Source organism: Gossypium raimondii, chromosome 5 (assembly GCF_025698545.1).
Source record: "Gossypium raimondii isolate GPD5lz chromosome 5, ASM2569854v1, whole genome shotgun sequence".
Lineage (NCBI taxonomy): Eukaryota > Viridiplantae > Streptophyta > Magnoliopsida > Malvales > Malvaceae > Gossypium > Gossypium raimondii.
Window position 1 is genome coordinate 49,015,405 of NC_068569.1, and position 144,179 is coordinate 49,159,583.

Here is a 144,179-nt window from a genome sequence, read left to right on the forward strand (position 1 = left end):
TTGCAATTGAAAAAAATATTTTTTAAGATATTTTTTATACACTAAATGTTAATTCTATTACAGTTTAGACAAATTTTTTTTTCTGGTTGAACATAAACTTAGAAAATTAAGCCAACATCAATTCAAATGAAATTATCATCAGTGACCAGCGACTGTCTAATATCTTCTTCAAGCCAACATCTCACATAATGTGGTGGATCTTCCAAGATAACCAGCTGCTCAATTATGCCTCCATCTCCCTTAGCTATGCAATCAACAACTTTACTGGCATTTCGCTGAATATGTCGAAATTTGACTTCCCAATTTTTGGAACACCAACCGTGAATCAATTCAAGAGGAAGCCGACCGAATTTGAAGTTTTTTTTCCTATTTTTTGTTTCAATTTTTTGCTGTGTTTTTTTTTTTTTGCTTGCTTTTTTCCTCTTTGGTTGTCGAATTTTTGGGGGAAAAAACCCCCCTTTTATTGTTGATTTTTTCAAGGAGTAGGTAGCTTGAGAGGAGGGCCACCACCCTAGGCTGATCACCGAAAAATCGGGGGGTAGGTGCGCAAATCGCACCTGGCGGCTAGGGATTTTGTGCTAGAAGGACCAAATTATAAATGATGTAAAACTTCTAGGGAAAAATGTAATTTTAGGAAAATTTGGGGTCAAAATATAATTTTAGGAAAATTGGAGGTCAAATGTAATTTTAAGAAAGTTAGGGGGGTTAAAATGTAGTTTTAGGAAAGTTAGGAGTCAAAATGTAAGTTTTAACTTTTGTATTTTTCTTATTTATTATTATTATTTTTTTATTATTATTATTAAAATTAAAAAAAAACAAAAACACTAATGGGCTAAAGCCCAAACAAATCCAAAATTAAACCCAATTACCCAATCCCAGCTGGCCCAAAATTATCGGGCCCAATCATTGGGCCCATATGAGACAGGCCCAAACTCATAATTAAAACACGAAACCTGAACCTGATAAAATCAATTGATTTGATTAACTGATTTTAAAATTGATTTTATCAATCTAATGGACTTGACCGAGTCAACTAAGCCAATATCATCGTTTTAATTGGGTTTTGCTCGACCCTACTAAAAAACATATCGATATTATTAAAATTGATATATTTACCTTATTATAAAAGATTAATTATAAAAAATTCAGTCAATGCTAAAGTCACATATAACTCTAAAGACCCCTCAAAAAATTGAATGCATCAACAACAAATTTATTGTCGATGTTTTATTGAGTTCGAAAAGGTTGATAAAACTGAATTATAGAATAAAATCATGAGGTCTTAAATGCAATTGAATTAAATGTGATCCTAAAATGTTAGAGTTCTTATCCCACAAATGTGAAAGTGCTTGTCAAGCACTGAAGTATAACCTAAATATTGGTTTGTGTTAAAATTGAAATGTTTGTGTCATCCAAAAAGATCTTGCATTCAATTAATTGTGATCGAGAAATAATGTCAGATTGCTTGAAAATTGGTGAAAAAATTCTAAGTCTATGGCAAGTAATTTCATGATGATTGGGAAATAAATAGGCAACATTTTTCTATGTTCTTCTTTCAAATGTATTTGACAAGAAACATAGAAAATGACAAAGAAAAAGAAAATGAAATAAAGTTGTCAGATCTCAAGACTCTTTGTTCTTCTTTCATTGGATCGGATCGACGGGCTAGAAAGTAAAGTTCCGGCCTTCGTGCCTTATGATGTAGGTTGATATTTTGTTCCTTTGAATTTTCAAACACAAAAAGCAAGAAGCTGGAAGGAGCATAAGAGAAGAGGTGGGACTGGAGGCAGGGAGATGGTGGAGGGAACTTGTCAAAGCTAAGAATCTCTAAAATATTTCTCAACATTTTTTTTTAATTTATTGATTCATGAAATCAAATTTGGTATTTCTCAACTTGTCAAATTAGTGCTCAATTTTTTAGAGATTACTCACATAAGGATCAAACCTTTCAAAATGGTCAAATAAGAGTTTAACCTTTACTGAAGTGCTAATGTTTAATTGTAATCCCTCTAAATAAACCACTTATTTTCCAGTTAAATTAAAATTTCATAGTAAAATAATTTAATTATCAATAACTTTTTCCCAACTCTTGACATTAGAAAAGTCGGAAAAAAGAAAAACACAAAAATTATAAATAAAATGGGTCGTCCATATTCATAAAATGGCTAGTCTTTCTTTTCTATTATTTCATTTTTGCAATGATGAAACATTTAAAATTATTCATTATTTTACATGATCCTCTCCATAAGTACTTTTACTTGTGAGAGAAAAAAGTCTAATAATGAAAGAGCCCATCGATATGAGTATGTTTCTCTTTTCTTTCCTTATATTATTTATAAATGCTTTTAAATATTGTATAATTTAATTATCAATAACCTTTTCCCAACTCTTGAATTAGAGGATAAACACATTTGAGCATGATCAAACTTACTTTTTCCTACACTAACAATAATACTAATACTAACTAAACTAAAACCCAGCCAATCATATATTTTAATTTTTAAAAATAATAAAACATGTGCATCAAGAATAAATCTAGTATATATATTATATAAAATAGTGTACCGGGTTGCGGTGACAGATTTTGTTAATTTAAGTTTAGGCATGGATTGCTGGTTTGTGATAGATGTGTTTTTTTTCTTATGGTAATTTTCATGTTCGTTTCAGGGTTCATCGTCAGTATTTGTGGAATTGAATTGCAATTGAAAAAAAAATAATTTTTACGATATTTTTTATACACTAAATATTAATTCTATTACAATTTAGACATATATTTTTTTTTCTGGTTGAACATAAACTTAGAAAATTAAGCCAGCATCAATTCAAATGAAAATTATCATCAGTGACCAGTGACTGTCTAATATCTTCTTCAAGCCAACATCTCACATAATGCGGTGGATCTTCTAAGATAACCAGCTGCTCAATTATGCCTCCATCTCCCTTAGCTATGCAATCAACAACTTTACTGGCATTTCGCTGAATATGTCGAAATTTGACTTCCCAATTTTTGGAACACCAGTCGTGAATCAGTATTGCTTCAGCAACACTACTTTCGTATAAAATTTCAAACATATTTTTACTGATTTTTTAGAGAAAAATATATCTTGTTGATTGTTTTAACGATTACAATTTTTTAAATAGTTTTAAATATCTTATGAAGTATTTAAATTTTAAAATTATATTTTTAAACGAAAATTCATTAATTCATTTAATGAATGAGATCATACAATTTGAAGGGAAAAATAACGAACACCCGTTATACGTGTTGAAGGATAAGCTCTATTAATATAACAAAAACTTCAGTTTCAGCATCAACAGAACATTATGACACGTTGACAATTGGCTCTGTTACAACTGAAGTATAAGATATCAGGAGTGATTGCAAGCATTTAATACAATAAAGAAATCAGCACCGCATGGTCTAAAGCACTTAAAAATATGTTTTTAGATCACTCTAAATTTTAAAAAAATTAATAATTTTTAAAATTTTGTTAAATGTGATCTGAAAAAATCATCTTTTATATAGATATTTTAAAATTCTTTTAAAAAGATAAATTTGAGGTTTGCGTTGACTTCTAGAGAAAAAAGTAGGTTTAAGAGTCTGTTACGTGTAGGCAAGGTTGTAATAACCCTAAAACACCCTAAATCAGTACTTGTTAATTACGCATTGTCAAAAAATTCAAAATTTAAAATGAAAAATCTAATATTTAATTGTGAACCCTTAAAATAAAATACTAATTAATTCCTTAGTGAAATAATTTTTGGTATCTGTTGATTTCCGCTCAAGCATCCAATGAAAGTATATTTTATAAATCGACTTATTAGTAAACATTAAAATTATCTGAAAGAATAGTTTTTATTAATTTTGTTTTAAGTCACCAAAATCTATATTGAGTTGTAAATTTAATTAAATAAATCAAATTTAGAGACAAAATTAAATAAAAGTTTAAGTCTACTTGTAAAGTTCAATCACATATGAGTTAAATGGTAAATTTACTTATATTTTCAAAGTGTAATGACAAGTATCAATTAAAATATAGTGATAAATTTCAATATTTACTTATAATATATAGTGGTAAATTTACACTTTAACTCCATAATTATTAAAGTTCTTATCCCCAAATCATCCACAGTTTGTGGAAGAGCTCAAATCAATTTATGAAGTTTAACCCTAAAGACCCATTTGTGTTAATAAAGTCAACATTTACTGTTAAAAATAATTTTTATTTAAAAAGTTAATATTTTAAAGTTTTATGATTTTATAAATGAAATATTTCTACTAGAATTAAACGCAATTGAAAAAATTTAAAATATTTTTATATAATAAATGTTCACTCTATTACAATTTGGATATATTTAATTAGAGTAACTAAAATAGAACATTTAATAATAAAAGGAGGAATTTGATGCACTCAAGAACCCAAATACTTTTAAATTATAGGGACTAATAGCATATTTTAAACAATTTATTATTCTGAAAATAAAAGAATATATAGTAATTAATAAAACATATATTTTACACCTTTTATATAGAGATTTTAAAATTCTTTTCAAAAGATAAATTTGAGGTCTGCGTTGAATTCTAAAGAAAAGAGTAGGTTCAAGAGTCGGTTATGTGTAAGGGAGATTGTACTAGCCCTACAACACTCAAAATTGGTACTTATTAATTATGCAATTGTCAAAAAATTCAAAATTTATAATTGAGAAATCTAATGATTAATTATGACCCCTAAAATAAAACACTAACTTTTCGAGTGAATTAAAATTTCTTAGTGAAATAATTTTTGGTACCGCTTGATATCCACAAAAATATTAAAAATATTTTTAAAATAAAAACAAAACTCATAAATTCACTTTATTTGGAAAAAGATATCTCCAAATTAATTTGATCAGTGGTTCATCGCCTTGGAGGCTTGTGTCAAATGAAAGTATATTTTATAAATTAAAAGATGTCGAAAGAATAATTTTATTAATTTTGTTTTAAGTCACCAAAATCTATATTGAACAAATTAAATTTAGGGTCTGTTTGATTGCTAGTAAAATGTTTTCCGTAAAATGATTTACGGAAAATGTTTTGCTTTTCAGTAAAATGATTTACTAGAAAATATTTTACGGTGTTTGATTGAATCATGTAAAATATTTTCTCATTGCTTTGGCGATTCACGAAAATATTTTACGAAAAAGTTGTTTTACATATATTAATATATATTAATAAATTTTTATATTTTAAATTATTTTTACATATATTGCAATGATTTATTTATAATAATACTCAATTATTAAGCTACAATATTAATCGTTATAAATTGAAAAAAACTATTATCAAATAAATTATTTGTAATTGTGTTAAAAAACAAGTATTGAATAATTAAAAAAATAAGTTACTGGAAAATCGATAAACAGAAGCAGTTTTCTACCGGAAATGAAGGAATGAATGAGGCGATAGAGAGGAGAGCACGGAAAATGTCTTACGGAAATTGAAAGGGTAAGACATTTTCCCTAAAATGTAATCCATTTTCCCTTGTTTTGGAGTTCATTTTCCAAATGGAAAATGTTTTCCGCCAATCAAACGCTGGAAAAGTTGGAAATGATTTTCCGGAAAATCAATTCCGTTAAATCTGAGTTAAATGGAAAATTTAGAAGTATTGATGGATGTTAATTAAGTTTTGATTGATAAATTACTAAATGTAATTAAATATATTATAAGTTATACATTTTCTTTTGAAGGTTTCACTAATTGACACTTTAGATGCTAATTAATTTTCTTTTTCAACGTAGAAAAGGATGATCGAAGGAGATTTCAAAGTTATAAATATGTTGGTAGTCTCTTTTAGATTCATTCTAATCACTCATATTATTTTGTGGTTAAAGTATGTTGTTAGTCCCTTTATTCCTATAAAATTTGATATCCATTCCTTATACCTTAAAGGTTATAAATTCAATTTAAAAATTTAATCCAATTATTATCATCTTTGATATTTTTGTCGAATTTATCAACTTGCTTATTTTGTGTAGGTCATATACCACGACATATAAGGGAAAACTAATTAATATGTAAAGTTGACAAAAAAAATTAACGATAGGACTAAGATTTTAAATAAAACAAGAAGACTTTATTATTAACCTTTTAAGTATAAGGACTAAATCTCAAATTTTATCAAAGTATAAGGACAAATAAATTATTTCAACCTTATTTTGTTTGAAAAGTTTTTACATTTATTAGATCAAAATATTTTGTTAGTGATTGTACTTTGACAACATTTAAAATTTAATCCTTGTACTTAAAAGTTAAAATTAAGTCGTCTTACTTTTCTAGTTTAAAAACTTAGTCCTACCATTAGGATTGTAAGTATTTTCTATTAAAATCTATAAACTTGGATATATGCTGAGTAGACTGCCTTCATATAATGTTGCATGTGATTGATAATAAAATTTAAGGGTCAAATTAAAATTTGGTCCTAAAATGATTTAAATCGAATAATTAAAATTTTAGAAAGGGAAAAAGATAAAAAATTCATAAAAGTGGTTAAAATGAACTAAATTAAAGTATTGTATTTTAATAGCGCATAAATAGAATTAGACCATTTAAGCAAGGGGACAAGGTCCTAGATTAAGGACCAAATAGTTAAAATTAAAACTTTATTTTCAGGCCTTAGATATAATTAAGGACCACATATCATGCGCCTAAAGAGTAACGAACCACAACCCTTGCTTGAAACAATGGCAAATACGGAGAGGCAGAAAAATATAATCAAGCATCAGACCAGTATATCTCCATTTCGCCACGTTTATCTCCATACACTCCCAAGGCATCCCAAACTGCATCTGAGGCATCGACGATGTTGTTGGCACACGGAGGCTGGTAATCGTGTTCATCATCACACCCCACCGTCGAGTCACATTCATCGACTACCTTAGCTTTAACAGTTTTTCCATTACCGTGAATGTTAATATAATTCATACACCGTTTTTTCTTGTTGAACCACCCCGTCGAAAGTGCCACGATCAATTCTGAATCTTTATGATAGTTGTTGTCGCATTCACATGGACCGCCACCGTCCTCCTTCGGACCGAATCCGTTGAGAGTTAGGGTTGCCGTGGTATGACTTGAAACCGGCGGCGAACATGTATACGTGTTATAAAACTTGCCTTCTTGGCAACAATCAGAATCATGGCCTTTGTTACATTTACCTAGAGGAGGCTTTTTGCCTCTAAGCTTACCGCTGGGTTTGCATGTATCTGCTTCCACCATGAAACAATTTGTAATAACTAAAACAAAGCAAATAAAAAGAAAAATAGTGGGAAAACCCTTCATATTCATATACTTTTGTTAACTAATCCTTGAAATTATACTATTTCTTAGTGCAAAGAACATGAAAATGGTGGGTTTATGTAGCCACAATTTTATCAAAAGTATCGTAAGAAGATGTCCAATGTGTCACAAAAGGTTAAATTTTGCCCCATTTTACAAGGCTGGAATCAAGTTAAAATATATGTTGGGAAATCAGGCATCTCAGTTGAGAGCCGTAAGCATCTTTAAACAAATAGAAATTCATTACGCTAAAATATACATTGAGATTTACTATATGTGTCTAAAATATTAAAAGTTAAATTTACAAATTCTAATTGTCAATTGAGTATTAACTCAATTAACATGGACATTGTTTTCAATACAGGAAGACATGGGTTCAAGTGCGTTTAAACGCATTATCATCCTATTTATGGGTTGGAGAGGGGCTATGAGTAGTTCTAGATATGTGTAGTTCTAGACGTGGATTTAAATGTATTTAAATATGTAATAATCTCATGTTAAAGCACATAAATTTGAAATCGTATATATTTAAAAGCTTTTTCAAAGCAAAATAAAAAATATATTTTAGTATGATAAAATTGAATCATTAATTAAGTTATTTAAGTCCCCAAAATTATTATTTTAGAAAATTTTTAAATTTTAAATTTCTTTATATATTTTTCAGAATTTTTTATAAAAATATATAATTTGGAATTTTATCGTATTTTTAATTTTTGAAAATTATTTTGATTTTTTGTAATTTTGTTGAGAGAGATCAATTTGCTCAATTTCAAAATTGACATGGTTACACCAATCTATTATTCAATTGTAAATTCTACTCAACTTGAACTCAAAACTCCAATTACTTATTTGAGTTGAATCAAATAACTTAATCAATTAACTCGAATTTTGAATTTCTTTTCGATTTTTTGAATCAAATCAGATTTTACTCACTCTAATCACTACTTTAGTAATATAATGAATGTAGAATATTTTTAGGGTGAAAATAATGAATGTTGATTTTAAATATACGTAATAATCTTGGGATAGGAAAGAATCTACGGGTAGGTTTGGAATCTAACTAAATACATTTAAATTCCTAAAGCAACACTAAAAGCAATAATTGTTAGAATCTTTTTATTTTCTTTGGATTTTAATATGAGATAACCTAGGAAACATAGACATGTCTGTTATTTTTTGTTTAAAAGTTTTTTACATTTATTGGAAAAGAATTACCACCGATTTTTTTATTAAGTGTGATTAGTCACCTAAAAAATAGTCTTTTATAAAAAGATTTTAAAATTCTTTTAGAAAGATAAATTTAAGGTTTGCATTGAATTCTAGAGGAAAAAAGTGGGTTCAAGAGTCGATTAGTACCCCTACAACACCCAAAATTGGTACTCGTTAATTACGTAGTTGTTAAAAAAACAAAAAAAAATTAAAATGAGAAATCTAATGTTTAATTGTGATCCCTTGAAATAAAACACTTACTTTTTGAGTGAATTAAAATTTCTTAGTAAAATAATTTTGGTATCTCTTGATATCTTTTTACAAAAAAAATCAAAACAAAACTTATGGATTCAAAAGTGATATCTTCAAATTAATATTATTACTATCTAGTTTGAGGACTATAACCCTACTATCTAGTTTTTATATATTAATCTTAATTTGAATTAGCCTATCATCGCTTAGAAATGGTTTCTAGAATATTTATACATATTTAGCTTATACTTTATGTAATAGTTAAAGTTCAATACACATATTAGATTACTTTAAATTTAAACTAACCATTTATGATAATAAATAATCGTAAGTAATTTTTCTTATTATATATGGGATGTTCATATTATCTAACATGTAAAAGGCGAATTCCTTAATTTTAATGAAGGGCAATCAATTTTCAGCTTATCCCATTTTCTTTTAGTTTCTAACAAAATCAATTGATTTGATTATGGATTTCATTACTCGACAATTAGTTACCTTAATCCATTATAACTGATTTTAAAATTGATTTTATCCATCTAATGGACTTGACCGAGTCAACTAAAACAATATCATCGCTTAGATATGATTTCTAGAATATTTATACATATTTAGCTTATACTTTATGTAATAGTTAAAGTTCAATACATATATTAGATTACTTTAAATTTAAACTAACCATTTATGATAATAAATAATCGTAAGTAATTTTTCTTATTATATATGGGTTGTTCATATTATCTAACATGTAAAAGGTGAATTCCTTAATTTTAATGAAGGGCAATCAGTTTTCAGCTTATCCCATTTTCTTTTAGTTTCTAACAAAATCAATTGATTTGATTATGGATTTCATGACTCGATAATTAGTTACCTTAATCCATTATAACTGATTTTAAAATTGATTTTATCCATCTAATGGACTTGACCGAGTCAATTAAGACAATATCATCGGTTTTAATTGGGTTTTGCTCGACCCAACCCAAAAACATGTGGATGTTATTAAATTGGTATAAAAGATTAATTCTAAAAAAGTCAATCAAAGCTAAAGTCACATATAACTCCAACGACCCCTCAAAAAATCAAATTGAATGCATCAACAACAAAGTTTAATGTCGATGTTTTATTATTTCCCAAAAGGTTGATAAGACTCAAATTATAGAATAAAATCATGATGTCTTAAATGCAATTGAATTAATTGTGATCCTAAAATGCTAGAGTTATTATCCCACAAATGTGAAAGTGCTTGTCAAGCACTGAAGTATAGCCTAAATATTAGTTTGTGTTAAAATTGAAATGTTTGTGTCATCCAAAAAGATCTTGAATTCAATTAATTGTGATTGAGAAATCATGTCAGATTACTTGAAAATTTGTGAGAAAATTCTAAGTCTATGGCAAGTAATTTCGTGATGTGTTAGAATTAAGTGACCCAAATCCTTATTGAAATAAAATACTGTGGTAAAATAAAATAAAAGTAAAATCCCTATAGAATTATACTTCTTTTATTTTATTTTAAAATAATGTTTCTAAACCTTATTAAACTCCATCTATTTGATATTATTTGAATAAGGAGTTTCACTCCTATTAGAATAAGGTTTACAAGCCTATAAATAGACATAGTCTACTCCTCTTATAATTAAGTTTTCGACATAGTGAATTTTCTTCTCCTCTGCCCGTGGTTTTTTCCCGAAAGGGTTTCCACGTAAAATCTGTGTGTTCTTTATTTTTCTATTTCTATTTTTCTTTGCGATATATTGTCATTACCGACATTATTTATTTTTTATAAATTGGTATCCGAGCTTCCGGGTTGTTCATCTCAATCACGGTAATGACGTCTTTGAAGTACGAAATTTCGCTGTTGGATCGCAACACTAGATTTGCGTTGTGGCAGATAAAGATGCAAGCAGTTCTTGCATAAATGGACTTAGAGGAAGCCCTACTAGGGGTAGATAAGATGCCTTCAACATTGACGGAAGAAGAGAAGAAGCGCAAGGATCGAAAGGCATTAACACAGTTACATCTGCATTTGTCTAACGAAATTTTGCAGGATGTGATGAAGGAAAAGACTGCCGCTGGATTATGGAAGAGGTTGGAACAGATATGTATGTCGAAAACTCTAACTAGCAAGCTACATATGAAGCAGCGTCTTTATGCTCATCGTTTGGAGGAAGGTGCATCTGTGCACGAACACTTCTATTTTGTTCGTTGCCCCCGTCTTATTCATCCTTTAGAGATACGATTTTATATAGCCGCGAGTCTCTCACAGTTGATGAGGTTTATGATTCTTTAACCTCGTATGATAAGATGAAGCATCTTGTGGTTAAAACTGACTCTCTGGGAGAGGGTCTTATTGTTCGTGGGAGACAAGATCGGAATGCTGATGATGATCGTGGGAGGACACAGGAACGAAATCCTCATAGTAAATCTAAGGGTAGATCAAATTCTTCAAACAGAGGTCAAACTTGTAACTTTTGCAAGAAGAAAGAGCACATTAAAACTGAGTGCTATAAGCTACAGAACAAGATCAAAAGGGAGGCTGCGAATCAAAATGGAAAACAACTAGAAAATTCTGGTAAAGCTGATGTTGTAGAAGATTACAGCGATGGTGAACTTCTAGTCGTTTCTGTCGACAATTCCAAAGTGAGCGAGGAGTGGATTCTTGATTAGGGTTGCACCTTCCACATGAGTCCCAATCGGGATTGGTTTGCAACTTATGAAACAGTGTCTGAAGGTATTGTGTTGATGGGAAATAATGCTTCATGTAGAATTACAGGTGTTGGAACAATCAGAGTTAAGATGTTTGATGGAGTTGTCAGAACACTCAGTGACGTACGACATGTTCCAGAATTAAAAAGAAAACGACATGTTCCAGAATTAAAAAGAAATTTAATTTCGTTGAGTACTCTTGATTCAAAAGGGTACAAATACACAGCTGAAAGTGGGGTTTTGAAGATTTCCAATGGTTCCCTCATTGTGATGAAAGGGCAGAGAAAGACTGCTAAGTTATATGTTTTGGTGGTTCTCTCATTCTCGGTGATGCAATTGTCTCATCCTCTTCCTTGTCAGATGATGATATTACTAAACTTTGGCATATGCGTCTAGGGCATATGAGTGAGAATGGCATGGCAGAATTAAGCAAAAGAGGACTTATTAATGGGCAAGGAATTTGCAAACCAAGTTCGTGAGCACCTTGCATTTTGGGAAGCAAAGAGAGTTCGATTCACGGAGGAATCCATAACACGAAGGAACATTAGAGTATATTCATTCTGATCTGTGGGGGCCATCCAGAGTGCCTTCGAGAGGTGGAGCTAATTATATGCTAACTTTTATTGATGATTTTTCCAGAAAAGTGTGGGCGTTCTTTCTGAAGCAGAAAAGTGATGTGTTTTCCTCATTTAAGTCTTGGAAAACCATGATTGAAAAACAGACGAGAAAGCAAATAAAATGCCTCTGCACAGACAATGGCTTAGAGTTCTGTTCTGATGAATTTAATAAACTGTGCAAGTCAGGAGGGATCGTGAGACACTTGACAGTTCGTCATACTCCACAGCAAAACGGCGTTGCAGAACGAATGAACAGAACAATCATGGAGAAGGTTCGATGTATGTTGTCAAATGCCAACTTATCAAAGTCATTTTGGGCAGAATCAGCCTCTACTGCATGTTTTTTTATCAACCGATCTCCATCCGTTGCCATTAAGAAAAAGACTCCACAAGAGGTATGGTCTGGTAATCCTGCTGACTATTCTGATTTAAAGATTTTTGGTTGTCTTGCGTATGCTGATGTTGATAATGGAAAATTAGAACCGAGATCTATTAAATGTGTTTTTCTTGGTTATAAAGCTGGTGTAAAAAGGTATAAGTTATGGTGTCCTGAAAATAGAAAAGTTATGATTAGCAGAGATGTTGTTTTTGATGAAACGCTATGCTACCTAACTTATCTCTTAAAGACTCTTCCAATAAAGAAAATCAAAAGCGGTGGAGCATCAGTTAATCTAGAATCGCAATGAGTCGACTACTAAAGCCGATCGAAAATTCAAAATAGAGTTTCTTCTTCACCACAATACTCTATCGCCAAAAATGAACTAGAAGAGAAATTAAACCTCCAAAGAAGTATGCCGAGGCTGATCTAGTTGCTTATGCTTTAAATGTGGCTGAAGATATAGATGCAAACCAAGAGCCATCTAATTATTCTGAGGCGGTTAGTTGTGAAGATAAAGAAAAGTGGATGTTTGCTATGCAAGAGGAGATGGAATCAATCCACAAAAACAAAACATGGGATCTTGTGAAACTTCCCAAAGGTAAAAAGGTTGTTCATTGTAAATGGGTGTTTAAAAAGAAAGAGGGGACTCCAAGAGTTGAAGAACCCATATATAAAGCAAGGCTTGTTGCAAAGGGTTACAGTCAAATTCCAGGAGTGGATTTCACAGATGTGTTCTCTCCAGTTGTGAAGCATAGTTCGATTCGAGCTTTGCTTGGTATTATGGCCATGCATGATTTGGAGCTTGAGCAGCTAGATGTAAAAACTGCATTTTTGCATGGAGAACTTGAGGAGGATATTTACATGCAACAACCAGCGGGTTTTACAGTTTCAGAAAAAGAGGACTATGTTTGCTTGCTAAAAAAGTCCCTTTACGGTTTGAAACAGTCACCAAGACAGTGGTATAGGAGGTTTGATTCATTTATGACTTCTCATGATTTTAAAAGAAGTAGCTTTGATAGTTGTGTTTACTTTGAGAAAAACAGTGATGGTTCTTTTGTGTATCTACTCCTTTATGTTGATGACATGTTGATAGCAGCGAAAGATAAATGAGAGATAAGAAAGGCCAAAGCCCAACTAAGTGAAGAATTTGAGATGAAAGACTTGAGACCAGCAAAGAAGATATTTGGTATGGAGATTCTTAGGGATAGAAAAGCAAGTAAATTGTATCTAAGTCAGAAAGGGTACATTGAGAAAGTTCTTTCCAGATTTAATATGCAGAATGCTAAGCCTGTTAGTACTCCTTTAGCAGCCCATTTCAGACTTTCATCAGCTTTGTCTCCACAATCAGATGATGAGATTGAGTACATGTCACATGTTCCATACTCTAGTGCAGTGGGATCTCTCATGTATGCCATGGTTTCTTCACGTTCAGATCTATCATATGCAGTTAGTGCAGTTAGCAGATACATGGCGAATCCTGGTAAAGAACATTGGAATGCAGTTCAGTGGGTTTTAAGATACTTACGAGGTACTACCGATGTTTGCTTACAGTTTGGAAGAACTATAGATGGAGTTATTGGGTATGTTGATGCTGATTTTGCTGGGGACCTCGATAGAAGAAGATCTCTCACCGGTTATGTGTTTACAATCGGAGGTTGTGCAATCAGTTGGAAAGCCACTTTGCAAACTACGATCGCTTTGTCTACCAAAGTCGAGTACATGGCGATTCTTGAGGCTTGTAAAGAAGCTATATGGTTGAAGGGACTCTTTAGTGAACTCAATGAAGACCTTCAAATCAATATAGTATTTTGTGACAGTCAGAGTGCAATCTTCCTTACAAAAGATCAAATTTTTCATGAGAGAACAAAACACATTGATGTTCGGTATCATTTTGTTCGTGATATTATTGCTCGTGGTGATATTGTTGTGAGCAAAATTAGTACTCATGAAAATCCTGCAGATATGATGACTAAGTCACTTCCTATAACCAAGTTTGAGTATTGCTTAGACTTGGTTGGTGTTCATTGTTGCAAATAAACCCTTAAGGGGTTTTATGGAAGAGGTGGAGAAACTTGTTCGTTGAGAGTTCGTGATGAAGAACTTGTTCATTAAGAATTCGTGTGAAGGTGGAGATTGTTAGAATTAAGTGACCCAAATCCTTATTTAAATAAAATACTGTGGTAAAATAAAATAAAAGTAAAATCCCTATAGAATTATACTTCTTTTATTTTATTTTAAAATAAGGTTTCTAAACCTTATTAAACTCCATCTATTTGATATTATTTGAATAAGGAGTTTCACTCCTATTAGAATAAGGTTTACAAGCCTATAAATAGGCATAGTCTACTCCTCTTGTAATTAAGTTTTTGACATAGTGAATTTTCTTCTCCTCTGCCCATGGTTTTTTCCCGAAAGGGTTTCCACGTAAAATCTGTGTGTTCTTTATTTTTCTATTTCTATTTTTCTTTGCGATATATTGTCATTACCGACATTATATATTTTTTACATGATGATTGGGAAATAAATAGGCAACATTTTTCTATCTTCTTCTTTCATTGTATTTGACATGAAACATAGAAAATAACAAAGAAAATGAAAATGAAATAAAGTTGTCAGATCTCAAGACTCTTTGGTCTTCCTTCGTGCCTTATGATGTAGGTTGATATTTTGTTCCTTTGAATTTTCAACACACAAAAAGCAAGAACCTGGAAGGAGCATAAGAGTAGAGGTGGGACTGGAGGCAGGGAGATGGTGGAGGGAACTTGTCAAGGCTAAGAATCTCTAAAATATTTCTCAACATGCTTGTTTTTTTAATTTCTTGATTCATGAAAACAAATTTAGGTATTTCTCAACTTGTTAAATTAGTGCTTAATCTTTTAAAGGTTGCTCACATAAGGATCAAACCTTTCAAAATTGTCAAATAAGAGTTTAACGTTTACAGAAGTGCTGAAATAAAGATTTTTCATGCACTTCAACCCAATTTGTAGAAAAAATATAGATAAATGCTGATATGTTTAGAGTAAAACACATAAGCTGATATACAACATTTGAGAAGCCTTTATTTGAACACCTTTTAAAATGTTAGGGCCTTATTTGTCTATTTTAAAAAGTTTAGCCTTCATTTAAGCACTTTTATAAAGGTTTGATCCTTTTGTGAGCAACCTCTAAAAGGTTTAACTTCAATCTTAACATTTAACTTCGTTGAAATGAAACATAACCTGAATTTTAAATTATGACTTATATATTGGTAGAGTATTCATCTTCACTTGAAACATCTTCACTTCAAACCATTGTTGTAACCCAATCATCTCTCTAAAACTTAAAAATTGAATGTGGAATTGAATTAAATGTGATACAGAAATGTTGGAGTTATTATCCCCGAATCACCCCCAAATAACGATGGCAATTGTGGAAAAGGCCCTCCATTAATAACCCTAAAGACCCGTTTATCTTAAAATTGAGAGCTTCGTTTCATCCAAAATAAGGCGTTGGATTGACTATACTAGTATTTTAATTTGGGTTATTTTCACGTTTCTTCAACTCAAGCAGCGACTTTAGTAATTAACTAATAACCGCGTGTCACAGGCTACTTTGTTTTCTAATGTTTTGACAATCACGCTTTGTAACAAGAGAAGGTTAAGATCGGAGTCGATTGTGGTAAAACTGCTCTTAACAACAGAGAGATCCGTCACTCTAAACATTAGAAAACACTTAAAAACTCACACTCTTGAGTTACATTTGAAAGGAAAACGGTGGTACAGTTTAATTAGGGTTGACTCCAACTGAAGATAAATGCTTCATCTCCATAATTTTTGAAAACTGCATTAACAAAAACAAAATAATACCAAATTATAAACTTTTAAAATAAGAAGAAAGAAAAAGAGAGGTTGCGGAGGAAAATGACGAGGCACAATCTTCCAAGTTTGAAATGTGAAGATTTTGGTAAGGGTTTTCAGAGATAAATTAGGCGACGATGTGCGAGTGCCACATTATCACTTTTTAATATTAAAATGTGTGACTGAAATTCAAATTTGAGGATTAATGTAAAAAAATAGTTGAAGTATCAAAATTAGAAAAATTATCAAATCCATCAATTAACATACGTAAAAACAACAACAAAAATCATTACAATATAATGAAAGAAAATCTCTAGTTGTTTTATTGAAAAGTTGCAAAACGTTTAGTATTTTACATCCAATATAAAATAGCATATTAACAATTTTTCAAAGGCATCGTGCAATAACTAATCAATCATCGAGCTGAAATGTTTGAAATCGTAACCTCATTCACAGAAAATATTCTATCAGAAAATATTCACAGAAAATTTAATTATAGACATATATTTATATTTTTAAATAGTAAAGTAAGTTGAATTGGGCCAACTTGAGATCGGAAACCTAAGCTGAAGCTTGAACCAAAGTGGACTGCCTAGCTATGAATATCTCTAAATATGGTATACTTGTTATGCGGGTTAAAAAAAAAGTTTACATAAATATTTTTATATAAAATCTATATTTGTAAAATATTTATATACTAATGGAATTTCGGTTGAAATGTTAAAGTTGAGGCTTTAAAACTTTGATATCGTTAGATTAAATTCTACCGTGTATGAGTTTTTTCTCTTAAAATTATTCTAATTGTTTTTAATATATTTTATAAAAATATAAAAAGAAAAACATCTTAATAATAATAATATTTGTTACAATTTAAAAATAATTTAAAGACTTTTTCCAATTGAGTTTTTCAATGTTTTTCAAAATAAATTGTGAAGAGTTACAAAAATTAAATTAAAAGAGAAGTAGAAAGATAGTCCATATATTGTTATAATAAGAAGTATATAAATTCAACAATTTATTACATTTGATTTAAATATAAAGAAATAAAATTAATAAACAATCATGTAAATACATTTTAAAAATATAACACCAAACACTCGTGGATCTCGTTTCATTTAAAGCGAATTGATGGGTTATGATTTTCAAATCAATGGTGGAAAAGTCAGTTAATAGCTCCAAAGACTGATTAAACTGATTTCTCTCCATACTAAAGACTTGTAGGGAAAAATTAGTCAAATAAAGTGATTGGTTATTATTATTATTATTATTATTATTATTATTTTGGTTTTAATCACAGGTGCATAGTTTAAAAACTTTATTGATAATGTACTAAATATTTCTGTATTATACATACACTAGTTTTATATAATGTAAATGGATTCTTTCCCATATATATTGTACACACAAATTTCAAGTTGAAAATTTACTTGAAAATTTTACGTCAAATTTTATTTATAATTTCGAAGACTGTACAAGTTTTGAATTTCTTTACAAACAAAACTCCTTTTGATTCTTCTCTTCTGTTGTCATCCTCCTCTCAATTGATATGATGTTCATCAGAATTTCTTCTACTTTAATTTCTTCAAATATTTTTGTAATGAATTTTCAACTTCTTGAACTTGTGAATGTGTAGGATGACTTAGAGGTGACCCATTTTATAGTGTCAATCACTTTGATATAAGAGTTCTTGTAGAAATTTAACTCTATTATTATTATTCATTTTTATTAATTTAATTAATTAGAGATAAAGTAATCCTTAAAGAATATGGTTTCTTTCTAAGAGAGTTCTAAAAGGATTTAATTTTTTGATTTATCCTTTCATTAATTTAGTAAGAGATATTATTACAGTAATAACAAATGATGAATTCTGAATTTTGTTGGGCGTAGAAAGGGGACAAGTCTTGAAATTTTATTTGCTTCCTACTTTGAAGAATTTGTTTCAAAGGTCACCCTCAATTTTATTATTTTCATATAGACTGAACTTGGCAATGAAACCAGGCTATCTATGTACCTTCTTTTTAAAAGATCAAGTTATAACGTAGTTTAAATTTTTTTGGACTGTAATTTAAGCTCGTGCTTAGGAGTATCATCATTTATTATGTCTAAACAATTTAAATTCATGCTTAGGAGGTCATCATTTATTTCGTATGAATAGTTTAAGCTCGTGCTTCATTGGATCATCATTTAGTTTTTATGAATAGTTTAAGATTGTGCTTAAAGCATGACCGTCTGGGTTGAATAGTTTAGGCTCCTTATTAGGAGCATTAGATGAACAGTTTAAGGTCATGCTTAGCAGCATCATCATTTTGGATGAAGTTCGTGCTTAGGAGCAATGTGACAATATAAGCTTATACCTAGGAGAGATGCTTTTCATTGGCTTCTTTGACATGTGGCTAGAGTCCAATCATGACCATTCTGATATTCCAAAAATAGATGATTGCCCCCAATCCCTTCGAAATTCACCATCTTACTTCTACTTAGAGCTAGTGTAATAGGATTGAAAGAGCCAAATTTGATGAATCTGTCCATAATATTGTATTGAGAAACCAAAGCATTGAAGTCAAGTTTGATAATGCCACTTCTTTTTCAAACATGATTTTTTTCTTCTTCATGGAGTTGTATGATTTTTTCTTTAAACTCGGTGATCTTCTGAAGAGGATGCCTAATCGATGGATGGTATTTGCAATAGTTGAAATCATCTACACGATTGGCTTCTTCAGGTCGCTTCTGATAACTATCATATTTAGAGTTATTATAGTATCTATAGCATTTTAGGTGGTAATTTTAGTATTTAGGTTCGTTTTCATTGCATTTTATAGTTTTTGTGGATTAATTATATTTTATTTCAATTTTGTTGAAAATTTCTAATTTTCAAAGTTAATTCAGACTTGTTTCTTATTTTTTTTATTTTCCCATTGCAGGTCTCGGAAGAAGAATACAAAACTTGGAGCATAGAGCATAAAGTAGTGAAAAAAAGTCCTCCACTCCACCGAATTTGATTCACTGCGGTGGAGCATGCTCTATAATTCATAAAAATGAAGAGGCTAAGGGGAAAACCCGCAAAGGGCACCTTAGGCCAAAGGGGATTTGAGTTGAAAACCCGAAGGGCGGCTCAAATATTGATCAGAATGGGGCATGAAGTGATCAGATTAGGGCATGTGGTGATCTTGCTATACCTGAAAGGGTAAGGCGATGTCTTGGGGCATCGGCAAAGTCCTGTAGATCTTCTAAACACATGTCAAACTCAGAAAGGTCTTCAGAAAGTTTGTAAAGAGAAGTTCAAGCTGCGATATCTGGGGCACCTAACCTTCATACTATTTATTGAATTTGTTGTTCTTGGAATACTTCATTCTTTTTCAAGATACATGTTCCAATCAATTCCTCTTTTTATTCTTGCTATCCTTGATACTTTATTCATTTCGAGTTATGCTCTCAAATCAATTCTATTTTATCTATCGTTATGATCTTTTGCAAGCATGTTGCATTAGAATAATGATTAATGGACTAATAATACTTTCACAATGGAAGTTTTGCATATTACTCTAGAAGTTTCTAAATAATATAGGAACCTGAAATAGGACTATTGTTCAGAAAACACCAAGTTTAAAGGGTGAAATATCTAAGAAGGAAGGGTCTAAGTTAAAGACTATCCTTTTAGATTTTGTTGTCCAAACATTGAACAAAATGACAAGATGCCGTGTTGGTGACAAAGCTTCAATGAACAAACAAGCAAGGATTACCGAGTGATAAGAAAAGGTTTTCTGGGAGAAGAAAATTTTGCAATTGTGCATGAGCATTTGGTATGACACCTAGGAATGAGGTAAAGGACCAAAGAGCTTCACATTTTGTATCCTTGAATTGCGATAGGAGAAGATTAAGAAAAGCCATATATTTCTACCCTTGGGTTACAGTGGGAGATTGATGGTACAAATTTTATGTCCCAGTGGATTGAACTTCAACGTTCACAGTAAGGGGCAATCAGATTAAGTGTTTCTTTGGATATGCCAGCCGAACAAGAAGGCGTTGTAGCACGTCAGTGATAAAGCCTTAATAAGCTTTTGCGTGATGATAACCTAAGCATTAAGGAATCATTTTCATGACATTTTGCATTCAATCAAATGTCATTCATACACATCTAGTTAGGAGCATTTGATTCATTCTGATCATTTCATCCTAATCACTAGGCATAAATAGGTCCATCAAATGGATTATACAGGTCATGTTCCCTAGAGAACAGACCAATGAGATAGCAGATCTTGCCTTCCTGTACTGACAGCGAAGCAGATCGAAGAAACCATAGTTTGCAATTTAAAAGATTGAAGCCACAACGATGAATCTTACTTCCCAGGCGATGCAGCGGAATAGATTGAAGCTACAACGGCAAATCTCACTTCCCCGACATTGCAATTAAAATATTGAGGCCACAACGGCGAATCTTACCTTCCTAGAATTGCAGTGGAACAGATTGAAGCTACAACAGCGGATCTTACTTCCCTGACATGGCAGTTCAAAAGATTGAAGCTACAATAGCGGATCTTACTTTCCTAGTGTTGCAGTGGAACAGATTGAAGCTACAACAGCGGATCTCACTTCCCCAACATTGCAATTCAAAAGATTGAAGCTACAACAGCGAATCTTACCTTCCTAGCGTTGCAGTGGAATAGATTGAAGCTACAACAGCGGATCTTACTTCCCTGACTTTGCAATTCAAAAGATTGTAGCTACAACAGCGGATCTTACTTTCCTAGCATTGCAGTGGAACAGATTGAAGCTACAACAGCGGATCTTACTTCCCTGACATTGCAGTTTAAAAGATTGAAGCTACAACAGCGGATCTTACTTTCCTAGTGTTGCAGTGGAACAGATTGAAGCTACAACAGCGGATCTCACTTTCCCGACATTGTAATTCAAAAGATTGAAGCTACAACAGCGAATCTTACTTTCCTAGCGTTGCAGTGGAACAGATTGAAGCTATAACAGCGGATCTTACTTCCCTGACATTGCAATTCAAAAGATTGAAGCTACAACAGCGGATCTTACTTTCCTAGCGTTGCAGTGGAACAGATTGAAGTTACAACAGCGGATCTTACTTCCCTGACATTGCAATTAAAAAGATTGAAGCTACAACAGCGGATCTTACTTTCCTAGCATTGCAGTGGAACAGATTGAAGCTACAATAGCGGATCTTACTTCCCTGACATTGCAATTAAAAATATTGAAGCTACAACAGCAGATCTCACCCCCTAAAGTTACAACAGAGTGGATTGAAGCTACAAGTCTTGTCTTTCTGAAGTGGAGTGGAGTGGATTGAAGTGACAAGACATAGTGGACTGAAATATAGCTACTTGAAAAGAGAGGCGTTGAACAAGTCAAGAATCAGCAGGACCGGGCAAAAATTGGTCTTTCTTAGTCTTTGCTTTGTTCTCGTTACACGACAATAAGCAAAGAGGGGCAGCTGTACAAGCCCATTTTTGCCCGGGCCCATTACCAAAATTAAATAACCCAACCCCCTAAACACCGGCCCAAAAACCCGGAATACACCCAAACAAACCCAAAACCTATTTACAATTGAACCCAAACCCGAAGCCCAACCAGGCCCAACATCCAAATCAGGCCCAAATTTCAAACTAGGGTTTCAGTTTTCTGAAACCCTAGCCTAGCCTAGCGCCACAACCTAGGGTCGGCCACTTGACCTGCCGCCACTGCCGCACGTCCCATCGGTGCCTGCACTGTTCAGCCACCTGCAAACACGAAAAGGAAATAGAAACAGAAAAGAAAACAAAGCAATGGACAGTAGCTTTTTAGTCTTTTATTTTTCTTTTCTTTGGCTAGATAAAAAGGGCCGAACTTCAACAACAAAAAGGGGGGATTTTTCTGGATTTTTTTTCTTCTTTCTCTTTCGGCAAAAGCCGAACACTGTAAATGGGGGTTCTCTCCTTTTTTACACACTCATTTAAAGTTTAAAAAAACTAAGGTGATTTCAACTTTTATTTCTCTGTTTCTCTTTTATTTTTCTGTTTCATTAGTATTTATTTCGACTTTATTTCTTTAAAAAAATCAAAAAAAAGGGGAAGAAAACCTTACCTGCGCCGCGCCAGAGGAAGAGGAGATGAACGGTTCTTCTCGTTCTTCAGGTTTTGGGCTCCTTTTTCCGGGGATTTGGCCTTGGGTTCACGTCCTAGAGACGTTTGGCTTAAAAAAGGGACCAAAAAGGTCTGATTTTGAACCTCCAACAGCCACACACGGTGGCGCTATGGCGGAGGCTGGCCGGAATCCTTGGTCGAACCATGGCCGAAATTGGGGTTTGAGAGAGAGAAAAAGAGAGTTTTCTCTCTGTACTTTTTTAAAAAATGATGAAACTGCTTTTTTTAAGCTTATTTTTAGTATTTATATTAAACATGAAACGACGCCGTTTTAGTGAGGGAGATCCGCGCGTCAACCCGACCCGAAGGGGAGGATCCGTGTGTTTTCTCCTAATGGATTAATTGCGCGTGCAGTCCCCCTAATTTTGCAGTGTATTACAATTTGATCCTTTTTCGTTATTTTCTCTTATTTTTAATTTAGCCCTGCAATTTTTTATTTTTGTTTCATTTGGTCCATTTCAGTGCTGCGTTTTGGGACTTTGACTTATTTTTCCTTTTTGGCCCCCTCTTTCGGCGCGTGTCACAATTTAGTCCTTTTAGTCTTTTTATTTAATTCGAATTCTCCCAGTATTTTTTATTTCGATCTAGTCCCTTTTTTCAGTAATTTTATTATTATTATTATTATTTCTATTATTATTATTTATATTATTGTTACTTATCATATTATTATTACATAATAGCTTATATATATATATATACATATATACTTTTGCATACCTTTTATAGTCTTTATATACGTGCATGTACATATACATATTTTTTATATTTTGTAACTTAAAACTATTTCCATGCATATGTATATTTCTTTTTTAATACTAAATATATACGCATATTTTTTATTATTATAAAACTTAAAAGCTTTATATATTTACCTTAATAGATTTTATATCTTAAAATTATATATACACATATGTTTTATTTTGTTTCATAACTTAAAACTATATGTAAATACATATATTTTTTCGTATTTCATTAATTTATATCTATACACATATATATATCTTTTATTTTTTATATTTTTATACATTTTCTTTGTTTATTTCATTATTTATATTTTCATTATTTAGAATGAATGTTTTAACTTTATTGCTCATATGCTTGTGATTGTGTATTACATTAGTTCGTCTCTGTATTTATTTTACTTGTAGCCTTTGCTTGTATTATTTTGCTTATATATTTATTTTGATGCTATTGATTTGTCCTTTTTTATTTATATTATCTTTGATGCTATTGCTCGTATTATTATTTTACTTACATCATTATCATCGTTATTCCATTACACCCATTTTTATTTAGATTTCGAAAAAGAAATTTTAGAAATAAGTAATATTCGGTATTTTGGATCTTCGAGAGAATTGAGCCCTAACGTATTGGGTTCCGACTTTCTTCGTTGAACTTAAATAATCGAGATTACTCTTTTAAAAATGATAAAAAGCTCGTTATCGAGAATTCAATATGTTGTGTCCTAACGCATTGGATGTGACACGTTGTTTTCTCGAAACGAGGATTTTTTGAAATAAATGCAATATTCAATGTTTAATATTTTGAGAAATTGTGCCCTAAGGTATTGGGTTGCGATTTCTTCATTTGATTTAAATAATTGAATATTCTTTTAAACTTTATTACACGAGTCTTTTCAAACTCAAGTTTTAAACGATATCGGGAATTAAAAAAGGATCGTGTCCTAACTTACTAGTCGTGATCCCTTTTTTAAATCCAAGATAGTTAAATATCTTTTAAATAAGCATTTTTCATTCGCATATCGGGAATTCGAGACATTGTACCCTAACTTACTGGATATGATTCTCTTTCTCGAATAACGTGAAATATGCCCATTTTCCTGAAAATTTTTCAACGTTTTAATACAAGGATCGACATTAAGACATTAACAAATAAACTAGGTACCAATTTTGGGCGTATCGAGGGTGCTAATCCTTCCTCGTGCGTAACCGACTCCCGAACTTGTTTTTCTGAATTTCATGTACCAAACTTGTTGTTTTAATAAAATCAAACCGTTTATTAAAAACAACCACTTTTCGAGGTGATCCGATCACACCTCATCAAAAAGGATCGGTGGCGACTCCCATTTTCGTTTTCATTTTCCAAAACCCAAGTCGACCCCGTTTTTCGTCAAGAAAATGGTGTCAATAGGAAGGAATCACATTCCTCCTGTGATATGTCTGGAGTTCACTGCATTTGTGCGTCTATGTTTTGAGATACTATAAAATATGCTTCGCCAGTTGCATATTTACGACTAGAAGAGCCGTTGGAAGCGTTTCTCACCAAACCGTCTGTTAAACTCTCCCAAATCGTATCAAATCGTCGTAAGTTGGAGCCGACGTCGTGCGTGATAGTGCCAGCAGTAGTAGGCTCTAGCTCCAGGATTCCAAAAAAGGGGCGATTTGCAAATCGTACAGTACATGCGGGATCACCTGACCATGAAATGACTTCTTTCTGATCGGGAAATTTATCTCTGAGATCAGGAACCGCGGATTTCACAAGGCCATAACAATCGTGTGGATTTAAGTCTCCACTGCACAGCCCAAGAGCGTAAGCTTTGTTGGAGTCTTGGCCAGCGGTGGCAGTAAAGAAACCACCACTTTTAGAGACATTATCTGGGAGAGAATTGAGAATATGGTCAAGGTTTTTACCACTTTTCTATTTTGAAATGGCAGGTAAATATTCAAAATTTCTTTTGGGGTTTTATAACTTCTGTGAAACGACGTCGTTTGAGGCCTGCTTCATGACCTCAAAATGACGTCGTATAGGCCATTGACCTGAGACCCGACCCGATCACTACCAGATCCGCGTGTTTTGGGTCCACAGGGGATATTTCACAATTGCCCCCATATCTTCTCAGTGTTGCAATTTTGTTGGTTTGTTCTTTTAAATTTACCTTGTTTAGTTTTAATTTATTCATTTTAATCCTGCGTAAAACACAGTGTTTTGGGGAGACAGATTACTTTCCCTCATATAATTTGCGTGTTTCATTTTAATCCCTCAATGGAACGGCGTCGTTTAGAGAAACAGGAATTAATTTCCCAATCAGTCCCTATATCTTTTTGCGCGTTTCATCCTGACCCTTCAGATTGCTATTTCTATTTTTATTTTAAAATTTAGACTTAAGCTTCTTTAAATTATAATTTAGTCCTTTTGGTTATTATTATTATTGCCATTATTAATATTCCTGTTATTTTTATATTGTTTATACTTTCATTTATCTATTTTTGTATATATCATTTTATTATATTTCATGATTTTAAGTCTTCATATCATTACTATATATTAATATTTAGTTTTATTATCTATTTTTATCATTATAATATATTATTATATATTAATATTTCATGATTTTCATTATTCTTTATAGGTTGTAGGCATCCCGAATTCTCTCATTAATGTAATTATGTCTGCTATTACTAACTCTACCTTACAGATTCTTTAGAATGGCATTCCTACACAAAATTTAAGCCGGCTAAAGTGGTTTGTCAAGGTTGACCTCTATCTCTGTGCTTATTTGTCTTGTGTATGGAGTGGCTTGGTCATAGCATTCAGGCCCACATTGACTCAAAACTTTGGGTTCCGATTAGATTGACCCGTTTGGGTCCACCTCTTTCTCACTTTTTTTTCCAGATGACCTCATTATTTTTGGTCAAGCCAATGTTCAACAAGCCCACATTCCCAAGGGTGTATTGAACAGTTTTTGTTAGTTTTCTAGACATTGAATAAATGTGAAAAAGACCAACATGATTCTCTTTAAAGGGGTTGATGAGGATTTAGCTTGGGAGATTAGTAACTTTTTAGGGTTTCATAAAGTGAATAATTTGGAAACTTATTTAGGTGTACCAATCTTCCATGAGCGAGTTACAAATGGCACCCTAAGGTTCATGGAGGACAAGATTTGTTGCAAGTTGGATAGTTTGGATGCGTGGAAACTTTCTTTGGCTGGAGGGGCTACACTTGCTCAATCAGTGCTTCTAATGATATTAAGTTTTTTTATGCAGTCTATGATGATTCCCAAAGTTATTTGTGATGAGGTTGAGTGTTTGGTAAGACAATTTATATGGGAACCTTCTAATAGAGGTAGAAAAAGGTGTTGGTTTGTTGGGATTCAGTTAGTCAGCGATAACTAACTGGTGGTTTGAGGTTAAGGCAAGTACAAGATCATAACATGGCTTTCATGATGAAAATTAGCTTTAAAATCGTATTAGACTTGGAAGATATATGGGTCGTGTCCTGAAGTATAAATATAGAGTCCAGAATGGCTTACCAGAAACCTTGGCTCAAAGTAGTGGTTCCTTTCTTTGGAGAAGTCTGGCGAAAGTTTGGCCACTGATTTGAGAAAACTTAATTTGGTCAATGGGAGATGGTTGCAGTATTAAATGCTAGAAAGATCCTTGGATTCCTAACGTTTGTCCTCTCTGTAAGCTTATCCCATCTCATTTTAATTTGGCGATGGATTGCCCACTTACATGGTTACCCAAAAAAAGAGTGTTTAGCAACTTTCGTGGAAATTCTAGGGACCTCAAAAGGTTAAATACTTCATTTGGCTTGCCATCTAGCAACGTCAGCTAACTAATATGGAAAGAATGAGGAGGCATATTAGTATGGATAGTATTGGTACTGTAATATCAAGGTTGAAGATGTGGTACATGCCTTGAGATTGTTCTGCAGCTAGAGATATTTGGGAGATCATTGTCCCTGCGGATAAGATACCTCTATTCTTCTCACGAGACCTAATAGAGTGGCTAGCTTCGAATATGAAAAATCATCATCAAATACATCTAGGGGATATTGATTGGCAATGTTTCTTTTGTCTTACAGTGTAGCAGATATGGAAAAATCATAATTTACTTTTATTTCTGGGTATTCCATGGTGTTAAAATGATATCATCAAAGTATCATATAGTTAGGCTAAACACTATGGATTCTCTAATAATAAGGTAACTAAGGAGGCTTTGCATATCCCAATACCACCTTCGATCTTGGACAATTAATTGGGTTTGCTTAAGACCTGATGGTTTTGTTCATGAGGGAACCGGTTTTGCTGCAGTCGTGGGTGTTTTTCGAGATCAGAATGGAGGATGGATTCTAGGTTACAACAGGTACTTGGGCTTTCGCTCTATTATAGAAACTGAATTCTGGGACATCTTAGATGGAGTAACGCTTCTTTTGGAGTGGAAATACGGCAGCATGATAATTTAAACTGACAACATGGAGATAGTCATAGCAATTCAAAATGAGGCCTGTAATGAGTTAGACTCTACTCTAATCAAGAGAATTCACCAAAATTTATCCAGAGTAAGACATTAGGGCATTCAACATATCCCTAGGGAACATAATGGAGAAGTTGATAGAATCACAAGACAAGTTAAAGATAGGAGAGAAGGTCTTCAAATTTTTGAAGTTTCCCCATTGAAGATCTAGTTCTTTTTTATTGTTTATGTCGCTTATTTCACTTAATTCACACAAAAAAGTACCTAAAATCATAATTAATTAACACATTTGATATATTTATAAAATATTAATTAAAATTTTATTCATTTATGAATTATCTATAATTAATTGTTGAGAGAATCTTACTTTCAAACCAATGAAAACATTTATATCTCCCTTGGTTCATAGTGAAATTAATATTTCAACGTCCCGTCTAAAATTGAATATGTAGTAGCAAATTTAATGTCGACGTGGTATTGTTTTTGAAACAGTTTATAGATTAAAATGATAAAAGAAAATCATGTGATACTAAATGCAATTGAATTAAATTTCATCAAGAAATGTCCAAGTTTTTGTGCCCACTCACAAATAGAGATGTAGAATTGTGGAAAAGTTAGCTAACAGTTTAGATTATTAAAATAGAACAAATTAAATAGCTGGGGAATGAAATTTTGGTCTTTCCAAAAAAACAGAAGGTTTTATTAAAAGGAGTCACCATTTATATTTTTGTTAAGTGTGATTCATCACTTAAAATAGCTTTTTTTTTCCTTTGTAAAGAGATTTTAAAATTCTTTTAAAAGGGTTTTTTTAAAAGGAGTCACCATTGATTTTTTGTTAAGTACAATTCATCACTTAAAAATCACTTCTTTTTTTTTGTAAAGGATTTAAAATTCTTTTAAAAGATAAATTTGAATTTTGTGTTAAATTCTAGAGAAAAAGTGAGTTTAATAGTCGGTTATGCATAAAGAATGTTATAACACCTCTACAATGTCCAAAATTAGTACTTCGTCAATTATATAATTATAAAAATATTAAAAGTTAAAAGTGGAAAATCTAATGTTTAATTGTGATCCCTTGAAATAAAACACTTACTTTTCGATGACTTAAAATTTCATGGTAAAATAATTTTCAATATCTCCTGAAATCCATGAAAATACTAAAAAAACAATTAAAAGAAAATAGAACTTGTGAATTCACTCTATTGAAAAAAAAAAAAAAACAGATATCTTCAAATTAATTTCGTCAGTGTTTGAAAAGTAATGCCAAGGATCACACTAGTTGGAAGAATCCATGCAAAGCAAACCAAGGACTCATTATAGAAAAGTCAGTCTACGTTAAAGATACGAAAAGCTCCAAAGAACCGTCTTAAATGCAATGTGATCCAGAAATCACTCACAAATAGTAATGACAAATTGTGGAAAATATTCTCAATAACTGAAAGAATAACCCTAAAGACCCGTTATGTTAAAATTGAAATGTTTGTCTCATTTAAAAAGTTTGTTTGTGATTGAGAAATCATTTAAAAAGAACCCACCCAAAGTAAAGCAAGGACTAATTATAGAAAAGTCAGTCCATGTTAAATGCAATCTCAACCTCTTGTCCCTCAAATCAATCACAAATTGTAGAAAGGCTCTTAATAACTAAAGTATAACCCTAAAGACCCGTTTATGTTACATTTGAACTGTTTGTCTCATTCAAAAAGACTAATTGTGATTGTACAATAATTCTTGGACTAGTTGGAAGAATCCACCCGAAGTAAAGCAAGGACTAATTATAACCCTAAAGACCCATTCAAATGTTTGTCTCATTCAAAAACATTAATTGTGATTGAGAAATCACGTCAAGTTGTTGGAAACTGGTGAGAGAATTCTACACCCATGACAAGTATTAAAAGAAAGAACCAAATGCAAATTCATATAGTCTTTTTTTTTTTTTTTTCTATTATTTCATTTTTGCAATGATGAAACGTTTAAAATTATTCACGTCCTAATTTTACATGAACAAAAAAGTTTATAATGAAAAAGCCGATAAATATGAATATGTTTCTTTCTTTTTTATCTTTTACTTATATTATTTATAAATCCTTTTAAATATTTAAAAATTGATATAATTTAACTATAGTAACCTCTCTAACCCTTAAATTAGGAAAATTATTTTATAGATCTTTTCCATCACATCATCCACGGTCCTGTCCAATTAAAAGATCACACATCATCTTTTTTTTTCCACATCATATGTATATGTATAATTTTTATTGATTTTATTTTTTTATAATTTTTTTCTATTTTTTAATAAAACGAAGAGCTTAATTGCTTTTTCTGAAAAAGTTTGAGGTTGTTTTTGATGCATTTTGAAAGTTCAAGAACCCAATTGAGTGTAGAAAAAAAAAGCAGGGCTTAATTGCTTTTTTTGAAAAGGTTTGTGTAACACCCCAAACCTGGTCTAGACATTATGATCGAATCTGGCGATGTCACATGAAAAGGGAATTGAAGACAAGATTGTTGAGTTTAAAAACTGTTACATTAAGTTAGCTTTTATTTAGTTCGGGAAAAAAACTAGTTGATTTGCTTTAAAACTTGTCTCTTAGCAGAAACTTTTACAACCAATTAATTTACGGAAAATCATTTCTATTTATGAAAATCCTTAGTTTTAGGAAAAAATCGTGTTTTTTTTGGAGCTGCAGTTTAAAAAAAACCATAAAAAAGTATAAATCTCAAATTTAAAGCCAACCAGTCCATAGTCTAGAAGATACATAAAAAACCCCAAATAAGTAATAAATTCTAGGCATTAGCGGAAAACAGTCCGAAATTTACGTGTGGCCACCGCCGAATCCTCCGCTGTACCGACCCGTTCATGTACAGATTAAACAGAGAAAGAGTGAGTTTTCGCAAACTCAGTGTGTAATCCCCACAAAAAACCTACATATAGATAATCAACAGAATTCAGTTAGATACAGTCTGGGGCCTGGGCATGTCACAGAATTAGTTTGGGCCTTAGCCCGTTCAGATACAGTCTCAGAAATACATTACGGCCTTAGCCCATATCAGATACAGAATGTAGATACAGTAAATTAGAATCTTACCAACCAGCCTCTACACACCATCTCCATCACCCACCAGCCTCTACGCACCATCTCCGGCCAACCCTACACATCATGTGGGGATTAAATCAACTCACCCATCCCTACACACCATGCTGTACCGAACTGCGGCACATAATTAGAAGGTTACAGCTGAGCTGCCAAGTAACAGGCTTAATAGCCTTTCAAACACTTCCTCCAAATATCATCAACCCACCTCGATGCAATGCAACATACAAAATATGTCATGCCATTATGCAATTAATAGTACATACATTCAGATATCATAAGTCATGCTCGGTATGGAAATCAAACAGATAGGTCACATATATAGGAGTCTAAGTAAAGCTTACCGACCCTACAGTAGGTCCATAGTTGACTTGGGCGACCCGTGTAACCTATAGAACTTTTCAAAAAAATAGGCTCACATATCTATATGGCCCAGTCGGCCCAAATTAGCCTTGGCCACATGATCCATTTTTAATGTAACCTATGCTAGTTAAATATTCATATATGTTTTCACTATTTACTTGTGTATTCCTTCAAAGCTGTCTACTTGAGACACTGTTACTAACTTATTTCTATCTTGAGCTACAAAATTCCAAATTAAACTCCGCTTGATGTCTTTGAAACTAGACTCAGATACCTTTCCATCATAAAATTTTTAGAATTTTTGGTTCAATCAATACGTACAGTAAAATCTTCAAACTTACCTCTGTTTTGCTATTTGACAACTTTGACCATTCTTTGCTAAAAATTAATTATCTTTTAGTACAAAATTTGGATGAAGTTTTCATTTGTTTCTATTGAAAATAGACTCGTTACTAATTTAAACATGTAAATTTTATATTTTTCTCCAATTTTTGATGATTTTCCAAATCCAAAACAGAAGAACTCGAATTCATTCTGACCTTGTCTCACAAAGTTTATTATAACTCACGATTTACAATTCCATTACTTACACTGTTTCTTCTATGAGAAACTAGACTCAATAAGCTTTAATTCAATATTTTTTTATCCTTTAATTTGATTTCCATAATTTATGGAGATTTTTCAAATTTAGCCTATTGTTGTTGTCCAAACAGCAACCAATTTCTACTTTTCGCTGAATCCTTTTTTTTGCATTTCAGGTACACACTTGGTTTTGTTTAATGCTAAAACAGCCCTGAGCACTCCATAATAACACAAATCTATCTTGAAATTTGATCAAAAAATTATAATACCCTTGCCTGCATAGTGATTCGAACACAAAACCTCCACCATAATAACATACCATTTAACCACTAGACCAGCAGACCCATTCTGATGTAACTTACCCAACAATCAAATAAAAGCCTACTGAACAAGAGTAAGGCCTAATTCATTCAAAATTTCAAAATTTTCCCAAGCGAAAGCTTGAACTTGGGACCTCCCAAACACTCCCAGAACACGTAACCACTAAAACTGACAGATATTTGTGTCATATTTTTACAATAATGAAATTAAAAATTTTGGGGCGTTATAACCCTACCTCCTAAAAGAAAATTTCATCCTTGAAATTTTACCTGATCAAAATATATGAAGATATTGCTGACACATCATATCCTCAGGCTCCTACGTGGCGTCCTTAGTGCTATTATTATGCCAAATAACCTTCATTAAGGGAATAGACTTTTTCTGAAGGACCTTTACATCACGCTCCAGAATCTGAACCGGCTCATCTTCGAAAGTCAAGTCTGGCCTAACCTCAATCTCCTCAACAGAAACAACATGCAAGATCAGAGCGGTAATGCCTTAACATCAAAACGTGAAAAACATCATGAATGTAGTCTAACTCCGTAGGTAACTCTAATTGATAAGTGACAGGTCCCACATGTTTCAAAATGTGATAAGGTCCAATAAATTGTGGGCTCAGATTGCCCTAGCAATTGAACCTCAGAACCTTTTTCCATGGAAGGACCTTAAGAAAAACTAAGTCCCCCACAGGATTCTCGATCTCACACCTCTTCAAATCCGCATAAGATTTTTGCCTATCAGAAGCCGCTTTCAAACGATCCCAAATCAATCTAACATTATCCTCTGTCTCAGACACCAACTCAGGACCTAGAACACGTCGCTCCAACTCAGTCTAACATAAAAGAGTGCGGCACTTACGACCATACAGTGCCTTGTAAGGTACCATCTGGATGCTAGATTGGAAGCTATTATTGTAGGTAAACTCTGCTAACAGTAAGTACTCCTCCCAACTACCTCAGATATCAATAACATAACTCCTCAACATGTTCTCCAGTATCTGAATCACCCTCTCTGACTGACCATCTGTCTGAGGATGGAAAGCAGTACTGAAATCTAATATTGAACCCAGAGCCTCATGAAGCCTCTTTCAAAATTAAAACGTGAAACGAGGATCCCTATCGAAAATAATCGAGACAGGTACCCCATGTAGTCTTATTATTTCTGATATATAGAGCTTAACTAATTTCTGAAGAGAAATGTCTGTCATTACTGGGATGAAGTGAGCAGACTTGATCAATCGATCTATGATGACCTACATAGAATCCTTTTTAGTGGGTGTTAGAGGTAACCCACTAACAAAGTCCATCGTTACTCGCTCCCATTTCCATAACAGTATCTTAACTGGCTGTAGCAAACCCGAAGGTAACAGATGGTCAGACTTAACCTGCTAACAAGTCAAACAGCGAGCGATGAAGTTAGTAATATCACACTTCAACCCTAGCTACTAGTATAATTTCTAAAGATCTTGATACATCTTGTTCCTGCCAGGATGCATAGTATAGGGACTACCATACGCCTCCTTCAGAATCGACTGCCTTAAATCCTTATCATTTGGTACACAAATCTGACCGCAGAAACGAAGTACCCCATCACTGTTTATCTCAAAATCAGTAGTATCACAATTCTCAACAGGATGGAAATGCAACCTGAGAGACTTGTCCCCTAACTGTTTACCTCGAATCTGTTCAATCCATGTCTGTTTAACCTAAAGTTCTACCAATAGACTTCTATCGTCGAGTAGGCTAAGTCGAGCTAACAAGGCTCTTACATCTGTCATAGCCCTACTGCTCAATGCATCAGCCACCACATCGGCCTTACCGGGATTGTACTCAATGGTACAATCATATTCCTTAAGCAGCTCAACTCATCTACGCTGCCTAAGATTTAACTCCTTCTGAGTGAAGAGATACTTGAGGCTTTTATGATCGGTGTAGATAATACACTTCTCATTGTACAGATAATGCCTCCAGATTCTTATACAAAGACTACAGTGGCCAACTCTAAATCGTGCATCGAATAGTTCATCTCGTGAGCCTTAAGCTGATGAGACATATATACAACCAACTTACCATCCTGCATCAACACACATCCCAAACTGACATGTGATGCATCACTATAAGCCGTGAACTCCTTTCCAGGTTCAGGCTGTACCAAAATAAGAGCCTCAGTCAGTACAGTTTTAAGCTTCTCAAAGCTCTTTTGCTACGTATTAGTCTAGTCAAAAGGTACACCTTTACGTAATAGCTTAGTCAAGGGTGTTGCGATCAGTGAAATCCTTCCGCAAACCGTTGGCAATAACCTACTAGCCCCAAAAAGCGTGGATCTCAAACACATTCTTAGCTTGCTTCCAATCCAATACAACCTTAATTTTTTGAGGATCGACTTGAATCCCCTTAGCAGACACCACATGACCCTAAAATGTTACTTCACGTAACCAAAACTCGCACTTGCTGAACTTGGCATCGAGCTATTTTTCCCTTAAAATCTAAAGAATAATCCTAAGGTACTCATCATACTCATCCTCAGTCCTCGAATAAACAATATGTCATCGATGAACACCACTGCAAACTGATCTAGGTATTCATAGTGACCATAACGAGTCCTAAATATCGTCTTATGTACATCAGTCTCCTTAACCCTCAACTGATGATACCCAGAATGTAAGTTAATTTTGGAGAACACAGATGCCCCTCGAAACTGGTCAAACAAATCATCAGTCAACAAAAGTGGATGCTTGTTCTTAATAGTCAACTTATTTAGTTATCAGTAGTCTAAACATATCCTCATGGATCTATTCTTTTTCTTAATAAATAGTACCAGTGCCCCCATGGAGACATAGTAGGGTGGATGAACCCACGATCCAATAACTCCCGAATTTGAGCCTTGAGCTCTATAAGCTCCTTTGGTGCCATTCGATAAGGAGCGATAGACACTGAAGTTGCACCAAGGAAAAGCTCAATCCCAAACTCCACTTCTCGATTCAAAGGTAAACCTGGTAGCTCCTCAGGAAAGACTTCCAGAAAATCCCTTACAGTTCTGATGTCCTTAACAGTAGAGTCCTTAGAAGTAAAAACACTTATGTAGGCCAAATACATCTCACATCCCTTGCAAACCAGTTTCTCAACTACCAATGTAGAGATCACATTAGCCAAGTAATTTCGATATTTTCCAATCACAACTACTTCATTACCCCCTTCAGTTCTCAATACGACCCTCTCAGTCGTACAATCTAAAATGACATGGTGCTTGACTAACCAGTCCATCCCCAATATCATATCGAACTCCCCAAATGAAAGCTCTATCAAATCATCCAGAAATTTCATCTATTGAACCTCTTAATGAACATCCCTATACTATTTGCTAACTCTAACAGATTAACCCAGCAGGTTCAACATAGTCACCTAACTAGAAGTACTCTCAACTGAAATCCCTAGGTTTTTGGAAACAGAACAAACAACATAGGAATGTGTAGATCCTATATCTATCAATGCAGTGTAAAGCACACCAAAAATAAGAAACGTACCCGTGATGATGTTTGAAGCATCTCTATCCTCTCGATGATGAGTAGCAGGGTCGACTGTCTCTCCCTAGCCTGTCCAGCACCTCTGCCCAATGCTCTCTACCCACAACCCATACCATTACCACCTCTAGCTTGACCACGGCCCCTAAGTGGCTACTGAACTACCCTTAGTGGTTGTGTAGTACTAGAGCCCAGAGCTTGCACCTGATTGGCCCTCAGCAGACTTCTTGAACACAGTACTCAGTAGACCCACATCTTAAATAAGCTCCAGTCGTCCTCCAACATTTGCTCGGATGATGTCTTCCAGAATGCCCACAATGCGTGATCCTAATAGGTGCAAAAGTGCCCCAACTCTAACTGGCCCACCAAATCTGACATTTTTTAGGCCTCATCATAGAATTTGAGGGCTCTGAATTCCTCTTATTCTTCCCTCTCTTCTTATCCCAGTTTTGACACTCAGCACGCTTCACCTCCTCTGTGGTCTAAGCCTTATCTACTAGTGTTAAAAGTCACACTCCCTTTGCAGAGCTATCAGAGCTCTCAAACTATCCCTAAGTCCATCCTCGAAGTGGACACAATGCTCATATTCAATCACCACCATGCCTCACACATAGCGGTTCAATCTCAAAAACTCGACCTCATATTTACTTTGAAAATTAGACTTATAAAAATCCTAAGTTAGTCGTTCGGGCTAAGTGCCCTCCTTAACGGTCAGCCGCCATTGGTATGCTTTATCACAAAGTAAAGAAACAGCCTCTTTCAATTTCTGTTCAGGGGTAAAGTCCAGGTCATCCATGATTCTTTTTGTGGCCTCCATCTAATACTCGGCCACGTTAGGGGTGACTCCGATGAAACCACTGAATAGTTCATCCACATTAGACCAAAGTCCGTAACTGACCGTCGACCTCTAGATCCAGTGTTAGGCCCACTGACCCTCTCTAGTATCCTCAGCATAGCCTGGGACAAGGCGACGTCCCCAGCCATATGATTATGAGACCCAGTCTATGTAGCAGGTAAAACTGGCATCTCACTTGTATCCATATTCAGCATGCTGTCTAACAATGAAGACTCAGCTCGAACCCTTCTACGACCTCTACCTCGGCCTCTAGTACCCCGTCCGCGGATACCTCGTGCGCTCATCGTAGAATTTGTAACACTAACAGTTTTATGAATTAGTTATAGTTTCTATATCTATTAGTATATATTTTATGCAAAATAGTATCAGAAGTTTAGAGTTTGTTATCACAAATCGCAGTCTTACTACAGTTTTCAGTTTCGTTACTCTTTTCAGTATACACTATCTATAGTGTTCTCAGTACAATGTACTACTTATAGTAGTTTTAGAATATACTACTCATATTTTCAAAAACTTATCACAGTTTTTAGAACACTTACAGAATCGGCACTGGAGACTCAGTGTATCACATAGTAAGTTAAAAATATTTCAAACCATTTAAAAATCATTTCTTTAAAACAAAGTTTTAAAACCCAAACCCACAACTGAGTTTTCTAATCTGGCTCTCATACCACTAAATCTAACATCACAAACCCAATCTAGACGTTATGGTCGAATCTGGCAATGTCACATAGAAAGGGATTTGAAGAGAAGATTGTTGAGTTTAAAAACTGTTACAGTAAATTTGAAGAGAAGATTGTTGAGTTTAAAAACCGTTATAGTAAGTTAGCTTTTATTTAATTCGAAAAAAAACTAGTTGATTTGCTTTAAAACTTGTCTCTTAGCGGAAACTTTTGTAACCAATTAATTTACGAAAAATCACTTCTATTTACGAAAATCATTAATTTTTAGAAAAAAATCGTGTTTTGTGGAGTTGCAGTTTAAAAAAAGTAAAAATAGCATAAAGTCTCAAATTTAAAGCCAACCAATTCATAATCCAGAAGATACATCAAAACCCCAAATAAGTAATAAATTCTAGGAATTAGCGAAAAACAGTCAGAAACTTACGTGTGGCACCGTCGAGTCCTCCGCTACACTAACCCGTAAAGTCTGGGGATTACCTGTATAGATTAAACAAAGAAAGGGTGAGTTTTTGCAAACTCTGTGTGTAATCTCCACGAAAAACATACATACAAATAATCAACAGAGTTCAGTTAGATACAGTCTGGGGCCTAGGCCCGTCAAAGAATTAGTTTGGGCTTTAGCCCGTTCAGATACAGTCTAAGAAATACATTACGGCCTTAGCCCATATCAGATACAGTAACTTAGAATCCTACCTACTAGCCTCTACACACCATCTCCGTCACCCACCAGCCTCTACACACCATCTCCGTCCAACCCTACACATCATATGGGGATTAAATCAATCCATCCATCCCTACACACAATGTTGTACTAAAATGCGGCACATAATTAGAATGTTGCAGCTGAGCTACCAGATAACATGCTTAATAGCCTTTTAGACACTTCGTCCAAATATCATCAACCCACCCCGATGCAATGCAACATACAAAATATGTCATGCCATTATGCAATTAATAGTACATACATTCAGATATCATAAGTCATGCTCGGTATAGAAATCAAACAGATAGATCACATATATAGGGATCTAAGTAAATCTTACCGACCCTATAGTAGGTCCACAGTCGACTTGGGCGACCCGTACAACCTTACAAAACTTTTCAAAAAAATGGGTTCACATATCCATGTGGCCCACTCAGCACAAATTGGCCTTGGTCACGTGATCCATTTTTAATGTAACCCGTGCTAGTTAAATATTCATATATGTTTTCACTATTTAATTGTGTGTTCCTTCAAAGCTGTCTACTTGAGTCACTGTTACTAAATTATTTATATCTTGAGCTACAGAATTTTAAATTAAAATTTTCTTAATGTTTTTGAAACTAGACTTAGATACCTTTCCACCATAAAATTTTAAGAATTTTTGCTTCAGCCAATACGTATAGTAAAATCTTCAAACTTACCACTATTTTTTGTTTGCTAGCTTTGACCATTCTTTGCTAAAATTAATTATCTTTTGTAAAAATTTGGATGAAGTTTCCATCTTTTCTATTGAAAATAGACTCATTAATAATTTAAACATGTAAATTTTAAGCCCTAATTATTTTTCTCCAATTTTAATGATTTTCCAAAGTCAAAATAGGGAACCCGAATTCATTTTGATCTTGTCTCACAAAGTTTATTATAACTCATGATTTATAGTTTCATTACTTACACTGTTTCTTTTATGAGAAACTATACTAAATAAGCTTGAATTCCATATTTTGTTCATCCTCTAATTCTATTTCCACAATTTATGACAATTTTATAAATTTAGCCTACTGTTGCTGTCCAAACAGCAAACAATTTTGACTTTTTGTCGAATCCTTTTTTTTGCATTTTTGGTACACACCTGGTTTTGTTTGATTCTAAAATAGTCCTCGAGCACTCCAAATCCTATAATCAAGATACTCAATATCAATTTAACGGATTTACAAGCAAATTGACAACCAAGAACGACCAGAAACCCAACTTACTACCAACAATAACCCTCTGTTTAACTATTGTTAAGACAAAAACACTGAATTCACCAGTAGAGCCCCCTACGCCCAAATCATAGAGAAAAAACATTACCACTTCAGTCGATAGGAGATTCATGACAGAAACGAAGAGAAATACTTACCAGAACTAAGGTAGCACTAACCGCGTGCGAAAACGAAGGAAAATAAATGCATTAGGGAAAAATCAAGAATAAGAAAAAGAAGAGAAAGATGGAAAAATTCAGAGATTTTTGGCAAGAGGAGAGGAAGAAAAATAGACGGCAAAATTTTTTTGGAAAAAAGAGTCAAAATTCGGTTATGGAAAAAATAAATTAAAATCTCGATAACCCCTAAAATCCCTTAATCTTCTCCCCTAATTCTCACTACATATCCACTACTCAAAATCCACCTATTACGCAACTCTATCCCGAAATCTGAGCAAATAATAATAATACCCTTGCCTGCATAGGGATTTGAACACAATACCTCCACCATAATAACACACCATTTAACCACCAAACCAATAGACCCATTCTAATGTAATTTACCCAACAATCAAATAAAAGCCCATTGAACAAGAGTAAGGCCTAATTCATTCAAAATACCAAAATTTTCCCAAGCAAATGCTTGAACTTGGGACCTCCCAAACACTCCCAAAACAAGTAACCACTATAGCTAACAGATATTTGTGTGGCAAATTTTCACAATAACAAAATTATAAATTTTGGTGTGTTACAGTTTAAGGGTTTTTTTTTATGTATTTTTGAAAGTTCAAGTAACCAAATGAGTGTAAAAAAAAAAAAAGCAAGTGCTTAATTACTCTTTTTGAAAAAGTTTGAGGGCTTTTTGCACCCTTAAGCCTTTAAAGAATTACAGTCGCTCGATTTGAGTTTTGGAATTACCAAATGTGAAAGCAAATATTCAACTTAGAATCTTTTATCAGGTGCTATTGTTTATTTTCTTGTGTTACTTAAGTAATTGATTTATCTTTTATATATAGTGTTGCCTAAAAGCATTTATCTAAAAGTGAAAAAAAAGAAAAAGAGAAAACATGCTGAAGAGTTAAAAAAAATATCACAGAAAGGTCCTATTGATAAATTCGTTTTTAAAAATGTAGTTTTTAGTAAATTTGGATCAATCAAATGAGAGTTTGCACAATGATGTCAACAAGAATGATGAAATTAATGATCCAAATGAGCATAATAATGTGCCAAATATATCAAATCTTGAAAATCTTGATCTTAATTAAGAACAAGCAATTCCTCATGACATTGACATTGATGAAGAACAAACGATTCCTTCTTTGGATATTTGTCATCCTAGAAATTGGGCTAATCTTGATAACAAAACTAGAGACATTTTAGTCGAAAAGGAGCCTATTAGAGAAATGAATCTTGAAGTTGTCAATGTCGCAAGAACTGTTGAATGGTCTGACAATATTATCAACCAAGAAGGATTTTTCGGAAAATATTGATGTTGATGTTATCATTAATGATTTTGCATCTCAGAATTCTCGTAGAACATATTTTTTTATAATTTTTTGTGTTTTGTAATTGATGACATAGGAGTAGGTTGAATGAAAAAAATTTAAAATTTTGTTAGAAAAATATATTATTTGCTTAATGTCATAAAACGTATTATTTTAATGAAATTACAAGTATTTGATTTATTTTATTGTATTACATTTTATATTTTTTAAAAGATCTGATTTATAGTTTCGCTAGGGCTCCAAAATGTCAAAAACAGGCCTAGATTGGACTAGAATTTTAAATTGAAAAAGTATTGGGATTAATAGCATATTTTAACCAATTTGTTATTGTGAAAAAATAAAAGAATATATAGTAATTAAAATATTATATTTCTTAATTTTTTATGGATTATGTGGACTATTGTGAAGAAAATTTAGGAGAAATTTTGAAAATTTGCTTCTTAGTACGTATTTTTGAAAATTTATTTTGAAATTTCTGCAAAAATTTGCTTTCCTTTCTAATTTTTAGCGTAGTCTTAAATTTATGAAATACATTTTTCATCATAAAAATTTATAAAGTTCCACGATAAAATGTAAAATCTGGATTAATGTTGTAACACCACTGAATTTAATGTAGGAGAAGTGTGGGAGGGTTGAAACATATTAAAGCATGCTCTCTGGGCTATTTTATCAATTCAACTTCCCTTTTCCTACTTTTTATTTTCTTGCCTTATTCCGTCTTGCAATCATGAACTACAACACTTGCTTTCATCTTGTTTTAGCTTTTTTCATACCATGTTCCGTACTTTGCTTGGCTATGACAGCCAGGAATCTAAACTCCGATCAGTTTGCGCTTCTCGAGTTTAAGGATCGCATTGCTGGTCCTCAAAATGTCTTGGCAAACAGTTGGACGGCCTCTACCTCTGTTTGTAATTGGATTGGTGTTTCATGTGGCATCCTCCATAAAAGAGTAATAGCTTTGAATCTTGCAAGCATGAATCTTAGCGGTACTATCTCTCCACACCTTGGAAATCTTTCATTTCTACTTTCTCTCGACTTGAGTAGCAACAATTTCTATGGCCATCTGCCTAAAGAATTGGGCCAATTGCATCGTTTGAGGATCATTCGATTAAGCTACAACCGTCTTAATGGGGAAATTCCATCATGGCTTGGGAACTTACACAGAGTTCGAAGGTTGCAAATGGAAAATAATAACATTTCAGGCACAATCCCTCAAACACTTGTTAACATGTCCAATCTAGAGATCTTGAATATGGGATTGAATCAATTATCTGGCTAGGCTCCATCTTCCATCTTCAAGATTTCTTCTCTGAAGTTTATTAGTCTCTTCAGAAATAGCCTATCAGGTAGTTTGCCTAATGATATGTGTCGACATCTTCCCAAGCTTGAAGTGCTTCATTTGAGTTTGAATAGATTATCCGGTAGCATTCCATCAAGTTTAGGCAAATGCAACAACCTTAAATATTTCTCATTGTACTTCAATCAATTTACGGGGATCATTCCAAAAAGTATTGGAAATCTGACTAGACTTGAAGAATTAGATTTGGGGTTGAATAACTTAGAAGGTACTGAATTTCCTTGATTTCTTTAATTTAAAGTTTTTTTTAATAAAAGAGTTTGATTTGTAATGGATAACAAAAGTAAGAACATTTTATTTCATTCAAGGTAAAATAGTTAACTTGATGAGAAAATCTACACTTAATTATATTAAAATCTAACATCTCCAAATTACTCTAGAATAGAAAAGAAAACCTCTTTTGACTTATGCTAACAAAATATGTAGTTTAACACCCTGATGTTTCAACTATTTGTGCAGGTAGTTTGCCTAATGCTTTGTGTCACCTTTGTCCCAAGCTTGAAGGGCTTTACTTGGATGCAAATGAATTATCTGGTAATATTCCATCAAGTATAGGTGAATGTTACAAGCTTCAGATGCTAAGTTTATTAGAAATTAAATTCAGTGGGCTGATTCCGAAAAGCATTTTTAATTCAACTATGCTCGAAGGAATATATCTATATGACAACAATTTGGAAGGTAGGTTTTTCACTTTCATTTGTTTCTTCTTTTTTGATCATATACTTCATTAAAATTTATTAATTTGATAATAAACAATAAAATTTAATTGAATTGATTTATTTTAAAACTTTTAATTTCCATTAAGCTTTAAAAAGTAATTAATTTTTATTGCATAAACTAATCTATTTTATATAAGTAACAAATATAAAAATATTAGAAATACTTAATCTTTGGAAGAAAAGAAACCAATGTGGAAAATATATTTTATTTTAAAATTGAAACAACCACGTATTACATATACATGAAATGAAAAGAGATTATATGAAATTGAGATACCATGTCATTTGTATTCATTTTCAATAATTTAATGTCATTTCAACATTTTCTCCTGAAAAAAATTCAATCCAACACGATATGCTGAAATTTAAAATGAAAATAATAAAATGACATTAAATTACTAGAAATACAAATGGCATGATATCTCAGTTTCATATAATCATTTCTCACATTATAAATTTATATATATATAGATTATGATATTCCACTTGATTTTACACATTTAATTTTTAAATAAATTTTTAATTAGTTTTTATTCAAATGGCTAAACATAATTAAAATATTTTAGTTTATTTAATAGTTCAAATATATTAATAAAATTTAAGCCATAATTAAAGCATATGTATCATATTTAATATATAATTAATATATTTTTATTTCATGTAATTAAAAAAGCAATATTATTCAAAATAATAAATAATAAATATAATTAAAATATATTAATTATTTTTGTTAATTCAGAAATAGTGTTAATACATTTTTTAATTATCATCATAAAGCATATGTACAAAATGTAAAAATAGTTTATTGTAAATTAAATTATTCATTATTTTAATTTAATTTTTACTCTTCTTAATAATCAGTAAATTGATCATAAAATTTACTGATGATATATAATTAATATAAATATAATAGATTAGATTATATAAATATATTATTTATAAAAAAATTATGTGAATTAGAAAGTTTCTTGTTATATAAATCATTAAAATTTGTTATTAGAAACTAAAGTTTTTTTTTTTACTTTTTGGTGATTGTGAATATCTATATTGTAATTTAAGTGTCTTATTAAGTTGGTGCTTGGTTAAGTGTCAAGAGTTAACCAAGCACAAACTCGATTAGAGAAATTATAATAATATTCTTTTGTATTTAAAATAAATTTTATTATTTAAAGGTATTTAATACTTTTTATTTAAAAAAGCAAAAAAATTATGGTGAGATTTGAACTCACATCAATATGTAAAACCTTAAATTTATCAATTAATCAAAATTTTATTTTAATTTTTATGCACACTTTATTAAAAATGGTTATATTTATTTTTATTATTTAATACAAATCATAAGTGACTAATTACTATTCAGAACTTCTTATTATGTGTCATTTTAATATTGATTTAATTGCATTTTTCCATGTGAAATTTTTATTTTATTTGATTTGAAGTTTTACAATTTTCCTTTTAAAACTGTATTTGTTTATTATATATATCGAGAATTTGGTATTGAATGAATATATATATATATATATATATATATACACACACTAAAAGATGAAACTTTTACAGGTACCTTGCCACCCATGATCGAGGCTCCAAAGCTGAATGTTCTTTCGTTGCATCGAAATAAACTTCGCGGAAACATTCCCAACTCTATCTTGAATGCTTCCATGCTTAAGCTTCTAGACTTGGGAGATAACTTCTTCTCCGGCCCAATTCCTGAAACGTTTGGTAACTTACGACACCTTGAATGGTTCCGAATAGCAAACAACTATTTGACCATGGGATCTACTATAAATCATGAGTGGACCTTTCTTTCTTCTTTGACAAATTGCAAGAATTTGACAAGAGTAGATATTTCAGAAAATCCTTTGAATGGCACTCTTCCTACTAATATTGGGAACCTTTCAGCATCCCTTATATACTTTTACGCTATTGATTGTGAGCTTAAAGGCAATATTCCAATAGAAATAGGTAACTTAAGCAACCTATTACTTTTACAACTTGACCATAATAAATTAAGTGGTTTTATTCCGACATCAATTGGAGGAATGAAAAATTCTAGATCTTTCCTCAAATAAATTAGGAGGACCTATCTTAAAAAGCCTCGTGGTTTGGAGAGACTATACGAGATGTTTTTAGGGTTGAATAAGCTGGATGGATCCATACCCTCTTGTTTGGGTAATATTACTTCTTTGAGATATCTTTATTTAAATTCCAACAAATTGAGTTCGGCAATACCCTCAACTTTGTGGAAACTTAAACATATATTAGAAGTAGATTTATCATCAATCTGCCTTAACGATTCACATGCTCTTGATGTTGGAGATTTGAGGAGTCTGCTGAAACTAAATTTATCAAGGAATCTTTTCACAGGAGATATCTTGTCCACATTTGGAGGTCTTGAAACTTTGGTTTTATTAGATTTATCAAATAATATACTACATGGTCATATCCCCGAATCATTTGGTGGTTTGGTTAGTTTGACATTTTTAAATTTATGCAATAACGATCTCTCTGGAGTTATTCCCAAATCTTTGGAAAAGCTTTTATATCTAAAGTATTTTAACGTGTCTTTCAATAGACTTGAAGGGGAAATTCCTACCAAAGGATGTTTTCCAAACTTTCCGAGCACATCATTCATGAAGAATTATGCACTTTGTGGTCCACCAAGATTGCTAGTCCCACCTTGCAAAAATGACATCCGCAAAAATTCCAAGATGGGTGTATTGCATGATTTAAGGTTCGGTTTACCAATAATTTGTATTGTCATGTTACTACTAGTCTTAGTTATTATGTATAGAAGATTCCGAATTAGGAGTACAACTCTACCAATTACGGATGATTCACTACGTTTGGGAACATGAAGAAGAATTTCACATGACGAACTTTCACGGGCAACTAGTGGATTTGAGGAGCACAATATGCTTGGTTCAGGAAGTTTTGGATATGTATATAAAGGGAGGCTTTCGGATGGAATGGAAGTTGCAACAAAAGTTTTCAATTTGCAAATAGAAGGAGCATTTAGGAGTTTTGACATTGAATGTGAAGCTATGCGTAACATAGTTCATCGTAATCTTGTCAAGGTCATTACTTGCTGCTCCAATGTTGACTTCAAAGCCTTGGTGCTTGATTTCATGTCTAATGGAAATCTTGAGAAATGGTTACATTCAAACAGTTGTTTCCTTGATATCATACAAAGGATCAACATAATGGTAGATGTTGCGGCTGCTCTAGAATATCTCCACACTGGACATCCAACACCTATAATTCATTGTGACCTAAAACCAAGCAATATTCTACTAGATGAAGACATGGTTGCTCATGTGGGAGATTTTGGCATTGCGAAATTGTTGGGAGAAGGTGATGTAGTGAAGCAAACCATGACTCTTGCAACTATTAGTTATATGGCACCAGGTGAATTTTTGAGTTTTTTAATTAATGATTATTTTTCGTGTATGTCTATATATAGTGGTAAACATATTAGAAATAATTCAGGATTACTTATGCTTGAAATGCAGAATTTGGATCAACGGGAATTGTTTCTATAAAATGTGACATCTATAGTTATGGAATTGTCCTCATAGAAACTTTCACTAGGAAAAAGCCAACAGATGAAATTTTTGGTGATGAAATGACCATAAGGCATTGGGTGAAAAGATTATTATCTGAAGGAATGATAGACATTGTGGATGCTGATTTATTAAGAAGAGAGGATGAGAATTTTGTTATTAAAGCAAATTGTATTTCTTCTATCATGGAGTTAGCTTTGGATTGTTCAGCTGAGTTGCCAGAAGAAAGAAAAGATATGAAGGATGTTGTGGTTGAGCTAAAAAAGATCAAACAAAGGTTTCTAAACATCATCGAACGATGAGTATGCTTGTGGTTATTAACTTACTCTTGGTAACGTGTTTAACTCCATATTTAATTTTATTTTTGTATTTTAACCATATATATATATATATAAGATTCATCCTCGATGAATCATGTTCCATATATAATACGTAAACTCTTTGCTCACTCATTTGCCCTTATGTACTAGGATCTCTTTGCAAGTCTCTCAACAGCAGAAGTAGTAGCAGAAGCAGACCCTTCCAACAATTTCACTCTATGATAGCATTGGGGGATTAAGTTATTTCTGTGTTAGACTGATTATTTGTCTACTTAGTTGCTTGTGTTAGTTAATTTTCATGTTCTTTTATCTTTTCTTGGGATTTCAACATTGTTGTACTTCTATATTTGGATTTTTCCTTGCTTTCTTTTCTGTAAAATGTGTTTTTACTTTTGTACCAAAAAGGAGTTTTAAGGTATGCATTTCAATTTCATTTACTTGTTAAATTATTTGTTATCTTGTCATTGGCGTTAAAAGTTTTTGAGGTATCGAACCCCAGAAGGTGAGTTAAAGCAATTGAATCGTATTGTAACATGGCTGACAAGTCAAAGGCGCCAAGCTAAGAACAAGGTAAAGATATTCTATACTGAATTTGATCTATTAAAATGTAATTTTCTTAAACTAAGGATGTTTGAATTTCCTACCAATAGGAGTTGTTGATCTGTTAATGCACTTCATATTGTTTCTGTATCAGAGAGGCCTCCTAAAACCTATCCATGGGTTCCATGCTGAGCCTTGTAACATTTGAAACATTGCTTGGTAGAGAAGCCTAAATGATGAGGAAGCTGGTTTACTTTTAGTCAAGTATAAGGTTTGTTATGTTTGATTGCAATTTAAGAAATTTATGTAATCGTTTGATGAATTGAAGAAAGCTTATATCTTTGGAAGTGTTCTCTAAGTTTCTATCTAATCTTCTTTAATTGTTTAATGTTGAGACAAATAGATCACAGTGGTCTTGGTTGAGCTTCCTTGCCTCTTCAGGTTTGTTCCTTTCAGTTAATGTGTGTTCAGCATTTGTTTTAAAAATTAGAGTTGTTTCATCTAAATCACCCTGTGCTAAAATGAAAATTATGTTTTTAGGTGCTAATTTTACAATCTAATCCAACTATGTGTTTTGCTTTCAAATAACCAGTGCTTAATCAAGGGGAAAAAAGGGAGATTAATAAGAAGAATGGAACCCATCATTCCTTATTGTCAATGGGGCTATCAAAGTTCCACAAATTTTGCTACTTTTCTAATGTCAAAGAGCCATGTTACCAATAGTATTGCATGAATATTTCCAAGAAATGCTGAATATAGTGGAAGAAGTGCAATGGTCTGAGAAGCCTTGGCAAGTTCATCCAATGCTCAACTTAATCTGTACTGAAGCTGGAAGTCTTGAAGATACACAGTTCATTGTCAAAGCAAATTGGCTATGGAGTTGGCTTTTAATTGTAAAAATATGAAGGATGCTCAAAAAATTCTTACTTGTAAAAGTAAACCTGTTGTCGTCACATTTTTACAATTAGAAATCAATACTTCTTCATTGGTAATACAGTTTCAGAATTAATGGAGATTTCATATTCATAATATAATCATTTTAGCGTTTAGTTTCACTTCGTAATCTATCTGCTATGGAATTAAATTTTCAACATTTAAGTTTTGCTGTCTAGAGTGTAACAAAATTGAAAGAATGGAAGATTTAACGGGTAGAAAATTTCATAGTTGTGTTTGGTAGGAAAAATAGAAAATGAAAATAAAAATTATGTTTTTCATCCTTCTAGTTTTCTACTTTCAATTTTATTCCAGTTCCATTCAATGCTTGGTAGAGTTGAAAAATGAAAGGAAAGAAAATAAATCATTTCAAAAATGCATTCTTTTAAACTAACATACACATATTTATCATTTTCTCTCATCTCATCTTTCCAATTTGGAATGATTCATTTTTATTCATTGGAATGGAAAATGATCATTTCTCTTATCTTCTTTCCTCTCACTTTCTTTCCAATTAATCATACTCAATTTATTTTATTTCCACTTGTTCACTCCTTCCTCCCATCCCTCCACTTTCCGTGTAACATCCCAAATTTCGTATACATAATTTGTTAAAATTTGTCATTAGAAAGTGTTTGTTTTAGTGGTGAAGTCTCTTAATTGTGAGTTTAAGGTCTTGAGTTTAAGTTGCACTTCTTTGGGAAAATTCAATTATTTTTGTTTCTAAGTCTATCTCTGTTTATCCAGCTTAAATATTATTATCGTTAAATCTATGACAAGAATAAATTTACTGGTTTAGTGGTTAAATTCTTGAGTACTCTTTGGTCATGTATTCAAGCTTCCATGCAAGCAAGTGAAATATTTTATGCTTTGTGTTGTTCAAGTGGATAAGTTTAGATTAAATTCAAATTCTTGAAAAGAATCTGGGTAATTATCTAAGTTTAGTGGGTGGTTATTAAGATATTTATTTTATTTTATTGTTTTTTTAAATGGTGGGGAATTAATTGATTAAAATAATTCCAATCCCCAATTTTTGCTCCCATTTGTTTACATGTTCTCCATTTTTTTCTTTCCCCTTTCTGGTTCTATTTTTTTTTTTCTTTATTACTTTCGTTTCTTTCACGTGGATTTTAGTAGAGAAGGCCCTCAATTTTCGTTTCTTTTTCCTGCTCTTGTTCTTTTCTCAATCTTTTGTTCATTCTTGAATGTTGTTCTTTATGCCTTTCCGAATCGGTGGTGGATACTCTGCTATGTTGAGTGTAATTTGATTCGTGCGTAAGTATTGCCTACTTCTCTTCTGTTATGGAATCTTGCCTTCGTTAGCTTCGATTATTTTGAGTTCTGGTTGGTGTGATTTATCGATGTTAATCAATTGTTTTGGTTTTAGGTGTAGTTCACAAGGCGATTAGTTACTCGACGACTTAGAATCGTTATTTGGACTACTTTTTCTTGAGGGTAAGAATCAAGGTTGGAGATTTGGACTTAATTTCATCATTAACTTTGTTATTGGTAAAATTGATTTTGTAAATCGGGTTCCAGAAAATTTGTCTCAATTGGTGATTTGGTTTTCGTATTAGGTAATGGTTATCTTGTGTTTGCTTTCGTGTTAAAATAGAACTAGAAGTGTAACGAGAAACTCGAAAAATCATTAAGCTTAAAAAAATAATTAATTTATTATTATATATTTTTTAAAATAATATTTTAATAGAATCAAAATTGTTATTTATAAGGATGCTAAATTTTCTTATGAAGTGAATTTACTTAACCAAATATTTTAGTAAAACCACAATTCTTATATAAATCTTAAAAGTAATAAAAATATTTAAAATAACAAATTCAATAATATAGTAAACAAGAAAGACTATATAATTATCAGTTCAAAAGTTTCTCAAAATCCATGCATTTATATATATTATAGATATATTTTAATGGCTTAATGCATAGTTTATTCCCTACACCATATTGCTCTTTTTTTTTTGGCCCACTTTAGTACCTAATATTATCAAACATTCCTAGTGTAGTCTCTAACATTATCAGGTATTCTCGGTTTAATCTATTGGACGTTAAAAAATAGATTGAGATATCCAACTAATCATAAATTGCCAAGTGTCATATGATGACATCATGATGACATCATCATCTAAAAACCAATTTTTTTAAAATTTCAAATAAAATTATAAAAATAACTACATTATAAATATATAATTTTTTAAAAATAAAAATTTGTTAATTTTAAATTTGTGATTAATAATAAAATTATTAAAATAGTTAGAAATTGTTAAATATTGTAAAAATTATCAGAAATTATAAAAGATAATTAAAATTAAAAAAGAGGGTTAAAACTGGAAAAAATTGTGTAACTTGAAATAAAGTATATATCCGCTAATATTTTTAAAAAATTAAAATTTGATATTAAAATTGTATATTGAGGTACAATCAATTTTATAAAAATATTTTAATAATATTTTAATATTTTAAAAAATATATCAAAATTTAGTACTTTACAAACTCCCCAATTCTTAAATAGGGGGATAATGCACTTCAGCATACTTAAACCCACATTCTCCTACATTAGCAACAATGTACATGCCAATCAAGCTGACACTCAATCGACAATTCTTTAGAATAATTAAACATACAACAATAGTTCTTAAGATATTGGTCTAGACACAAATAATTTATCTTGAAATAGTAAAACAATATTTGGAATAATTAAAACATAGATATCAAGTTTGTTTTATTTTTCAAAATGCCATACTAACACAAAAACTTTTTAACAGTGTTAATAGATGAACCTAAAATTTTCAATTCAAAAGTAGAGAGACTAAATCACAGAAAATAAAAAATATGAAGATTAAATTTCAAACATACGAAAAATACAAAAATTTTGAGCAAATAATAATCTTTAAATTTTACACTATAATTTAATAAAGATAAATAATGGCTTTAACATTTTTGTTTCCCAAATCATAACTAATTATTATTCAGTCTCAATCTCATTTTTAAGATTGATTAGATGCCATATTCTCATGCCAAACTTTTATTTTTATTTTATTTCAAGTTTTACAATATTTTAAAAAATTATTAGTGTATTATATATTTTGTGAATATGTATACTAAAAGATGCTATTTTACAGGTAATTTACCACCCATCACCAATGCTCCAAAGCTTGAGATTCTTGTATTGTGGGGAAATAAACTTAGAGGAAACATTCCCAACTCTATCTCCAATGCTTCCATGCTGAAGGAACTAGACTTGGGAGATAACTTATTCTCTGGCCCAATCCCTAAAACGCTTGGCAACTTAAGACACCTTGAATGGTTCCGAATCGTAAACAATAATTTGATCACAGGATCTGCTACTGATCATGAGTGGAGCTTTCTTTCTTCTTTGACGAATTGCAAGCATTTGAAAAGAATAATTGTTTCAGGAAATCCATTGAGTGGCGTTCTTCCTACTTATATCGGGAACCTTTCAAAATCCCTTCAATACTTTTATGCCTCTAATTGTGAGCTTCAAGGCATTATTCCTATGGAAATAGGTAACTTAACCAACCTTTTGCTTTTACAACTTCGCCATAATAAATTAAGTGGATTCATTCCAGCATCAATAGGAGGACTGCGAAATCTCCAAGCTCTAGATCTTTCCTCTAATAAATTAGGAGGGCCCATCTTAGAAAGCCTTTGTGATTTGGAGAGACTATACGAGATGTCTTTAGGGTTGAATAAGCTGCATGGATCCATACCCTCTTGTTTGGGTAATTTAACTTCTTTGGGATATCTTTACTTAGATTCCAACAAATTGAGTTCTACAATACCCTCAACTTTGTGGAATCTTAAAGATATCTTAGAAATAGATTTATCATCAAACCATCTTCACAATTCACATGCTATTGATGTTGGAAATTTGAGGAGTCTACTGAAACTAAATTTTTCAAGGAATCTTCTCACGGGCGATATCTTATCCTCATTTGGGGGTCTTCAAACTTTGGTTTCATTAGATTTATCAAATAATATACTACATGGTCATATCCCTGAATCATTTGATGGGTTGACTAGTTTGGAATTCTTGGATTTATGCAATAACAGTCTCTCTGGAGTCATTCCCAAATCTTTGGAAAAGCTTTTACATCTAAAGTATTTTAATGTGTCTTCCAATAGACTTGAAGGGGAAATTCCCAGCAAAGGATGTTTTTCAAACTTTTCTAGTACATCATTCATGAAGAATTATGCTCTTTGTGGTCCACCTAGATTGCTAGTCCCACCTTGCAAAAACGACATCCACAAGAACTCTCAAATGATTATATTGCATGCTTTTAGGTATGGTTTACCAACAATTGGTATTGTCGTAGTACTAATAGTCTTAACTATTATGTATAGAAGATGCCAAAGGAGGAGTACAGCTTTACCAATTAAAGATGATTTGTTGTCTTTGAAGACACCGAGAAGAATTTCACATGCTGAACTTTCACGAGCAACTAATGGATTTGAGGAAAGCAATATGCTTGGTTCAGGGAGTTTTGGATATGTATATAAAGGGAGGCTTTCAGATGGAATGGAAGTTGCAATAAAAGTTTTCAATTTGCAAACAGAGGGAGCATTTAGGAGTTTTGACATTGAATGTGATGCTACGCTTAATATAGTTCATCGTAATATTGTGAAGGTCATTACTTGCTGCTCAAGTGTTGACTTCAAAGCCTTGGTGCTTGATTACATGTCTAATGGAAATCTTGAGAAATGGTTACATTCTGAAAATTGTTTCCTTGATATCATACAAAGGGTCGACATAATGATAGATGTTGCGGTAGCTATAGAGCACCTCCACAATGGACATCCAACACCTATAATTCATTGTGACATAAAACCAAGCAATATTTTACTAGATGAAGACATGGTTGCACATGTTGGAGATTTTGGCGTTGCCAAATTGTTGGGAGAAGGTGAAGTAATGAAGCAAACCATGACTCTTGCAACTATCAGGTATATGGCACCAGGTGAATTCTTTTTTATTTTTGTATGATTATTTTCCTAATTTACATTATATTTTTGTTTCATGTGTATGTGGATATATATTTGAATAAGCATTTTAGAAATAATTGAGGATGAATGATGTTCTAATTATACTTGAAATGCAGAATTTGGATCAGCAGTAATTGTTTCTATAAAATCTGACGTCTTTAGTTATGGGATCGTCCTTATAGAAACTTTCACAAAGAAAAAGCCAACTGATAATGTTTTTGTTGAAGAAGAGAGTATAAGGCATTGGATGGAAAGTTCATTGCCTAAAGGAGCAATAGAAATTGCAGATGTTGATTTATTAAGAAGAGAGGATGAGTACATTATTGTTAAAGCAAATTGTATTTCATCTATCATGGAGTTGGCTTTGAATTGTTCAAATTGAGTTACGGAAGAAAGAAAAGATATGAAAGATGTTGTGGTTGAGCTGAAGAAAATCAAACAAAGGTTGCTAAACAACATCCAACATTTTTAACAGAGATGGTAAGTAATGAGTAATGAGTAGACTTGTGGTTATTAATTCACACTTAATTTTATGTTTAATTCAACATTTTAATCTATTCTGAATTTTAATCGTATATATAATATGTCGGTATTCGTAAAAATTAATAAACTATATTTTTCTTTTGCTCTCACGTAGTATGCTCTCTTCATAAATAACGTATTCATTTATTATTCTTAATTTGATGTATTCATATGTTTAAATTATGTTTTACTTACAATTTAATCTATTTTTATTTTAACATAGTAGATGTGCTATGTGTTATTATTAAATAGTTTCAAATTATACATTTCATTATTTATCATAAGTTATTTTAAAACACAAATTTAAGTTCTAAATACGTGGTTCTCATAAATTTAAGTATAAAGTAATTCAATATAAATTTTAAATCCCGACATGGGGACACTACCATTAGTTGTTGAGGGCAGCACCGATTGCCTAGCAAACAACACTCAAAAGACTTCTCCTAAAGGAGTCGATCTCCCTCAACAAAAGTCAAGTACAAGGTCTATTATAGGTGATTGTAGTTTATCCAATCAATGACATATAAGTTTTATCTGTTTTCAAGTATTTTCTAACTTTTTCTCTTTATTTTCTTCTAAAATTTTCAATTCAAAGACAAGTATAACACAATGGTCTTAATTCAGCTAACTTGCCTTATCAGGTAATTTGCTGCTTTCCATTTATTTAGAGTTATTTAGAGTGTTTTGTATTTAATATTGTCATAGTTGAAAGTATCATTCATAATCTAATCTAATTGTGTTTTTGGCTAGTGGTTGTTGATCAAGGGAAACTAAAGGAGGACAACAAGAAGAACGTACGAAACTCCATATCTTTACTATCATGTTCTACAAATAAACAAAGAGACTTTTTTCTTGATGAAATTTGTATTGGGCTATCAATGTTACATGGATTATGTTGTTTTTCTAATGTAGGAGGGGGTTTTGCCAATATTGCATGCAAAATCAAAGTAATATTTGCCAATGCTTAGCTTAATCAACTCTAATGCTGCTGTGGATTTGATTTGTCTTTACAGTATTTAGAGATTATTTTGTGAATGTTAAATTACCTTTGGGCCTTTCAAAGAAATTCAGCAAGCCTACAGTATAAAGAGATTATTTTTATGGATGAGACATCATCAAAATCACCTGTATGATCCCAAAGGTTTCTTGGCTTGTCTAAACATGTTTTTTTTTTCTTTTTATATTTTGTTAATAAAAAAAAGACAAATTTATTTTAATCTTTCAAAAATTTATAATTTAAACCTCTAAAAAAGAAATTTTTATGCATCAAACTTCCACAACAAATCGAATATTGGGTTTAGGGTTCAAGCAAATTTAAAGAGGCAGACAGGGGTATTGGCCCAACCAAAATGTGAAAAAAAATTCTATGAAGACCCTTTAAAAATAAAAAATTAATACATGATAACTTCTCAAAATTTTATAATTTAATTATAATTCTTCTAATATTTTTTAGATTCGCCCCTATTCAAAACTTCAAGCGTTATTTGGTTTGGTAGTATAGCATGGTAGTTGGAAAATTAAGTGGATTAATTTATTTCATATTTTTCAATCCCACTCGCCCATGTGTGATAGCTCCAGTCTCCACATGCCCGTGTCACTTACCCACATGCCCGTGTTAGTTTTGGGGTTTGGAATTTTTTTCTCTTTAAATTATATTCTAATTTGTTTGAGTTACAATTTAGTCATTAATAATAAAACTTGAATTAGACATAGTAAACAAACTCAAATTAAGCTAAAAAATTTAGGCTTGCATAATTTGAGTAAAAGAAGGTTGGTAAACACTTAGATCTAAAATCAAGTTAGTTTTACAATAGGTGGTAAAATGACAAAATTGCCCTTTGGTTAAATTACCTAGGAAAAGTTTGAAATTGGCTCATAATTTACTTCTGCAATAATAAATAACTAATAATTAAACAAGATTGAGGTGTTACAAGGTTGGGGTGTGTCCTGGGTGGTCGCTAGCTGGAGAGTCACTTAGGTGGCTAATGTAATGCTTCGAATTCGAGCTGCTCTATCCTGATCGGGTTTGGGGTGCCACAATCTATCATAGGGTTCATCTCTCTTAGGTATTTAGAAAATTAGTTCATGCTTAAAAATTAAAACATCCAAAGGGCAGTATAACCGAAAGAAATAAAGAAACTCATGATAATCTCTTAAGAAATCAACTGGGAATATTCAATCTTGATGAAAATCTGCTTTAGAGTCGGCTTCAATAGTGTCTTTGGAGCTGTTTTCTTAAATATTCTAGGAAGGTTCTCTCCTATCTTCTTTTTTTTTTTTCATATATACGAATTAAAATGCTTGAAAAACCTAAAATTTGTATTTTTTTCACAGTTCAGAGTGCAAATCTACGAAATTGACATGGCCTGCCAAATTTCATACAATGGCTAGTCTTTCATTTCTATTATTTTCATTTTTGCAATGATGAAAGGTTTAAAATTATTTAGGTCATAATTTTACATCATCCTGTCCATAAATACTTTTACCTGTAGGGAAAAAAGTCTAATAATGAAAACGCCGATCAATATGAATATATATATTTTAAATCTTTTTATTTATATTATTTATAAACCAATTTTAAATAGACAAAAATTATATAATTTAACTATTGAGAATCCTCTCCAACTCCTAAATTGGAAGATAAAACGCGTTTAAACATGATTGAACTCACATTCTTTTGCACTAACAACAATATCGATATTAACTCAACTAAAACTCAATCAATCATATATTTTAATTTTTAAATATAATAAACATTTGCATGAAGAATAAATATAGTATATACATAAAATAGTCTACACGGTTGCATGGTGAATTTTGTTAATTTAAGCCTTGGGATGGATTACTAATTGGATAATAGACGTGTTTTTTTGGGTACTTTTCATGTTCATTTTATGGTTCATAATCGGGCCCCGTGGTTGCTCATTTTAAGAATGTCGTCTCCAAAATTCAAATCATATTCTTCCTTTGTCCAAAACCCTAATCTCCTATTAAGATTGTAATGTACCTTGCCATTACATCCAACACTTATTTCTTTTATTGAATGATAATAAACATGGTTATGATTATAGTCCAATAAGTATAATATTATAATCATAGAAATAATAATAACGAAAAATAAATCATGTATATTAATGTAAAGCTTAGGAATAATTTGGTGTTTGTAAAAGCACAAGGTTTTATTAAAAGGAGGAATCACCTCCCATCTTTTTATTCTTTGGTGAATCACCTAAAAAATAGCTTTCTATAAAAAGATTTTAAAATTCATTTAAAATTTATATTTCATAAAATGGGTAGTCTTTCTTTTCTATTATTTCATTTTGTAATGATGAAACGTTTAAAATTATTCAGGTCATTATTTTACATGATCCTCTCCATAAATACTTTTACTTGTGAGAGAATAAAATTCTAATAATGAAAGAGCCCATCGATATGAATATGTTTCTCTTCTTTTTTTTTTTTTTCTTATATTATTTATAAATGCTTTTAGATATTGTATAATTTAATTATCAATAATTTTTCTCAACTCTTGAATTGGAGGATAAAACGCATTTGAGCATGATCGAGCTCACTTTTTCATATAGTGATAACAATACTAATACTAACTCAACTAAAACCCAATCAATCATATATTTTAATTTTTAAATATAATAAAACATGTGCATCAAGAATAAGTCTATTTCCTATAATATAAATACAACCCAAATACTTTAAAAGTGAATTTTATGCTATGTGTGAAATATTGATGGATTCTAATTAAGTTTTGATTGATAAACTAATAAATGTAATTAAATATATTATAAGATACAAAATTATTGTTTGATTGTTCCATAAGTCGGTTTAGGTCACTTTCATTGGGTGACTTACCACTAAGTCTTCTCAAGTCTGCATTAATTCACATTTTCTTTCGAAATTCTATGTAGAAAAAGGATGTATGGAAAGGGAATTACCAAAACAGGATTGCGATAGTGTTGAAAATAACGATATGTTAGGAAAAATATATAAAAAAAAGGTGTAAATAATTTTAAAATATATTATTGTTAAAAAATTTTAAATTTCATATAAAATTTCAAACATATTTTTATTGATTTTTTTAGAGAAAATATATCTTGTTGATTGTTTTATCGCACAATTTTTAAATAGTTTTAAATATTTTATAAAGTATTTAATTTTTAGAATTATATTTTTAAAAAGAAATTCATTAATTCATTTAATGAATGAGATCATACAATTTGAAGGAAAAAAATAACAAACACTTATTATACGCGTTGAAGGACAAGCTCTATTAATATAACTAAAACTTCAGTTTCAGCACCAATAGAACATTATGGCACGTTGATAATTGGCTCTGTCACAACTCAAGTATAATATATCAGGAGTGATTGCAAGCATTTAATATAATAAAGAAATTAGCACCAGATGGTTAAAGCACTTAAAAATATGTTTTTAGATCAATTTAAATTTCAAAAAAATTAATAATTTTTAAAATTTCTTAAGTGTGATCGATAAAAAAAATCACCTTTATATAGATATTTTAAAATTTTTTAAAAGATAAATTTGAGGTTTGCATTGAGTTCTAGAAAAAAAAAGTAGGTTTAAGAATCTGTTACGTGTAGGCAAGATTGTAATAACCCTACAACACCCAAAATTAGTACTTATTAATTACGCGTTTGTCAAGAAATTCTAAATTTAAAAATAAAAAATTTAATGTTTAATTGTGAACTCTTAAAATAAAACACTAATTTATTCCTTAGTGAAATAATTTTTGGTATCTCTTGTAGGGGTGAGCATTCGATCGAATCGAATCGAATCGAATCAAAAATTTTCGAGTTAATCGAGTTTTCAAATCTTATTTTATCATCCTACCTTTATTTGAAGTTTTCTCGAATCGAGTCGAGTGAGATGGAATTCGAATCGAATCGAATCGAATATATTTATTCGAGTTAAATTTTAAAAAATAATTTTGGGTCCTTGTAACCGCTGTCACCCATCGTAATAAAATTTGTCTACCTTAATCAAATTTTTTATTAACTTTCATCACCTCATAATTTATTTATTAATTTTTATATATCTTGATTAGCTTCTTTGCTTGCTTAGTTGTTTCAATTATCTTGATTCTTGTCACTATGTATTTTGGAATTAAAAATATATTAAATGTAAAAATATGATTTTTTAATAAAAGTTATTTTAAAAATAAAATGTGAAATTGATACCAATATAAAATTTTAACACGAATATTTTATGGCATAATTAATAATTCAATTTTAATATAAATATTCAATATGACTAAACAATTCAATAATATAAATAATATAAAATGTGAAATTTAATTTAATAATATAAATAGTAAATATAAATAAAATTATTACTATTTATGTTTAGTGATGTTTTTGATAATTTTGATTTTTATTTGAGAGTAAAGGGTGAGAAGTAAAAGTTTAGGGGAAAATAAAAGTTTTGGAGAATAAAAGTTTGAGGGAAAGTAAATAGGGGGGAGTAAAATTTTGGAGGGAAAATATTAAAAAAAAATTGTGGAGGGGGGAGGGTTTGGGGTAGATGGGAGGTGGGAGGTGGGATGGGAAGGGAATAAAAGTTTTAGGGGAAAAGCAGAAAGGAGTAAAAATTTTGGGAGAAAATAAAAGGTTTTGAGGGTTTTTTGGAGTAAAATTTTGAGAAAAAATAAATGGGAGAGTAAAATTTTGGTGGGAAATGGATTTTGGGTAGATTGGGGGGTTGGGAGGTGAGGGGAATAAAAGTTTTGGGGGGAAAGTGGGAAGGAGTAAAAGTTTTGAGGGAAAAGTAAAAAGGTTTGAGAGTTTAGGGTAAAACTGTCAAATATTATAGTTTGATATTCGAATTATTCGAATTATTCGAGTTATTCAATTAAAACTCAACTCGATTCGAACTCGAATTGAAAAAAATTGAGTTGATTCAATAACTCGATTAACTCGAATAACTCGATTCGCTTAACTCGAAATTCAATTTTTTCGATTTTTCGAGTCGAATCGAGTTTTGCTCACCTAATCTCTTGGTATCCACAAAATATTAAAAATATTTTATAAAAATGCAAAACTCATAAATTTACTTGATTTAGAAAAAAGACATCTCCAAATTAATTTGACAAGTGGTTTGTTCACCGCCTTGGATGCTTGTGTCCAATGAAAGTATATTTTATAAATCAACTTATTATTAAACATTAAAAATTATCTGAAAGAATAGTTTTTTTATTAATTTTATTTTAAGTCACCAAAATCTATATTGAGTTGTAAATTTAATTAAATAAATCAAATTTAGTGACAAAATTAAATAAAATTTTAAGTTTACTTGTAAAGTTCTATCACATATGAGTTAAATGGTAAATTTATTTATATTTTCAAAGTGTAATGACAAGTATCAATTATAGTGATAAATTTCAATATTTACTTATAATATAATAGTAAATTTACACTTTAACTCTAGAATTGTTGAAGTTCTTATCCCCAAGTCATCCACAGTTTGTGAAAGCGCTCGTCAATTACTGAAGTTTAAGGTGAGTTATTACAAAGTAACAAATGGATAATATTGGTGACCATATATTTACTTTAAAAGATTGGTGACCAAAACTATAATTTTAAGCAAACATAAGTGACAAAATTTGTAAATTTTCCATTTTTAAAAAATTTTGGTTTTACATTTTAGTCATAATGACAAATTTAGCTCTAATATTTTTTTCTTTTTACCTCTTTTTTTTTTTAAATTTTACTTGCAACAACCTTTGAGTAACATCATCCACAAAAGCTTGAAGGTTCATATCCATAGAACCAATAAACTTTCATGGCGGCTTCCCTCGCTAACCCTTTCCATTTCTCAACATTTTTCTTCACTTCCATCCCTTTTCTCTTCATCCCCCATCACCAAATCCAAGCACCTAATGATCTCATCACGTTAATTTCTTGAAAGAATATTTTATAAATTAACTTATTATTAAACATTAAAAAATATTTGAAAGAATATTTATGATATAATATATTTTAATATTATAAATGTAATTTATGATTTAATTATAAGGAAAATTTTGAAAGATAAATTTATTATAATGTGTAGATATATAATTAATGATTCGGAATCTTAATATATACAAAATATATATGGTATCATTTTTTCCCGTTAATAATTAAATATGATGAAATCATTTTGTAAGTTTATTATAATTTTTATAAATGATACAAAAATAGTTTAAAGCATATTATTCTGTAAAAATTTAAAATTAATAAATCATATTATAACGAAAGGTGCAGAATTTTACAATTCTTGTTGTAGATATATAATTTACTAGTAATATTTTAACATATGTTGTTAGTTCTTGTATTTCAATAAGTTCATTTTTGTACTTTAAAAGTTATAAATTTAATTCCTACTTTTTCAATTTAAAAATTTTAATTAAATTATTACCATCTTTGATATTTTTGTCGAATTTGTCAACTTGTTTATTTTGTGTTAGTCGTATACCACGACATATAAGGGAAACCTAATTAATATGTCAAGTTGATAAATTTTAACAAAAAAATTAACGATAGGACTAAGATTTTAAATAAAACAAGAAGACTTAATTTTTAACCTTTTAGGTATACAGACTAAATCTTAAATTTTATCAAAGTATAAAGACAAATAGATTATTTCAACCTTATTTTGTTTAAAAGGTTTTTTACATTTATTAGATCAAAATATTTAGATCAAAGTATAAGGACAAATATTTATTAGATCAAGAGTCGGTTATGTGTAAGGAAGATTGTACTAGCCCTACAACACTCAAAATTGGTACTTATTAATTACGCAATTGTCAAAAAATTCAAAATTTAAAATTCAGAAATCTAATGATTAATTATGATCCCTTGAAATAAAACACTAACTTTTCGAGTGAATTAAAATTTCTTAATGAAATAATTTTTGGTATCTCTTGATATCCACAAAAATATTAAAAATATTTTTAAAAGAAAACAAAACTCATAAATTCACTTTATTTTGTTCATTTGAGTTTTCAACAGACAAAAAGCAAGATCCTGGAAGGAGCGTAAGAGAAGTGGTGGAGAGAAGTTGTCAAAGCTAAGAATCTCTAAAATAACTAATAATTAAATAAGATTGAGGTGTTATAAGGTCGGGGTGTGTTTTGGGTGGTCGTTAGCTAGTGAGTCACTTAGGTTGCTAATGTAATGCTTCGAATTTGGGCCGGTCTATCCCGGTCGGCTTTGGGGTGTCACAATCTATCATAGGGTTCATCTCTCTTACGTATTTAGAAAATTAGTTCATGATTAAAAATAAAAACATCCAAAGGGCAATATAACTGAAAAAATTAAGGAACTCGTGATAATCTCCTAAGAAATCAATTACAAATCTTCAATCTTAATGAAAATTTGCTTCAAAATTCAAAATTCAAAATTCAAAATCTTTATAGAATTCTTTCTTTTGCTCTCACGTACTAGGCTCTCTTCAAAATTCAAACTTCTTTTGCAAAAGTCAAAATGGAAACCAATAAAATGAGCAACAAGCCTTCCCATGAATTACGGTTCATGGTAGCTTTTGGACATCAAGTTATTTTCTTTGTTAGATTGGATTTTCTTAGTTTCTTGTTCCACACGGCTCAACTAGCCCAGATCGTGTGTTGCACACGGTCTAGCACATGGCTTGTCACATGACCGTGTGGCATCGACAGTGCAATTTTTTAGCTTTCGTCGCTCGTTATTGTCGAGTTTTTCGTTACACATGGTTCGAATTGTTTATGCGAAAACACCTACAAGACTACCAGATCCTAAATGCATAAATTAAAACATCACATTAGCGATGGTAGCAATACGATTTAAAGAATGATTTAACCTAAAAATACCAAACGAATTCACATGGAAAATCTACACAACCACACAGGCCCAAATCAGAATTAATCTCTTACCCTAGCACATTACAACAGCAAACGAGTCAACTTACTGGAGAATTGATTAAAAACGATCAACTCCATAATCCAAAAATTAACACATTTCTTTTATTAACCACGTAAAAACACATCAAAACGGAAACTAATCCACTCTCGAACGAGCAACGCCAACAAAGAGAAAATAATGAAGGAATTAAGACACGATCGTAGAGGAGCGTAAAGGAAAGAAAAGAAAAACTCAAAAGCAAAATAGGAACAAATCGACGTGATTTGAAAGGTAACAGAAAAAGAAAAGAAAAAGAAAGCATAAAGAAAAACAAAAGAAAGAATGGTGAGCCAAAAATTAGGAAAAAACTATTTAATTTTTTAACAAATTAATTAATAAATTTTAAAATAAACCAAATCCAAATCTACTAAGCACTAACCCCATCTCAGATAACTAACCACCTTTTTCCAGAGTTCGAACTGGACTCAAACTCAACCTCCTACCCGACCCGCGCAAAAAAAAAAAAAAAAATAATAACAATCCATTCACATAAGGACTTGAATACAAGATATTATAGACACGTCTTGAATACTTAACCACTAAGGCAAATATTTATTAATGATAAAATTTTACAAATTAAGTATTAGATTTTTGGGACGTTATTCCATTTTTGCCTCAAAATTTTTTATTACTGTAGCCCTCAGCGATAACAAATTAAAAAATTAATTTAGTCTTTATGAAAAAAGTGCACCAATTGAGTTCTCAATGATTCCAAAAAAAATCAATTGACCTCTCCCTTTAGCGAAATCTGTCAGTTTGAACGATTTAACTATTAACCTGTCTAATGTTACAGACAAAAATCATCAGAAGTTATCACATAGAAAAAATATTTTTTAACAAAAAATAATTAAAAAAACATTTTTAAATTTACTTGCAACAACCTTGAGCAACATCATCCACAAAAGCTTGAAGGTTCATATCCATAGAACCACCTTTCATGGAGGCCTCCCTCGCTAACCCTTTCAATTTCCCAACATTTCTCTTCACTTCCATCCCTTTTCTCCTCGTCCCCATCACCAAATCCAAGCAACTAACGATCTCATCACGTTAATTTACTGAAAGAATATTTTATAAATTAACTTATTAATAAACATTAAAAACATTTGAAAGAATATTTATGATATAATATATTTATAATATTATGAATATAGTTTAGGAAAATTTTGAAAGATGAATTTATTATAATATGTAGATATATAATTAATGATTCAGAATCTTAATATATGTAGAATATATATGATATAATTTAAAATATTTTAAATATTTTATAAAGTATTTAAAATTTTAAAAATGTTTTAGATCATTTTAACTTTCATATAATAGCATTCAATTTTTTAAATAAGTTTTAATAGTATTTATAAAATGAAAATACATATAAATATTACAAAAATAATTTACTAATTAATATTTAAATTTGCTTATAAAAATTTTTAGTACTATTTTATATTTTTTAAATTTTATATAAAATTTAAAACTTTTTAATAAAATTTTAAGCATTGTCATATTTTATTTTTAGAATAATGAAATCTTATAAAATCTAATATTTCATTCTGACAGTTTTTAGACGCTAATTTTTAAATTAACTAATTAAACAATATTTCTTTTTAAAAGTTTTATTGATATGTACTATATTCACTTTCCTTATTAACTGTAGCATTTGAAAGAAAATTAAATTCTGTATAATTATTGTGAATTATTTTATTGAAAATTTTAATGTTATTTCTATAATTTAATTTTATTACAAAGAAACAAATTTAATGGATAACTAAAACTAATATAAAAAAGAGGGACCTTTCGGGTTTTAATTTGATTTGAAGAAAACTAATAGTTAACTAATAATATTAGCAATTAACTTTCATGTAATCAATTCTAAAATAAGAAAGATAACAAGATTAACATGAAATTTATTTTATTAACAAAATCATAAAAAATAAACAAAACAATATTAACAATTAATGTTCATTAAATAAACTCTAAAATTCAGATAAAACACTAAAAATTAACAATGTTACCTTTAAGTATCAAAATATATAACTTTTACCAAATATATGTATCATATTGCACAAAAACCAAAAGTACAACATTATAAAAAAGTGTAAACTCATAAATCAATTGATATGTTAACCTTTGGACGTCCCATGAAATTTTTATGTATGAAACATACAATATATGGCTTGAATTTCATAATTATATTATATATAATGAATCATTTGTTTCCTTTTCACCCTCTCCACCAAAATAACCATTAACTTCATCAAAATCACCCGTATGATCCCAAAGGTCTCTTGACTTGTCTACACATGTTTTTTTTTCTTTTTTCTTTTGTTAATAAAAAATACAAATTTATTTTAATCTTTCAAAAATTTATAATTTAAACATCTAAGATTCGTCAAACTCCCACAAATACTAACCTATATATTGTTGTTAATCCAAATCAAATATTGGGTATAGGGTTGGAGCAAATTTAAAGAGGCAGGCAGGGGTATTGGCCCAACCAAAATGGAAAAAAAAATTCTATTGAGACCCTTTAAAAAATAATAAATTAATACATGATAAAATTATATTTTAACTTCTCAAAAATTTATAATTTAATTCTAATTCTTCTTCTTCTTCTTTTTTTAGATTCGCCCCTATTCAAATCTTCAAGTGTTTTTTGGTTTGGTAGTATAGCATGGTTGTTGGAAAATTGAGTGGATTAATTTATTTCATATTTTTCAATCCCACAAGCCTGTGTGTGATAGCTCCAGTCTCCACACACCCCTGTCACTTACCCACATGCCCGTGTGGGTTTTGGGGTTTTGAATTTTTGTCTCTTTAAATTAGTATTCTAATTTGTTTGAGTTACAATTCAGTCCTTAATAATAAAACTTGAATTAGACATAGTAAACGAACTCAAATTAAGCTCAAAATTTTAGGCTTGCATAATTTGACTAAAAGAAGGTTGGTAATCACTTAGATCTAAAAAGGTTAGTTTTACAGTAGGTGATAAAATGACAAAATTGCCCTTAGGTTAAATTATCTAGGAAAAGTTTAAAATTGGCTTATAATTTACTTCTGCATTAATAAATAACTAATAATTAGATAAGATTGAGGTGTTATAAGGTCGGGGTGTGTCTTGGGTGGTCGTTAGCTGGAGAGGCACTTATGTGGCTAATGTAATGCTTCGAATTCGGTCCAATCTATCTCGGTCAGGTTTAGGGTGTCACAATCTATCATAGGGTTCATCTCTCTTAAATATTTTGAAAATTAGTTTATGCTTAAAAATAAAAACATCCAAAGGGTAGTATAACCCAAAGAAATAAATAAACTCATGATAATCTCTTAAGAAATCAACTGGAATCTTCAATCTTGATGAACATCTGCTTCAGAGTCGGCTTCAATAGTGTCATTGGAGTTGTTTTCTTGCAATTTTTAAAATATTTTTGCAATTTTATGTACTTTTAAAGAGTAAGGACCAAATTAACAAAAACTATAAATGTTTAAGGCTAAAAAAAATATAAATGTTATTAAATTAGGTGTAGTTTGAGGACTATAACCCTACTATCTAGTTTTTATATATTAATCTTAATTCCAAATTAGCCTATCATTAGTTAGAAATGGTTTCTAGAATATTTACACATATTTTGCTTATACTTTATTTAATAGTTGAAGTTCAATAAACATATTAGATTACTTTAAATTTAAACTAACCTTTTATGATAATAAATAATCGTACGTAATTTTTCTTATTATATATGCGATGTTCATATTATCTAATATGTAAAAGGCGGATTCGTTAATTTTAATAAAGGGCAATCAGTTTTTAGCTTATCCCTTTTTCTTTTAGTTTCTAGCAAAATCAATTGATTTGATTATGTATTTCATTACTCAATAATTAATTACCTTAATCCATTTTAACTGATTTTAAAATTAATTTTGTAACAGCCCGGTTTAGACCCTAGTCGGACAGTGGTTTTGGGACTACAAATCTGAGTCAGAAAAATATTTTAATATTTGTTGACACCATTTTTTTGATGAAAAACGGGGTCGACTTGGGTTTCAAAAAAATGAAAGGGGAGTCGCCACCAATCCCTTTTTTATGAGGTGCGATTGGATCACCTCGAAAAGTGGTTTTAATAAACGATTTGATTTTATTAAAACAACGATTTTGGTCCACGAAATTCAGAAATCAGGTTCGGCAGTCGGTTACGTACGAGGAAGGATTAGCACCCTCGTAATGCCCAGAAATTGGTACCTAATTAAAAATACGATCCTTGTATTAAAATGTTAAAAATTTTGGGAAAATGGGCATATTTCACGTTAATCGAGAAAGAGAATCACATCCAGTAAGTTAGGACACAATATCTCAAATTCCCGATACACGAACGAATGCTGAAAATTTACTCATTTAAAAGATATTTTATTATCTCGGGTTTAAAAAAATGAATCATGCCCAGTATGTTAGGACACGATCTTTTCTTAATTCCCAAGATCGTTTAAAAACTTGAGTTTGAAAAGATTCGTATATTTAAATTTATTATGAAAATCGAAACCTAGTAAGTTAGGGTACGATCCTCTCGAATCTAAACATGAAATTTTATTTTATTATTTTTTTAAAACTAATTTTGTTATATCAAGTAAAATAAAACACGAAAATCGTAGTAAAATGTGAAAGCAAATTACATTGTTGTTATGCGTGGTAAAATCATAATACACACACAAAAGTATAAAATGATACGAGTAATAGCAACAATATAAAATAAATAAAAGTCATACCTACAATCGTATAAAATAACAATGTATATAAACAAATAAATTAAAACATTCATTCAAAATAATAAAGAAAATGAAATAAATAAGTAGTAAATACAATTAAATGTAAAGAGATATATATGGACATAAATTAAAATATGCGTGTATATGTATATGTGTTTACAAAGGTTAAAATATGTACATATATATATTAAGAAAGGAATACATAAATATTACAAAACATAAGAACATATGTATGTAGATGAAAATATATACATATATGGATTATAAAATATAACAAAATAAAATAAAATATATAAATAATATACATATTTTAATATATAAAACATATATATATATATATAGGTATGTATATAAAATTGAGTATTTATATATTAAATAAGTGAGAAAATATATATATACGTATATGTATATAAAAACAATCATGATAATAATATATTAAAACAAATATATCTAAAAGTTTCATAAGTGAATATAAAAAAGGGCATAATAATAACAATAATGTTAATAAATATAATAATAATAATAGTTAAGATAATAATAATAATAATAACTAAATAATAAAATTGCTAAAATATGGACTAAATCGAAATAAAAGCGAAAATACGGGCAAAATAAAAATAAAAAGGACAAGAAGGACTAAATCAGAACAGCGTCTTTGAAAGAGGGGACTAACAAATAAATAAACCAAAGCCCCAAAAGCGCAAGCAAGCGATAATGGACCGAATTGAGACAAAAATAAAATTTTGTGGCCAAATTGCAAATATGCGAAAAACTTCCATGAAATCGCTACAGAATCAAAGGGACTAATTGCGCAAATAACCCAAGAGTCAAAAACACGCGGATCCTTCCCTCGGGTCGGGTCACCGCGCGGGTCAGAGACCAAAACGACGCCGTTTTTGGTCTCTGAACCCTAAGCCCAAACGGCGCCGTTTTAGGGGGTTATTTAAACCCAAACTCTTTCAAAAAATATTCACCATCTCACTTCTTTTCTTTTAAAAAAACAAAACAAAAAAAAGAAAACCTTTCTCCTCCCCCTCTCAAACGCCCGAACTTTGAGCCCACACAGCGCCGCCGTAGCGCCACCATGCGTGGTGGTCGGCGTTGCGCAAAAGGGCTATTTAGTCCCCGATCCTAGGCCTAATTGAAGGCTAGACTCATTTAGCCGAAAGATCCAAAGGAGAGACCCCTTAACTCAGCCTTTCGAGGCCGATTTCAACGATGGGTAGATCCCAACGGCGACGCAACCGAAAAACGAATCAGGTGAGTTTTTTTTTCCTTTTACTTTTCTTTATTTTACATATATAAATAAACAAAAAAAAGATAAGAAATAAAATGAAAAACGAAGAAGAGTACTCGAAATCACCTTAAAACTTAGTTTGTATTTTATTTCTTTTTGCTAATCTCTCTTTTGTTACAAAGAGTACCCGAAGAAAAGAAAGGTTACATTTTGTTGGCTTTTATAGCCGATCTTTGCCACTGTTTGTGTTATCTTTTCCTTTGTTTGTTTCTCTTCTTTGCAGGTGACGGCGCAAGTGGATGGGTGGTGGTGATGGACGCGGATGGGACGTTTAGTGGCGGTGGCGGCGATGGCAGGAGGCCAAAAGTCAAGGGGCTTTTTTGAAATCAGGCCTGGGATAAGTGGGTCTCGGGTCTGGGTTAGGTTTAGGTGGGCTTTGGGTTTTTACTTTGTAATGGGCCTTGGGGCAAAATGGGTCTGTAACAGCTGCCCCTCTTTGCTCGTTGTTGTGTAACGAGAACAGAGCAAAGACCAAGAAAGACCAATTTTGCCTGGTTTCGCCGGATTTCGACTTCTTTTGACGCTTCCCTTCTTCAAATAGGTTTATTTCAATCCACTATGTCTTGTTGCGTCGATCTACTCCACTGCACTTCAGAAAGATCTGACTTGTAGCTTCGATCTTCTTCGTAGCAACTTCAGGGGGACGAAGTTTATGGTTTTAGTCTGCTCCACTGCAACGTTAGGGAGATAAAATCTGAAATTCCTCGGTCTGTTCCACTGTAATCTCAGGGAGATAAGACCTGATGCGATCTACTCTACTGTAACTTCAGAGAGATAAGATCCTTTATTTTAATCCGCTCCACTGTAATCTCAGGGAGATAGGATTACTAGCTTCAATCTGCTCTGCTGTAATCTCAGAGAGATAAGACTTGATACGATCTACTCTACTGTAAATTCAGAGAGATAAGATCCTTTATTTTAATCGCTTCTCTGTAATCTCGGGAGATAGGATTACTAGCTTCAATCTGCTCATTGTAATCTCGGGAGATAAGACGATACGATCTACTCTCTGTAACCCGAGAGATAAGATCCTTTATTTTAATCTGTCCACTTGTAATCTCGGGAAATAGGATTACTAGCTTCAATCTGCTCATTGTAATCTCGTGGAAATAAGACTCGTCGATCTACTCTCTGTAACCGAGAGATAAGATCCTTTATTTTAATCCGCTCCACTGTAATCTCGGGGAGATAGGATTACTAGCTTCAATCTGCTCATTGTAATCTCGAGAGATAAGACTTGATACGATCTCTCGCATCGTAACTTCGCATGATAAGATCCTTTATTTTAATCGCTTTCTCTGTATTCTCGGGAGATAGGATTACTAGCTTCAATCTGCTCCGCTGTAATCTCAGGGAGATAAGACCTGATACGATCTACTCTACTGTAACTTCAGAGAGATAAGATCCTTTATTTTAATCTGTTCCACTGTAATCTCAGGGAAATAGGATTACTAGCTTCAATCTGCTCCGCTGTAATCTCAGGGAGATAAGACCTGATATGATCTACTCTACTGTAACTTCAGAGAGATAAGATCCTTTATTTTAATCCGCTCCACTGTAATCTCAGGAAGATAGGATTACTAGCTTCAATCTGCTCCGCTGTAATCTCAGGGAGATAGGACCTGATACGATCTACTCTACTGTAACTTCAGAGAGATAAGATCCTTTATTTTAATCCACTCCACTGTAATCTCAAGGAGATAGGATTACTAGCTTCAATCTGCTCCGCTGTAATCTCAGGGAGATAAGATTTGAAATTCTTCGGTCTGTTCCACCATAATCTCAGGGAAATAAGACCTGTATAATGAACCTAATTATGCCTAATGATTAAGATGGCATGATCAAAATGAATCAAATGCTCCTAACTAGACATGTGTGAATGGTGTTTGCATGGATGCAGAATTTTATTTTTCATGAATGATCTCGCTTAGGTTATCGTTACTCGAAGTTTATTAAGGCTTTGTGACTGATGTGTTATAGTACTTTCTTGTTTGATTAACTTTTCTAAAGAAACATTTAGCTAAGTTACCCCCCATTGTAATCCAATAAATATGTGGCTGTTCTCAATCCTTTCCTATCACAATTCAAGGGTACAAGATCTGAATCGTTCTGGTTCCTTACACCATTCCCAAGGTGTCGTACCAAAGACTCATGTGCAAATGAAGGCTCTACTCTCCGAGGCAACCTCTTCCTATTGCCTGATGATCATTGCCTGCTCTTTTATTGAAACCTTATCGTTAATATGACATCTTTGTCATTTTGTTCAATCAATGCTTTTGACAACAAAAATCCAAAGAGAAAGTCTAAATTTAAACTATTCCTTCTCAAATTTCCAACCTTTAAACTTGGTATGTTCTAAACAATAGTCCTGTTTCAGGTTCCTATATTATTTAGAACTTTTCAGAGTAATATGCAAAACTTCTTTTGTGAAAGTTTTATTAATCCATTAATCATTACTCCAATGGAACATGTTTGCAAAAAGGTCACAACAATGAATAAGAACAAAGCTGGCTCCGATCATAACTCGAAAGAAAAATATCAAAGATAGCGGAAGAAGAATAACAAAAAGTTGATTAAGAATGTGTATCTTAACAAGAATAAAAGGTATTTTCAAGGATAACACAATCAATAATAAGAACTAAGTGCCCCAGTTATCGCAGCTTGAATTTCTTTGTTCAAACTTCCTGAAGGCCTTTCTGATTTTGATATGTGTTTAGGAGATCCGCAGTACTCGGTCAATGCTTCAAGATGTCACGTACCCTTTCTTGTTGGTTCAAGTAAAGCAAGATCATCATATGCCCCAATTAAAATTCGGCCCGCTCAAATCATCTCATGCCCTAATTTGATCAATACTTGAGCCGTCTTTTTTTGGGTTTTCGACTCAAGCCCCCTTTGGTCTAAGATGCCCTTTACGGGTTTTCCTCTTAGCCTCTCCAAAGTTTTTTTAGGGAAGCAAAGCGCCCTTTGCGAGTTTTCATTTTGGTTCATTTTCCCTCAAGTGAAGTATTTCTTGATGGAATCTGCGTTTACAGAGTTTGGCATATTTTTACCATCCATCTCACTTAGAATCAGAGCTCCACCAGAAAAGGCCTTCTTTACAACATAAGGACCCTCCCAATTTGGCATCCATTTTCCTCTCAAATCCTTTTGCATAGGAAGAATCTTTTTTAGCACCAAGTCCCTTTCACGAAATTCTCTGAGGCGGACCTTTTTATTATAGGCTCGCATCATTCGTTTCTGGTACATTCGCCCATGGTGAATAGCTCTTAACCTCTTTTCTTCTATTAGGTTCAACTGATCGTACTGAGATTGGACCCATTCAGCCTCGTCCAACCGTAGTTCAGATAACACCTGTAGAGAAGGGATCTCAACTTCAATGGGTAATACTGAATCCATTCCATAGACTAGAGAAACAGGTGTTGCCCCTGTAGAAGTTCTAACAGATGTTCGATAGGCAAGGAGAGCAAATGATAACTTCTCATGCCAATCTTTGTAAGTTTCAGTCATTTTCCTCACAATCCTTTTAATGTTCTTATTGGCCGCCTCAACTGTACCATTCATTTTTGGACGATACGGCGATGAATTATGATGTTTGATTTTAAATTGGCTGCAAACCTCAGCTATTGTGCTATTGTTCAAATTCAACGTATTGTCGGATATGATTTTCTCAGGCATTCCATATCGAGAAATGATCTCCTTTTTTAAGAATTTGCTGACTGTTGATTTCGTGACGTTTGCGTATGAAGCAGCTTCCACCCACTTGGTAAAATAATCAATAACCACGAAGATGAAGCGATGCCCATTAGAGGCCTTTGGTGATATCGGCCCAATAACATCCATACCCCACATGGAAAAAGACCAAGGAGAGGCCATGACGTGAAAAGGTGAAGGAGGCGCATGTATTTTGTCTCCATAAATTTGGCATTTGTGGCACTTCTTGGCATAATCAAGGCAATCTCCTTCCATGGTGGGCCAATAGTACCCAAATCTCATGATCTGTCTAGCCATCGTGAAACCATTGGCGTGCGTCCCACAAATACCTTCATGGACTTCCTCCAAAATTTTCTTGGCTTCCACGGCATCCACACATCTTAACAGTACTTGATCCTTCCTTCTTTTGTATAATACTTCCCCATCTAAGACATATTCAATGGCCATTCTTCTCAGAGTTCTTTTGTCATTCTCTGTTGCTCGATTAGGGTACTCCCGATTCTTCACATACTGTAGGATACTCTGATACTAAGGACAATCATCTCTTCCCTCCTACTCAATATTGTAGCAATGAGCTGGGGTCTCATAGATACTCATCTGAATAGGCCTTATTGCCTCAAGTCTGTTCACCTGAAACATTGAAGCTAGAGTAGCCAATGCATCAGCCATCTGATTTTCCTCTCGTGGGAGATAACAGAAGGTGATATCGTCAAACTCATCAGCTAAATCGAGGACCAGTTTTCTATAACCGATTAACTTAGGGTCTCTAGTCTCCCATTCCCCTTTGAGTTGGTATATCACCAATGCAGAATCCCCAAATACTCTTAACACTTTGATGTTCCGCTCAATGGCTGGGCGAATGCCCATAGTACATGCTTCATATTCTGCCATATTATTTGTGCAATCGAAGTCCAACTTGCTAGCAACAGGATAATGATCTCCATTTGGGGATACCAAGACTGCCCCGATTCCATTACCCGTAGAGTTTGAAGCTCCATCAAAATTTAACCTCCATACGTGATCTATTTGAGGATTTTCTTTAGTGTTTGCCAAATACATCAGGTCTTCATTTGGGAAATCGAAGTCCAAAGACTCATAATCCTCCAAAGCTCTACTAACTAAGAAGTGAGCTATCGCACTGCCCTTTACGGCCTTCTGAGTTACATATACTATGTCAAACTCAGATAGCAGAATCTGCCATCTAGCTATTCTCCCATTTAAAGCAGTTGATTCCATCATATACTTTAAAGGATCCAGTTTTGAAATCAGCCCAGTTGTGTGATATAACATATACTGCCTTAGTCTCCGGGTTGCCCAGATTAAAGCACAACACAACTTCTCAATTGGCGAGTATCTCATTTTGCAATCAGTAATTTTCTTGCTGAGATAGTATATTGCCCTTTCTTTCTTTCCCGTCTCATCATGTTGGCCCAATACCCATCCCATGGAATTCTCAAACACCGTTAGATACAGTATCAATGGCTTATCCAGACTTGGCGGCGATAGTATTGGAGTATTAGCCAAGTATTGCTTTATCTTGTCAAAAGCCCTCTGACATCCATCGTTCCATTCACCCGGATTATGCTTCTTCAAAAGATGAAATACTGGATCACATTTCTCTGTTAGTTGTGAGATGAACCGAGCAATATAATTCAATCTCCCAAGGAAACCTCGAACTTCCTTCTGAGTGCGCAGGGGAGGCAAATCTTGTATTGCTTTTACTTTGTCTGGGTCAACTTCAATCCCATTTCTGCTAACTATGAAGCCTAATAACTTCCCTGATCTGGCTCCAAACGTGCATTTTACCGGGTTAAGCTTGAGCTGAAATTTCCTTAATCTCAAAAATAACTTTTTTAAGACTTGAACATGCTCTTCTTTAGTTCTCAACTTTGCAATCATATCATCAACATAGACTTCGATCTCCTTATGTATCATGTCATGAAACAAAGTCACCATAGCTCTTTGATATGTTGGTCCCGCATTCTTCAATCCAAAGGGCATTACCTTATAACAAAATGTTTCCTATAAGGTAATGAATGTGGTTTTCCTCATGTCTTCGGGATGTATCTTTATTTGATTGTATCCAGAGAAGCCATCCATGAAAGAAAATAATAAGTAGTCTGCCGTGTTATCTACCAAAGTATCAATGTGAGGTAGTGGAAAATTGTCCTTTGGACTAGCCTTGTTCAAGTCTCTATAATCCACACACATTCGCACCTTTCCATCCTTCTTGGGAACGGGGACGATGTTTGCTACCCAATCTGAATATTTGATTTCTCGTAAGAATCCCGCGTCGAACTACCTTTTAACTTCTTCTTTTATCTTCAACACAATGTCAGGTCTCATTCTCCTGCGTTTCTGCTGAACGGGTTTACAATCCTCTTTTATGGGCAGACGATGTACCACAATGCTAGTGCTTAGCCCGGACATATCTTGGTATGACCATGCAAAAACATCTTTGAACTCTCGGAGCAATTTAATGAGGTCCTGTTTTGTCTTTGCGGTGATTTCAGTTCCAATTTTCACTTCTTTTCCTTCCTCTAGGCTCACGATTTCCAAAGATTCCTTATAAGGTAGGATCTATTTGTCCTCTTGTTCCACCATCCTCAACAAGTCCGGGGATACACCATTGTCTTCATCATTTTCAAAGTCGTGAGATCCCTCCAAACACATTTCTTGCTCAAAAATAAACTTCGTGTTTGAAGCAACATCACTCATGTCATTGATATCTGAGGACCTATGATGGAATGCATCAAAGAATATATAAATTTTATGAATAATTATTTGTACAATAAGGTTACAAATGAAAAAATTATTTGGAAGACAATTAATCAAATGGAAGATATTTACTTGTATGAAAAGAAAAAAGAATGATTGCTCAAAATGAATGTAAATGTATATTTCATTAGGATAATGATATTTTAGGCTCAAGCCTCTTTCACAAAAGATTTCATATCATTTCTAGACAAAAACAACAGGAATGTTCTGGGCATTACTCTGAATAAGCCCGAAAGACTATAGGGATTTCTTCCGCAGTCCAATTGTTTAGCTCGCTCCCAGGTTCGTAAGGGCAGATCTCCAACAAAGCCCTTTCCTCCGTTATAGTGTTGATATGAACGTTTTCCCTCATTTATTCAATACCCTTGTTACTAGACATTCCACGCTCAGGATGAATAAATTCGCCCGACACAAAAGATACAGATAAGTAGGGAAAGGTCAAAGGTTCCCACTTAGCTTCATATCCATTCAAACGTGCCCTTCTTTTCTCTTGTCTTTTCTGTGCTTCTTTCTTCTTCTGCCTCATGTCTGGCTTGTATCCTAAGCCAAAACTATCAAACTTTTCCCTCAGCATCGGTACTTCAATCTTTCCTTGAAGATATTTTCCCAATCCTTTCCCTGGTGAAGCTCCTCTTCCCATCATCAATCGCAACCCCATTTCCGTGGTCCTGGATATTTTCGGTACCGAAATTTTACTTCCTTCAGCAATAAACATCACATTCACAAATTCTAATGACCAAAAAGAACATTCCAGTGCCTCATCGCTAATTTCCACATAAGATGCATCACTAGTTACCGTTGCGATAATATCTTCCTTCGCATCTATTGTTACCAACTGACCCTCCGACACTAACTTCACCTTTTGATGTAATGATGAAGGTACTGCCCCGGCTGAGTGTATCCATGACCTTCCCAATAAACAGTTGTAGGAAGGCTTAATATCCATTACCAAGAGATCCACCTCATAAGTAATTGGGCCAATCCTTAACGGTACCTCAATTCTTCCCATAACTCTCTTTTTCGTTCCATCAAATGCCCTTACTATGCTCTGGCATGCTTTCATGTGCGAACTGTCCGTCGGTAACTGACCAAGAGTGGATAAAGGTAATACATTCAATGCAGATCCATTATCAACCAAGGCCCTCGGGAGTGTGTACCCTTTGCATTGGACAGTAACATGCAGGGCTTTAGTAGAACCCCTTCCTCCAGATGGTATTTCATCATCATTGAAGAAAATAAAATTGTCAGCACCTATATTTTTGACCAACTGATCCACCTGGTTTACCGAAACATCATTGGCCACATATGTTTCATTTAGTACTTTCAAAAATGCATTCCGATGTGCTTCTGAGCTTAGGAGTAGAGCTAATACAGAAATGCGGGCGGGCTGTTTGTGTAGTTGCTCCACAACACTATAGTCACTGTGTTTCAAAAACTTCAAAAACTCCCCCGCCTCCTCTTCTTTTAATGGTTCATTAACCAATGGTTCAACTTGTACTATTTTCCCTTTCCTCTGCTCTTTCTTCAAATTCTCTTCCCTTGACGATTCTGCTTGAGCGTCATATCGTTTCCCATTGCTCGTGTAAGATCCTATTTCCTGATTTCTTTCCGCTTCTCTTCCCAAGATAGTCACATTGCACCCATAATTCCACGGAACCTTTTTGCTATCCTTATATGAGAAAATTGATGGTTTCTGGATTACAATTTTTGGTGTTACCTGAGGCCTATCCTCATTACTCTTAGGGTGTGAGATAATGACCACAGAGGGATTTATTTTCAGAGTCCCTATTCCTGATTCTGTCACACATATGCTCTTCCTTTCTTCCGTATCTTCATAGAACCTCATCTTCTTGTTATCCATCATACTTTGAACCAGAGCCCTGAATCCTTCACATTTTTGGATTTCGTGCCCTGTTTTACCGTGGAATTCATAATAGTTTCCCATCTCATACCCTTCCTCAAAATCTGAAATAACTAACCCCCTTTTTGCCATCTCTTTCCAGACCCGTTTCAATGGAGTTTTTACTTCAGCAATGTCAGTCTTGACTCCTTTCCCCGTACATTCGCTCAACATATTCACTCCCTTATCATCATGATTGGGCAATGGACTTTCTGTGTTGGGTGAGTCACTAAATTTAACAACACCCAATTTGATAAGTCCTTCCACTACCTTCTTGAAAGCAGTATAATTTTCTATTGAGTGTTCTGAAATTCCAGCATGATAGTCACATTGCGCGTTCGTGTCATACCATTTTGGATACGGGGGTTGTAGAGGACTCAAGTAACGAGGAGCGACAACATGTGCATTAAATAAATTCTGGTACAGCTCCTTATATGTCATTGGAATGGGTGTGAACTGAGGCTTCTCAGTATTTTGCCTCATTCTCGACTCTTGCTTCGATGAGCCCTACTGATTAGCAACCACTTTCCTTGGTTGATTCACGGTAATTGACTTACTGTAGGCATTCACATTATTCACTTCATTTTCTCTTTTCCTCGGGGCTGTCCTTCTATTGTTTTCCCCTCCATCTATTCTTCCACTTTTAATAGCATGCTCGATCATTTCGCCGTTCATGATTATATCTGAGAAATTCTTTGAAGCACTTCCCAACATGTGAGTGATGAACGGGGCTTTCAATGTTTTAATAAAAAGCGTCGTCATTTCTTTTTCCAAAAGCGGTGGTTGCACCTGAACCGCCACTTCTCTCCACCTCTACGCATACTGTCTGAAGCTTTCGTTCGATTTCTTCTCCAAATTCTGCAGAGTTATCCTGTCAGGCATCATTTCTGAGACATGATTGTACTGTTTCATGAATGCCTGTGCCAAATCTCTCCAAGTAGCAATTTTGGTTTGGCTTAGCTGATTGTACCATTTTAACGCCGCTCATGTAAGGCTATCCTGAAAGCAGTGTATTAATAATTGATCATTATTAATATACCCCGTCATTCTCCTACAGAACATAGTGATATGGGCTTCTGGACAACTGGTCCCATTATATTTCTCGAATTTTGGCATCTTAAATTTGTAAGGAAGCACCAAATCCGGAACCAAGCTCAGATCTTTTGCATCTATTCCATGATAGCTGTCAATGCTTTCTATTGCCCTAAACATCTCTTCAATCCATTTCCATTTCTCCTCAAATTGCTTTGGAAACTCTTCCTTCACCTTGTCCTTCTCAACTACTTCATCAAAATTCAGGATAGCAAAATTAATTAGATTATCACCAAGATTAGAGCCAGATCCGACCTGAAGGTTCTTTGGAATTAAAACATCACCTTGAAAATGCTGAGGTCTAATCGAAACAGAAGGTCTCCATGGATGTGGTTCAGTCTGAACTTGCGCATGCGGAAGCGTAAAACCTGGAGGAAAAAGTGGTTCATCATTGTTTTCTTCTTCATCGTAAATCACATGACCTTTCCCTTTATCTACTCCTTTGGTTATTAATTGCGTCAACTTAGTCATTAAGTCATCTTGAGACTCCTTCATCTTTTGTACCATGTCCTGCTAGATCTTTTCCATATGTTCTTTCATTTGCGCCTGCAACTGGTCTTGCGTTTCCTTTTGAAGTCGCTCTAGCTTTTCCAACCTTTGATCCATAATTTTTGACTTAGCACGGGTGCCGTAACAGTGTCGATTTTCCAGGTTAACTGAAATAATTTTATTCAATTAAGGTTCATTAATGGTTATTAATGCATATGATGTGATGCAATGCATGAAATAAATGTAAAAAAAGAGGCACAGATTCTAATTCAACTTCATTAGAAAACTTTACTAGAGAAGAAGTTTCTTTACATAAAATAGATTACATATACGGCTTTGCCCTTATACCCAAATCCTTAACCTTCCTAAGAAGCCAAGCTAAGTCTCAGCCCCGGTTCGATTCTGACTCATACTTCAAACTCAACACATCTGCTTGGACTGCTAGAGTCTGTAGGTGCTCGGCTACTTCGTGTACTTGAGCCACCGCCTCACCCATAATATAATCTCTTTCTCTAATATGGTCTTGAGACCGATGGAATTGCCCTTGCCACTGCTCATTATTTCTTTCCAGAAGCTCTATTCGGAGTTCGCTGTTTTACAATGCATCCTCGAGCTCCCCTACTTGTCCCTTTCAGTCTTCAATTTTGTTCAAGCTTGCCTTTAATTCAACCGCAGAATTACGACTACGATGCTGGTGAAGTGACCTTTCTAGCTCAGTTACTCGATCTTTCAGCTCTGTCTTCTCGTTTTGGCAGGCTAGTAGACTCTTTTCCAGAGCAACTTCTCGAGCTCGAGTATCCTGAAATATCTTTTCCTATTGATTAGTTTTCATCTTTTCCTCCTGAATTTCCTGTCGCTATTGTTCTGACGTTTTACCCAAGCCAGCAGTTCTTATTGACCTACGCAACTTCTTGTAGTCCATCTTCAGGCTGTCTAAATCTTCTTCTGCCTTGTTCTTTCCTTTTCTCAATTTGTCAGCCTCTAATTATTGAATGTCCACATCCAATCCTAATTGCATTTTTTCTTCCTCTAGTTGCTCTATTTTCTTCCCTAACTCTAAGCTCCTTTTTTCAAATTCTTTTTTGATAATTTCTACCTCAGAGGGCAATACTTGTAGGTGTTCCTCTAAAGATCGAGCAGTTTCTGGATTTGACACCGGGATATTGTCGTTGACCCTTTGATCATGCCATTGACTGTATTCGGGGGTCATTGCCGGACCTATAGCTAAGATCTTCATTCGGCGAGTTTAGTTTCAGGCATTTGACATTTCTCGAACCCTTTTCTTGTAATTGTCCTCCTTATAGGAAAATTCACAATGGGCAACCCTTGCATTGCTGGTATGAATTGTCGTGATCTAAACTATCTTGATACGAGTAGAGGAGCATATCCGATAGCTCCCCATATTCCGAGCAGAGGAACCCAGTCAAAATCCCCGCACCGGTATAAAATCTCATCAGAAATCAACGAAGGAGCCCTCCATTCAACATCTTCATCTTGAAGATTCTGGAGTATCGCCATCCATTTTTCCTCTGAAACATCATCTCGCCTTGGCGTAGCTACTAATTCTTCTAAAGGGGAATAGCTACCAGAGAATACCTGATAAGAGACTTTTTCCACTTTCCAGAAATGACTATGAAACCATGCCAATAAGAGCTGCGCGCACCCTATAAACCTTCCTTCACCTGCTCTCCGACACGCATTCAAGGATCTGAAAGTTTCAGCCAGTATTGCTGGAACGGGAGTAACCCCTTTTCTGAGCCGATCAAATAAATCAGAAACAGCCTCGTCTATGTGTCCTAATGCTTTGGGGAAGACCACTAATCCATAGATACCTAAAGCGAAGACATCGACCCTTTTCTTTATATCAGGATGTACTAGCACCAAATCTCGCAAGCTTTTCCAAGGAACGCATTTACTATCGCCTTTCTGCTGGATTCGGGCAGCAACCCACCGCTCGCTCATCCCAGTGATGTTTATTAATTTCTTTAACAACGGAAGGGCACCAGCAGCTCTAGAATAAGCCTTGTCGACTTGAATCTTTAGGCACCGAAGCAAGGTCATATACTCCTCCACAGTAGGCGTCAAGTCCACTTTTCCAAAGGTGAAACAACTGTAGGCAGGATTCTAAAATTGAGCAAGGGCTCGAAATAAATACTTGTCCACTTTGATACTGAGCAGATAAGGTAGGTCACCGTAGTTACAATAGAACAACTGTTTGGTCTTGTTATCCCATTGATCCCAAATTTCTTTCATTTCTCGAAGATCATTCTAGATTACACTAATACGGGTGAAATCCCACAATTCTGACATATGCCCCTCGGTAAGACTATATCCTTTCTCCCGTTGCATCGTCTTAGCCCATATTCACACAGCCGCATTATCTTCTACTTTATCAAAAAACCCCTTTTCCATGATAAGCTTTCTATCTAGATACTGAACGTGAATCAACAGCTCTTTTAGAATGAAAATGCCATGCAATCAGAAACAAACAAATCAGTATTAAACACAGAACAAGATCTAGAGTAAATGACAATAAATAAAGCAGCCATTTGGGTAAGCACTTAAGGTTTGGCGTAGTTCCATCTAGGTCGGTTCCTATGGCTCACTATATGTGGTTTAGTTCTAGAGTAAAGGTACCCAAACCGGCAGATTCCTCGATCCTCACCCATTATAGGCTCATATTGATCGAGTTCAGTTCAGGGGAATACATTTCCCTATGGCCATACGGAGATGAAAACCTCACAAAGACATAGGTACAGATGTATCCCGAAAGCGATTCACTATCCTATGCGGAGGTGAAAACCTCACGAAGGCGTAGTTTCTCACTCCCACTTAAAACGGTGTGACCAACGATCATGCAATGCAATGCAAAAAGATACCGAAACATAACAATCATAAACCACAACGATGAAAATCGTAATAAGGATGAATGAAGTGCAGTGCAAGGATCGTAACTTTAAACCAAGTTTTTAATTTTTGAAAAAAAGACAAAAAATAATCACATCGTGGCTCGACTCACTTATTCGATGTCCCCAGCGGAGTCGCCAAGCTGTTGACACCATTTTTTTGATGAAAAACGGGGTTGACTTGGGTTTTGAAAAAATGAAAGGGGAGTCGCCACCAATCCCTTTTTATGAGGTGTGATTGGATCACCTCGAAAAGTGGTTTTTAATAAACGGTTTGATTTTATTAAAACAACAATTTTGGCCCACGAAATTCAGAAATCGGGTTCGGGAGTCGGTTAAGTACGAGGAAGGATTAGCACCCTCGTAACGCCCAGAAATTGGTACCTAGTTGATTAGCTAATGTCTTGATATCGAAAATTGAAAACTTTAAAGAATTTTAAAAATACGATCCTTGTATTAAAATGTTAAAAATTTTGGGAAAATGGGCATATTTCACGTTAATCAAGAAAGAGAATCACATCCAGTAAGTTAGGACACAATATCTCAAATTCCCGATACGCGAACGAATGCTGAAAATTTACTCATTTAAAAGATATTTTATTATCTCGGGTTTAAAAAATGAATCATGCCCAGTAAGTTAGGACACGATCTTTTCTTAATTCCCGAGATCGTTTAAAAACTTGAGTTTGAAAAGATTCGTATATTTAGATTTATTATGAAAATCGAAACCCAGTAAGTTAGGGTATGATCCTCTCGAATCTAAACACGAAATTTTATTTTATTATTTTTTTAAAACTAATTTTTGTTATATCGAGTAAAATAAAACACGAAAATCGTAGTAAAATGTGAAAACAAATTACATTGTTGTTATGCGTGGTAAAATCATAATACACACACAAAAGTATAAAATGATACGAGTAATAGCAACAATATAAAATAAATAAAAGTCATACCTACAATCGTATAAAATAACAATGTATATAAACAAATAAATTAAAACATTCATTCAAAATAATAAAGAAAATGAAATAAATAAGTAGTAAATACAATTAAATGTAAAGAGATATATATGGACATAAATTAAAATATGCGTGTATATGTATATGTGTTTACAAAGGTTAAAATATGTACATATATATATTAAGAAAGGAATACATAAATATTACAAAACATAAGAACATATGTATGTAGATGAAAATATATACATATATGGATTATAAAATATAATAAAATAAAATAAAATATATAAATAATATACATATTTTAATATATAAAACATATATATATAGGTATGTATATAAAATTGAGTATTTATATATTAAATAAGTTAGAAAATATATATATACGTATATGTATATAAAAACAATCATGATAATAATATATTAAAACAAATATATCTAAAAGTTTCATAAGTGAATATAAAAAAAAGACATAATAATAACAATAATGTTAATAAATATAATAATAATAATAGTTAAGATAATAATAATAATAATAATAATAATAATAACTAAATAATAAAATTGCTAAAATATGGACTAAATCGAAATAAAAACGAAAATACGGGGCAAAATCAAAAATAAAAAAAGGACAAGAGGGACTAAATCGTAACGCATGCTGAAAGAGGGGGGACTAACAGGGTAAATAAACCAAAGCCCCAAAACGCTGTGTAGTAATGCACCGAATTGAGACAAAAATAAAATTTTGTGGCCACATTGCAAATATGTGAAAGACTTCCATGAAATCGCTACAGAATCAAAGGGACTAATTGCACAAATAACCCAAGAGTCAGAAACACGCGGATCCTCCCCTCGGGTCGGTTCACCGCGCGGGTCAGAGACCAAAACGACGCCTTTTTTGGTCTCTGAACCCTAAGCCCAAACGGCACCGTTTTAGGGGGTTATTTAAACCCAAACTCTTTCAAAAAAATTCAGCATCTCACTTCTTTTTTTAAAAAAAAACAAATCAAAAAAAAAAAGAAAACCTTTCTCCTCCCCCTCTCAAACGCCCGAACTTTGAGCCCACACAGTGCCGCTGTAGCGCCATCATGCGTGGTGGTTGGCGTTGCGTAAAAGGGCAATTTAGTCCCCGATCCAAGGCCTAATTAAAGGCTAGACTCGTTTAGCCGAAAGATCCAAAGGAGAGACCCTCTAACTCATCCTTTCGAGGCTGATTTCAACGATGGGTAGATCCCAACGGCGGCGCAACCAAAAAATGAATCAGGTGAGTTTTTTTCTTTTTCCTTTTCTTTATTTTACATATATAAATAAACAAAAAAAGATAAGAAATAAAATAAAAAATGAAGAAGAGTACTCGAAAGCACCTTAAAACTTAGTTTGTATTTTATTTCTTTTTGCTAATCTCTGTTTTGTTACAAAGAGTACCCGAAAAAAAGAAAGGTTACATTTTGTTGGCTTTTATAGCCGATCTTTGCCACTGTTTGTGTTGTCTTTTCCTTTGTTTGTTTCTCTTCTTTGCAGGTGACGGTGCAAGTGGATGGGTGGTGGTGATGGACGCGGATGGGACGTCCAGCGGCGGTGGCGGCGATGGCAGGAGGCCAAAAGTCAAGGGGCGACGCCTAGGGTTTCAGTTTTTTAAAATCGGGCCTGGGCTAAGTGGGCTTCGGGTCTGCGTTAGGTTTAGATGGGCTTTGGGTATTTACTTTGTAATGGGCCTTGGGGCAAAATGGGTCTGTAACAATATTATTTTTGGTGTCTACAGCATGTTAATTTATATGTGTGAAAATTTTGTCGTTTGTGTACTCGATTTAAAAAAAAAGACTTAATCGCGTAAAATACAAAAGTGGCTAGCTAATTTTTAAAGTGCTATATTGCTATGGCTTTTATTATGTAGGGCCCTTATGTTGTAATTTAGCCATTGAACTTTAGCATGGGCAGTTTTGGGCTTAATTTATAAGGTTTTCATATTATTTTATAAAGGTTAATATAGTAAATTAGGTGTTAAAATGAAATTAAATAAAACAAAAACATAAAACCATGCATTTGTTAATCATTCTTGCCGAAAATACAAAAGAAAAAGAAATAAAAAGAACAAGCTAGGTTCGGCATTGTCCAAGCTTGATTAAGGTATGTGTTTAGCTCGACTTTTGAAAATTTTTACGTTTTTGAGATCGTTACTTCGAATACTAGCTAGCCCATGTTGGAATTTTTGAATTTGTTGATGTATTCATGATTTGCCATTGATGATACCTTGTGGTTTTTGTTGTTTGATGATGAAAAATAAATATATGTTGTTAGATTGTCAAGTTTAATTAAGTAATTTTTAGTAAAAATGCCTAATTAGGATTAAATTGTGAATTTTAAAAATTTAAGGGTCAAAATGTGAAACAAATGAAAGAAATGGGTTGTTAGGGACCTTAGTGAAATTTGGCCAAGCTTGGGTGTGGTAAAATTTTGAATATTTTGTGTTTTGTGAAGTAGGGACTAAATTGTGAAAAATGTGGAATGTTAGACGATAAAATGTAATTTTCCCATTTATTTATTTTTGGATGAATTTGAATAAATATATGATTAAACGAGTCAAATTTGTATTAATTTAGGTCAAGAAAAGAAGAAATTGGATTTAGAACGAGGGAAATCAAAAGTTATCGAATAGTCGTCTCGGTCCGTTCGTCTTTGTTTGAGGTAAGTTTGTAAGTAAATAAATGATGTTAAATTGTATGAATTTATCTTGTACATAGCCGATTTTAATTGTATGTACGTATAACTACATTGCCGAATGAAATTTTGCATGGAATGATTTGTTACAAGCATGAATCGATTGAATTACGACATCCAAAAGCCCCATACAAACCCTATGATTCTGGTATGTGATTTTGTGTAAGACCATGTCTAGGACATTGGCATCGACTTGAGATTTACGTATAAGACCATGTCTGAGACATTGGCATCGTATATGACTTCGTGTAAGACCCTATCTGGGGTAGTGGCATCGATATTTGATTACATGTAAGTCCACTTTTGGGACGATGGCATTGTACGAACTGTTGAGCTATCCAAATATCCTTAATAATTTCGAATGTTTTAATAGGAAGAGATAAGCAAGATCGAATATGAGTTCAGTTTAAATAATTCAGGTATGTTTTATGTTTATATTAGATTCGAATGAAAAGGTAAGTTTTGATGCAATTATGTGACTATGTGAAACAACTTGTGAAAGGTGGCCGTATATATATGTATGAGTTTAGTTATATTCGGCCAAATAAAAATAAGTTGTTATCGTCTTTATTATACCTTATTTGCTTATGACTTACTAAGCTTTCCAAGCTTACTTTGGGTGTTTATTCGTTGTTTTATAGATTTAGAAAAGCTAGTTATTAGCTAGGGGATCGTCAAGGAAGTTCGCCGCACTATCGACCATTATTTCGGTATTTTTAAGGCTTGAATTATAAACCTATGGCATGTATAGACAATTATTTGTTTTGGTTAATTTTGAAATTGTATATAAAGCCATGCGAAAATGGCTAGGGACGATGCTTACGTATATGCATTTTCAGTCATGATATATATATATACTTGTGATGTTTTGATAAATGATTCGGTATTGGGCGATGAAAAGATTGGTTTACAATCGGCCATGAATTTAGCTTATTTTTGAAAGTGTGTTTATGGTATATGAAACGTAGGTTAAGTAATGGTTATGTCATTATTTTGATTGGTGATGGCAAATTATGGAAATGTTTTATGATCAATTGTGGTTTGGTTGATTTGATTGGTTGTGGTGACAAGCATATACATATATTATGCTTGAATGTTTAGTCATGTAAGTTCGGTTGTTAAATAGTAAATGAACATGTTTCATAATTGTTTTGGTTGATTGTTTTGGTATGGATCCAAATGATAAAAGATGTTTATGAATTAGGCATGTTTTGGTTAACTTTTAATGGGTAGTTAAAAGTATCAAGTTGATTTTAGTATTATTATAGGTATGCGCATGTGGGTGCTTGTAAATTCAGATTTGATATGTGGTTCATTTTGGTAAGCTTATGACCTTTATCATGGTGTGATCGATTCAATGATTAGTTAATAGGATAAAATATGAAGCTAGGTATAACAATCTATATATACATGCGAATTAGGTGTGCAAGGGAATATTATTTGTGTTCAGTTGATTAATGTTTTTGCGCACTATACATGTATATGCATCACTAGCATGTTCGGCTATGTCGTAATGTTACGAAAGTCGCATATATGCGATTGCATCATATTATTGTATTATGGTTTGATTGGTTTTATTAGGTGCTAGTGCAGAAGTTATGAAATGTTATGTTTAATATTCAATTAATGAAATAAATATGATGACATATTTTCAATGTATGAAATGTAATGAAATATGTTGGGATATGGCTTAAGTATACAAATGCCATTAATATCAGGGTTATGTGGTTCGAACATTAATATGGATGAAGTACGTGAAATTTGGCTTTGTTGAACATTAGTAATTCGAACATGTGATTATATAGATGATATTAACAAATATTAAATCTAAAAGAAGGTTGCATAATTTGACTAAAAGAAGGTTGGTAAGCACTTAGATCTATAATCGAGTTAGTTTTACAATACGTGGTAAAATGACAAAATTACCCTTAGGTTAAATTACCTAGGAAAAGTTTGAAATTGGCTTATAATTTACTTCTGCATTAATAAATAGCTAATAATTAGATAAGATTGAGGTGTTATGAGGTAGGGGTGTGTCTTGGGTGGTCGTTAGCTGGAGAGTCACTTATGTGGCTTATGTAATGCTTCGAATTCAGGCCGGTCTATCCCGATCGGGTTTGGGGTGTCACAATCTATCGTAGGTTCATCTCTCTTAGGTATTTAGAAAATTAGTTCATGCTTAAAAATAAAAACATCCAAAGGGCAGTATAACCAAAAGAAATAAAGAAACTCATCATAATCTCTTAAGAAATCAACTGGGAATCTTCAATCTTGATGAAAATCTGTTTCAGAGTCGGCTTCAATGGCGTCTTTGGAATTGTTTTCTTAAATATTCTAGAAAGGTTCTCTCCTATCTTCTTATTTTTTTCCATATATACTATTAAAATGCTCGGAAAACCTAAAATTGCATTTTTTTCGCAATTCAAAGGGAAAATCTACGAAATCGACACGGCCTGCCACATAACTGTGTGGGTCACACGGTTATATGGAATAGGTCAGCCCGCATCCTATAGTTTGCCCCCATTTTTTTATTTTCACTCATTTTCCTCCCAAATGTTCTATTAAGCATAAAAACACGAATTGAAAGGATTAGGAGCATAAAATTCATAATTAACATCTAATAATCAACCAAAAACACATTAAGAATGATGTTAAAACATATCAATTTTAGCACTTATCAAATATCCCCCACACTTAAGCATTTATTTGTCCTTAAGCAAAATTCTCAACCCTTATTCAAGTTAATCTCCCTTAATTTATTGTTTTCACCGACAATTCCTTAGGAATAATATATAGATAATCATGCACAGGAAATTGAAACTAGCATGACACTAAATAATAAAAGAAATCTAAGCAGAAATTTGTAAAGCACAAAAAACATAGGCGTCTCCTCTATCTCAATAATTACATGAAATTCAAACTCAACAATAATCAATATCCTAAGTAAGATTCACTCAAAGCACTTTAAGTGTTTAAGGTTCAAAACTGTGTGCTCAACAGTTGAACAAAAAATGTGATTATCATAGGCTTGCTTAAAAACCAAATCTCCACCATTATAAAAACAAATCGAGACGGTACACCAATAAAGAGGTCTTTAGAAATTTGTAACGGGAGTTAGGTTAAGGGTACGAAAAAGGCCAGAAAAGTTGGTTACAATTAAGAGTCGAGTTGATAAGTTACCAAACCACAAAAATGAAAAACTATAAATGTTTTTAAAAATACAAAAAAATTTAATTTTAAAATGTTTTGCATTTTATGTAATTTTAAAGAGTAAGGACCAAATTAACAGAAACTATAAATGTTTAAGGCTAAAAAAGTTATTCTACCTTTTTTTATAACAACTAAATCAACAATTATAATGATAAAATTGATGAAGGGACCAAAATTTTAAATAAAAAGTATAGTTACTTAATGTCTCTAAATTAAAGTACAGGGACTAAAATTTAAGTTTTAGAAAAGTACATAGATTTTGGTAAATCCAAGTTATGCTCATGTATTTTATCATGTCACAGTTTAGATTATAAGTTTTAAATATTCGTTTGATAAATGAATTTTAAATTTTGTTGCAACTTCTTTAATTAAGTCGATAAATTTTTTTATAAAACACACCTATATTTAAGTATTGCTTAGTTGGTACTTATTAATATATATGATAGTTTTAATTTTTCAAATTAGTACATATTTTTTTTTAAAGAAGGTGATTCTTTTTCAAAAATAGAATGTCGGAAAAATCAAATGAGGTGTAGTTTGAGGACTATAACTTTACTACCTAGTTTTTATATATTAATCTTAATTCGAATTAGCCTATCATCAATTAGAAATGATTTCTAGAATATTTATACATATTTAACTTATACTTTATTTAATACTTGAAGTTCAATAAACATATTAGATTACTTTAAATTTAAACTAACTATTTATAATAATAAATAATCGTACGTAATTTTTCTTATTATATATAGGATGTTCATATTATCTAACATGTAAAAGGCGGATTCCTTAATTTTAATAAAGGGCAATCAGTTTTCAGCTTATCCCATTTTCTTGTAGTTTCTAACAAAATCAATTGATTTGATTATGTATTTCATTACTCGATAATTAATTACCTCAATCCATTATAACTGATTTTAAAATTGATTTTATCCATCTAATGGACCTGACCGAGTCAACTAAACCAATATCATCGGTTTTAATTGGGTTTTGCTCGACCCTACCCAAAAACATGTGTAATACCCAATTTTGCCCCAGGCCCATACACTAATAGAGTAAAACAAAAAAAACAGTCCATTTATAAATAAAATAAATCCAAACCCGATTAGCCCAAATACAAAAAATCCTAGTGGCCCAATATGACCTAAAAATCAAACATTTTTAGCAGCAAAAAGGGAAGGAAAACCCTAGCTGTAGCCGCCCTAAGGGCAGCCAAGTCCTCCTCCGTGCATGCCAAGCCCCCGCGCGCGTGCGCCTCCTCCACGGCCTCCGTACCTGCGAAAAAGGCGGATCCAAATAGCAAGCAAACCACAAAAATCGCTAACAATAGCAAGGCAATAGCAAATAGGATAACAGAAAAAATGGGATAACAGACGAGATTTTTGGGGATTCATTTTCTTTTATTTTGTATTTTCGGCTATAAAAAGAGCCAATTGATTCATTGTATTGGGGGAAAAAAAAGAAAAAATAAATCAAAAACAGAAAAAAATTTCCGAAGGTTTACTTCTACTTTCATTTTAATCTTTTATTTTTATTTTTATTCTAATTTTTTTACATACGAAATATAAAAAAAAAGAGGAAAAAACTTACCCTTGATTTCACCGGAAAAAAAAGGAGACTTTTGGCCTTTCGGCCGCCGTAAGTTAGGGTACGATCCTTTGAAGTTCCAAAGACTACACATGAATTTGATTTTATTTAAAAACCACGTCTCGAGATAACCAAATGCCATATCGAATGAGCTAGGACACAAAGTTTTGAATCGTCGAGATAAGCTTTGATTTGGAATTTTTATGCTTTAATTGAAAAAGAAATACTCGTTTATTTAAATTCAACAAGGAAAATTGAAGTCCAGTAAGTTAGGGCACAATCTTCTCGAGAATCTTGGATACCGAATATTTTGAAAACTTGTGGATAAAATGATTTCGATATTTTAATCAAATGCAACCTTCTAAATGAAATAAAATGTGAGTGAATGATAACGTACAACGTAAAGGATAATTTGTAAATAATATACACCAATGAATAACAAATAATCAATAGATAAATCTGCACAAGCATAGCAACAATTATCTCAATCATACATTATGCCAATATCAATATCAATATTCAAAATTTAATGAATTAATAATCAAATTAAAAAAACTTAAAAATTAATAACAAGAGAAGAAATTATAATCAATAAATTATGTTTTAAAACAAATAGTATTTACATATATGTAAATTGAAATAAATCAGAAAAAAACTACTTAAAATAAAAGTATCGAAATGCATTTTAAAGTAAATATTGTAGAAAGAGAATCAAAATACATAACATAATATACATATATTAATTTTTTAAAATAATACATATGGAGTGGAAACTTAATATAAATTATAATATATATAATACTATATTTAAAAGTTAAAATTAACGAAATATATAAAAGAAATAAATTAGATATTTATAAAGATAGATTTAAACAAATATATATATACAAATATGTTAAAGAAAGAACTTAAAATTAATGGCTTTAATAATATGAAATCCATAACATACAAAATGAAAATAATTTGATATAAATTATGTTTTACAAAATAAAACCAGTAAAAAAATCTATTGGATTAACATAAAAAAATGAAATGATGATAATAATAAAACCCTTAAAATAAAAGTACATAATACAAAAAAAAGTTAGGTAAATAAATATAAACAAAAATAAAATAATAATAATAATAATAATAGTAATAATACTAATAACAACAACAACAACAACAATAATAATAATAATAATAATAATAAACTAAAAAAAATAAAATAGCACAAATAACAAAAAAGGATTAAATTAAGCTTAAAAACAAAAGTTTGAGGCAAATCTGAAAATAAATGGAAAGAAAGGGACTTCACTGAATGAGCGAATAACAGGGAAGGACTAAAGGGGAAAATAATCCCTGCCATCCAAAACGCTGCGTCTTGCACGGACGAAATTGAAATAAAAATAAAATGCGTGGCTAAATTTAAAGAAAGCAAAAGGATCAATCTAAACGCGATATAAAAATGAGGGGATCATTTCCACAAACTTCCCACACGCTATAAAACACGCGGATCTAGGACCGGATCGAGTCGGTGCGTGGGTCGGCCTCAAAACGATGCCGTTTTGGGATATTGGAATCCTAGCTCAAAACGACGCCGTTTTGAACCTTTATATAAGCCAAATTTTTTACAAAAAAACTCATTTTCTCTTCTCTTCAAAAAAAAAATAGAAAAAACACTCTCAATTCTCTCTCAACTTCTCCAGACGCCGGCCATCCTCCGATAAGCTACTGCCGAGTTGGCTGCCGTTTGCCAGTGAAGGCGCCGCCGTCCACTGCGGCCGGAAGGCCAAAAGTCTCCTTTTTTTCGGTGAAATCAAGGGTAAGTTTTTTCCTCCTTTTTTTATATATATTTCGTATGTAAAAAAAAAGTTAGAATAAAAATAAAAAATAAAAATAAAACATTAAAATGAAAGTAGAAGTAAACCTTCGGAATTTTTTTCTGTTTTCGATTATTTTTTTCTTCCCCCCCAGTACAATGAATCAATCGGCTCTTTTTATAGCCGAAAATACAAAATAAAAGAAAATGAATCCCCAAAAATCTCGTCTGTTATCCCATTTTTTCTGCTATCCTATTTGCTGTTGCCTCGCTATTGTTAGCGATTTTTGCGGTTTGCTTGCTATTTGGATCCACTTTTTCCGCAGGTACGAAGGCTGTAGAGGAGGCGCACGCGCGTGGGGGCTTGGCATGCGCGGAGGAGGACTTGGCTGCCGTTAGGGCGGCGGCAGCTAGGGTTTTCCTTCCTTTTTTGCTGCTGAAAAATGTTTAATTTTTGGGTCATATTGGGCCACTAGGGTTTTTTGTATTTGGGCCAATTGGGTTTGGATTTATTTTATTTGTAAATGGACTGTTTTTTTGTTTTACTCTATTAGTATATAGGCCTGGGGCAAAATTGGGTATTACAGCATGTCGATGTTATTAAATTGGTATAAAAGATTAATTCTAAAAAAGTCAATCAATGCTAAAGTCACGTATAACTCCAACGACCCCTCAAAAAATCAAATTGAATGCATCAACAAGAAGTTTAATGTCGATATTTTATTATTTCCCAAAAGGTTGAAAAGACTGAAATTATAGAATAAAATCATGAGGTCTTAAATGCAATTGAATTAAATGTGATCCTAAAATGCTAGGGTTCTTATCCCACAAATGTGAAAGTGCTTGTCAAGCACTGAAGTATAACCTAAATATTGGTTTGTGTTAAAATTGAAATGTTTGTGTCATCCAAAAAGATCTTGAATTCAATTATTTGTGATTGAGAAATCATGTCAGATTGCTTGAAAATTGGTGAGAAAATTCTAAGTCTATGGCAAGTAATTTCATGATGATTGGGAAATAAATAGGCAACATTTTTCTATGTTCTTCTTTCATTGTATTTGACAAGAAACATAGAAAATAACAGAGAAAATGAAGATGAAATAAAGTTGTCAGATCTCAAGACTCTTTGTTCTTCTTTCATTGGATCGGACGGGCTAGAAATTAAAGTTCTGGCCTTCGTGCCTTATGATGTAGGTTGATATTTTGTTCCTTTGAATTTTCAGCACACAAAAAGCAAGAAGCTGGAAGGAGCATAAGAGAAGTGGTGGGACCGGAGGCAGGGAGATGGTGGAGGGAACTTGTCAAAGCTAAGAATCTCTAAAATATTTCTCAACAATTTTTTTTTAATTTCTTGATTTGAAAACAAATTTAGGTATTTCTCAACTTGTCAAATTAGTGCTCAATCTTTTAGAGGTTGCTTACATAATGATCAAACCTTTCAAAATGGTCAAATAAGAATTTAACCTTTACAGAAGTGTTCAAATAAAGGTTTTCCACGCACTTTAAATCAATTTGTAGAAAGAATAGGTAAATGTCAATGTGTTTAAAGTAAAATAAATAACCTAATATACAACATTTGAGAAGCCCTTATTTGAACACCTTTTAAAAGGTTGGGCTTTTATTTGTCGATTTTGAAAGGTTTGGCCTTCATTTAAGCACTTTTATAAAAATTTGATCCTTACATGAGTAACCTCTAAAAGGTTGATCCTCAATCTTAACGTTTAACTTAGTTGAAATGAAACATAACCTGAATTTTAAATTATGACTTATTAGTAAAGTATTCATCTTCTTTTGAAATATCTTCACTTCAAACGATTGTTGTAACCCAATCAGCAAATAACGATGGGAATTGCGGAAAAGGCCCTCAATTAATAACCCTAAAGACCCGTTTATCTTAAAATTGAAATATTTGTTTCATTCAAAAATATGTGGTTCTTTTGAATGCAATTGATTGTGATTGAAAATTGAAGTGAAGTTGATATAAAATAGGTTAGAAAATTCTTCTTGTCCAAAAATTGAATGTGAAACAGAAAATTTTTTATTATCGTTTTTGAAACAATCAATAAATTAAAATGATATAAGAAAATCCTAAATGAATTTGGATTAAACGAGACGAGGAAATGTTGAAATTGTTTTGCTCAAATAGAGACCCACAATTCTTTAAGTCATCCAGAAGTGTTAAACTTCTTACCCCCAAATCACTCACAAATAGTGATGACAAATTTGAAATGTTAGTCTCATTTAAGAAGATTAATTGTGATTTTACAATAATTCTTGGACTGGTTGGACGAATCCACCCAAAGTAAAGCAAAGACTAATTATAGAAAAGTCAGTCTATGTTTAAGTGTCACATAACTCCAACGACCCGTCTTAAACGCAATGTGATCCAGAAGTGTTCAACCTTTTACCCCACAAATCACTCACAAATAATGATGGCAAATTGTGGAAAATGTTCTCAATAATTAAAGTATAACCCCACCTAAAGATCCATCTTAAATGCAATGTGATCCAGAAATGTTGAACCTATTATCCCAAGTCACTCAGGCAATTTTCTATTATTGACAGTTTAATTTTAAAATTTCATAAAATTTGAAAATATCTCACAATTTTATTAACAGTTCAACTATAAATTTCATACAATTGCTAGTCTTCCATTTCTATTCAACTATAAATTTCATACAATTGCTAGTCTTCCATTTCTATTATTTCATTTTTGCAGTGATGGAAGGTTTAAAATTATTCAGGTCATAATTTTACATCATCCTGTCCATAAATTCTTTTACCTGTGGGGAGAAAAGTCTAATAATGAAAAAGCCCATGAATATGAATATGTATTTTAAAATTTTTTACTTATATTATTTATAAATCATTTTAAATAGACAAAACTGATATAATTTAACTATTGAGAATCCTCTCCAACTCCTAAATTGAAAGATAAAAGCGTGCTTAAACATGATTGAACTCATGTTCTTCATCTCGATAACAATATCGATATTAATTCAACTAAAACTCAATCAACCATATATTTTAATTTTAAATATAATAAACATTTGCATGAAGAATAAATATAGTATATATGTATATAAAATAGTCTACACGGTTGCATGGTGAATTTTGTTAGTTTAAGCCTTGGGATGGGTTACTAATTTGGTAATAGACATATAATAAAATATGTGCATCTAGAATAAATCTAGCATATATATTATATAAAATAGTGTACTGGGTTGCATGATGAATTTTGTTAATTTAAGTTTAGACATAGATTGCTAGTTTGATAATAGATGTGTTTTTTCTTTTTCTTTTTGTAATTTTCATGTCCATTTTAGGGTTCATCATCGATATTTGTGGAATTAAACTTCAATTGAAAAAAAATTTGAAGATATTTTTTATACACTAAATGTTAATTCTATTACAATTTAGACTTTTTTTTTGGTTGAACATAAGCTTAGAAAATTAAGCGAGCATCAGTCCAAATGAAAACTATCATCAATCACCAGCATCGTAATATCTTCTTCAAGCTAGCATCTCACATAATGCGGAGGATCTTTCAAGATAACCAGCTGCTCAATTACGCCTCCATCTGCCTTAGTTATGCAATCAACAACTTTATTGGCATTTTGCTGAATATGTCAATAATTTGACTTACCAATTTTTGGAACACCAATCGTGAATCAATCTTACTTTAGCAACACTACTTACTGCGGCCAACCCATTACGAATAGTTTCAATCAACATTGCACTGTCACTTTCCATCTCAACACATCTGAATCCTTTAATCCAAGTCAATTTCAATCATTTAAGAATCGCTCTAGCTTCAATCTAGAAGATATCATTCATACCTAAGACAAAGACTAAAATAATACTCTTGATTATTCCATAAGTCGGTTTAGGTCACTTTCATTGGGTGACTTACCTCTAAGTCTTCTCACGTCTACATTAATTCACATTTTCTCTTGAAATTCTATGTTGAAAAAGGATGTATGGAAAGGGAATTATCAAAAAAGGATTACGATAGTGTTGAAAATAATGATATGTTAGGAAAAAATATAAAAAGGTGTACATAAAAAAGGTGAAAAAGGTTTATATAAAAAGGTGAAGAAAGGTGTATATAATTTTAAAATATATTATTGTTAAAAAGTTTAAAATTCATATAAAATTTCAAACATACTTTTATTGATCTTTTAGAGAAAAATATATCTTGTTGATTGTTTGAAGGCTTACAATTTTTAAATAGTTTTAAATATTTTATAAAGTATTTAATTTTTAAATCATCAAAATCACCCGTATGATCCGAAAGGTAATTAAAAATAAAAATTTATTTTAATCTTTCCAAAAATTATAATTTAAACCTCTAAAAAATTTTCTTCGTCAAACTTCCACAAATACTAACCTATATATTGTTGTTAATCCAACTCAAATATTGGGTTTAGGGTTGGAGCAAATTTAAAGAGGTAGGCAGGGGTATTGGCCTAACCAAAATGGGAAAAAAATTTCTATTAAGACCCTTTAAAAATAATAAATTAATACATGACAAAATTATATTCTAACTTCTCAAAATTTTATAATTTAATTCTGATTCCTCTAAATTTTTCTTTTTAAAATTCGCCCCTATTCAAAGCTTCAAGCGTTATTTGGTTTGGTAGTATAGCATGGTTGTTGGAAAATTGAGTGGATTAATTTATTTCATATTCTCCACACACCCATGTCACTTACCCACACACCCATGTGGGTTTTGGGATTTTGAAATTTTGTCTCTTTAAATTGGTATTCTAATTTGACTAAGTTACGATTTAGTCCCTAATAATAAAACTTGAATTAGACAAAGTAAACGAAATCAAATTAAGCCAAAAATTTTAGGCTTGCATAATTTGACTAAAAGAAGGATGGTAAACACTTAGATCTAAAATCAGGTTAGTTTTACAATAAGTGGTAAAATGATGAAATTGCCCTTAGGTTAAATTACCTAGGAAAACTTTAAAATTGACTCATAATTTACTTCTGCATTAATAAATAACTAATAATTAAATGAGATTGAGGTTTTATAAGGTCGGGTTGTGTCTTGGGTGTGTCTTAAATATTCTAGCAAGGTTCTCTCCTATCTTATTAAATTCTATATATACGTCTTAAAATGCTCAAAAAACCTAAAATTCAAATTTTTTGCAATTCAGAGTGTAAATCTACGAAATCGGCATGGCCTACCACATGTGTAATAGGTCACTGTGTGGGTCCTATTGTTTTCCCCCATTTTTTGTTTTTCACTCATTTTTCGCTCATTTTCCTCCCAAATGTTCTATTAAGCATAAAAACACGTATTGAAAGGATTAGGAGCATAATTAAGATCGAATAATCAACCAAAAACACATTAAGAATAAGGTTAAAACATATCAATTTAGCACTTATCAAATATCCCCACAATTAAGCATTTGTTTGTCATTAAGCAAAATTCTCAACCCTTATTCAAGTTAATCTCCTTCAATTTATTGTTTTCACCGACAATGCCTTAGGAATAATCTACAGATAATCATGCACTGGAAATTGAAACTAGCATGTCACTAAAGAATAAAAGCAATCTAAGCAGAAATTTTTAAAGCACAAAAAACATAGGCGTCTCCTCTATCTCAATAATTACCTGAAATTCAAACTTAACAATAATCAATACCCTAACTAAGATTCACTCAAAGCACTCAAAGTGTTTAAGGTTCAAGTACTATGTACTCAACAGTTGAACAAAAAATGTTATTATCATAGGCTTGCTTGAAAACCAAATCTCCACCACTATAAAAACAAATCGAGATGATACACCAATCAATAGGTCTTAAGAAAGTTGTAACGGGACTTAGGTTAACAATACAAAAATGGTCGAAAGTTTATTACAATTAAGAGTCGAGTTGATAAGTTACCAAACCACGAAAAAAACTATAAATGTTATTAAAAATACGAAAAAAATTAAATTTTAAAATATTTTTCCAATTTTTATGTAATTTTAAAGAGTAAGGACCAAATTAACAAAACCTATAAATGTTTAAGGCTAAAAAAATGTAAATGTTATTAAATTAAGTGTAGTTTGAGGACTATAACCCTACTATCTAGTTTTTATATATTAATCTTAATTCCGAATTAGCCTATCATCATATAGAAATGGTTTCTAGAATATTTACACATATTTAGCTTATACTTTATTTAATAGTTGAAGTTCAATAAACATATTAGATTACTTTAAATTTAAACTAACCTTTTATGATAATAAATAATCGTATGTAAATTGGTTTTATCAATCTAATAGACTTGACCGAGTCAACTAAGCCAATATCATCGGTTTTAATTGGGTTTTGATCGACCCTACTAAAAAACATGTCGATTGTAGGGCCTAATTTTAGCCCGGGCCCAATTCAACAAATACAAATAATAAAACCAAATAAAAAACAAACCATAAAAGTCCAGTTACAATAGGCCCTTATGGCCCAAAATCCAAAGCCTAATAACCTAAACCCAAAATATAACCCAATCCTAGACCCAAAACAAACCAATTAGCCCAATACACCCTAGCCCAATAACCCAAAAAAATTGGAAACCCTAACTAGACTGCGCCGCAGCTGGAACCAGGCCCTCCCACGCACGCCACGCGCCTCTGCTTTCCCCACACGTGTATCTTCGCCTCCAACTGACTGTACCTACAAAATAAATGTGTTATGGTTTTAAACAACGATCATTTTTCCTTTTATATTTTACTTAAAGACTATTAAAAATTAATTAGTTAAACATTGCGTTTTACGTATGAGTTAATGAAACGATGAGTTTCGTCTAGTTGAAACGGGTGCGTTTTGGCTAGTCAGAAGAATTGCTATTACTGGGTTATTATATTGTCTGAATTAATGAAGAAAGATATGAATTTGATAACTGTTTACTTCTCAGTCTCTCTCTCAAATTTCTCTCTAGTTCCCTTCTTCTCAAATTTTCTTTTCTGTTTCTGTTGCTTCGTCTCCTCCAAATCCAAGCCATAACAAAGGTATCAGACCTTTCCGATCCTCATGATTGGTGACGGTATAACCACTAGAATGTAGAAGGAAATTGGGTAGATTCAAGGTGAGCTTTCTCACATGCAATTGGAGTTGTCTCATTTGGATGCACAGATAGACACTCGACTAAAAGACCTTTAGGCAGAGATCAAGTCAGAGGTACATTTAGAGCTCATCCTGAGCTTCATTCTTTGTTCGAGCGGTATTTTGGACAAGGACAGCCAACAACTGTAGGAAATACAGTGAACAGCAAGGGCAAAAGGGTTTTGGGGTCACCACTTGGGTTTCGAACTCAGGGACACTTAATAGTGTCCCCAATGGTGGATCTCGACCATTCAAGCATATCTTCACGAGCAGTTATGATGGAGTCTGAACGATCCTCTTTTCGGGTTGGCAGTTCGCATTTTAATGGTAAGCATTTTTATGGTTAGTGGTCCAAGCTTGAACAGTATTTTGAGGCAGAAGGAATTGGTGACCATTCAAAGATCCAGATAGTCATGCTACACCTCAAAGGTAAGGCACTTGACTGGCACCATTTTTTGTGCGAAGGCATGGGGTACATCAACTGTCTTGGGAGGTTTATTCGAGGTGCCTTAGAGAACGTTTTGGGTCAGACTCGTTCCTAGATCCTATGGCAGAGTTAGTGTCTCTCAAGCAGACTCGTTCCTAGATCAACTGTCTTGGGAGGTTTCTTAGCAACCTCAAACCCAAAATAGGCCAATATCTTAGGTTGTTTAAACCTCAAACATTGGTGGAAAGGTACCATTCAGCAAGGCAAGTGGAGAATATTGTGGCTGGACCGATCAAAAAAGAAGGCACTCTTAACAACGGATCTAACTTAGTGCGGCCCTTATTTCCCATGCCTAGAGGTCAACAAGGAGGTGGTAGTGTTGGTTTTGCGAGTGAGACAGTGAATGGGAAATTAAGCTCTCGAATTACTTCTAAGTCTTTGTCTCAGACGGAATTAGAAGATAGGAGGAAAAAGGCCATTATTTTTGGTACGGTCTAAAATAGTCACCAAGCCATAAATGCTTGAAATACCAAATGCATCAAGTGGATTGTTGAATCATCATGAGATATTGAAACTGAAGCAATGAGCCCTTCTCTTGACGAATTTCAGGACTGTACCAAGCAATTGGAACCGACAAAAGTGTTACCGGAATTCGACACCTGTGTTGTCATTACAGGCGCTGCAAGGATTACAGGGTCATACCACTATGAGATTTCCAGTGGTTACTAACCAATCTCAAGTGGTGGTCCTAGTTGACTCAGGTACCACGCATAATTTCATTGACTTAAAGGTGGCGAGAAGACTGAAATTGACCATTGAACCCGAGCCAAGCTTGCGGGTGTTGGTAGCCAATGTAGTCAGACAATATACTCAGGGGTTATCCAGAGCTGTAATGTGGGAGGCATAGGGGTACAAATGCACTACAAACTTTTTAGTGTTATCTATAAAAGGATTCGACCTAGTACTTGGTGTTCAATGGTTGCTATTGTTGGGGCCAATTGTGTGGGACTTCTCCAATTTAACTATGCAATTCAAGTATGGGGATTAGACTTGTATGCTGAGAGGTACAATACCAGGTTTAGTGCATATTGATCCTAGTGGAGAATTTTCTAAGTGTATGAGTTTGGTGGGCAATGGACCATGTCCGATGCTATTGGCTTCCTATGATCAAACTATTCTCACAATGCAATCAACTGAGCTACCACCAAACTTGCAAAGACTTTTGCCTGACTTTGATGATATCTTTCAGGTCCCTACACATTTACCCCCTCCTCGATTACACGACCATAAAATGCACTTGGTGGACGAATCTAAGGTGGTCAAAGTGAGAGCTTACAGATATTTGGCTGTCCAAAAGACTAAGATAGAAAAGATAGTCTAGGAAATGTTGCAAGCTGGAATTATTCGGGATAGTAATAGTCATTTTGCTTCCCAATGGTCATGGTCAAGAAGAAGGATGGAAGTTGTTGACTCTGTATCGACTATAGGCAACTTAATTAGTTAACATCAAGGACAGGTTCCCTATTCTCATTATCAAAGAGTTGCTGGATGAATTGGGGCAAGCTCAATATTTTTCTAAGCTGGATTTAAGTTCTGGATAACATCAAATTCGTATGTGTGAGCAAGGTATCTTCAAGACAACTTTCAAAACCCATGAGGACATTATGAATTTTTGGTCATGCCATTTGGCTTGACCAATGCCCTTTCAAGCTTTCAGTCGTTGATAAACTCAAATTTTCGATCCATGTTGAGAATGTCAGTTATTGTATTTTTTGATGATATCCTTGTGTACTTTCGAGGTTGGTCTGATCATTTAAGTCATTTGCATGAGGTTTTACAAGTGTTACGGACAAACCAACTGTATGCTAAGAAGTCCAAGTGTGTTTTTGGAGCCACACACGTGGAGTACTTGGGACATGTGATCCCTCAAGGTACTATTTGCATGGATCGAGTTAAGCTCGATAATGTTTTAGATTGGCCTCCTCCTCGTTTAGTCAAGGAATTACGAGGGTTTCTTAGGTTATCAAGGTAATATAGGTGATTTATACATGGATATGAGATGATGGCTAAACCTCTTACTTCCTTATTACGGAAGGAGGTCTCCTAGCATTAGGCAGAACAAGAACAAACAGCTTTTGCGTAGCTCAAAATAGCCATTTGGTAAGCTCCAGTGTTGACCTTACCAAACTTTCAAGAGCTATGTTGTGTGAAAATAGACGCTAGTGGTCAGGGAGTTGGGGTAGTTCTTCAACAGAATGGGAAACCAGTGGCCTTTTTTAGCAAGTCATTGGGAGTTAAAAACCAAGCCTTGTCCATCTATGATAAGGAAATAATGGCAATGTTGTTGGCAGTCAAGAAGTGGCACTCCTACCTTGTGGGTAGACACTTTATCATTAAAACAGACCATCAAAGTTTGAAGTTTTTGTCTGAACAACAATTCATCACTCCTTATCAGCAGAAATAGGTGGCAAAAATGTTGGGTTATGACTATTCAATTGTTTATTGCAAAGGGACTTAAAATGCTATTGTAGATGCACTGTCCAGGAAACCCATTGACTCTATAGGTTAGTTGCTTCATTGTGAGGAGAGTACAGATTTGGTCTAGTCAAAAGTTTGGGAGCAAATTATAGCCATATATGGAATTGATAAGAAGCTCTCTAGGTTGAGTACTCAGGTACGTACTCAGCCACATTTACATTCAAAATACTCATGGCATGGTAACTATTTGCGCAGGAGGGGCAAAGTGGTAGTTGGTGATGATATTTCACTACGTAAGCATATTTTTAGGATTTTTCATGATACTCCTATGGGTGGCCATTCGGGGGTTCATGCCACTCACCAATGGGTAGTTGCTTTGTTTTATTAGAAAGGACTTTCTACAGACATCAAACAGTGGGTCCGAGAATGTATTATTTGTCAGCATTGCAAACCCGATAATGCGGCCTCGCCTAGTCTGTTGCAACCATTACCGATTCCTGAACGAGCTTGGATAGATATTAGTATGGATTTTGTCAAAGGACTGCCACTATCACAAGGGAAATCAACAGATTTTGTCGTGGTTGACCATTTGACCTAATATGGTCACTTTGTGGCATTGGCTCATCCTTTCACTACTCTTATTGTGGCTTAGGAGTACCTAACCCACCTATACAAACTCCATGGGATTCCTAACTCTATTGTTTCTGATCAGAAAAATCTTCTTGAGTCAATTTTGGAAGGAATTGTTTAAGTAAATGGGCACCAAGCTGAAGAAGTCAACATCTTACCACCCTTAAACAGATGGCCAGACTAAAATTTTGAACAAGTGTTTGGAGGTTACCTACGGTGTATGGTGGGTGAAAAGCCATCAACATGGGTGTCTTGGCTACCATTGGCTGAGTGGTGGTATAATACCACCTATCATTCAGCGATTAGAACAACTCCATATGGGGCCACATAAAAAATAAAAAATGTTTTTTAACAAAAAAATAATTTAAATTTTTTTTTTAAATTTACTTGCAACAACCTTCAGTAACGTCGTCCACAAAAGCTTGAAGGTTTATATCCATTGAACCACCTTTCATGGCGGCTTCCCTCGCTAACCCTTTCCATTTCTCAACATTTTTATTCACTTCCATCCCTTTTCTCTTCATCCCTCTTCACCAAATCCAAGCACCTAACGATCTCATCACGTTAATTTACTAAAAGAATATTTTATAGATTAACTTATTATTAAACATTAAAAAATATTTGAAAGAATATTTATGATATAATATATTTATAATATTATAAATATAATTTATGCTTTAATTAGAAGGAAAATTTTGAAAGATGAATTTATTATAATGTGTAGATATATAATTAATGATTCAAATCTTAATATATACGTAATATATATGATATCATTTTATTCGGTTAATAATTAAATATCATTAAATTATTTTGTAAGTTTATTATAATTTTTATAAATGATACAAAAATTATTTAAAGTATATTATTCTATAAAAATATTAATATTAATAAATCATATTATAATGAAAGATGCAAAAATAGATACAAGAATATAATATAAGAGGTTACAATTCTTGTTGTAGATATATAATTTACTAGTAATATTTTAAAATATGTTGTTAGTTCTTGTATTTCAATAAGTTCATTCTTTGTACTTTAAAAGTTATAAATTTAATCCCTTTCTTTTCAATTTAAAATTTTAATTAAACTATTATCATCTTTGATATTTTTATAGAATTTGTCAACTTGTTTATTTTGTGTTAGTCATATACCACGATATATAAGAGAAACCTAATTAATATGTCAACTTGAAAATTTTGCAAAAAAAAAATTAACTATAGGACTAAGATTTTAAATAAAACAAGACTTAATTTTAACCTTTTAAGTATAAGGACTAAATCCAAAACTTTATCAAAGTATAACGACAACTAGATTATTTCAACCTTATTTTGTTTAAAAGTTTTTTACACTTATCGGAAAAGAGTTGCCATCGATTTGTTTTTCTTAAGTGTGATTGGTCACCTAAAAAAATTGTCTTTTATAAAGAGATTTTAAAATTCTTTTAAAAGGATAATTTAAGGTTTGCATTGAATTCTAGAGAAAAAAAAATGGGTGCAAGAGTCGATTACATATAGGGAAAGTTATAGAACCCCTACAACACCCAAAATTGGTACTCGTTAATTACGTTGTTGTTGAAAATATAAAAAAAAATTAAAAATGAGAAATCTAATGTTTAATTTTGATCCCTTGAAATAAAACACTTACGTGGAAGATGTGGCACTTGTCTTACCACCACGATCATCACTTTTCATCTCTGGCTTCCCATACTTCTTAAGCCACCAATCCAAGTGGCTATGTAATTCAAAATAGGTAGCCAACTCATGCCTTTTGCGATGGCAATGAGTGCACAACAAGGTTGACTTATCAATACAATTAGCTCAACCTTTGTTATGACCCTCTGTACGCACAGCAAAGCCTAAAATATCAGACTTCTCTTCCTTAATCAGTGTAATTCCACGTACATGTTCCTCCTAAGTAATTTGCTGGAATGCCTGATTTAAGGAAGGCAAAGGATCTTGGTAAAACAATGTAGACCTAATTTGAGCATAACAATTAGAATAGAGAGCAAGAAGTAATTGATGAAGTCAATCATGCTCACGACGTTGCTCATGCGCCTTCCCTAAGTTACATAAACATTGTCCACACTTGCAACAAATCAAAGGTTCATTATTATCTAGTTCATCTCACAAAACCTTTAATTTACTGAAAAAAACTACAACACTCATAGTCTTGATTTACTCACAACGACTAATATTTTCTTTTAATTGTTGAATACGTTGATCGTTGACAACAACAAAAAATTCAGGTAAACCATCCCACAAAATTTTCGCATTATCATAATTGGAAAGCATCAATCTTACCTTCGGATCGATAGTGTTGAGAATCAATAAAATTTTTGCATTATCATAATTGGTTCTCCTCCAACGAATTGAGTTTTGGGTGTTTCCTGTTCGTTGACGGTAAGTGTGCGAGTGCGTTGGATGCTATTGTGAGGCTATATTTTTGGATAGTTTTTGTTTGAGTTTTGTAAATGTTCACTGAAATTGGGCGTTGGAATGCTATTTTTAGGTTTCGGTGGACTTGGGGTTGCTTTTGCGTCAGAATCAAACCAGGTGTGTAATGAAAACGCAAGAAAACGACGATCGACGAAAGCCAAAAATTGGGCTTGTCAACTCCAAACGGTTTTGTGACTGGCTATGTGGTAGGCCGTGTGCAACAGACGGCTGTGTGTGACACATGAACTAGGCCATTTTAGACTGTATGGGCTGAGTGCTAGGTTGGTGAGCCACATAGGCAAGGCCATGTTGGGCGTGTGGGCTCATATAGGCATGTGGGCCCAAATTACAATTTTTTTCCCTAGGGACATGCATGTCGTCTCGATCGACTATGGGCCATCCGTAGGGTCTATATGTGTGGTATAAGCGTTAAAGAATGAAATCTGCTACTCTGTTAGATTGAGATTGACGTAAATAACATTTATATGAGTATTATGGAATACAGTATGTATGATTTGTTTTGTTATGCATAAACATGTGTAATATCTATTATACGCTCACGCGTGATATGTTAACTCTGGTATCTGTTAATTTGTTTTACATGATATTCTGTCTGTATCTGGCCATGGGGCAGGATTTGTATTATGAGGAGGAAGTGTTCTGTGTGAGGTGATATCTCGCCTATATACTGGCAACTCTGCTGTGATTATTCAAAAAAGTGTCATATAAACACTATACGATGTGTAGGGCTGGATGGGTATTTTATACCCCACGTGGTGTAATGGGATGGTCGGAGTTGGTATGTAGAGGATGAGGTAGGATGTTATATATTTGTATTTGTATAATTCTGATTTTATAAAAGGTTTACATTTGTATCTGTTCTGCATGAGATTGATTCTGAATTTTTGTTTATATACGCGTTACACACTAAGTTTCAAAACTCACTCTCTGTTTGTTTGGTCTGTTCAAGTAACCCTCAGATTTAGGTGGGTCGGTGCGATGGAAGCTCAGTGGTGACCACATTTTTGTAAAATTTCATTCTTTTAAAATTAGTTTAAACTTGTCTAGTTTTGAGAGTATTGTCATTTTGGGACACTCTAGACTTTTTGGGACTATTTTTGGTTTTGGATTTTATGTTGGTTTTCTCAGCGTAACAACTGATAAAATAATTTTTCTGAAAATGAAAACTTTTCTAAAATAACGGTTTTCAAGAAACAATTTGATTTGCCAAAATATGACGTTTTAAAGAAACTCCGCTGCAAAACATTCAGTTTAATAAAAAGGCATAAGCGAGCAATGATTTTAAATAAAATAAGTATATCAATAAGTTTTCCAAACAAATCAGACATACTAAGTAATAATGGTTATGATGATTTGCCAATAACAATGAAGTCGTTTTATAAACTTTTTTTCGTAACACATCTCTATTTGCAAAATGGTTTGTTGCAAACTAAACCACGATTTTCAAAACCTTATAGCTTAGTAGATTCCACTACAAAATGATACAATTACTTTAATGTTTTATTGTAATAAAGTAACAGTTTTAACAAGAATTTTCTCTAAAACTGGAAAACGATTTATCAAAGTGAACACTAGTTTAACCACATGATTTCAAAGTAAATTCGTGGGTTTTCTAGCGAGTTAAAGTAAATCCTCAAGATTCAGCCATAACGTCCAGGTCGGGTTTGAGGTGTTACAGTGCATCCACAGCTAAAGACAGGTTCCAACTGCGGGTATATGTTGTATAATCTACAGGCAAAATCAGCTTCATTTGTAGGATTTTTTTTGTTGTGAACCCACAACCAAATCTAGAATCCAATTGTGGGAACTTACTGTGTGTCCACAGCCAAATGGCAGTTATTATTTGTGAAACAATAATGGTTTATCCACAATCTAGTGTGTTGGAGAAGGGAGTTTAGGGGAACTCCCATTATGGTATGTAACAGGGGTAGGATTTATTCTATTAAAACCCAAAATTGTATGGCATCTTTTAAATCATGTGCATACAAATCTGGAATTCTATTGTGATATATTTATATATGTGTGAATATTGTGAATGATGTGGAAATCTGATATTCTGAAATTACAACTGTGAATACTGTTATACTATTGGTGGTTAAATTGTAAAGCCGACATTCTGAACTGTTATTTGACTGTGATTGTTTTATGCGATATTATTTAATGTGTCTTTGTAACGCCCCAAATTTTTAATTTTGGGTATTGTGAATGTGTGACACAAAATTTTTGTCTGCTTTAGTGGTTATGTGTTCTAGGTGTGTTTGGGAGGTTGCAAGTTCAAGCCAGGACTTGGGCAAAATTTGGTATTTTTATGAATAAGCCCTATATTTGGTCAGTAGGCTTTTAAGTAAAAGTTGGCAAATAATTAAAAGAATGAGTCTGTTGGTCTGGTGGATAAGTGGAGTGTTGGTGTGAGGGAGGTCCTGTGCTCAAATCTTGACATGGGCATTATTTTTTGCTTGTTCGTCTAGGAGAGTTTGAGATGGACTAAAAATTCGAGTAGTGGATTTAGTGGGGAATTTGATGGAGAGAAATAAGGGATTGGGGTGGTTATCAAATATTCTGTTCATCTTTTTTTTTTTTTTACTTTCCCCAAAATCCCTTCACCCTTTTACCGTTTTTCTTTTCATTGCTGCCGAATTTCTGCTCTTTTTCACCTTTCATCCTCTTGATTTTTCTTTTCCCACTCTACCTTGTGTCGCTCCACGTTTGTCTGTGATTGTTCGATAAGTTTTAGATAAGTGATTTGTCTATGTTTGTTAACTTTCTTCTGAAGTGTTTTGTTTATGCCAATTAGGAGAGGATTCAAGGGCTCGTAATCGCCAATCGGAGTCTTAGTTTGTGTGGTAATTACTGTTCATCGGTTGAAGGTAAGGTTTAGTCACTTATGGGTTAAAACCTCAATACAAGTTCAATTTGGGATCACGTTATGTAAGATTAAATTAGTGTTATTTGTTCAATTATAGGCTTTGGAGTGCTCGGGGACTGTTTTAGCATCAAACAAAACTAGGTGTGTACCCAAAATGCAAAAAATAGGACTGTTTAATTCCATAAGGATAAGCAAGAACATTGGTGTTTGATGATGAAGTGGAACGAGTTGTAGGATTAGCTTGAGCAGGCTTGTGAGCTGGTTTACTAATGATTATCTTCTTTGAGTTTAATGCAACTTTGAACTTCAACTTTTTGAGCGAATAGATAAAAGTCAAAGAATGTCCCACCAACTGTATTAGAAATTTGTGCATACAAAATTGGAGTTGAAAATTGACTTGAAAATTTGGCGTATAATTTTATTTATATCTTCGAAAATAGTACAATCTCAGATTTTCTTTACAAAGAAAATTCCTTTATTTTTTTCTCCTAGATTGAGCTTCGATCCATGCGTCATACAAACTTGATCCACTTAGGGTGGAATATTGTTTTCTATGAAATAAATATTATTTGTGTTTTACTAATTCAACCAGGATTCTCGTGTCTCTCCCTATAAATAGATAGTACAGGTAGAGCTATTAACACAAGACATAAGTTTCACATATTGTTATTCTGCTAGAAAGTAGTGAGAATATATTTTCAAAAAATAAATTTTATTTTCTAGGAATTACAATTTTATTGGTTTCTATTGAGAGAGAATTACGTTGCTATTGAAAGTAATAAATCATTTCTGGTTTTGTGTTTAATTTGTGATTGTCCGAACCCACACTCGAAGCAATTTGTGGTACGCAAATAGAGGAGAAGGTCTAGGATCCATCATGCTCAAGAGTCGATTATGCGTAGGGAAGGTTATGGCAATCCTACAATGCTCAAAATATTATGCAATTGTCAAAAAATTTAAAATTTAAAAATTGGAAATCTAACGTTTAATTGTGATCTCTTAAAATAAATTACTTATTTTCCAGTTTTATTAAAATTTCATAGTAAAATAATTTTCATTATCTCCTAATATCCACAAAAATATTTTTTAAAGAAAACAAAACTCGTGATACACTAATTGTTGGAAAGTAAAACCAAGGATGAGGCTAGTTGGAAGATTCCACCCAAAGCAAACCAAGGACTAATCATAGAAAAGTTAGTTGTATAGCTAGGGGCATGGGCTTTGGGCAATTTGGCATTCAGCCTTTCTTAAAAATAAAAAGCTTCAATTTAGTCCTTTTAACCTTTGATTAAATGGAAACTTGAAAAACTTAATTATTTAATTTATGCCTTTTTAAATACAAATTTTTTGTTTTAGCAACTGAAATTTTTTAATCTTAGCATCTCAAAACAAAAAATTCTAACTGCACCCTAAAATTTACTAATTTAACTAATTTGAACAACTCGACTCGACTTGGCCGAGCCAACTCAACGTATATCATCTATTTCTATTGAATTTTGCTCGACCCTACCCCAAATACCTGTCAATGTTGTTAAAATTGAAATATTTAACTTGTTGGAGAAGACTAAGAGTAGAAAAGTAAGTCAATGCTAAGGTGATATATAACTCCAAAAACCATCTTAAAATTGATTGCATACCAACAAATTTAATGTCGACGTTTTTATTTTTTAGTTTTTGGTGTAAGACGTTTTGTTTTCAAAATAGTTGATCAGCCTGAAATTATAAAAGATAATCATGAGGTCTCAACAATTTTTTTAATTTCTTAATTGATGAAAACATATTTAGGTATCTCTAAATTAATTTGAGCAGTGGTTCGCCGCCTTGGAGGCCTGCGTCCAATGAAAGTATATTTTATAAATTAACTTATTATTAAACATTAAAAAGATATCTGAAAAAAATAAATTTTTATTAATTTTGTTTTAAGTCACCAAAATCTATATTGAACAAATTAATTTAATAAAGAAATTAGCACAGGATGATCTAAAGCACTTAAAAATATGTTTTTAGATCACTTTAAATTTCAAAAAAATTAAAATTTTGTTAAGTGTGATCCGTAAAAAAATCACCTTTTATATAGATATTTTAAAATTCTTTTAAAAAGATAAATTTGAGGTTTGGATTGAGTTCTAGAGAAAAAAGTAGGTTTAAAATTCTTCCCTTGTCTAAAACCCTGATCTCCCCTTAGAAGTATAATGTACCTTGCCACTACACCCAACACTTATTTCTTTTCTATTATTTCATTTTTGCAATGATGAGAGGTTTAAAATTATTCAGGTCATTATTTTACATGATCCTCTCCATAACTTCTTTTATTATGTGGTTAAAATATGTTGTTACTTATAAATTCATTCTTTATATTTTAAAAGTTATAAATTCAATCCCTATTTTTTAATTTAAAATTTTAATTTAATTATTATCACCTTTGATTTTTTACTTGTGATAGAAAAAAAGTCTAATATTGAAAGAGCCCATCAATATGAATATGTTTCTCTTTTTTCTTTTCCTTATATTATTTATAAATCCTTTTTTTAATATCATAAAAGTTGATACAATTTAATTATCAATAACCTTTTCCTAACCCTTGAATTGGAGGATAAAACACATTTGAGCACGATTAAACTCACATTTTTCTACACTGACAATAATATCAATACTAACTCAACTAAATCTTAGTCAACCATATATTTTAATTTTTAAATATAATAAAACATGTGCATCTAGAATAAATCTAGTGTGTGTATATATATATAATAGTGTACCGGGTTGCGTGGCGAATTTTGTTAATTTAAGTTTAGACATGGATTGTTGGTTTGATAATAGATGTGTTTTTTTTTTTGTAATTTTTATGTCCGGCTCATCGTCAATATTTGTGGAATTGAACTGCAATTGGAAAAAATAATTTTTAAGATATTTTTTAAACACTAAATGATAACTCTATTACAATTTAGACGTATTTAATTTTTTTTTTGTTGAACATAAGCTTAGAAAATTAAGCGCTCATCAGTCCAAATGAAAATTATCATCAATCACCAGTGACTATCTAATATCTTCTTCAAGCTACCATCTCACATAATGCGGAGGATCTTCCAAGATAACCAGCTGCTCAATTACGCCTCCATTTGCCTTAGCTATGCAATCAACAACGTTATTGGTATTCCGCTGAATATGTCGAAATTTGACTTCCCAAATTTTTGGAACACCAATCGTAAATTTGCTTTACTTCAGCAGCACGACTTATTGTAGCTAACCCATTACAAATAGTATCAATCAGCATTGTGTTGCCACTTTCCATCTCAACACATCTGAATCCTAATTTTAGTCTTTCAAGAATAGCTTTGGCTTCAATCTAGGAGATATCATTCATACCTAATACAAAAATTAAGATAATACATTTAATAATAAAAGACTAATTTAATCCATTTCCTATAATACAAATATTTACCGAATAATTTAAAAGTGAATTTTATGTTTGGGTTTTTGATGTGTGAAATATTGATGGATTCTAATTAAGTTTTGATTGATAAACTAATAAATGTAATTAAATATATTATAAGATACAAAATTATTGTTTGATTCTTCCATAAGTCGGTTTAGGTCACTTTCACTGGGTGACTTACCTCTAAGTCTTCTCACGTCACATTTACTTTTTAAATTCTATGTAGAAAAAGGATGTATGGAAAGGTGTATATAATTAGTTAATATATATATATAGCGTTACTATAATTTTAAAATATATTATTTTAAAAATTTTAAATTTCATATAAAATTTTAAACATATTTTATTTATTTTTTGTTTTAAGGCTTACAATTTTTAAATAGTTTTAAATATTTTATAAAGTATTTATTTTAAAATATATCTTTTAAAAGGAAAATTCATTAATTCATTTAATGAATAAGATCATACAATTTGAAGGGAGAAAAATAACAAACACATTGTATGCGTTGAAGGACAACCTCTATCAATATAACAAAAACTTCAGTTTCAACATAAATAGATCAATATGGCACGTTGACGATTTGCTCTATCACAACTCAAGCACAATATATTAGGAGTGATTGCAAATATTTAATATAATAAGAAAATCAGCAATAGATGGTCCAAAGCACTTAAAAATATGTTTTAGATCACTTTAAATTTCAAAAGAAATTATTTTTTAATAATTTTAAAATTTTGTTAAGTGTGATCAGTCACAAAAAAACACCTTTTATAGGATTTTAAAATTCTTTTCAAAAGATAAATTTGAGGTCTACATAGAATTCTAGAGAAAAGAGTAAGTTCAAGAGTCGGCTATGTGTAAGGAAGATTGTACTAGCCCTACAACATTCAAAATTGGTACTTATTAATTACGCAATTGTAAAAAATTCAAAATTTAAAATTGAGAAATCTAATGATTAATTATGACCCTTGAAATAAAACACTAATTATGACCCTTGAAATAAAACACTAACTTTTCGAGTGAGTTAAAATTTCTTAGTGAAATAATTTTCTTTTAAGTCACCAAAATCTATAATGAACAAATCAAATTTAGTGACAAAATTAAATAAAATTTTAAGTTTACTTGCAAAGTTAAATCTGAGTTAAATGGTAAATTTACTTATAGTTTCAAAGTGTAATGATAAACATCAAATAAAATATAGTGATAAATTTCAATATGCTTATAATATAGTGGCAAATTTACACTATAACTCTATAATTATTGAAGTTTTATCCCCAAATCATCCATAGTTTCATCAATTACTGAAGTTTAGCCCTAAAGACCCATTTGTATTAATAAAGTTAACATTTACTATTTAAAAAGTAATTTTTATTTAACAGAGTTAATATTTTTACATAACATTTTTATTTGAAATTTGATCATTGTACTTAAAAATTAAGTCTTCTTACTTTTCTAGTTTAAAAACTTAGTCCTACCATTAGGATTGTAAGTATTTTCTATTAAAATCTGTAAACTTGGATATATGCTTAGTAGACTGCCTTCATATAATGTTGCATATGATTGATAATAAAAAGCCTATTAAGGTGAAATTTTTAATGGAATTAAAATGATTGGACTAGAATTTTAAATTAGAAAAATAGGAGGATTGGATTTTTTAAATTTTAAATTATAGGGACTAATAGCATATTTTAAACAATTTATTATTCTAAAAATAAAAGAATATATAGTAATTATTTTTTTAATGGATTATGTGGAGTAATGTGAAGAAAATTTAGGAGAAATTTTGAAAATTCGCTTCTTTGTATGTATTTTTTAAAGAAGAAGACTTGACATTTATTTTGAAATTTCTTCAAAACTTTGCTTTCCTTTTTAATTTTTAGGGTAGTCTTAAATTTATCAAGTTTATCAAGTGTGCGAGGGTTGAAACATATTAAAGCATGCTCTCTGTGCTTTTCTTCATCATCCAAACTATTTTATCAACTCAACTTCCCTTTTCCTACTTTTTTTATTTTCTTGGCTTATTCCGTCTTGCAATCATGAACTACAACACTTGCTTTCATCTTCTTTTAGCTTTATTCATACCATGTTCCGTACTTTGCTTGGCTATGACAGTCAGGAATCTCAACTCCGATCAGTTTGCACTTCTCGAGTTTAAGGATCGCATTGCCGGTCCTCAAAATGTCTTGGCAAACAATTGGACGGCCTCAACCTCTGTTTGCAATTGGATTGGTGTTTCTTGTGGCATCCTTCATAAAAGAGTTATAGCTTTGAATCTTATAAGCATGAATCTTAGGGGTACTATCCCTCCACACCTTGGAAATCTTTCATTTCTACTCTCTCTCGACTTGAGTAGCAACCATTTCTATGGCCATCTCCCTAAAGAATTGGGCCAATTGCATCGTTTGAGGATCCTTCGATTAAGCTACAACCGTCTTAATGGGGAAATTCCATCATGGCTTTGGAACATACACAGAGTTCGAAGGCTGGAAATGAAAAATAATAACTTTACAGGCACAATCCCTGAAACACTTGCTAACATGCCTAATCTAGAGATCTTGAACTTGGGAGCCAATCAATTATCTGGTCAGGTTCCATCTTCCATCTTCAAGATTTCTTCTTTGAAGGCTATTAGTCTTTGCCTAATGATATGTGTCAACATCTTCCCAAGCTTGAAGGGCTTTACTAAAAAATATGCTTAAAGTATTTTTAGTTGAACAATTTAGAAGGTATGTTTTTCACTTCAATTTTCGACTATGTGTGCAGGTCAGATTCCATCAAGTATTTTTAATTCAACTACGCTCGAAAAAATAGGTCTATATGACAACAAATTAGAAGGTATGTTTTTCACTTTAATATTTTCCAAACTCCAAAAACATGGTGTTGAATTTGTTTCTTCTATTTATGTCATATACTTTTATCATTTTCATCTGATAATAAACAATAAAATTTATATGAATTGATTTATTTTTAGTTTTTTAATTTCCATTAAACTTTAAAAAATAAATTATTCTAATTATTTTTTATTTTGTTATTCAAATGGTTGAATATAATTAAAATATATTAATTTATATAATAAATTTTCTAGTTATAATTAAAGTATATGTACCATATTTAGTATACAATATAATTTTACTTCATATAATTAAAAAATTATTAAAATAATAAATAATAAATATAATTAAAATATATCACTAATTTTTGTTAATTCAAAAATAGTGCTAATAATTTTTATCATCATTAAATCATCTGTACAAAATCTAAAAATTGATTTAGTGTTAATTCAATTTCATTTTTTCCTTTCTTGATACTTAATGAATTGATCTTCAAAGTTTGTAGATGATATATAATTAATATAATATATTAGATCATATAAATATATTTTTATAAATTTATTCATCAATTATAAATTTACTTGTTATATAATTATTTGGAACTAAAGTAATTTTTTAACGTGAATATCTATATTATTATTGAAGCTTTTGATTGAGTTGGTGTCATGAGTCAACCGGCACCAACTCGTTAGAGAAATTACAAAATACCCTTTCATATTTAATATAAGTTATATTATTTGAGGGTACTTTAGTTTTTATTTAAAAAAATTATGGTGATATTTGAATCCACATCAATACATAAAACCTTAAATTTATCACTTAAATTTATGACGTCACAAATTAACTCGACACCAACTTAGGAATTGACAACAACATCGTCATAAATAATTGTATTCATTTAGTATTCGTAATTTGATGTATTCATATGTTTAAATTATGTTTTACTTAAAATTTAATCTATTTTTATTTTAATATGGTAGATATACCATGTGTTATTATTAAATAGTTTCAAATTATACATTTCATTATTTATCATAAGTTATTTTAAAACACAAATTTAAGTTCTAAATACATGGTTCTAATGCACGTATGTGTATGATAAAGTTTCTAATAATAATTTAAGTATAAAGTAATTCAATATAAATTTTAAATTTTTATTATATATTTTTAAAATAATTTTTAATAGAATCAAAATTTTTATTTATAAGGATGCTAAATTTTTTATAAAGTGAATTTATTTGACCAAATATTTTAGTAAAACCAAAATTCTTATCCATACATATGATAAATCTTAAAAGTAATAAAAATATTTAAAATAAAAATTCAATAATATAGTAAAAAACAAAGACTATATAATTATCATTTCAAAAGTTTCTCAAAATCCATGCATTTATACATATTATAGATATATTTTAATATAGTCCTTAATTTTTGGCCCACTTTACTACCTAATATTATCAAACATTCCCAGTGTAGTCTCTAACATTATCAGGTGTTCTTGTTTTAGTCCATTGGAAGTTAAAAAATAGATTGAGATATTTAACTAATTATAAATTGCCATGTGGCATATGATGGCATCATGATGGCATCATCATCTAGAAAAAACCAAAAAATCTTTAAAATTTCAAAAAAATTATAAAAAATAACTACATTATAAATATATAATTGTTTTAAAAATAAAAATTGTTAATTTTTAAATTTGTAATAAATAATAAAATTATTACAAATTGTTAGAAATTGTAAATATTGTAAAAATTATAAAAATTATTAGAAATTATAAAAGAGGATAAAATTTAAAAAAAGTTAAAAACTAGTAAAATTGTGTAACTTGAAATAAAGTATATATTCGCTAATATTTTAAAAAATTAAAAATTTGATATTAAAATTGTATAATGTGGTAGAATCAATTTTATAAAAATATTTTAATAAATTTTAATATTTTAAAATATATCAAAATTTAGTACTTTACCAACTCCCCAATTCATAAATAGGAAAATAGTGCACTTCAACTAAGTCTCAATCAACAATTCTTTAGAATAATTAAACATGCAACAATAGTTCTTAAGATATTGGTCTAGACACAAATAATTTATCTTGGAATAGTAAAACAGTATTTGGAATAATTAAAACATAGATATCAAGTTTATTTTATTTTTAAAATGCCATACTAACACAAAAACCTTTTAACAGTGTTAATAAATAAACTTAAAATTTTCAATTCAAAAGTAAAGAGACTAAATCACAGAAAATAAAAATATAAAGATTAAATTTCAAATATACTGAAAAATACAAAATTTTGAGCAAATAATAATCTTTAAATTTTACACTGTAATTTAATTAAAATAAATAATTAACCCAATAGATAAAAATCATACATCTTTAAAATTTTTTCTCAAATCATAACTAATTATTATTCAGTGTTAGTCTTATTTTTAAGAATGATTAGATGCTACATTCTCGTGCCAAACTTTTATTTTTATTTTATTTCAGGTTTTACAATATTTTAAAAAATTATCAGTCTATTATATGTTTTGTCTATAGAAATCATGAGTAATTACTACTCAAAACTTCTTATTATGTCTCAACTTTCTAATTGATTTCATCACATTTTTCCATGCCAAAATTTTATTCTTAATTGATTTAAAGTTTTACAGTTTTTATTTTAATGTATTATATATTTTGTGAATTTGGTATTCAATGAATATGTATACTAAAAGATGCTATTTTACAGGTAATTTACCACCCATCACCAATGCTCCAAAGCTTGAGTTTCTTTTTTGGGGAAATAAACTTAGCGGAAACATTCCCAACTCTATCTCCAATGCTTCCATGCTTAAGAAACTAGACTTGGGAGATAACTTATTCTCTGGCCCAATCCCTAAAACGCTTGGCAACTTAAGACAGCTTGAATGGTTCCGAATCGTAAACAATAATTTGATCACAGGATCTGCTACTGATCATGAGTGGAGCTTTCTTTCTTCTTTGACGAATTGTAAGAATTTGAAAACCATAGGAGTTTCAGAAAATCCATTGAGTGGCGTTCTTCCTACTTATATTGGGAACCTTTCAAAATCCCTTCAATACTTTTATGCCGAAGAGTGTGAGCTTCAAGGCACTATTCCTATGGAAATAGGTAACTTAAGCAACATGTTGGTTTTAGAACATGGCTATAATAAATTAAGTGGATTCATTCCAAAATCAATAGGAGGACTGCGGAATCTCCAAAGTCTAGGTCTTTCCTCTAATAAATTAGGAGGGCCCATCTCAGAAAGCCTTTGTGATTTGGAGAGATTATACAACTTGTTTTTAGGGTTGAATAAGCTGCATGGATCCATACCCTCTTGTTTGGGTAATATTACTTCTTTAGGATATCTTTACTTTGCTTCCAACAAATTGAGTTCTGCAATACCCTCAACTTTGTGGAATCTCAAAGATATCTTAAAAATAGATTTATCATTAAACCATCTTCACAATTCACATGCTATTGATGTTGGAAATCTTAGGAGTCTACTGAAACTAAATTTATCAAGGAATCTTCTCACGGGCGATGTCTTATCCACATTTGGGGGTCTTCAAACTTTGGTTTCATTAGATTTATCAAATAATATACTACATGGTCATATCCCTGAATCATTTGATGGGTTGATTAGTTTGGAATTCTTGGATTTATGCAATAACAATCTCTCTGGAGTCATTCCCAAATCTTTGGAAAAGCTTTTATATCTAAAGTATTTTAATGTGTCTTTCAATAGACTTGAAGGGGAAATTCCCAGCAAAGGATGTTTTTCAAACTTTTCTAGCACATCATTCATGAAGAATTATGCACTTTGTGGTCCACCTAGATTGCTAGTCCCACCTTGCAAAAACGACATCCACAAAAACTCCCAAATGATTATATTGCATGCTTTTAGGTATGGTTTACCAACAATTGGTATTGTCGTAGTACTAATAGTCTTAACTATTATGTATAGAAGATGCCAAAGAAGGAGTACAACTCTACCAATTAAAGATGATTTGTTGTCTTTGAAAAGAATTTCACATGATGAACTTTCCCGAGCAACTAATGGATTTGAGGAAAGCAATATGCTTGGTTCAGGGAGTTTTGGATATGTATATAAAGGGAGGCTTTCAGATGGAATGGAAGTTGCAATAAAAGTTTTCAATTTGCAAACAGAGGGAGCATTTAGGAGTTTTGACATTGAATGTGATGCTATGCGTAATATAGTTCATCGTAATATTGTGAAGGTCATTACTTGCTGCTCAAGTGTTGACTTCAAAGCCTTGGTGCTTGATTACATGTCTAATGGAAACCTTGAGAAATGGTTACATTCTGAAAATTGTTTCCTTGATATCATACAAAGGGTCGACATAATGATAGATGTTGCGCTAGCTATAGAACACCTCCACAATGGACATCCAACACCTATAACTCATTGCGACATAAAACCAAGCAATATTTTACTAGATGAAGACATGGTTGCACATGTTGGAGATTTTGGCGTTGCCAAATTGTTGGGGGAAGGTGAAGTAATGAAGCAAACCATGACTCTTGCAACTATCGGGTATATGGCACCAGCTGAATTTTTTTTATTTTTGTACGATTATTTTCCTAATATGCATTTTATATTTTTGTTTCATGTGGATGTGGATATATATTTGAATAAGCATTTTAAAAATAATTGAGGATGAATGATGTTCTAATTATACTTGAAATGCAGAATTTGGATCAGCAGAAATTGTTTCTATAAAATCTGACGTCTATAGTTATGGGATTGTCCTTATAGAAACTTTCACAAAGAAAAAGCCAACTGATAATGTTTTTGTTGAAGAAGAGACTATGAGGCATTGGATGGAAAGATCATTGCCTAAAGGAGCGATAGAAATTGCAGATGTTGATTTATTAAGAAGAGAGGATGAGTACATTGTTGTTAAAGCAAATTGTATTTCATCTATCATGGAGTTGGCTTTGAATTGTTCAGCTGAGTTACCAGAAGAAAGAAAAGATATGAAAGATGTTGTGGTTGAGCTGAAGAAAATCAAACAAAGGTTGCTAAACAGCATCCAACATTTTTAACAGAGATGGTGAGTAAAGAGTACACTTGTGGTTATTAATTCACACTTAATTTTATCTTTAATTCAACATTTTTAATCTATTCTAGAATTTTAATCATATAAACTATATTTTTCTTTTGCTCTCACGTAGTAGGCTCTCTTCAAAATTCAAACTTCTTTTGCAAAATCAAAATGGAAACCAATAAAATAAGCAACAAGCCTTCCCATGAATTACGGTTTATGGTAGCTTTTGGACAACAAGTTATTTTCTTTGTTAGATTGGATTTTCTTAGTTTCTTTTTCCATTCACGGTATAATTTTATTTTAATCTTTGCCAAAGATTTTATTAGGGGCGAAGCCAGAAAATCCTTTTAGGGTGAAATTAAATTGTAATTTTTACTATAGTAAAATATAATTTCACCATTTTAATAGCATATATTTTATAATTTCTAAAGAATTAAATCAAAGTTTTATCATTTTGGGTGCCAAAGTACAATTTTACCTTTATCATTTTAAAATTTTAAAAATCTTAAAAATTTTAAATGGGTTAAATAGAAATTTTTTTTAAATGACATATAAGTTTTATCTGTTTTCAAGTATTTTCTATGTCTCTCTCTTTATTTCCTTCTAAAATTTTCAATTCAGAGAAGTATAACACAATGGTCTTAATTGAGCTAGATTGTCTCGTCAAGTAATTTGCTGCTTTCCATTTATTTAGAGTTATTTAGAGTGTTTTGTATTTAATATTGTCATAGTTAAAAGTATCATTGATAATTTAATCTAATTGTGTTTTTAGCTAGTGGTTGTTGATCAAGGAACACTAAAGGAGGCCAATAAGAAGAACGAAACTCCACATCTTTACTATCATGTTCTACAAAACAAAGAGACTTTTTTCTCGATGAAATTTGTATTGGGCTATCAATGTTTCATGGATTATGTTGTTTTTCTAATGTAAGAGGGGGTTTTGCCAATATTGCATGCAAAATCAAAGTAATATTTGTCAATGCTTAGCTTAATCAACTCTAATGTTACTGTGGATTTGATTTGTCTTTACAGTATTTACAGATTATTTTGTGAATGTCAAATTGCCTTTGGGCCTTTCAAAGAAATTCAGCAAGCCTACAAGTCATTTAATTACCTTTGGACCTCCCATGAAATTTTTATGTATGAAACATACAATATATGGCTTGAATTTCATAATTATATTATATATAATGAATTATTTGTTTCTTTTTTACCCTCTCCACCAAAATAACCATTAACATCTCAAAATCACCCGTATGATCCAAAGGTCTCTTGGCTTGGCTAAACATGTTTTTTTTTTCTTTTATATTTTGTTAATAAAAAAATACAAATTTATTTTAATCTTTCAAAAATTGATAATTTAAACCTCTAAAAAAGAAATTTTTATTCGTCAAACTCCCACAAATACTAACCTATATATTGTTGTTAATCCAAATCGAATATTGGGTTTAGGGTTGGAGCAAATTTAAAGACGCAGGCAGGGGTATTGGCCTAACCAAAATGGGAAAAAAAATTATATTAGGACCCTTTAAAAAATAATAAATTAATACATGATAAAATTATATTTTAACTTCTCAAAATTTTATAATTTATTTCTAATTCTTCTAATTTTTTTTTAGATTCGCCCCTATTCAAAACTTCAAGCGTTTTTTTGTTTGATAGTATAGCATGGTTGTTGGAAATTTGAGTGGATTAATTTATTTAATATTTTTCAATCCCACACGCCCGTGTGTGATAGCTCTAGTCTCCACACGCCCGTGTGAGTTTTGGGGTTTTGAATTTTTGTCTCTTTAAATTGGTATTTTAATTTGTTTTAAGTTACAATTTAGTCCTTAATAATAAAACTTGAATTAGACATAGTAAACGGACTCAAATTAAGCTGAAAATTTTAGGCTTGTATAAATTGACTAAAAGAAGGTTGGTAAACACTTAGATCTAAAATCGGGTTAGTTTTACATTAGGTGGTAAAATGACAAAATTGCCCTTAGGTTAAATTACCTAGGAAAAGTTTAAAATTGGCTCATAATTCACTTATGCATTAATAAATAACTAGTAATTAGATAAGATTGAGGTTTTATAAGGTCGAGGTGTGTCTTGGGTGGTCGTTAGCTGGAGAGTCACTTAGGTGGCTAATGTAATGCTTCGAATTCGGGCTGGTCTATCCCGGTTGGGTTTGGGGTGTCACAATCTATCATAGGGTTCATCTCTCTTAGGTATTTAGAAAATTAGTTCATGCTTAAAAATACAAACATCCAAAGGGCAGTATAACCGAAAGAAATAAAGAAACTCATGATAATCTCTTAAGAAATCAACTGGGAATCTTCAATCTTGATGAAAATTTGCTTCAGAGTCGACTTCAATAGTGTCTTTGGAGTTGTTTTCTTAAATATTCTAGGAAGGTTCTCTCCTATCTTCTTATGTTTTTCATATATACGTATTAAAATGCTCGAAAAAAATCTAAAATTTGTATTTTTTTACAGTTCAGAGTGCAAATCTACGAAATCGACACAACCTACCATCATGTGGAATAGGTCAGCCCGTGTCCTATACTTTGCCCCCATTTTCAGGTTTTCGTTCATTTTTCTCTCATTTTACTCCCAAATGTTCTATTAAGCATAAAAACATGAATTGTAAGGATTAGGAGCATAATTAACATCGAATAATCAACCAAAAACACATTAAGAATGATGTTAAAACATATCAGTTTTAGCACTTATCAAATATCCCCACACTTAAGCATTTGTTTGTCCTTAAGCAAAATTCTCAACCCTTATTCAAGTTAATCTCCCTCAATTTATTGTTTTCACCGACAATGCCTTAGGAATAATCTACATATAATCATGCACTAGAAATTGAAACTAGCATGAGACATTAGAAAACACTTAAAAACTCACACTCTAAACACTTTGCCTTAGGAATAACCCTTATTCAAGATCGGAGTCGATTGTGGTAAAACTGCTCTCAACAACAGAGAGAACCGTCACTCTAAACATTAGAAAACACTTAAAAACTCACACTCTTGAGTTCCATTTGAAAGGAAAACGGTGGTATAGTTTAATTAGGGTTGACTCCAACTGAAGATAAATGCTTCATTTCCATAATTTTTGAAAACTGCATTAACAAAAACAAAATAATACCAAATTATAAACTTTTAAAATAAGAAGAAAGAAAAAGAGAGGTTGTGGAGGAAAATGACGACGCACAATCTTCCAAGTTTGAAATGTGAAGATTTTGGTAAGGTTTTTCAATAACAACCCATCTTAGTTTTGTTAACTACTAACTAGGGGTGAGCATTCGATCGAATCGAATCGAATCGAATCGAAAATTTTCGAGTTAATCGAGTTTTCGAATCTCATTTTATCATCCTAACTTTATTTGAATTTTTCTCGAATCGAGTCGAGTGAGATGGAATTCGAATCGAATCGAATCGAATATATTTGTTCGAGTTAAATTTTAAAAAATAATTTTGGGTCCTTGTAACCATTGTCACCCATCGTAATAAAATTTGTCCACCTTAATCAAATTTTTTATTAACTTTCATCACTTCATAATTTATTTATTAATTTTTTATATATTGGTTAGCTTCTTTGCTTGCTTAGTTGTTTCAATTATCTTGATTCTTGTCACTATGTATTTTAGAATTAAAAATATATTAAATGTAAAATATGATTTTTTAATAAAATTTATTTTAAAAATAAAATGTGAAATTGATACCAATATAAAATTTTAACACGAATATTTTATAGCATAATTAATAATTCAATTTTAATATAAATATTCAATATGACTAAACAATTCAATAATATAAATAATATAAAATGTGAAATTTAATTTAATAATATAAATAGTAGATATAAATAAAATTATTACTATTTAAGTTTAGTGATTTTTTGGATAATTTTGATTTTTATTTGAGAGTGAAGGGTGAGAAGTAAAAGTTTAGGGAAAAATAAAAGTTTTGGGGAATAAAAGTTTGAGGAAAGTAAATAGGGGAGTAAAATTTTGGAGAAAAATATTAAAAAAATTTGGAGGGGGGAGAGTTTGGGATAGATGGGAGGTGGGATGGGAAGGGAACAAAAGTTTTAGGGAAAAGTGGGAGGAGTAAAATTTTGGGGAAAATAAAAGGTTTTGAGGGTTTTGGGAGTAAAATTTTGAGAAAAATAAATGGGAGAGTAAAATTTTGGTGGGAAATGGATTTTGGGTAGATTGGGGGTTGGGAGGAGGAGTAAAAGTTTTGGGGAAAGTGGGAAGGAGTAAAAGTTTTGAGGGAAAAGTAAAAAGGTTTGGGAGTTTGGGGTAAAAATGTAAAATATTATAGTTTGATATTCGAATTATTCGAATTATTCGAGTTATTCGAATTTGAAAACTCAACTCGATTCGAACTCGAAATTCGAAAAAAATATTCGAGTTGATTCGAATAACTCGATTAACTCGAATAACTCGATTCGTTTAACTCGAAATTCGAATTTTTTGCAATTTTTTCGAGTCGAATCGAGTTTTGCTCACCCCTACTACTAACCATGGAAACATACAATAAATCATTAATTGCACGGGATCCTTCTAACTTGCATGACTTTGAAGTAGAGGATAAATCTTTTTTTCCTTTTAACAAGTTAAATGTTTTATATATCTCATTAAGTTGAAATTGGAAACAATGAAGAATAAAATGTCAAATTACAAAAGACACATTTTGAGAGAACAAGTTGGGAAGAATCCATAGGACTTACTATGTTCTGACTACTCTATTTGTATTTGCTTCATTTTGATCTCTACAAAAAAATTTTGCCATGCCAATGTCTGAAATTTTCGGATTCATCTCATGATCAAGTAAAACATTACTTGCTTTAAGGTCTCTGTGGATAACCCTAATATGAGAATCCTCATGCAGATACATGATACCTTGGGCAATTCCATTAATAATATTGAATCGCTTTTGCCGACAATTGTGTAGCCAAACTAAAATCTAATAAACGTTCCAAAAAAAAACACTAGTTAAATATTCAAATTCATTTTGTTTATGTATAAAGAAAAATGTCGTTATTTAAAGGTTTAAGGCTCAAACCAAATAGGAACAGGTCAAGACTTCTATTGGGCAGGAATTCATATACAAGTAACTTTTCATTTTTCTCTAAGCAACATCCTAAGAGCCTCACAAGATTTCTATGTTGTAGTTTGGCAATTAACATGACTTCATTTTTGAACTCAAGCAGCCCTTGACTAGAAGCTCTTGAAAGCCTTTTAACTGCAATTTCGTTTCCATCTGCTAGTGTGCCCTGGAAATTAACATATTAACATATATACTTTGTAGGCTTCATCATAAAGAAAATTCTAATCATAATTACCTTGTACACAGGGCCAAATCCACCTTGACCGAGCTTAATTTCATCACAAAAATTAGTGGTCGCTGCTTGTAAAATATCCAATTTAATTGAAGGAAACTCTTGAGATGTTTCAACATTTTCGCTCGAGTTCTTATGATTCCTGCTTCCGATTACTAAGTCAAGTAATTGAACTTCTTGGCTATCTTCTTTATCCCCTGTAATAAGATATAATGTGATTGGCGTAAGATTATAGCCAAAATTGGAAAAATGTCAACATGATCTAATAGTGCATACCTTGAATGTTTGTCCTTTTCCATAGGAAGATACCGCAAGCAGAAACCAAAGCTAGACCAAGAATCGCCGATAAACTTTCACCAAGTGGAACCCAGATTGATTTGTTCTGGTTCTCCTCTGGTTTTTGGTCTTTCCAAGATAAACAGATCTTATCAAAATCTTGGAAACTACATGTAATTAACAAGAAACACAACTACTCAACTACCCTTACGAAACAACAAATCACAACTTGCAACTCATTTCCTAGGACATTGTATAGACTAGATGCTAAGTGTGCTGACAACCCATCTCCACATTGGATGAATACAAGAGAAATTGACTGGCTAACCCACTTAATCAGTCAACTGTGGAATTGTCATTTCTTTTGTTCTAACAAATGAAAAGGAGAAGGAAAGCCTGCAGTTTTTTGTTTGATCCAAATGCAATCAGAGATAATGAGGGTACGAAGGAATAGAAAAGAAGGCTCTCAAACCATATTAAAGATTGGATGAATACTTGGTTTCTATATTTCAAATTTTTAATTTTGCATTCTATAAGTATAATATTTGACAACTAGAGGATGTTAAAAAGAGATAAGAGTAGTAGTAGATTTTTCATTTACTTTAATCAGATGCGTACTAACCTTGTGTACTTGTGGGAATCAAGTCGAATGTAAACATACAGTTAGGCTTCTGGACATAACCTCCTTGCTTCCCATGGCAACATTCTTTAAAGGAACTCTTGGCGGCCCGTAGGCAGGAATCACATTCCTCCTGTGATATGTCTGGAGTGCACTGCATTTGTGCATCTATGTTTTGAGATACTGTAAAATATGCTTCGGCAGTTGCATATTTACGACTAGAAGAGCCGTTGGAAGCGTTTCTCACCAAACCGTCCGTTAAACTCTCCCAAATCGTATCAAATCGTCGTAAGTTGGAGCCGATGTCGTGCGTGATAGTGCCAGCAGTAGTAGGCTCTAGCTCCAGGATTCCAAAAAAGGGGCGATTTGCATAGCGTACAATACATGCGGGATCACCTGACCATGAAATGGCTTCTTTCTGATCGGGACATTTATCTCTGAGATCAGGAACCGCGGATTTCACAAGGCCATAACAATCGTGTGGATTTAAGTCTCCACTGCACAGCCCAAGAGCGTAAGCTTTGTTGGAGTCTTGGCCAGCGGTGGCAGTAAAGAAACCACCACTTTTAGAGACATTATCTGGGAGAGAATTGAGAATATGGTCAAGGTTTTTACCATATGTACTGTTGGTTGTGAAACTACCAGACTCTGTTATGCATACATAGTCTTGGTTAAAGATTATACTCATGCCTGTGAGCAAATGGGTGAGAAGAAAAACCAGAACATTAACCCACATCACACGAACTCTACGTTAATTTCCCAACACAAATTGTTAATCTTCATTTGTCTTCTTCATTTTATGCAGGGGAAAAAAGCGATCTTCCTCCAGGTTTCCACGCTCTGGAATTGTCTTTTTGGCATGTTTAAGTCAAAAGTTTTATAATCAAATCAAGGGAAATATTATGGGTCCAAACTACGTGATCCGTCACTCATCCTATTTCTACGTTAGTTTATCTTTCTTAGGTTGGTTATACTGATACTGTTGAAGGAGCAAATAATAACAAATAATGGTGCACCAAACTGAAACAATAAAAACTTATATGAAATGGAATATAATAGGGTCCATAAAAGAAATTGCAATTAAATAGGGGTGCCCAAAAATAATATTACCCAAAACTTAATAAAATAATGATACGACTCAAAGCTAAGAATCTCTAAAAGATATTTCTCAACAATTTTTTAATTTCTTAATTGATGAAAACAAATTTAGGTATTTCCCAATTTGTAAAAACATGATTTTTTTTTGTATTTCTAGGTTTTTCTTAGCTTTTTTATATTATTTTGGAATTTTGTAATCTTCTTATAATTTCTTAAAAATAATATATTTGTAAAATTTTCTAAACCATAAATACCAATGAAGGAGAATGTGATAAAATTAGGGTAAATGTGTATTTAAGCCAAAGAAAATAAAAGAATAATAATGAAATTCACCTGAAAACAATTACAAGGACTAGATGAACAATTTGACCTAAAACTTTGTTTGAAATGATGTCATTAATGTGTTACATCAGCTTTCTTAGAGAGATAAAAGATTAAATGAATTTGAGATACCATGAAACTTGTATCTCTTTCCAATAATTTAACATTATTTTAATATTTTCATCTTGACAAAGATCAAATTCAAAATGGTATGTCAATTTTTTAAATATAAATGTTGAAATGGCATTAGATGAATAAAAAAGATACAAGTTTGATGGTATCCCAATGTCATTTAATCCTTTCTTGCTTTTCAAAAGATTGGTGACCAAAACTATAATTTTAAGCAAACATAAGTGACAGAATTTGTGATTTTCCATTATTTTCATTTTCAAAAATTTTGGTTTTACATTTTAGGCATAATGACAAATTTAGCTCTAACATTTTTTCATTTTATCTCAATTTTTTAGTTTATTGCTATAGCCCTCAACAGTAACAAATTAAAAATTAATTTAACCTTTATGAAAAAAGTGCACCAATTGAGTACTCAGTGATTCCAAAAAAAAAATCAATTGACCTCTTCATGTAATAAAAATTGTGAGTTGAACGATTTAATAATTGATTTGACTAATGTTACAAACAGAAATTACCAAAAGTTGTCACATGATAATATGATAATGTGGCATGCCACATAAAAAAAATAAAAAAAATATTTTTTAACAAAAAATAATTAAAAAAATTAAATTTACTTGCAACAACCTTGAGTGACATCATCCACAAAAGCTTGAAGGTTCATACCCATAGAACCACCTTTTATGGGGGCTTCCCTCTATTACAATTTGGATATATATAATTAGAGTAACTCAAATAAAACATTTAATAATAAAAGGAGGAATTTGATGCACTCAGATCCCAATTACTTTTAATTTTTAAATTGTAGGGACTATTAGCATATTTTAAACAATTTATTATTCTAAAAATAAAAGAATATATAGTAATTAATAAAATATATTTTTAAGTTTTTTAATGGATTATGTGGAGTAATGTGAAGAAAATTTCATATAATTTTAAAATATAAAATGAAAAATCTAATGTTTAATTGTGAACCCTTAAAATAAAACACTAATTAATTCCTTAGTGAAATAATTTTGATATCCACAAAAATAAAATATTAACTTTTCGAGTGAATTAAAATTTCTTAGTGAAATAATTTTGGTTTCTCTTGATATCCACAAAAATATTAAAAATATTTTAAAAGAAAACAAAACTCGTTTAGAAAAGATATCTCACATTATAAGTTATAACTAAATGTAAAAATAAATTACTAAATGTAATTAAATATATTATAAGTTAGAATATTATTGTTTGATAAATCACTTTCACATTTCTTTTGAAGGTTTCATTAATTGACACTTTAGATGTTAATTAATTTTCTTTTTCTACGTAGAAAAGAATGATCGAAGGAGATCTCAAAGTTATAACTATGTTGTTAGTCTCTTTTATTTCTATAAAATTTTAGATTAATTCATTCTAATCACTCATATTATTTTATGGTTAAAATATGTTGTTAGTCCCTTTATTCCTATAAATATTTGATATCCATTCCTTATACGTTAAAGGTTTTAATTCAATTTAAAAATTTTAATCCAATTATTATCATCTTTGATATTTTTGTCGAATTTGTCAACTTGCTTATTTTGTGTTAGTCATATATCACGACATATAAAGGAAACCTAATTAATATGTAAAGTTGGCAAATTTTGACACACAAAAAAAACAATATTAACGATAGGATCGAAGATTTTAAATAAAAACAAGAAGACTTAATTTTAACCTTTTAAATATAAAGGCTAAATCTCAAAATTTATCAAAGTACAAGGACAAATAGATTATTTCAACCTTATTTTGTTTAAAAGTTCTTTACATTTATTAGATCAAAATATTTTGTTAGCGCTTGTACTTTGACAACATTTAAAATTTAATCCTTGTACTTAAAAAGTTAAAATTAAGTCTTCTTACTTTTCTAGTTTAAAAACTTAGTCTTACCATTAGGATTGTTAAGTATTTTCTATTAAAATCTGTAAACTTGGATATATGCTGAGTAGATAGCCTTCATATAATGTTGCATATGATTGATAATAAAATTTAAGGGTCAAATTAAAAATTTGGTCCTAGAATGATTTAAATCGAATAATTAAAATTTTAGAAAGGGCAAAAGATAAAAATTTTCATACAAGTGTTAAAATGAACTAAATTAAAGTAATGTATTTTAATAGCGCATAAATAGAATTAGACCATTTAAGCAAGGGGACAAGGTCCTAGATTAAGGACCAAATAGTTAAAATTAAAACTTTATTTTCAGGCCTTAGATATAATTAAGGACAACATATCATATAGCTAAAGAGTAAAGAACCACAACCCTTGCTTGAAACAAAGGCAAATACAGAGAGGCAGAAAAATATAATCAAGCATCAGACCAGTATATCTCCATTTCGCCACGTTTATCTCCATACACTCCCAAGGCATCCCAAACTGCATCTGAGGCATCAACGATGTTGTTGGCACACGGAGGCTGGTAAACGTGTTCATCATCACACCCCACCGTGGAGTCACATTCATCGACTACCTTAGCTTTAACAGTTTTTCTATTACCGTGAATGTTAATATAATTCATACACCGTTTTTTCTTGTTGAACCATCCCGTCAAAAGTGCCACGATCAATTCTGAATCTTTATGATAGTTGTTGTCGCATTCACATGGACCGCCACCGTCCTCCTTCGGACCGAATCCGTTTAGAGTTAGGGTTGCCTTGGTATGACTTGAAACCGGCGGCGAACATGTATACGTGTTATAAAACTTGCCTTCTTGGCAACAATCAGAATCATGGCCTTTGTTACATTTACCTGGAGGAGGCTTTTTCCCTCTAAGCTTACCGCTAGGTTTGCATGTATCTGCTTCCACCATGAAACAATTTGTAAAAACTAAAACGAAGCAAATAAAAAGAAAAATAGTGGGAAAACCCTTCATATTCATATACTTTTGTTAACTAATCCTTGTAATTATACTATTTCTTAGTGCAAAGAACATGAAAATGGTGGGTTTATATAGCCATAATTTTATCAAAAGTATCGTAAGAAGATGCCGAACGTGTCACAAAAGGTTAAATTTTGCCGCATTTTACAAGGCTGGAACCAAGGTAAAATATATGTTGGGAAATCAGGCATCTCAGTTGAGAGCCGTAAGCATCTTTAAACAAATAGAAATTCATTACGCTAAAATATACATTGAGATTTACTATATGTGTCTAAAATATTAAAAGTTAAATTTACAAATTCTAATTGTCAATTGAGTATTAACTCAATTAACATGGACATTGTTTTCAATATACATGGTTTTCAATAATTTATAAATTATTTTGATTTTTTTTTTTGTAATTTTTGTTGAGAGAGATCAATTTACTCAATTTCAAAATTGACAGGGACCGAAAGGATATTTACACCAATCTATTATTTGAATCGTAAAATTCTACTCAACTTGAACTCAAAACTCCTGTAATAGGCCATTTTTGCCCGGGCCCAAACGAAAAATAACCCAATAACCAAAATAACTAACAAGTCCAGATACATTGCCCAAATCAAACCCAAACTAGCCCAAATTAAAACCTAGCCCAACAAGCCCAAAAACCTAAAACATTTTAGCAAAAAAACCCTAATCCCCAGTGTCGAAACCAATTTTAAAATTCGAAAAAATGGGAATCGACTTAAAAAGGAAAATGGGAGTCGCCACCGATCCTTTATTGAGGTGTGATCGGCTCACCTTGAAAATGATTTTGGTCTGCGAAATTTGAGAAAATGGGTTCGGAGTCGATTCACATTTAGGAAGGGTTAGCACCCTCGTGACGCCCAAAATTGGTACCGAATTGATTGTTTAATGTCTTAATGTCGAAATTTTGAAAAGATTTTTAAATTCGATCATTTTATCTTGAATAAACTGAATTGGATGATAAGGTTCACTTATTCCAAAGAAATAAATTGTCACACTCAGTAAGTTAGAGTGCAATATTTCAAATCTTCAAAGTTAAGTTTATCCTTTGACTTTTGAAACCTATGCATTTTGAGAAGGATATCGGATTATTTGGGTCAAATGAGAAAATCAAAACCCAGTAAGTTAGGGTTCGATTTCACAAAATTCCTAAATATCGAACATTGCCTTTATTTTTAAAATCCTCGTCTCGAGAAAATAACATGTCATATCCAATGCGTTAGGACACAACGTGTCGAATTCCCGAGGATGAGTTTTTATTTGAAATTTGTATGTTTGAAAATTTTTGATTATTTAGATTCAACGAGGAAAATTGGAACCCAATACGTTAGGGCTCAATTCTCTCGAGGATTCCAAACTTCGAGTATTTTGAAGATTTTTGAATACTTTTTGAATAAAAATGCTCTTGGTATTTGAATGATATTGAACGTAATCTTTTGAACAAAGAACAATGAAATAATAATGTACAACGCTAAATGGTGATTCGTAAATTAGAATGTACATTAATGAATAATCAATAATCAATAAATAAATTCAAAGAAGCATGGCAATAATTATCTCAACCATATATCATACGAATACCAACATTGGCAAGTAATAGAAGGCTAATTGAAGCCAAGTAAATTTACAAAAACACTAATGAAATATACAAATTTAAACACAATTTAAGAAATAAGTATAATATATGAATTGAAATGTTAAAATAAATTTAAATAAATTAAAATTATTGAAATAAATTAAAATGTGAAAATATTTGAAAGGGATAAAATATCTATATAATAATATGAAATTAATAATAGATTATGTATGTATGGATAATGAAAATAATTTAATATGAAATATGTACGCATATAATATTATTATATAATAGCATTATAAAAAATATTTACAAATCTAAAGATATATAATGAGTGAATTTAAAGGTAATATATTATAGAATAAAATATGAAATGTATATAAAACATATTGGATTTACATGAAAATATATATAAAAATGTGGAACTTTAAATAATGATATATAATAAATTTTGAACAATAAAACATGGTAAATTTATAATAAACTAATGATAGATTCAAAATAATAATATATTATAATATTGAAATAGTATTAATAAAATTAAAAATATATTAAACTTAAACAAAAAGAGTTAAATTTTAAAATAAATATATCAAAAAATAAAAAGAAAAAAAATAAAAATGTAAACAGCATAAAAACCAAGTACATTAAATTAAATAAGTATGGACAAAATTGTATTAAATTCGAAATAAAAAGGAAAAAAATGAAAATAAAGCAGAATTGAGGACCAAAAAGGGCACGCGCGAATAACATGGGGGCTAAAAAGGAAAATATCCTTAGCTCCAAAACGATGCGTTTCAACAGGGACCAAAGCATAATCAAGTCGAACATATGGGACCAATTTAGAAAATAAAGAAAGATCAGATTGAAACTACTGAAACAAATCGAGGGACTGATTATAAATGTCCCTCCAAGACCAAAACGCTGGTTTTACCATGCTCGGTAGGGTCATCGGGTTATGGCCATAAACCCCTAAACGCGCTGCTTTTCAAGAATAAAGGCTAAACTAAGCCTAAAACCAACAGATTTTCAATCTCTTTTCAAAAAATAAGAAACCCTAAAAATGGTCTCTTCTCCCCTATGCCGTAATCCCGAAATCCCCATTCATCTTCGATTTGACGGAGTGAACGGAGTCTGCTGGTGCGCCGCCGCTTTTAACCTCCTTCCTATCCGATTATGATTTTAGTAGAAGGCAAGTCGAGCTGTATGTTCTCTCTTTCTTTTATTATTTTTCCTTAACCTTTGTTGAGCAATCAACACCAAACACACAAAAAAGGGATTAATGACGAAACCAAAAAACAAAACAAAAGTTTGAATCACCAGATTCTAAATTTTCTCGATTTCTATTTCAAATCTCCATAATAAAACTTACAATCCTCTTTTATCTCCTCTTATAGCCGAATATAAAAAGTAAATAAAAATAATAATATTTGTTCTCTCTCATGTTTTTGTTTATGTCACAGTACTGCGATGGTGTTAGGGGCGTGCAAGTACAGAGGTTAGTCGGCGTGCGTGGCACGGAGGCTCGACGTGTGCTGAAGGCAGGAGCGGCGCACCAACCATTAGGGCTTTCGACTTTTGCTTGCGTTGAGGCTGGGCTAGGGTTTTTGCATTTGAATTCGTTTTCGACATGGGTCGAATTCGGGCTGATGCTTAGGATCGGGTTTAGTTTTAGTTTTTTTTTAATTGTAATTGTAATTGGGCTGTGTAAATTGACATTTGGGCTAAACTTAAATATTTTGCTTTTCTTTTCTTTTTTATTTGGTTTAACAAAATGGCCCGGGCATAAATTGGGTATTACAGTTGCCCCTCTTTGCTCATTGTTGTGTAACAGGAATGACACAAAGACTAAAAAGGGCCAATTTTGCCCGGTCGTGATAGACCTTGGTGCTCTTCTTCTTCGAGTTGCCTCATTCCATCCTACTGCATCTTCAGAGGTATAGGAATTAGTGCTTCGATCCACTCCACTGTAATATCAGGGAGATAGGATTTGTAACTCGTAACTTTTGGAAAGTAAGATTCGCCATCGTGGCTTTAATCTTTTTAACTGAAATATCGGGGAAGCAAGATTCATCGTTGTGGCTTTAATCTGCTTCACTGCACTGCCTTGGAATGTAAGATTCACTACTGTAGCTTTAATCTTTTTAACCGCAATGTCAGGGAGGCCAGATTCACTATTGTGGCTTTAATTCGTTCCACTGCACCTCCTGGGAGGTAAGATTCGTCGTTGTGACTTTAATCCTTTTAGCTGTAATGTCGGAAAGGCAAGATTCACCGTTGTGGCTTTAATCTGCTCTACTGCACTGGCTGAGAGAGTGAGATTTGTCATTGTGACTTTGATCTTTTTAACTGCAATGTCGGGAAAGCAAGATTCACCGTTGTGGCTTTAATCTGCTTCACTGCATTGCCAGGGAAGTAACACTCGCCGTTGTAGCTTTAGTCTTTTTAACTGCAATGTCATGGAGGCAAGATTCACCGTTGTGGCTTTAATCTGTTCCACTGCATTGCTTGGGAGGTAAGATTCGCTGTTGTAGCTTTAATCCTTTTAACTGCAATGTCGGGGAAGCAAGATTCACCGTTGTGGCTTTAATCTGTTCCACGACATCGCCAAGGAAGTAGGATTCGCCGCTGTGGCTTTAATCTGCAATGTCGGAGAAGTGAGATTCACCGATGTAGCTTTAATTTGCTCCACTGCATCGCTAGAGAAGTAAGATTTGCCGCTGTGGCTTTAATCTTTTTAACTGCAATGTCGGGGAAGCAAGATTCACCGATGTGGCTTTAATCTGTTCCACTACATCACTTGGGAGATAAGATCTGTAATTCTTCGGTCTATTCCACCATAATCTCAAGGAGATAAAACCTGATGCGATCTACTCTACTGTAACTTCAGAGAGATAAGATCCTTTATTTTAATCCGCTCCACTTTAATCTCAGGGAGACAAGATTACTAGCTTCAATCTGCTCCGCTGTAATCTTAGGGAGATAAGATTTCTGGCTTCAATCTGATGCGATCTATTCTACTGTAACTTCAGAGAGATAAGATCCTTTATTTTAATCCGCTCCACAATAATCTCAGGGAGATAGGAATACTAGCTTCAATCTGCTCCGCTGTAACATTAGAGAGATAAGATTTGCCGTCTTCGATCTGCTCCGCTATTGCTTAGGGAGACAAGATCTGTAATTTCCCAGATTTGTTCTCTGGGGAACATGACCTGTATAATGAACCTAATTATGCCTAATGATTAGGATGGCATGATCAAATTGAATCAAATGCTCCTAACTAGACATATGAATAGTGTTTGCATGAATGCAGAATTTTATTTTTCTGAGAATGATCCCGCTTAGGTTGTCATTACTCGAAATTTATCAAGGTTTTAACACTGACGTGTTACAACGCCTTCTCGCTTGACCGGCTTTTCTGAAAAACATTTAGCCAGGTTGCCTCCACTGTAAACCTTAAAGTTTAATCCATTAGGGCGCACAATTTGTGCCATCATTCTCCCACTGCAATCCAAGGGTAGAAATAGGTGGCTTTTCCTCAATCATCTCTTATCACAATTCAAGGATATAGAATCTAAATCGTTTGAGTTCCTTGCACCATTCACAAGGTGCCGTACCAAAGACTTATGTGCAGATGAAGGCTCTTTTCTCTGAGGTAACCTCTTCCTCTTGCCTGGTGATCATTGCTTGCTTGTTTACTTAAGCTTTGTCACCAACATGGCATCTTGCCAATCAATGCATTTGACAACAAAATCCAAAGAGAAAGTCCAAATTTAGACTCTTCCTTCTCAAATTTCCAATCTTTAAATTTGGTGTGCTCTAAACAATAGTCCTGTTTCAGGCTCCTATATTATTTAGAAACTTTTCAGAGTAATATGCAAAACTTCCTTTGTGAAATTTTTATTAGTCCATTAATCATTATTCCAACGCAACATGTTTGCAAAAAAGGTCATAACAATGGATAAGAATAAAGTTGGTTCTGAGCATAGCTCGAAAGAACGAATTATCGAAAATGGTAAAGAAGGATGACAAAGGAATTAATTGGGAATGTATATCTTGGAAAAGAAAAAAATATTCCAAGAACAACAAATAATAATATGAGAATTGGGTGCCCTAGATATTGCAGCTTGAACTTCTCTGTACAAACTTTCTGAACCTTTTGAGTTTGATATGTGTTTGAGAGATCTACAGTGCTTTGTCGATGCCCCAAGATGTCGCCTACCATTTCCTGTTGATTCAGATATAACAAGATTACCACATGCCCTAATCTGATCAAGATACGAGTTGCTCTAATCGCTTCATGCCCCATTCTAATCAATATTTGAGCCGCCCTTTTCGGGTTTCAGCTCAAATCCCCTTTGGTCTCAAGGCACCCTTTGCAGGTTTTCACATTAGCCTCTCCATTTTTACTTTTTTATTTTTCATTTTTTCAATTTTCATTCTTCTTCTCTTTTTTGTTCTTTTTTTTTACTCAAAGTGCCCTCTGCGAGTCTTCACCTTGGTCACTTTTTTCTTCTTTAAACGAAGTATTTCTTGACTGGATCTGAGTTTATAGGATTAGTAATCTCACTCAGAATCTGTGCTCTTCTGAAAAAATTCTTTTTTACAACATAGGGACATTCCCGATTTGGCATTCATTTCCCTCTATAATCCTTTTGTTGAGGAAGGATCTTTTCAACATCCAGCCCTCTCATGGAATTCTTTGAGACGACCCTGCTTATTATGGGCTCGTATCATTTGTTTTTGGTACATGCGACCCTGATGAATAGCTTTTAACCTTTTTCCTAGGTCCAACTGATCACATCGTGATTGGATCCCTCCAACTCTAATACCCGGAGAGAGGGGATTTCAATAGGTAAAACTACATCAATCCTGTAAACCAAGGAGAGGTGTTGCCCCAGAACAGATGTTCGACAAACAATGAGGGCAAATGGTAATTTCTCATGCCAGTCATTGTTCATCTCTAAGCAATTTAGTGACGAAACGTGGTGTCTGCTTCTGAATTGATTGCAGGCCTCAACTATCATGCTATTGTTCAAGTTCAATACATTTTCCAATATCATCTTCTCTGGAATAAGCATATGACGACATTAGCGTACGAAGCAGCCTCTATCCCTTTGATGAAGTAATTAATGACCTCAACAGTGAAGCAATGCCCATTAAAAGCCTTCAATGATGGAGATGTCCATGCCCTATTTTGCTCAAAATTTAAGTCGCCCTTTTCAGGTTTTCAACTCAAAACCAGATTTGGTCACAAAGTGCTCTTTGCGGGTTTTCGCCTTAGCCTCTCCTTTTCTTTTCTTTTTCTCATTTTTATTTTGATTTTTTTCATCTAGATTTTTTCTTTTTCGTTCTTCTTTATTTTTCTCTCATTTTCATTTTGAGCTTGATTTTGATTTTTCTTGTTCTTCTTTGTTTTTTGATTTTTTTTTGAGCTCATAGGGTTAGGCAAGTCCTCATTATCCCTTTCTAAGAATCTTCTTTGATATCAGATTTCCTTCATAGAGCCTTTTGGGGTGACACTGTGACTGAAAACTTTTGATCTTCCTCTTCCATCAGGATAAGATCCAACAAAACTTGAAGAGATGAAAACTCGACTGTAAATGGGCGAAGCTATGCTGAGCCAACGAGAAAGGCATTGCCCCGACAAAGAATTGCATCGTTCATACTGTAAAGTTCTGCCATCGTGCTGTTGTGCAGATTTCATTATCAACGGTTAACCCGGACGTATCCTGGTATGACCATACAAAGGCCTCTTTGAACTCTAGAGGTGACTCGACGAGGCCCTACTTTGTTTCTCCGGCCATGCACGTTTCTTTGAGGTCGCAATCTCTATTATCTCCTTGTAGGGTAAAATTTCCTCTCTACCATCCTCAACAAGTCAGAAGATAGGTTACAATCCATGTCATTTTCAAAGTCACGAAATCCCTCTAAACATATGCCTCGTTCAAAAGGAAAATCTGGGTCTGTAGCAGAGTCATTCACGTAATTGATATCTGGGAACCCATAATAAGTACCGAAGAATGTACAAAAGAATGTATAAATTCATGAATAATTATTTGTACCATATAATTATGAATGAAAGAATGATGTGGAAGATAATTTAAAACAATAAATGAGTAATTATTCAAAAAGAAGGAAAGAATTAGCTCAAAAATGAATGCAAAGATGTATTTTATTAGAATAATGACGTTCAGACATTAGCCTATTTCACAAAGGAATTTCTATCATTTTTAGGCTAAAAATAACAAAAATTTTCTGAACATTGCTCTAAATAAGTTCTAAAAACTACAGGGCTTTCTTCCGCAGCCCAATTGCTTAGAACACTCCCAAATTTACAAGGTCCCTTCTTCAGTTGCTTTTCGTTGATGTAACATTTCCCACTCTTCTTCATGCATTGCATTCACTCCATTATCAAATATGATTGGGTAACGGATTTTCTACACTAGAGTCATCAAGCTTGACAACATCCATGTTAATGAGCCTTTCAATAAGCTTTTTAAAGACAGTGTAATTTTCTATCGAATGTCCCCCAATTCTCGCATGATAATTGCACTGTGCATTTGCATCATACCACTTGGGGTACGGAGGTTGCAGGGGTTTTGAGTAAAAAGGGGCAACAACGCGCACATCGAATAAGCGTTGATACAGCTCATTATACGTCATCGGAATTGGTGTAAACTGGAGCTTCTCAGTACTTGGTTTCACTCCAGATTCTTGTCTCAATGAACCTTGTTGACTAGTGACCCCTTTACCTGGATGACTTACTGACCTTGAGTAACTTATGTTATTCATGTCATCCCCTTTTCTCCTTGCCACTGATTTTTTGTTACTCTCTCTAGTATTTATTCTTCCATTTTTATGGCATTTTCAATCATTTCGCCATTCATGATTATATCTGAAAAACTCTTCGAAGCGTTTCCCAACATGTAAGTGATGAACGGGGCCTTCAAAGTGTTGATAAAGAGCATCATAATTTTTTTCTCTAGGAGTGGCGGCTAGACTTGGACTGCAACCTCTCTCCACCTCTATGCATACTGTCTAAAGCTTTCATTTGATTTATTTTCCAAATTTTGCAAGGTGATTCTGTCAGGAACCATATCCATTACATGACCGTATTATTTTATGAAGGCCTGTGCTAGGTCCCTCTATGAACCAATATCGGTACGGCTCAACTGATTGTACCATTTCGATGCTGCTCCAATGAGGCTATCCTGAAAACAACGTATTAAGAGCTGATCATTGTTAATATACCCAGTGATTCTCCTACAGAACATGGTGATATGGGCTTCTGGGCAATTGGTCCCACTATATTTCTCAAATTCAGGCATCTTAAACTTGTGAGGGAGTACTAAGTCTGGAACCAAGCTCAGATCTTTTGCATCGATTCTATGGTGACTGTCAGCACTTTCCAGGGCTTTGAATTTTTCCTCCAACCATTTACACCTATCCTCCCATTGTTTCGACAGTTCGACCTTTGCCTTCTCTTTTTCAGCCATTTCATCGAAATCAGGAATAACAAGATTCACTGGGTTACCTCTAGGATTAGAACCTGATCCAGCCTGAAAGTTCATCGGCATTGAAACATCGGTTTGAAACCGCTGAGGCTCAATTGCAACAGAGGATCTGCGCCGAGGTACCTAGGTCTGAATCTACGCATGCAAAGGCGTAAGGCCTAGAGGATAGATAGGTCTATCCTTGTCTTCTCCTTCATCATTTACCATAGGGCCTTTCCCCTTATTTATTCCTTTTAGTAATTGTGTCAGCTCAGTTATCATGTCCTTTTGAGACTCCCGCATCCTTTTTGTCATGTCCTGTTGAATTTTTTCCAATTGCTCTTTCATTTGTTTCTATAGCTGATCTTGTATTTCTTTTTGCATTTGCTCCAATTTCTCTAATCTTTGATCCATTTCTTTGGCTTTGCGATGAGTACCGTAAGGATGTTTGGTTGATTGGTTTTCCAGATTAGCTGAAACAAATTTACTCGTTTAGACTCTTTCAATGGGTTTTAATGCATACGATGCAGATGTTTGAAATGCATGCCTACAGAGACGTTGATTCTAATTCAATTACATTTAGGAAACTTTTCTAGAAAGCAAATTCCTTTACACAAAACAGATACATGTACGGCCTCACCCTCATAGTCCAAGAAACAACATCGATCTTTTCTTCATCTGCATGTTTGAGATAATCTCACCAATTTCCAATAGATGCCACTGCTAGCTCCTTTTCTTGATCTTAGTTGCGATCCATCACCTGCCCATCTTTATAAAGCTCGTCAGCTTCTTTAAGATAGTTGGAACGTCGAAGGCTCTTAGACAATCACCTTGAATCCTCTGGCTACGAAGCAAGGTCACGAACTCTTCCATATGTTTTTCAGAATATATTAAGGTAGCTGTATTGATTTCCACTTTATCAAGGAATCTGTATCCCATGACAAGCTTTCTAATTTAGTAGTTGGACTTGAATCAATATCTCTTTCCTAAGATGCAAATGCAATGCAATCACAATCAAAACACAATAAAAGGGGTTAGTACAAAATGTAGTAAATAAGGAAAATGAGAAGTACCTAATCAGGTAACCACTAGGGATTTGGAGTGGCTCTACCTAGGTTGAGTTCCTAAGTCCACTATATGAGGTTTGGTTCTAAAGTCAAGGTACCCGAACCAGTAGATTCCTCGATCCTCATCCATTATAGGCTCATACAGACCGAGTTCGGTTTAGGGGAATACATTTCCCTATGGCTACATGGAGATGAAAATCTCACGAAGACATAGGTACGGATGTATCCTTAAAGTGATTCACTATCCTGCACGGAGGTGAAAACCTCACGAAAGATTAGCTTCTCACTTCCAATTAAAAGGACAAGACTAAACAGTCTTATGCAATATGATGCCAAAATATACGAGTCAATTTACAATAATCATGCAAGCAAGTGCAAAGAACAGGTCGTAATTTTTCAAATCAAATCTCGATAATAAGACAGAAAACAATCAATTTTATGGCTTGGCTCTCTAAAGTCCCCAGTGGAGTCCCCAAGCTGTCGAAACCAATTTTCAAATTCGAAAAAACGGGAATCGACTTGAAAAGGAAAATAGGAGTCGCCACCGATCCTTTATTGAGGTGTGATCGACTCACCTTGAAAATGATTTTGGTCTGCAAAATTTGAGAAAATGGGTTCGGGAGTCGGTTACGCACGAGGAAGGGTTAGCACCATCGTGACGCCCAAAATTGGTACCGAATTGATTGTTTAATGTCTTAATGTCGAAATTTTGAAAAGATTTTTAAATTCGATCCTTTTATCTTGAATAAACTTAATTGGATGATAAGGTTCACTTATTCCAAAGAAATAAATTGTCACACTCAATAAGTTAGAGTGCAATATTTCAAATCTTCAAAGTTAAGTTTACCCTTTGACTTTTAAAACCTATGCATTTTGAGAAGGATATCAGATTATTTGGGTCAAATGAGAAAATCAAAACCCAGTAAGTTAGGGTTCGATTTCACAAAATTCCTAAATATCGAACATTGCCTTTATTTTTAAAATCCTCGTCTCGAGAAAATAACATGTCATATCCAATGCGTTAGGACACAACGTGTCGAATTCCCAAGAATGAGTTTTTATTTGAGATTTGTATGTTTGAAAATTTTTGATTATTTAGATTCGACGGGGAAAATTGGAACCTAATACGTTAGGGCTCAATTCTCTCGAGGATTCCAAACTTCGAGTATTTTGAAGATTTTTGAATACTTTTTGAATAAAAATGCTCTTGGTATTTGAATGATATTGAACGTAATCTTTTGAACAAATAACAATGAAATAGTAATGTACAACGCTAAATGGTGATTTGTAAATTAGAATGTACTTTAATGAATAATCAATAATCAATAAATAAATTCAAAGAAGCATGGCAATAATTATCTCAACCATATATCATACGAATACCAACATTGGCAAGTAATAGAAGACTAATTGAAGCCAAGTAAATTTACATAAACACTAATGAAATATACAAATTTAAACACAATTTAAGAAATAAGTATAATATATGAATTAAAATGTTAAAATAATTTAAATAAAGTAACAATATTGAAATAAGTTGAAATAAATTAAAAATGTGAAAATATTTGAAAGGGATAAAATATCTATATAATAATATGAAATTAATAATAGATTATGTATGTATGGATAATGAAAATAATTTAATATGAAATATGTACGCATATAATATTATTGTATAATAGCATTATAAAATTATTTACAAATCTAAAGATATGTAATTAGTGAATTTAGAGGAAATATATTATAGAATAAAATATGAAATGTATATAAAACATATTGGATTTACATGAAAATATATATAAAAATGTGGAACTCAAATAATGATATATAATAAATTTTGAACAATAAAACATGGTAAATTTATAATATAATAATGATAGATTCACAATAATAATATATTATAATATTGAAATAGTATTAATAAAATTAAAATATATTAAACTTAAACAAAAAGAGTTAAATTTTAAAATAAATATATCAAAAAATAAAAGAAAAAAATAAAAATGTAAACAGCATAAAAACCAAGTACATTAAATTAAATAAGTATGGACAAAATTGTATTAAATTCGAAATGAAAAGGAAAAAATGAAAATAAAGCAGAATTGAGGACCAAAAAGGGCACGCGCGAATAACATGGGGGCTAAAGATGAAAATATCCTCAGCTCCAAAACGCTTTGTTTCAACAGGGACCAAAGCATAATCAAGTCGAACATATGGGACCAATTTAGAAAATAAAGAAAGATCAGATTGAAACTACGAAACAAATCAGAGGGACTGATGGCGCAAATGTCCCCTTCAAGACCAAAACGCGCGGGTCTTACCACGCTCGGGTCGGGTCATCGGGTTATGGCCATAAACCCCTAAACGGCGTCATTTCTTTCAGTAAATAAAGGCTAAACTAAGCCTAAAACCAACAGATTTTCAATCTCTTTTTCAAAAAAACTAAGAAACCCTAAAAAATGGTTTCTTCTACCCTATGCGCCGCAATCCCGAAATCCCCATTCATCTCCGATTTCAGACGGAGTGAACGGAGCTCCGTTGGTGGGCCGTGTCGCCTATAACCTCCTTCCGGCTCCGATTACGACGAAGTAGAAGGCAAGTCGGAGCCAGGTACGTTCTCTCTTTTCTTTTTATTGTTTTTTCCTTAACCTTTGCTGAACAATCAGTCACCTGAAACACAAAAAAAAAGGGATTAACAGACGAAAACCAAAAAACAAAACAAAAGTTTGAATCACCTTTCGTATTCTAAATTTTTCTCTGATTTCTATTTCAAATCTCCGTAAAAAAAACTTACAATCCTCTTCTATCTCCTCTTATAGCCGAATATAAAAAGTAAATAATAATAATATTTGTTCTCTCTGCTGTGTTTTGTTTGCGTTCGCAGGTACGGCATATGGTGTTAGGGGACGTGGCAAGTACAGAGGCTAGTTGGGGCGTGCGTGGCGTGGAGGCTCGACGCGTGCTGAAGGCAGGAGCGGCACACCAACCATTAGGGCTTCCAACTTTTGCTTGCGTTGAGGTGGCTAGGGTTTCAGATCCAATTCGTTTTGGCATGGGTCGAATTCGGGCTGATGCTTAGGATCGGGTTTAGTTTTAGTTTTTTTTTTAATTGTAATTGTAATTGGTCTGTGTAAATGGACATTTGGGCTAAACTTAAATATTTTGTTTTTCTTTTCTTTTTTATTTGGTTTAACAAAATGGGCCGGGCATAAATTGGGTATTACACCCAGCCTTATGTGCGCCGCGCCCTAGTCCTCTACCTGCACTCCCAGCCTCCTTACGCACGCCTTCTGCCACTGCCGACGGTCTGACGCCTGCAAAATGAAGACCCGCACGCAACAGTGGAAGAAACAATGGCAAAACGACAAAAAAATAGAACCTAAGAGTTGTTTAATCCGGCTATAAGAGCCCGAACATCATCTTCGTATTTTTTTACGCACATTAGAAATCAAAATAGCAAAAATAAAAGTTCAAAATGGTTAAACATTTACTGTTTTCGATTCGTTTATTTCATTTTATTTTGTTATCTTTTTTTCTTTTTACAACTTCATTTTAATAAGAAAAGTATAGAAATAATAACAAAAAAAGAAAAGGAGCGCACCTGAATCTTTTTGTAGCTCCGTCGACGGATGTCCTCTCGCCGTCATCGAAATCGGGTTTGAAAATGGGGTGCAAGGCTCTTCGTCTCCTCCAGTCGAAGCCCGACCTCATAGCTCGCCTAGAGTCGGGCTTTAAAATCCCTTCATCACGCTTTGTCGGCCGTCGGTTTAGTGGCGGTGCGCCGGACGATGAACGGCGGTGAGAAGCCCAACCGCCGGAAGGCATGGATTTTTTTCTAATGGGGGGAATAAATGAACAAAAAAATAAACAGAGGGCTTAAATGGAGAGCTGAAACGGCAGCGTTTTGGGTGGCCTCCACAGACATAAAACGACATCGTTTTGGGGAGGCCGACCCGCAACCCGACCCGCTCCAGGCAAAGGATCCGCGTGTTTACCTAAATGGTATAATTATGCGCGCAGTCCTTCCTCCTTCGCGAAGTGTTGCAATTTGGTCCTTTTCTGTTTTTTCTTTTCATTTAATTTGGCCCTATATCTTTTTACTTATTTCTTTTTAATCCGTTAAAACGCTGTGTGCAAGGCTAGGGGTATTTTCCCAATCGGTCCCCATTTCTTTGCGCACGTTTTGTTCGGGTCCAGATTTTTTTTCTCTTTAAAATTTTCCCCTTTTATTTTATTTATTTTCCAATTCAGTCCTGGGTCTGTTATTTTTATTATTATTTTTAAACTATTTTTTATTGAATCCCATATGTGTTATTAGAGTTATTTTAGCATTGAATTAATTATTTTAATATTATTATTACTATTATATTTCATTATTATTATTATT

General features: G+C 32.3%; 8 protein-coding genes and 1 long non-coding RNA gene across 10 annotated transcripts; 6 read left to right on the plus strand and 3 right to left on the minus strand.

Annotated features, from left to right (window-relative positions):
• Positions 1-6,539: 6,539 nt before the first annotated feature.
• On the minus strand, positions 6,540-7,354 carry LOC105766373 (putative ripening-related protein 1). The gene has a single exon (XM_012585810.2). It carries the CDS (start codon positions 7,319-7,321, stop codon positions 6,752-6,754), a length of 570 nt encoding a protein of 189 aa, XP_012441264.1. The 5' UTR covers positions 7,322-7,354; the 3' UTR covers positions 6,540-6,751.
• A 33,971-nt stretch (positions 7,355-41,325) lies between these two features.
• LOC128032018 (probable LRR receptor-like serine/threonine-protein kinase At3g47570) lies at positions 41,326-41,808 on the plus strand. The gene has a single exon (XM_052630432.1). It carries the CDS (start codon positions 41,326-41,328, stop codon positions 41,806-41,808), a length of 483 nt encoding a protein of 160 aa, XP_052486392.1.
• On the plus strand, positions 41,592-45,511 carry LOC105767154 (receptor kinase-like protein Xa21). The gene is made up of 3 exons (XM_052629988.1): positions 41,592-42,094; positions 42,346-42,564; positions 44,166-45,511. Exons 1-3 carry the CDS (start codon positions 41,893-41,895, stop codon positions 44,675-44,677), a joined length of 933 nt encoding a protein of 310 aa, XP_052485948.1. The 5' UTR covers positions 41,592-41,892; the 3' UTR covers positions 44,678-45,511.
• LOC128032005 (receptor kinase-like protein Xa21) lies at positions 45,239-47,972 on the plus strand. Its single transcript, XM_052630433.1, has 7 exons — positions 45,239-45,339; positions 45,466-46,013; positions 46,118-46,499; positions 46,639-47,058; positions 47,183-47,299; positions 47,432-47,469; positions 47,621-47,972. The coding sequence occupies exons 1-3, from the start codon at positions 45,239-45,241 to the stop codon at positions 46,468-46,470; spliced, it is 1,002 nt and encodes a 333-aa protein (XP_052486393.1). The 3' UTR covers positions 46,471-46,499; positions 46,639-47,058; positions 47,183-47,299; positions 47,432-47,469; positions 47,621-47,972.
• Positions 47,973-51,070: 3,098 nt separating this feature from the next.
• Positions 51,071-53,362, plus strand: LOC105766327 (receptor kinase-like protein Xa21). The gene is made up of 2 exons (XM_052630434.1): positions 51,071-52,955; positions 53,097-53,362. The coding sequence occupies exons 1-2, from the start codon at positions 51,071-51,073 to the stop codon at positions 53,360-53,362; spliced, it is 2,151 nt and encodes a 716-aa protein (XP_052486394.1).
• A 3-nt stretch (positions 53,363-53,365) lies between these two features.
• Positions 53,366-120,045, plus strand: LOC128040950 (uncharacterized). The gene is made up of 2 exons (XR_008195708.1): positions 53,366-53,460; positions 119,737-120,045. It is a non-coding gene; the product is annotated as an uncharacterized LOC128040950 (long non-coding RNA).
• Positions 112,824-119,907, plus strand: LOC105785098 (probable LRR receptor-like serine/threonine-protein kinase At3g47570). 2 transcript variants are annotated; one of them, XM_052629980.1, is made up of 5 exons: positions 112,825-113,636; positions 113,817-113,888; positions 116,616-118,446; positions 118,603-118,966; positions 119,733-119,907. In XM_052629980.1, exons 1-4 carry the CDS (start codon positions 112,991-112,993, stop codon positions 118,637-118,639), a joined length of 2,586 nt encoding a protein of 861 aa, XP_052485940.1. In that variant the 5' UTR covers positions 112,825-112,990; the 3' UTR covers positions 118,640-118,966; positions 119,733-119,907. The 2 variants fall into 2 exon arrangements, with proteins under 2 accessions (XP_052485939.1, XP_052485940.1); XM_052629979.1 differs by having other exon boundaries at positions 112,824-113,636; positions 116,616-118,966.
• A 3,930-nt stretch (positions 120,046-123,975) lies between the features above and the next one.
• Positions 123,976-125,945, minus strand: LOC105767149 (putative cysteine-rich receptor-like protein kinase 30). Its single transcript, XM_012586657.2, has 4 exons — positions 125,198-125,945; positions 124,576-124,704; positions 124,303-124,496; positions 123,976-124,233 (listed from the first exon to the last, which is right to left on the minus strand). Exons 1-4 carry the CDS (start codon positions 125,928-125,930, stop codon positions 123,976-123,978), a joined length of 1,314 nt encoding a protein of 437 aa, XP_012442111.2. The 5' UTR covers positions 125,931-125,945.
• A 3,120-nt stretch (positions 125,946-129,065) lies between these two features.
• On the minus strand, positions 129,066-129,644 carry LOC105766374 (putative ripening-related protein 1). The gene has a single exon (XM_012585811.2). The coding sequence runs from the start codon at positions 129,642-129,644 to the stop codon at positions 129,075-129,077; it is 570 nt and encodes a 189-aa protein (XP_012441265.2). The 3' UTR covers positions 129,066-129,074.
• Positions 129,645-144,179: the final 14,535 nt, after the last annotated feature.

Coding starts and splice junctions, on each gene's coding strand:
- LOC128032018 (XM_052630432.1), top strand. CDS start 41,326: ATGACAGCCAGGAATCTAAACTCCGATCAGTTTGCGCTTCTCGAGTTT.
- LOC105767154 (XM_052629988.1), top strand. CDS start 41,893: ATGTGTCGACATCTTCCCAAGCTTGAAGTGCTTCATTTGAGTTTGAAT. Junction 42,095..42,345: donor GGGGTTGAATAACTTAGAAG/GTACTGAATTTC, acceptor CTATTTGTGCAG/GTAGTTTGCCTAATGCTTTG. Junction 42,565..44,165: donor ATATGACAACAATTTGGAAG/GTAGGTTTTTCA, acceptor AAACTTTTACAG/GTACCTTGCCACCCATGATC.
- LOC105785098 (XM_052629979.1), top strand. CDS start 112,991: ATGCTCTCTGTGCTTTTCTTCATCATCCAAACTATTTTATCAACTCAA. Junction 113,637..113,816: donor GGGAGCCAATCAATTATCTG/GTCAGGTTCCAT, acceptor CTATGTGTGCAG/GTCAGATTCCATCAAGTATT. Junction 113,889..116,615: donor ATATGACAACAAATTAGAAG/GTATGTTTTTCA, acceptor GCTATTTTACAG/GTAATTTACCACCCATCACC.
- LOC105766327 (XM_052630434.1), top strand. CDS start 51,071: ATGTATACTAAAAGATGCTATTTTACAGGTAATTTACCACCCATCACC. Junction 52,956..53,096: donor TATCAGGTATATGGCACCAG/GTGAATTCTTTT, acceptor CTTGAAATGCAG/AATTTGGATCAGCAGTAATT.
- LOC105766374 (XM_012585811.2), bottom strand. CDS start 129,644: ATGAATATGAAGGGTTTTCCCACTATTTTTCTTTTTATTTGCTTCGTT.
- LOC128032005 (XM_052630433.1), top strand. CDS start 45,239: ATGAAGAATTATGCACTTTGTGGTCCACCAAGATTGCTAGTCCCACCT. Junction 45,340..45,465: donor GGTGTATTGCATGATTTAAG/GTTCGGTTTACC, acceptor GGGAACATGAAG/AAGAATTTCACATGACGAAC. Junction 46,014..46,117: donor TATTAGTTATATGGCACCAG/GTGAATTTTTGA, acceptor CTTGAAATGCAG/AATTTGGATCAACGGGAATT.
- LOC105767149 (XM_012586657.2), bottom strand. CDS start 125,930: ATGTGGGTTAATGTTCTGGTTTTTCTTCTCACCCATTTGCTCACAGGC. Junction 124,497..124,575: donor GAAAAGGACAAACATTCAAG/GTATGCACTATT, acceptor ATCTTATTACAG/GGGATAAAGAAGATAGCCAA. Junction 124,234..124,302: donor GATTTGGCCCTGTGTACAAG/GTAATTATGATT, acceptor GTTAATTTCCAG/GGCACACTAGCAGATGGAAA.
- LOC105766373 (XM_012585810.2), bottom strand. CDS start 7,321: ATGAATATGAAGGGTTTTCCCACTATTTTTCTTTTTATTTGCTTTGTT.